This window comes from Calliphora vicina, chromosome 4, assembly GCF_958450345.1.
Source record: "Calliphora vicina chromosome 4, idCalVici1.1, whole genome shotgun sequence".
Taxonomy (NCBI): domain Eukaryota; kingdom Metazoa; phylum Arthropoda; class Insecta; order Diptera; family Calliphoridae; genus Calliphora; species Calliphora vicina.
The window spans coordinates 105,619,310-105,763,488 of record NC_088783.1 but is presented as its reverse complement, the minus strand read 5'-3'; the positions used below and the strand labels follow the sequence as shown (position 1 = coordinate 105,763,488).

General features: G+C 30.5%; 5 protein-coding genes across 5 annotated transcripts; 2 read left to right on the top strand and 3 right to left on the bottom strand.

The window, feature by feature from the left end:
* Nucleotides 1-43,175: 43,175 nt before the first annotated feature.
* Nucleotides 43,176-113,883, top strand: LOC135958846 (PH and SEC7 domain-containing protein-like). Its single transcript, XM_065509770.1, has 4 exons — nt 43,176-43,428; nt 74,651-75,483; nt 86,091-86,162; nt 113,795-113,883. The coding sequence occupies exons 2-4, from the start codon at nt 74,922-74,924 to the stop codon at nt 113,845-113,847; spliced, it is 687 nt and encodes a 228-aa protein (XP_065365842.1). The 5' UTR covers nt 43,176-43,428; nt 74,651-74,921; the 3' UTR covers nt 113,848-113,883.
* A 4,198-nt stretch (nt 113,884-118,081) lies between these two features.
* LOC135958644 (hypodermin-A-like) lies at nt 118,082-118,819 on the bottom strand. Its single transcript, XM_065509537.1, has one exon. It carries the CDS (start codon nt 118,817-118,819, stop codon nt 118,082-118,084), a length of 738 nt encoding a protein of 245 aa, XP_065365609.1.
* Nucleotides 118,820-123,425: 4,606 nt separating this feature from the next.
* Nucleotides 123,426-124,184, bottom strand: LOC135958643 (trypsin-1-like). The gene has a single exon (XM_065509536.1). The coding sequence runs from the start codon at nt 124,182-124,184 to the stop codon at nt 123,426-123,428; it is 759 nt and encodes a 252-aa protein (XP_065365608.1).
* Nucleotides 124,185-124,623: 439 nt separating this feature from the next.
* Nucleotides 124,624-125,331, top strand: LOC135958642 (hypodermin-A-like). The gene has a single exon (XM_065509535.1). It carries the CDS (start codon nt 124,624-124,626, stop codon nt 125,329-125,331), a length of 708 nt encoding a protein of 235 aa, XP_065365607.1.
* A 4,522-nt stretch (nt 125,332-129,853) lies between these two features.
* Nucleotides 129,854-130,639, bottom strand: LOC135958641 (transmembrane protease serine 9-like). Its single transcript, XM_065509534.1, has one exon. It carries the CDS (start codon nt 130,637-130,639, stop codon nt 129,854-129,856), a length of 786 nt encoding a protein of 261 aa, XP_065365606.1.
* Between the last annotated feature and the right edge of the window lie 13,540 nt (nt 130,640-144,179).

Genomic DNA, 144,179 nt, shown 5'->3' with positions numbered 1-144,179 from the left:
TTTTTAAATTTCAAACTTGAGGGGTGTTCAAGTAAGAAAAGGGAAATTGGTACTTTTCTCCTAATGGTACTTTTTTAAAATTTTAAATTATTTCAGTTATCGACATTAAAGTTAGCTGATATGTATTTGAGTGAAGTTAGTGTTAGGAATAGGGGATAATATTTAGGTACCAAAATGTGTCAACTGAACTATAGGTACTTTTTTGTTCATCTAATGGTACTTTTTTGAAATTTCTATGACAATGGACTTAGAAACATGAAATTAAACATATATGGTCCTAAGTGAGTGAGAATTCTAGGGGGAGACTTTTTGGTACTTTTTCTTTATTGGAATGGTACTTTTTGTAATTTCTTCACCAATGAACCTAGAAACATGAAATAAAGCTTATATAAACCGAGTGAGTGGGAAACCACAAGTGTGGGTTTTTTGGTACTTTTTCTATATTCTAATGGTACTTTTTTGAATTTTCTATAACTATGGACTTAGAAACATGAAATTAAGCATATATGGTCATAAGTGAGTGAGAATTCTAGGGGGAGACTTTTTGGTACTTTTTCTTTATTCTAATGGTACTTTTTGAATTTTCTATAACTATGGACTTAGAAACATGAAATTAAGCATATATGGTCCTAGGTAAGTGATAATTCTAGGGGGAGACTTTTTGGTACTTTTTCTTTATTCGATTGGTACTTTTTGTAATTTCTTCACCAATGAACCTAGAAACATGAAATAAAGCTTATATGGAACCGAGTGAGTGGGAAACCACAAGTGTGGGCTTTTTGGTCCTTTTTCTATATTCTAATGGTACTTTTTTGAATTTTCTTTAACAATGGACTTATAAACATGAAATTAAACATATATGGTCCTAAGTGAGTGAGAATTCTAAGGGGAGACTTTTTTTACTTTTTCTTTATTCGAATGGTACTTTTTGTAATTTCTTCACCAATGAACCTAGAATCATGAAATAAAGCTTATATGAACCCGAGTGACTGGAAAACCACAAGTGTATACTTTTTAGTACTTTGAATTTTTGAATTTTTTGAATTTTCTATAACAATGAACTTAGAAATACGAAATTAAACATATATGGTCCTAAGTGAGTAAGAAGTCTAGGGGGAGACTTTTTGGTACTTATTCTTTATTCAAATGGTACTTTTTGTAATTTCTTCACCAATGAACCTAGAAACATTAAATAAAGGTTATACGGACCCGAGTGGGTGAGCAACTACAAGTGGGTGCTTTTTGGTACTTTTTCTATATTCTAATGGTACTTTTTGAATTTTCTATAACATAATGGACCTAGAAATATGAAATTAAGCGTATATGGTCCTAAGTGACTGAAAATTCAAGCGGATACCTCATGGTACCTCTTATTTGTTCTAATGGTACTTTTTTTTTAATTTTCTATAGCAATGGACTTAAAAACATGAAATTAAACATACATGGTCCTAAGTGAGTTAGAATTCTAAGGGAGACTTTTTGGTACTTTTTCTTTATTCGAATGGTACTTTTTGTAATTTCTACACCAATGAACCTAAAGCCATGAAATTAAGCTTATATGGAACCGAGTGAGTGGGGGATTTTTGGTACTTTTTATATATTCTAAGGGTACTTTTTTGGATTTCCTATAATAATGGACCTAGAGTTTCCAAAGCCGCGGTTTCGGTTTTAAAAAATTAAAAACCGATCGGTTTCGGTTTTGTGATAATTTATTAAATCTTAAGTATTATAGAAACAAAATTAGTTGATAATATAGGAAATGATATACAAATCTAAAATTCAAACTTGATAATCAATGGTACTATTTCCTTATTGCAATGGTACTTTTTGAATATTTTATAATAATAAACCTAAAAATTTAAAATTAGGAACACATTTTGCATTTTCTATAATAATGGACCCAGAAATATGAAATTAGACATTTACAATTAGATTCACAAAGTGAGACTTGATAGTACTATTTCTTTCTTCTAATTGGGGTGGCGAAGCGCACCGGGTCAGCTAGTCTTATATAATCTTATAGTATAAATTTATTCTAAAATATAGACTAAACTTTAGTCTAAAGTTAAGTGCAAACTTTAGTCTAAACTTAGTGTAATCTCAAGTCCAATGTTTAGTTCAAACATTAGTCAAAACTTTGGTATAAACATTAGTCAAAATTATAGTATAAATTTAATCTAAAATGTAGTCTAAACTTTAGTATAAACTTTTTTTGAACTTATTCCCATTTGTAAACTATTCTGGCCCCACCTCTGTTATTATGATATAAAATTAATGCTCATGTTAGAGTTAAATTACTGTACGTGCACTGCATTTGTGAGTTTGGTCTGTCTCTTCTCATGGCGGTTGAGAAGTGGTAAAAATTGTATAATTTTGTGCGGGTGATGATCTGCCAGAGGTCAATTTGTACAACTAAAAGAAAAACCTAAATGTTGCAGGAAGAAACTACAGACTGTAATTTAAATGACAAGACAAATAAAATACATATGATCATTTTCAAACTAACTAGTACACAATATTGATATAGATAAATGCATATTATATTAGAAATGAAAGCGCTAAATTAAAATAAAAACATTTGATATGTGTGAACTTCAATAAATGAATGGGAATGAATACACAGAAATGATTAAACTATTTCTATTTAAAGCATAATAATGCTCAACTGAATTTACAGAGGCTGTGTATTTATTTCAAGATTTATGCTAGAAGAAAAAATATATATTTATGTACACAATGAGAGTATAAATAAAATAGAAATGTCAGCATTGGACGGACCTTAAACATAAAACCGCAACTAGTAAACATTAAGGCAACATTCTTAGATAAAAAAGATAAATATGTGTGGAATTTGGTTTTGGGCACTTGGGCTAAAGGAAGGGTAGATGGATAGATAGATAGATATGTTAGGATTTCAAAAATAAATCTCAGGGGAATGTGACAAGTAAGAAATATTTGGTGCAAGGGAGAATAGAATAATGTCAATAATTTTAAAAATAAAATTGCTTAAACACAAACATAAATTGCCAACAAACAGCTGGTTTTTAGATTTTAATTTTAAAATAGAACCCGAAAACTGTTCTCAAAATAGTGAAAAAGGAGACTCTGCTTTACTACTAATATTTGCATTACATTAAATTCTTTTGCAACTCTGTTTAGAATTGCCAACCTTTAGGCTTAAATACCTACTACGCATTGCCAACTGTACAACGCATTCATCAACTCTCTGCTTTACTTAAGCGGTCTTTTGAAAAAAACTCTATAATTATGATGAGGTTTTTGATGTAGCGGGAAAAAACTTGCAACAAAATTTACATTAAATGTGCGTGCAGAACAATCAAAACATGCACTATTTTTTCCAATAATTTAAACATAATTCCTTGTTATTTTTTATTATTTTTTCTGTGAAGCTATTTTACGCAAAAACTTAAAAAGAATAAATACTTACTTGAGTTAATGTTATGAAATAAAAAAATAAAAGAAAATTACACCATAAATACTTTTGTGTAGCATAAAAAATTAACATAGTTACTTGGCTAATATTAACTCATAACTCTTTTAGACTCTTGTAACAGCAACATTAACATGAAATTCTCATGAAATTTTAATTAATCAAAATTAAAATTTTTTTAACTTATCTTAAAGTTAATGTGGCTCATCATTTCATAATATTTTTTCAAGATAAAATAGAATCTCATTAAATTAAATTAATTTCCGTTGTGGGGGAAAAATATACAGATTAAGATTTAATTAATGTTGTGTGGTGATTGTGTAAAGATTTCATTAATACATTAATTTTGTTTTAGTAATACTTGAATTTGTTTAAGGGCTTTAAACAATTTCCGTTTGATTGAAATCATTAACAGAAAATTGAAATTTAACTTATAAAGATAAAAACCAAACTGGGGAAAATAAAAAATTAAAGATTTGGGAAATATGTTAAATTTAAATACTAAATTTAAAACTGGGATTTGAATAAAAGCAATTTGATCCCCAAACAAAACAGGTTTTCTGGGGTTTTGGGTATTTGCTTAAAAGTTAAAGGAATAAAGTGATTTTAACATATTTTTAAATTGTAGTTAAAATAAAGTTTACAGGTTAAGAAATATTTAATATAAGTTAAACTTTTTTAGTCTAAACTTTATTTCAAAAACTTTAGCTTAAGTAAACTTTATTCTAACTATAGTCTAAACTTTAGCATAAACTGTAATATAAACTATAGTTTAAATTATAGTCTAAATTATAGCTGTGACTTAGTTTAACTTACAGGCTAAGAAATATTAAATCTAAGTTAAACTTTAGTCTAATATTTATTTTAAAAACTTTAGTTTAAGTAAACTTTATTCTAACTATAGTCTAAACTAAACCTAAACCTAAGTTTAAACTATAGTCTAAATTATAGCTGGCTAAATTATATAGGCTAAAGTTTAGACTAATTAAACTTTAGCCTAATCTATAGTCTAAACCATAGTCAGCCGTAAATAGAGAAGCTTCATTTGAGAATATATTGGGTTTAAAATATAAATGAGAATGTGTTGTTGCCTTCCCACTAAAGGAAATTTAAGAAGATTTTAAAATTTTAAATTATTTTTTGTTAAAATAACAACAAAAATTGTGAAATAAACAGTTTACCTTAAAACTAAGGTTCTGGGATTTTGGGTATTATGTAAATTTTTTTTAGGAATTTAAATTTTTTGTAGATATTAAGCATTTTATTGAATTTGGTGTTTATTTTAATACAAAATGGGCATTTAAAAAATCCCTCGTAGAAATTGTCTTCTGGGATTAGGGATATTTTGAACTTTTTTTAGGAATTTAGAGATTTTGTATAAAACCAATGCATTTATTGAATATTAACTTTATTGTGATAAAAATTGGGTTCTGTGTTTAAACCCAACTAAAATTTGGTGTTCCGGGATTTTGGGTATTTTGCATATTTTGTTAGGAATTAAAAGATTTTGTATAATTAAATTAAAGTTTTAAGTAATTTTAGTTAAAATTGTGTAAAAAACTGTGAAATACACAGTTTACCTTAAAACTAAGGTTCTGGGATTTTGGGTATTTTGAAATTTTTTTTTAGGAATTTAAATTTTTTGTAGAAATCAAGCATTTTATTGAATATTGTGTTTATTTTAATACAAATTGGGCATTTAAAAAAACTCCACACAGAAATTGTCTTCTGGGATTAGGGGTATTTTTAACTTTTTTGTTAGGAATTCAAAGATTTTGTATAATTAAATTAAATTTTGAAGTAAATTTGGTTTAATAACAAAAAAAATGTAAAATAAACAGTTTACCTTAAAACTAAGGTTCTGCGATTTTGGGTATTTTGAATTTTTTTTTTAGGAATTTAAATTTTTTGTAGAAATCAAGCATTTTATGGAATTTGGTGTTTATTTTAATATAAATTGGGCATTTAAAAAACATCACGCAGAAATTGTCTTCTGGGATTAGGAGTATTTTGTATTTTTTGTTAGGAATTTAAAGATTTTATAAAATTTAAAGTAATTTTAGTTTAAAATAACTAAAAATAACTGTAAAATAAACAGTTTACCTTAAAATTAAGGTTCTGGGATTTTGGGTCTTTTGTTAATTTTTTTTAGGAATTTAAATTTTTTGTAGAAATCAAGCATTTTATGGTATTTGGTGTTTGTTTTAATACAAATTGGGCATTTAAAAAAACCCCACGCAGAAAAAGTCTACTGGGATTTGGGGTATTTTGAATTTTTTATTAGAAATTCAATGATTTTGTATAATTAAATTAAATTTTGAAGAAATTTTAGTTTAAAATAACTCAAAAAACTGTAATTGGATTTTATGTTCAAACCCAACTAAAATTTGGTGTTCCGGGATTTTGGGTATTTTGCATATTTTGTTAGGAATTAAAAGATTTTGTATAATAAAATTAAATTTTAAAGTAATTTTAGTTGAAATAACGTAAACAATTGTAAAATAAACAGATTACATTAAAATTAAGGTTCTGGGATTTTGGGTATTTTGAAATTTTTTTTTAGGAATTTAAATTTTTTGTAGAAATCAAGCATTTTATGGAATTTGGTATTTATTTTAATACAAATTGGGCATTTAAAAAAACTCCACACAGAAATTGTCTTCTGGGATTTGGGGTATTTTGTATGTTTTTTAGGAATTTTAGTTTAAAATAACACAAAAAATTGTGAAATAAAAGGTTTACCTAAAAATTAAGGTTCTGGGATTTTTGGGATTCTGTAAATTTTTTTAGGAACTCAAATATTTTCTACAAAATTAAGAATTTTATTGAATTTTAACTTTATTTTAATATAAATTGCTTTTTTTGTAAAATCCAATTAAAATTTGTTATACCGGGATTTTGGGTATTTGCTACAATACTGTGGGAATAAACGAAATTTCTTTAGAATTTAAAATATTGGATTTATAGAAGTTCAAATAATATTAACAGTGTGTGAAATATGCAGTTTTTAAAGTTGTGGGATTTTGGGAATTTTATAAGTTTTCTTAGGAATTCAAAATTTTGTGTAATATTAAACATTTTATAGAATTTTAAAGTTATTTCAATAAAAATATGACATTTTGTAAAACCCCACACAAAACTAGACTTCTGGGATTTTTGATATTTAACCAAAAATATGTGGAATGAAAGAAATTTTAAGAGGTCTTTAAATTTTAAGGTTATTTAAATTGAAATAAAGGTAATAAAACAAAATTTGTAAGTTATTTTAATATAAATTTTGCATTTGGTAAAACCGCACTGAAGTTTATTATACCGGGATTTTCAATATTTGATAATAAACAAATGTGGGAATAAAAGAAATACAATTTTAAGGTTATTATAATTGAAATAATACTAATATAGTGGGAAATGTAAAGTTTCTGGGATTTGGTTATTTTTTAATTTTTTTAGGAATAGAATCCAAGTTCCCAGCTAAAATTTTGAGTTCCGGGATTTTGGGTATTTAATAAAAACTTGTGGGAATAACACAAATTTGCACAGAAATAATAAATGTAGCTGAAATCAAGTTAATAGTGTATGAAAATTTAAATTAAATGGCTGTGAAATTTTGGATATTTTAAAAAAAATTTTTGGGAATTCAAATTTTGATAAAAATTTAAGTATATTATTGAATTTTCTAGCATTTGACAGAAAAAAAAACAAGAAAAAGGTTTTGAATTTTTATTTGAAATATTTTTTTCTGCCTGTCAATGACATCACTCTTGTGGGTCACTTTTGTTTTATTGATTGAAAAACAAACAAATTAATAAATAATCACATTTTAACAACATGACATTTACATAATTTTCCCTTTTACTACAATACATTTTTTATTTCTGTTTTATTTACAATATTATTATTATTTCATTTAAAACAATTCATGACAATACATTGACCTTTCTTACTCCAGGGATTACTCTCGCTTTACTTTGAAATCTTCTTCAATTTATGTATGAATGTTGCCTACATATACATATTTTCCAAAAGTGATAAGCTGTAGTTAACACATAAATAAATATATTAAATTTCATTTACTGTATTATGAAAATGGTTGTGTAATTAATGGCTTGATAAAATAAAAAAAAATATAAATAATAAAAAAATTCAATGTCAAAAATAAATATTATTTATTGTGTAAATTTTGAACAATTTTACAAGTGAATGTTGTTGGCAGGCTGATGATGGCGTTGGTGGTACATTGCTGTGCTGAGTTTTTAAGGAATTTAACCGAGTAACCACGATTTAAGATTGTACATGAATAATTTTGAAGTTTAAGGTCAGCGGTTGACAACAAAAATATGAGGAAAAACGAAATGATTAATGTTACACAAAATGATTAAGGTTTTGTTTTGAGTTAAAATTGTGGTAATTTATATTAAAGTTTAAATAATTAAGTGATGAAATTAACATATCACGGTGGTTAAACATTTGATGTAAAATGTTTTAGATAAAAATAAGAAAATTACAAAAAAATCAGGGACATTTTTATAACAAAATATTTAAATTCATTGAGTTTGTCTAAATTTAGCAGTTTTAATGTTTTAATTTTGTTTTGAAATGTGTAGAGTTCAAAATATTTCAATATTATGTGTAAAAATGTTTAATTTTTATAATTTTAAACATTTGCTTGAATTATTAAGATTTCATAATTATTAAGAGATAAACATTTTCCAACTCTGCATTTGTTTACAAAAAACCCACATATGGCAACTCATTAGAGCAACTTGTGCGCCATGTTGGCAATGCTGTGCTTTAAAGAGTTGGCAATATTAGTTTTACTGAGACAACCATAAATACAAGAGTAAAACAGGATGTGAGATGGTTTTAAGTAAACTATTCAATATTTAAGACTTTGGAAGGAAAATCTTGTAAACATTGTGTATTATTTATAAGGATTATCAAATATTTGAAGCATATTAATAGAAAACATTTTATTTCTAAAGTTTTATTTATAAAAGTCTTAACAAAACTTAATCTTTTATAAAACAACTTCCTCAATTGCAACGTTTTTTATATAATTGAATATTTTTATTAAATTTTCTAGGTTAAATTTCCCCGTTTTTATTTAAATTGCATTTTCTAACTCTTCTTCATCTTCTATTTAGTGACACTTTTACCTCTGTCCAAACTGTTTATGATTACTTTGCCACACTAATCTTTAGCATTTTTCTTTTGCATTTGTAAAAGTTTTTCAAAGCAACAAACTAAAAAAAATAAAGAGAAAACGTGCTAAAAACTCAATTTTATTTTAATATTTTTGTTGTGAAACTAATTTTAAAATATGCATAAATAAAGTAATAGAAAATAATGCAGAAAGTGAATGTCAAAAATAATAAAATGATGTTATGCTAAAAAAAAATAGAATTTTTAAACAAGGAAATAAATTGAATAAAACAAAAAGTAATAAAAATTATAGATTAATAGAAAATTATAAAGAGAAATTACAATTTACATTAAAACCTAGTGACTTTTTGACATTTGAATGGTAAACCGGCATATTTTTTTTGATATTTGAAATAAAAAACTATAAAATTGAAATCTTTGTTAATCCCCTGTCTATACTAGACAAATATTTATCATAACAATTAATGACGGTTGGTGTCCAAAGCAAAGGCACTAACAATTTTATCATAACAAAGCAATAATACTAATAATTTTTTTTATATTGACAACCATTTTGACAAAATTGTATCAGCTATAGACATAGGGTAATATAAAATGGCTGTTGATTTCCCTGTCCTAAACATAATTTATTTCCGTTAACAATTTGTACGAAAAATCATGAAATAGGTCCATCATTGATTGCATATGTATGTAATTATAAATCTCCCTTTTAAACAAAATAGAAAACTTTATAAATATTTCTAGCTATAAACCTTTGTCTTCATATTACATAATTTTCTCTCAAGACCAGCGTTAGGGCTGGCTGCACATCTTATTAAAGATGTAATAAACAATAAAGAATATTAAAAAAAATAAGAAAATAAACTGTTATTTAGAATGAATTTATAACATACAAATTATTTATAATTTCATTTTCCTATTAAGAAAATAAAAATATAAGAAATTTACAAAAAAAAATATAACAACAGTTCTGATATGTGCAGCTATGTACACTATTAGTTCCAATAATAAGAACACAAAATTTAAAAAAATGCAATTTGTAAAAAACAAAGCAATTTTAAGGCTCTGGGATTTTGGAAATTTTGTAAATTTTCTTAGGAATTCAAATATTTTGTATAAAATTATAAATTTTATTGTATATTGACTTGATTGTAATAAAAATTAAGCTTTTTGTAAGATTCACACCAAAAAGGGTTTTCTGGGATTTTGGATATTTGATAAAAAATTTCGGGAATAAAAGAAATTAAAACAAAATTTTAAATTTTTGGTTTATTTGATTTGAAATAATGCTAATAGACTGTGAAATATGAAGTCTAGCTTAAAACTAAGGCTCTGGGATTTTGGGCATTTTGTAAATTTTCGTAGGAATAGAACTATTTTGTATAAAATTATAAATTTTATTGAATTTTCACTTTAGTGTAATAAAAATTAAGCTTTTTGTAAGATTCAGCCAAAAAATAATTTTCTGGAATTTTGGGTATTTGATAAAAAGTGTTGGGAATAAACGATTTTTTAAATTTTTGGGATATTTTAGTGGAAAGAATGCTAATAGAGTGTGAAATATAAAGTCTAGCTTAAATGTAAGGCTCTGGGATTTTGAGCATTTTCTTAGGAATTCAAATATTTTGTTTCAAATTATAAAATTTAGACTTTATTGTAATAAAAATTAAGCTTTTTGTAAGATTCAGCCCACAAAAAAATTTTCTGGGATTTTGGGTATTTGATAAAAAATTTTGGGAATAAAAGAAATTAAACGGAAATTTTAAATTTATGGTTTATTTTAGTTGAAATAATGCTATAGACTGTAAAATATAAAGTCTAGCTTAAAACTAAGACTCTGGGATTTTGGGCATTTTGTATTTATTTTTAGGAATTCAATTATTTTCTATAAAATTATAAATTTTATTGTATATTGACTTGATTGTAATAAAAATTAAGCTTTTTGTAAGATTCAGCCCAAAAATGGTTTTCTGGGATTTTGGGTATTTGAAAAAAATTTTGTGGGAATAAAAAAATTAAAACGAAATTTTAAATTTTTGGGATATTTTAGTAGAAATAATGCTAATAGACTGTGAAATATAAAGTCTAGCTTAAAACAAAGGCTCTGGGATTTTGGGCATTTTGTAAATTTTCTTAAGAATTGAAATATTTTGTATAAAATTATGAATTTTATAGTATTCTGACTTGATTGTAATAAAAATTAAGTTTTTTGTAAGATCCAGCCCAAAAATGGTTTTCTGGGATTATGTGTAATTGATAACATTTTGTGGGAATAAAGAAATTAAAACGAAATTGTTTGTAAATTTCCTTAGGAATACAACTATTTTGTATAAAATTATAAATTTTATTGAATTTTCACTTTATTATAATAAAAATTAAGCTTTTTGTAAGATTCACGCCAAAAATGGTTTTCTGGGATTTTGGGTATTTGATACAAAATTTTGGGAATAAACGAAATTTTAAATTTTTGGTTTATTTTATTTGAAATAATGCTAATAGACTGTAAAATAAAAAGTCTAGCTTAAAACTAAGACTTTGGCATTTTGGGCATTTTGTATTTTTTTTTTTAGGAATTCAATTTTGTATAAAATTATAGAATATTAGTGAATTTTGATTATATTATAGTTTAAATTAATCATTTTGTGAGACCCATCCCAATAAGAGACTTCAGGGATTTAGGAATTTTTGAATATTTTCTCAAATCCCTCAAAAAAATCTAATCTTCCGGGATATTGGACATTTGAAAAAGATTTTGGAAATAAAACAAATTTGATCAGATAATTTTAGGGTGATTAGATTTATAATACCTATGTATTTAAAAACTGTAAAATAGGCAGTCTAACATAAAATTAGGGTTCTGGGATTTTGGAGATTTTGTAAATTTTTTTTAGGAATTCAAAATTTTTGAAAAATTTTTGAATTTAGATGAATTTTAACCTCATTATAGTAAAAATTAAAATTTTTGTAAACTGCATACCAAAACTGATCTCCCGGGATTTTGGGTATTTGTTAAAAAATATGTGGAATTGAAAGACATTAGTGTATTGTTGTTGTTGTCTCTATTATTCTTACCTTTAGTGTATGAGAATGAATGTGTTGAATACTTTTTCCATTTTCTTTTAAGGTTTAGCAAAAATATGTAAGTAACAGAATATAAAAACAAAGCAAAAATAACAACAATATTATTAACATTATTATTACCGTAAAAGCCATTAACCTAAAGTTAATGAAAACTTAAATTCTTAAGAAATAAACAGCAAAAAGAAGACGCTCCCTTTAATATTAAATTCAAAACTAGGCATAAATGAAGAAAAAAAAAATAAAAAATTATTCTACTTATTAACTAAATCAATCTTAGTTTGATTGATTAAAATGTATTATTTGTTATTCAAAAACAATAAAAATGTAAATTTTTTTGGAAACATTTTGTTAAATTTATCTCCCAAAATTTGCATAAAAATAATTGTTTAAATTTCCTTTTCATTTAATTAATGAGTTTGTGTTTTTCTTTAATTTATTTGTCTAGTTATTTGTTGAACATTTATTTATGGTTTTTTTCCTTTTTGTTGTAATTTTAAATATGCATAATTTGACCCAATAGCCTGGGGGCCTCAACAAAAGAGAATTTGCCAGACAGATAACAAGTTACTGCTAAGTGGTATATGCTGGATGGCTAAAGAACACTAAAACAAGTGGCTAAAAAACAATTAACAAAAGTAATATTAAAAATATTTTAAATCAGATATAAATTCCGTGAAAATTATTTAAAAACCCCCATTTCAAAATTGTTGTTCCGGGATTTTGGGTATTTCATATAAAAAAATGTGGGCAAACATTAAAATTTTCACAAAAATAAAACCTTTGGTGTTTTTATAGTTAAAAAAATGCTTTTTAACATAAAACTCAGGTTCTGGGATTTTGGATATTTTATAATTTTTTTTAGGAATTCAAATATTTTGTTAAAATTTTAGAATTTTAGTAAATTTTGAATTTATTATAGTAAAAATTAAGAATTTTGTAAGATTCATCCCAAAATTTGTGTTGCGGGATTTTGGGTATTTGATAAAAAATTGTGGGCATACATCAAATTTGCATGAAATTTAAAATTTTGGGCTTTTTATAGTTAAAACAAAGCTAAAAGTCATGGACCTATGAAGTCTAACATAAAACTAAAATTCTGGGATTTTGGGCATTTTATGATTTTTTTAGGAATTCAAATATTTTTAAAAAATGTTGGAATTATAGTTGATTTTGACTTTATTATAATAAAAATTAAGCATTTTGTAAAATCCAAGCCAAAATTGTTCTTCCGGGATTTTGGGTATTTGATAAACAATTGTGGGCATACATTAAATTTGCACGAAATTTAAAATTTTAGGGTTTTTATAGTTAAAGTAAAGCTAAAAGACATGGAAACATGCTTTTTAACACAAAACTCAGGTTCTGGGATTTTGGGCATTTTATATTTTTTTTAGGAATTCAAATATTTTGTTAAAAATTAGAATTTTAGTGAATTTTGACTTTATTATAGTACAAATTAAGAATTTTGTAAGATACATCCCAAAATTTGTGTTGCGGGATTTTGGGTATTTGATAAAAAATTGTGGGAATACATCAAATTTGCACGAAATTTAAAATTCTGGGGTTTTTATAGTTAAAACAAAGCTAAAAGTCATGGAAATATGAAGTCTAACATAAAACATAGGTTCTGGGATTTTGGTCATTTTATAATTTTTTTTTAGGAATTCAAAGATTTTGTAAAAATTTTGGAATTTTAGTAAATTTGGACTTTATCATAGAATTTTATAAGATCCAAGCCAAAATTGTTGTTCCGGGATTTTAGGTATTTGATAAAAAATTGTGGGCATACATTAAATTTGCTAGAAATTTTAAAAAATGGGGTTTTTATAGTAAAAGTAAAGCTAAAAGTCATGGAAACATGCTTTTTAACACAAAACTCAGGTTCTGGGATTTTGGGCATTTTATATTTTTTTTTAGGAATTCAAATATTTTGTTAAAAATTAGAATTTTAGTGAATTTTGACTTTATTATAGTAAAAATTAAGCATTTTGTAAAATTCATCCCAAAATTGGGGTTGCGGGATTTTAGGTATTTCATAAAAATTTATGGGCATAAATTAAATTTGCTAGAAATTTAAAAAATTGGGGGTTTTATGGTTAAATGTCATGGAAATATGAAGTCTAACATAAAACTATTGTTCTGGGATTTTGGGTATTTCTAACATTTTTTCCAGGAATTCAAATATTTTATAAAAAATTTGGAATTTTAGTTAATTTTGACTTTATTATAATAAAAATTAAGCATTTTATAAGATCCAAGCCAAAATTGTTGTTCTGGGATTTTGGGCATTTCATAAAAAATTATGGGCATAAATTAAATTTGCATATAATTTAAAATTTTTGGGGTTTTTATTACTAAATTAATGCTAAAAAAACACGGAAACTAAGCTTCATTTTACTCTTTAAGTTGTGAGGTTCTATCCAACTTTAGTCTGTCATCGTCTTAAAAAAAATACCATGAATTGTTCTTATTTCTTAACTATTTTAGGTATTTTTTTTAAAAAATATTTTAAATAACAATTAACTTTAATTGATTTTACAACACAGCCGACTCAGACTATGACCCCAGGGCTTAAAAGGTTTCAAAAACACATTAATAAAAAGTAATTTAAAGTTTAAAAGGCCGTCAAGTTTTGTAGCAAAAAAATATTTAAAAAGCCCATAGTTGTTAACGCAGTTTTAATAATAGTGTAAAAAATAAAAGAAATATCCATTAAGAATTGTTATTTTAAATAAATATCGATTTGTTTATGCTTTAAAACAATTTACAAAAGCAAGATATTTTATTTATCTAAAAAATATAATGAATTGAGTTGGCAACGTTTTATATTTATACCCTTCATTGAAATTTCTTATTTTTTTGTTTATTTTTATTTATTAAACCTTATTAAAATGTAATTACTTTGAAACTAATTCTACTAATCAGGTCATTTACATTTAAGGTTCTACCAACTCATACTTTTATTTATTTTCCTCCTCCTCTTTTTTTCCCTGAAAAGGGTCTGGGGGATTTTTTTACTGGTATTTATGGGTAAACAAATTTCTGTTCTAAGTAGTGAGTAGAAGTACAAAATAACAAGAACAAAAAAATAATAACTTGAAACCATTATTAAATTTGACACATGAGTGCGTTTTTATAGTTCGTTTCCTGTGTTCTTTTTCTTTAGCAAACAGTTTGGTTTTGATTTGTTTTTTTTTGTGTTGTGTTGTTGCCAACCATACGAAAGCACCATAAACACAAATTTTGTTGTTGTTTCATAAACATTTAGCGCCAGCCTTAACGTCAGTTCTTTTCAACCCCCCCATCCCCCTGAATGTTTTGGGGGATTACTTATGAATATTCGCCTTAAAATCAATGCACTGGAATTTAAAAATTTTAGATTTTGTTATTTTTACTGGTTTAAAAATAAGATGATGTATTGGATACAGTTTTTTTTTTTTTTTTGGAGAATAACATAATAGAACGTGGCCGTTATTAAAGATTTAAACAGATTTAAAGCGTCTAACGTAAAATGAATTGTTATCAATAATTTTGTATGAAATAATATTGGAAACATGTTTTTTTCCCACTGAACCTTTTCAAAATATAAAAATTTTCTTAATAATTGGCAACGTAGTATATAATTTTAATAAAATTTTGGCAATAAAGCCTCACAAATAAATTGAAAATGTTTATTTTATTTAATTTTCAAGGAAGATATTGAAAAATAAGGATGGTTTACTGAAATTTTATAAAAACAGAGAAATATTTTCTAAATAATAGGCAACGCCACTTATATTGAATAACAAATTGGCAATACAATTTATTATCTTACTTTTATATGGCAACGCAATTAGAATTATTATAAAATATGAACTTTAAAGCAATAAAATGAGTTGCAGACATTTTTTGTTTAATAAATTATAATATTTTTTGTAATTGGCAAATCTACAAATGTTTTTTTAATATATTTTCAAAAATAAGGAACCTTTACTAAAATTGAGAAAAAAACGGAAATATTCTCCGCATTACCGACACCGCCGCTAATTTGTTTGTCAAATTGGCAACGCAATTTATTATCTTATTCTAATATGGCAACGCAATTATAAAATATGAGTTTCATCAGTTTGTTCTTATAAATAAACAAATGAAATGTTTAAAATTATAATATTTTCAGTAAATTTTTTATAAAACATGGACTGTAAAGTCTCCAAAATTCAGTACAAATGTATCCTTGTTTCAAAAATAAGAAACTTCTACTAAAATTAAAAAAGAAACCAGAGAAATATTCTCCGAATTATAGACGGCACGCTATTTTGTATGTCAAATTGGCAACACTATTCATTTTCTTTTAAATTGGCAACGCAATTCATATTATTATAATATATGAACTTAAAAGTGAATTTCAGATGTTTTTTCTTATAAATTAGCACAAGAAATGTTAAAAAAATAAACATATTTTTATTAATTGGCAACGCAGTTTGACTTTTTATCTCATTTTCAAGGAAGATGTTTAAAAGAAAGAACGAAATATTCCCTGGATTGGAGACAACGAAACTATATTGTATGTGAAATTGGCAACGCAATTCATTATCTATGAACTTTAAATCAATGAAATGAGTAGAAGATGTCTCTGTTCTTATAAATAAACAAAGGAAATTTTTAGAAAATATGGACGGTAAAGTCTCTAAAATTATATACAAATGTTTTCTTGTTTCAAATTAAGAAACTTTTACTAAAATTAAAAAAGAAAACAGGGAAATATTCTCTGAATTATAGACAAAACGGTTATTTTGTATGACAAATTGGCAAAGCAATTCATTTTCTTCTTCTAAATTGGCAACGCAATTACAAAATATAAACTTAAAAGCAATCAAATCGAATTGCATATGTTTTTTCTTATAAATTAGCACTAGAAATTTAAAAAAATATATTTTTTTTATTAATTGGCAACGCATTTTAACTTTTTTGAAAAAAAACACATATTTTTATTTAATTTTAAAGAAAGATGTTTGAAAGAAAGAACAAAATATTCTCTGGATTGCAGACAACGAAACTATATTGTATATCAAATTGGCAACGCAATTCATTATCTTATTCTAATATGGCAAAAAAGAAAAAGAAATAAAATGAGATGTTTTGGTATGACAAATTGGCAATGCAATTCATTTTCTTCTTCTACATTGGCAACTCAATGCATATTATTATAAAATATGAACATAAAGGCAATGAAATGAATTGCAGCTGTTTTTTCTTATAAATTAGAATTAGAAATTTAAAAAAAAATATTTGTTTTTATTAATTGGCAACGCATTTTTACTTTTTTGGAAAAAAAATATTTTTTTTATTTAATTTTCAAGGAAGATGTTGAAAATGAAGAGAGTTTTACTTCAATTTGTAAAAACAAGGATTTATTTAAGTTTTTTTTTATAAATTTTGGCAACGCTTTTCCTTTTTAATAAAAAATTGCCTTTGAAGTCTTAAAAAATAATATAAAATCGATCATTTATTAATTTTATTTGAATAAAGGAATAAAAAAAACAGTCAATAATCAATAGTTTCTTTAAATTCGTGGAAATTGTATTTAAATATTGGCAACGCTATCCTTTATAATAAAAATTAGCTTAAAAAATTAATGTAAAATCTCTCATTTATTGTTTTTAACTGGAAAAAGAAATTAAAAAAACAATAAAACTCAAAAGTTTCTCCAAATTCGTGGAAATTGTATTTAAAAATTTGCAACGCTATCCTTTTTAATATAAATTTGCCTTTGAAATCTTAAAAATTAATGTAAAATCTGTCATTTATTGTTTATAACTGGAAAAAGGAATAAAAAAACAATAAAAACTCAAAAGTTTCTTCAAATTGGTGAAAATTGTTTTTAAATATTGGCAACGCTTTTCCTTTTTAATAAAAATTACCTTTGAATTCTTAAAAATTAATGTAAAATATCCCATTTATTATTTTTAACTGGAAAATAGAATCAAAGAAACAATAAAAACTCAAAAGTTTCTTCAAATTCGTGGAAATTGTATTTCAAAATTGGCAACGCTTTTCCTTTTTAATAAAAATTTGCCTTTGAAGTCTTAAAAATTAATGTAATGAGAGATTTATTGTTTTTAACTTGAAAAAGGAATTAAAAAAACAATGAAACTCAATAGTTTCTTCAAATTCGTGGAAATTCTATTAAAATGTTGGCAACGATATCCTATACAATAAAAATATGTCTTTGAAGTCTTAAAAATTAATGTAAATTATCTAATTTTTTTGTTTTTAATTGGAAAATAGGATCAATTAAACAATAAAAACTAAGAAGTTTCTTCAAATTTGTAAAAATGGTTTTTAAATATTGGCAACGCCAAATATTGGCAACACCAGCCTTATTATTTAACATATTTACCAATTTTCTATTAAACATTTATATAAATTTACAATATTGTTACGTTTTAACCTTTTCAAAACGCTGGTTTATTTCCTTTAAATAAACCGGATACTTTTGATTGCAAATAAAAGCCGTTTAGTAGTTTAAAAATTGTAACAACTCTTTATTTCTTTAAAATGTACAACAACAACAGAATTAAATAGCCACTCAATGTTTTTTATACACGTTTATAAATTCCCAGAATTACAGACACAATCTAAGGCACTTAGATGATGTTTCTTCGAAAAGCGTCTCTGATCAACTCACTCACGACTGCAACCTCTGCCACTATTTATAACACTGCATTACCATCTAGAAAGCTCTTTAACTGCCTAGAGGTTTCTAATACATACGCCATCTGTGGTGTACTTTCTACAATGTTCTTTAACTGAATATTCGAAATCGAATACAGCGTTGCCAACTTACGATCAAATCAACTGAAAGCTTTTATTTAATAATGCCCACAGATATGTTACAGTTCTACAGCACTGTTATTTGAAAGCATTATGCTACTTTTAAATCAGCCGATAAAATCGTTATATTTAAATTCAAGTACAATTTCGTAACAATATCTTTAGAGTTATTATAAGAATATTTGAGTCTTTATTATTTTCCGTAAGTGTTCTAGACCATTTTGTTGTAAAAACACTTTCAACGCTTGTCGCCTTCATTGTAATCACTCGAGCTATAAATATTTGCATTCTTGGTTTTACGCGGCTGTTTATTTAGGCAATGTAAACCAACGATTTGAATCATCTATAAAATTGAAATTTATATGTCAATATGTGAATATAAAGATAAACATTGTTCCAGTTTGTTTAAAAATTCTCCCCCCAAAAAAGAAAAAGAATTTAAAATCGATTTTCACACAATATTTATTTAATAATTTTATGATTCTTCTTTACTTAAGAAATATGCTGATAAATATGGGAATTATATATTGAATATTGGAAAAATACAGTGAGTGGCAAGGGAAGGGGTAAAGATAAAAACACTATTCTTTATATTAAAATAAAGAATTATGAGTTTGGCAACGCAACCAAAATAGAGCAGAATTTTTTTCAAAATTTATGTAACTCTATCCCCCATTTTCTCAATCTCTGGTTATTTTTTTATCGTGACGATAAACTGACAGTTCTCATACAAAAAAATGTATGATTGTAGATATTGAAAAAATGGGGTATGTCTATACCTGATAAATTTTCGTCATGATAAATGTCAAAATGGTTGTCATGATATTATAATAATATAATTATCAGGTATAGTCACCATTTATTAGTATTATTGCTTCGTTATGTCAACATTATTAGTGCTTTTGCTCAGACAACTTTGTTTTGACAGCAAACGTCATTAATTGTTATGATAAATATTTGTCAAGTATAGACAGGGTCTAAGAATCCTTTATTACATTTAAAAGAAGTGTAAGATACCATGAAATAACATTCAATTGAAGAATTGTAGTATAAATTTTGTTAAGGAAACTTTTTAAAATCAAAGAACAAGAATAGGAGCGAATTGTTTTACTTCAAACTAAAGTTTTGAAAACTTTTTTTACACAAAACAAAGGACAAGATTAAAAATTTTTTAGCAAAATTCTTAAAAATAATTATCTATTATTTATTTATTTTCTTCAGTTTTGCTCAGTTTTGTTCTTTATTGTAAATATAGATTTATGTTTAATATTTTGTCTATGTTGTATATAATTAGCATGTTTCTTCTGTTTCTGAATAATAAATAATTTCTTTCATTTAATTGTTTTTGGTTTAAGTTTTCTTAAAAAAACAATTCTCAAAAAAAAAAATGACCAAAAACAAACTAAAGAATTTTTAAAAGACATAAAACACCTGTTGATAATGATGATATTTTTGGAAATATGATTAATTTAGTTTGAAAAAAAGACTAAAAACAAAACAAAAAATCCAAAATATAAAAAAGAACTCAACAAAAATTGATAATTAAGCCAAAGGGTCAGCCAATGTAAAACAAATTTAAAAGAATTTAACAAATTGAAACAAATTATTCTAAATATTAAAATTAACATATTCTTTCACATTAATTATTAAAATTATATTGAATGTTTTGTATAAAAAAGATAATTATAATTTTGTTAACAGCCTATGACAGAATATAACATTGTTCTTGTTTAAGTGTCGTCATTACCTCTAAGTTGCCAATTTTTGTTTATTTCTTGGTTGCGTTGCCATTTCTTTATTTGACTATGTACATATATGTTTGTATGTTTGTACTTGCGAATTATTTGTATGGCCAATGACTTTTAAATTGTTTAATGACTTATGTTTATTAATTATTTTAATAACATATATAGCACAAAACAAAATATTTTGAGCGCGTTTTATTAATAACAAATTAATGTTTAGGGTTTTTCGGGTTTGTCAATAATTTTCCCCTTATAAGATAAGATATTTTTGTTGAAGTTATGGGGATTTTAGAAGATAAAAAACTTATAAAGAAATAAAGGTCCACGTTATTTAAAATGCCACGCATGGAAACGAAACAAGTAAATTAGACAGATGATATTGGATGTGTGACTAAAAAATGTGGGTTTTTTTTCAAATTTTTAGTTTTTATTTTGAAACATTTGTACAATATAAATTTATTCAAAGTCTTGGCCATTGTTAGCTATGACCTTTTGCTAACATATGGATTCCGAGCCAAAAGAACTGCCCCTCTTTTGAGGCCTTGAACGAATCAAGCCAATTTCGGATACTCTGTTCCAAAGCGAAGCGTATCCCAGAGAGATCGTTCTGCATTGATCGAAACAAATAGTATTTGGACGGGTCAAAGTCACGACTATAAGGAGGGTGAGGGAAAGCTTCCCAACCATTTCATTCTAAATACTTTTTAACTGGTATTGCAATAAATAGCCGAGCGTTGTCATGATGGAATATTCTGGTTTCATGTCTGCCGCATATTCTGGACATTTTTCTGTCAATTCTCCATTCAAACGAATCAGTTGTGTTCGTTACAGGTTCCCTGTGATGGTCTGGCCTTTGCTCCCTCCAAATAAAGAGCTTTACCTTAGTGCCATGGAAATTTGTCTTTATTGTCGATTCTTCCGGGCTTCACATACGATCTCTTAGGCTTTGGGTTATTGTAGAGGATCCATTTTTCATCGCAATCAATGATTCCCTGCAAAACTGATTTTCTTTTATAGCGTTCAAGCCTCATTTTGGAAATGCAAAATCGTCTTTCAAGGTCTCTCGGCTTCAATTCGTATTCACTGGTTTTTGATGAACCCTGCCCTGAACCCTGTTTTTGCGATCAACATTTTTAAATTGCTGCTTGAGTTGAGCTCAATTTTGCAAGCTCTTATTGAATTTAACAACAATCTTCATGATGTAATTCCTCCAATTCTTTTTCTTCAAACTTTTTTGGCTGACCTGGGGCAATCTTTGTCTTCCATGTCAAAATCACCACTTCCGAACCGAACAAACCATCTCCCGCACATTGAAACCGATGGAACACATTCACCATAAACTTTGGTGAGCAATCGGTGTGCTTCAGCGACACTTGTTTTCAAATTAATGAAGTAAAGCAAAACTTCCCGCATATGACGCATTGTTGGGGAGGATTTTGTTTGAAGGGAGGATTCTGCAGATCAGCCAGGATGATATTTGCCCAATTCAGCGGTAATAAATCATCGGACGAAAGGGAATCGATGGCTCGCCGTCTTGCCGGCCCTTCTGGCTGCTGTCACGTGCCTGGTGGGTTACTTTTCGCCTCCTGCCCAACAGGGCGAAAAGAGCTTCGGAGTACAGAGCTTTGGACGAACCCGAAGCAGTTCGCAGTTCCCTTGCTCACTGGGATTTCATGCAAGCAGCTCCCAAAACAGTACGGGCCATAGCAGCTTTTGAGTTTCTTGGGGGACTTCTCGCTGCTATTAGACATGCATCCTTTGTATGAATAATACTGGGAAAAAGCTTTGAAACTTTAATTCTTTCCATACAAAATTTGTTTAAGGTTTGTCGTTGCATTTTATAAAATGAGGCCCTTAGGTTTCCCCAAATGTCTTCCTGCAGATGTTTGATCGCCAGTAGCTCGCACGGTGTCTCCACCGAACTAACCTGGATCTCAGTAGCATTCGATTCACCTGAAATCGCCGCCATGTGAATAGGGTCTCCAGAGATTATGAGACCGCTGACCGGATACATAAGGCTCGGTTTGTTCCCTGACATTTCGGACGGAACCGAAGGATTGAATTTTATACCTATCTGCCAGGTTGTTAAGCTGCCGGCCTACTAGGGTCAAATTGACCATCAAGCCGCCCAATGTGAAAACAGTCTAGTGGATTTTCGGACTCTGTAAGGGACAGAGGATTCAAAAACGGACAAGGGAAAGCCTTTTGACAGAAATGACAGGTAGCCGCCCCATAGGGCAAACCTGACAAATGGAAGGGTAGTTCTTGGTTCGTGCCCCTCTGATATGAGTATTCCTGCTAGCACGGCTTTAATGATTCCTCGCACTTAAGCCTCTGCATCGAGTCAAGCTGACTACCCATCGCAGAGGGTAATTTCATAAGCACTAATTGTAACATGTAATAATAGAAAGGTGATTTTTTTTAAATTATGATTTATTCTGAATCTAGCTATTTTTTTAAAAAATCAGTTGTTTGTAAATTTAGTGCTTTTAGTGTATTAGTGCCTTTTTAAAAATTAAGAGTGGCATTTTTTCATACTAACTTTTAAACACTGCTTTTAGGTTACCCTGCCTCACCAACAATCAAAATAGTAGAAATTCCTAAAATTTCCCCTAACTATTCCCATTAAAAGGTAATTTCTTGTTAAAAAACCCAAAACAAAATGAAACTCCGCTATACTATAGGATTTGTTTAGTAAATACAACAACCTTTAGTATACTCACCACACAGTACTTGCAAACACATGTAGTTAAGGTTGTTGGCTATGCTAACATCACATTTAGTAACAACAAATAACGCAAGATGGCGCATATTAACACAAATAACAGAGTGTCTCAAATATTTTAAACATACAGTAAAATTATTGTTATATTTTTCTTATTTAAACAGATTTAATAATTAAATTTCAATTATTGTAGTTATTTTCACTTAATTAATTATTATTTTCTTTTGTTTTAGAAACTGAAGGTGAATTAACCCGCAAACAAAAGGTCACATTACCCTGGGGTCCTCTCTACTGTGTGCTGCAGCAGGATGAGCAATCATTTACCGCCTATTGCAGTGAAGAAATATCGGTGAGTTTCCTAAAAAAACTAACTTCCAACAAACAGTTAGTTCCCCTTTGGCGAAAGAAAAGTAAATCGAAATTCGACTAACTTCCCTTTCACCATTTAGGATTTGACAGTAAATTATTTCCTTAACAAATCTAATAAAAACTAATGTAAATTGTAATCAACAGCTATAATTTAATTAAAAACACTAAAAATTTATATATTTTTTCTCTCTTTTCCTTCTTCTATTTCTAAATAATAAAATTCACTGTAAACAATCACACAATATTACACTTTTACACTCATCTATGTTCACTTTTCACATGATACACTGAACAAAATTTAATTGTTGTTCACTACTTGTTTACTAATAATGTAATAAACACTTAATGGATAATAACTAAATGATAACCAAATCACCCTGCTAATTGTAATTGCTAACTTGTGTAAAATGATATAATAATTAGATATTCTCGGCCACGCCTAAAAAGGAGGTGGGTAGCAATAAATTAATAGAATAATTTATGATTTCATTTATTTTCTTTTAATTTATTAAAGACATCATTAAAAAAATTCGTATTGTTGGGAAACATTAAGATTTTAAATTTCTTATTTTACCAAATGAAGTCCTAAATATTATTAAAATTTTGATTTTCAGTTGAATTTTTGTTAACAATAAATAATAATTTTAATTTGTAGAATATAGAAAAAAGTAGTATTTTTATTTGTTTAAGACAATTTTTTAAGAATTTAAATCTTCGTTTTCTAAAAATTTGATTTCTAGCGATTCGCTTCAAAAACTTCAAAAAAGAAAACTGAAACTAAATAACGAATGCAAAAGTGGATAACATTTCAAATTCAGAAACTGGCGGGGAGACAGTGGATGTTGGGTTTGTCCGCTAACAAGGCCCACTGAAAGTTTCTTGGAATTATTGCAGCTTTTTTCTAGTTAATTTCATTTAACGAAAGACTTTTACGACAAGCTAACTTCAGGCTGAGGAATTGGTTGGAACAGTGAAGGAATATTTGGATTCGACAGGACACAATAACGTTGAATGAATGTTAAGGAATATTAAATTTGAATTCAGACAATATTGGAGCCTCCTTGGTAAACGCCAAGTGAATGTAGCTTGATTATAATTCATCTGAATTAAAAATCAATTAAAGAAAGATATTTCTCCAGGACTTTTAAAGCAAAAGAAGTAAAAGTTCAATCTGTTAAAGGTTTTGGGATGCTTTATTGAATGTACGTCCTTTACAACTCGCAACAATCCAAAAAATAAGCGAAATAATGGATTTCTATGCAAAAATATTTAAACAGAAGAAAATTTTCTGAAATAAACGTGTAGAACAAGTAGATCATGCAGATTACATCTTTTTATTGTCCCAAAAATAATCGAAAGAGTGGATTTCTCCAGGAATATTGAATCAGAAGAAGGTTTATCGACTGTGTTTTGCAAAGATTTCAGCTTTGTTCAAGTTTATTACTTAGAAAAAGTTAAAAACAAGCAACGCAAGATTTTAGACAAGATCAGAGGAAAACTCGATCACTTTGGCTCAAAAAACCTAACTGTCTCTCCGAAGGGAGAGAATGAACGATGAGGTCATTACAAAAACAAAGATCATGTTGGATGTGTTGGCCAATAAGTTCAACAGACAGATTCTTGGTATGATTGCAGTTTTTAGTTGACTTCTTAGAAAAGTTTATAAACTATCAAGGGTTTCAATCGTTTCAACAATAATTTGTGGAAATATCTATCGGTTTTGATCAGTAAAACTATCATCAATGAAGACCATTCGAATACATTCCAGACACGCGTGATTCACATGATGGAATTCCACAAATTTAGCTATTAAATTAAACTCTCATCCTACATATTCTAGACTCTAAGCTATCCTGGAGCCCGAATATACATGCGAGAGCGATATTTATGCCTGCAGAAGGGCCATTGGGAAGGCCTTGGGAAACAACCCTCGGAATGCGGAATGGCTTTTTGACATGGTGGTAAAGGCCCTACTAATGTATGGAGGAAAGCTCTAAGTAAATCCACCTATTGTGGGATGATCGAGAGAATGCTGCGTATCTCTGCACTAATGATTACTGGTGCGCAACGGAGCACTCTATCTCGGGCTCTGTTCGTGATGTTACCGGCTGATCTCATGGCCAAACAATTCGGCGGTTAGGCTAAGCACTGTAGGAGCATGGAGGCCTGCTACCGGCCATGCGTCTATTTTGAGAAGTGTACCTTATCTCCCTGTCAACATTGACTGCTGCACTCCCTTACCCTTTATCGACAGACGCTGCTCTGTATCGTTGGTGGGTGAGCTACCTTCTTCTAGGGACACGCTTGTCATCTATACAGATGGCTCTAAGTCTGCGGTTGGGGTGGTTGGTGGCTTCTTCAGAAGGGGGTATGTTTCAGGCTACAGGCTACAGGCTGAATGTAGTGTAATTCAAGCTGAAATCTCAGCGATTAAAAGGGCAGTACACTGGATGAAGTACTATAGGTTATTTGGTGGGAATATCCGAATCTGTACATCTGACAATAAGCCTGCTATCAAATCCTTATCAGGTGTCTACTCGACTTCCAGATTGGTACATGATAGCCGGGTATCTCTTAATGAGATGGCGAGACATTCTAACCTGGAGATATTCTGGGTGCCGGGTCACTCTGGTGTAACCGGCAATGCTATCGCGGATGAACTGGCCAAAAGAGGCTCACGTATACCAGGTGATGAGATCGAGCTTCTGGTCAGTTTACCGCTATCCTGCTGTAAATCACTTATACAGCGTAAATTATTTGAGTCTGCTCAGCTCAGCTGGTCTAGTTGGCCCACTAGCAGGTCTACTTGGCCCACTTTTGACCATCACAGGTCAATATTCCTCACTGGGCTATCAAGGACTAGGCTGCAAGCTCTGATATCAGTGCTTACTGGGCACTGCTTAATTGGTGCGCATGCTAGGAGACTGAACACTCCATACAATGACTTTTGTAGAAGTTGCCATAATGAAGACGTGGAGGAAACTGTTGAACATCTTCTCTGTCTTTGGCCTGCTTTATCGGGGGTTCGGACAGCGACAATGGGCAGTCCTTTTTTGCACAGACTAGCTGATCTATCTACTGTGGATGTCAGGAAGATAGATTCGTTCATTCGTGCGACAGGTTGGTTCGGCACTGAACCCATTTCTGTTATGTGAAAGACCTGTTGAGGACTGGATCATGATCCTTAGGGTATTACAAAGCGACCAAATTATGGACCCAAATGAGCTGGTTACTAGCTGCCTTCATAACCTAACCTAACCTACATATTCCAAGTTTGAACAGTTATCGTTGGTTCATGAATAGCATCCTCTTTCATATTGGAGTTTCTAAGTGTAGGAATAATTATTTTTGACTATTTAGGAAAAGTGCAAAGACCAGACGTGTGTCGCCATGGCGCCATGGCAAAATTCCACCAATTTTACTATCAATTGCTTCACTATCCATCATATACGAATTTCCGGAAGAAATAACTTTCTGAAAAGGGCTTAGGCTTCAACATGTTACTAATTTGATAATCAGAACAAAGGTCCTGTTGGGTTTTTCGATTAACAAGGCCAAATGATAGTTTTTTTTCAATGATTGTAGCCTGTTTCCTAATTAATTGTGTAGAAAAAAGTAAAACCAATTAAAGGCGAATAAATTATTGAGAGGTTTCTTTCGCTTTATGAAGAAAAATCGATTGCTTTTGATCACAAAACCTATCTTCCCTGAAGACAATGCCTATTTGTATGTATATTCCTTGGAATTCCAAAATTTTAATAGGAATTGCTTCCTTATATTCCTGGAAATTCCAAAAAAATTACTATGAATTGCTTCCTCATCCATCTTATTCAAGTTGCCTAAAAGAAACTCTATGATATCGGTATTGAAACAAATTTAATCCTTTTAGTCGATGTTCCTGATATGTTACGAGTCAGCTAACGTTAGCTTTTGATCAAAAAAGGTAGCTTCCCTGAGTATAGTACCAAGACCAGTATTTGAGTCGGCATTGCAAAATCCATATAATTGTACTGTGAATAGCAACATAGTTTCCTTTGAACTCTGTGAAATTTGTACAACGTTTCTCCAATTGTTTTATCCCTTCCAAGAAATAAGATTTTTGTCGAGCTCATCAAAATAGCTATTTTTTGTGAGATGATTTCATCGTTGGAGTCAAATCTCTTTCCTAGTGACATTTCTTTAGGTTTCGAAACAAGAAATAGTCAATCGGGGCTAAATTCGGAGAATAGGGCGGAAGATGGTAGACTAATTCATGGATTTTTGTCATAAAAACTGCACACGCGGCAGCCATCTTGCGGAAAGCTTTCTCATACTCAAGTGATCATTCATAATTGAAACCACTGAGCCATAATCACTCACACTTTCAATCTGAGAGACCTCTACTGGCCATCCAGAACGTTCGGCATCTTCCGTGCATGTTCGCCCACAACGAAATTTGTTTTTTTACAATTGAAATTGATGGTGCAGAGTTCCCATAGTCTTTATCAAGCTTAATCTTTATTTGAGTGATGGGTTTTTACCGCAAAAAATAATGCTTAATGAGCATTCGAAATTCAATTTCTTCCAATTTCTCCTCAAGTCACGAGGTAGTCTGCTATCAATGGCTGTTAAAGACAAACTAAATAACGCAGTTTGTTCAAATTTTGACAGGAGTCAACTGACAGCAGCAGTATTGCCCTTTCAGTTAAGAGCCGGGAAATTCAAAAAGTCGCGGACTTATTGACTCACCCTCGTGTTTAAGGTTAGTTAACATCTTCCTCATTAGTGACTCAGTATATTCCTGATTCGGCTTTTATCTGCGCACAAACATAGATGATAATCCGACACCTTATCTCCCCTTTACCCCACTATTTCCGTGTTTCCTACGAAGAGATGTTTCTGCGGAAAGAGCTTTGGCTTAAAGGATTAGCTCATCAAAAGCAACAATGAAGCAAGGAAGTTTTGGTCGATATAATAGTTTTGCAATTAAATTTTGCCTCTTAGCCTGAACTTGATTTCTTCTACGTCAGGTATGGCTTCTCTCATTAGTGACAAGTCAAGGTGCTTGGTACAACCAAATTTGGATCATAAACATAATAATAATGGGATAATAATCCGACAACTTTTGCGAACAAGAACGTTACTCAATATTCTGATTAATTTATTCTTCATTTCGTATCTCTTGGAAAAATGGCTTTCCAAATAGCTTTGGCTTTGTTAAAAGATTTATAGTCTGAAATTTCAGTCTACCAATGGATTTTCTTGGTATGTTCCTGGACAGTCTCTTATTAGTATAAAATGTATGTTCTTGATTCTACCAAATTCGATGCATATATAATCCAGTGTCTCATGAGAACGAGAAATCAATATTTTTATCCATCTACTCTTGGTCCACTATTGGGACAGAAACATAGATAATAATCCGACCTGTTATTTCAATAAGGATTGATATTCTCATCTATTCACCTTTGCCACTCTACTTCGTGTTTCCTTAAGAAATGGATTTGCGTAAAATGATTTGGCTCCTGAGGAAACAAATGCTTAATTTGAAGTGTTGTTGAGTTGTAACAAATGTCGGCCTTGCAATCGAAATTATTGATAGGTTTCTGATCTGTTATCATGTCCTTCATTAGTGATTCGACCCAATTCGGGGCATAAACATAGATAATAGTCCGAAATCTTATGTCAATATTCTCAAGCATGAAGTTTTTTGAAACGGCTAAACGATGAGGTAATGGGGGGTGGGGGCTTGAAAACACTTATTTTAAAGAGTTTATGATATGTTCCTGGATCGTGGTATCGTGTCTCTTTTTAGTGTCAAGTGTATGTTGTGGTTTAAAAAGCTTCCAAAATTTTTTCGATTTTTTTGCCCTGTGTAATTAATGTAGGATACCCTAGATAGTTTAGAATTTAGTTTAATTTGTACTATTTTTTTTATTTATTTTCTTATAAACAATTTAATTTTATTTCTCTGACTTCTTCATGCATTTTTAAACATTTATAAATTAATATGTTTTAATATTTTTCTTATTCCCTTTCCATCATATCTAGTTAACCGATATTATGTGTAATGAATATCCCCGCGTACGTTTAGATCGTGTTCGTCGTCCCAACAAAATTGTATGGGATGGACCGCCCACATTGCAAGAGGAAGAAGAAGATTCCGAAGATACCTGTCCCATGGATATAGCATTAAATACAACATTATATAGTGATTTAGGTGAGTGGAAATTTAAATTTTGGATTTATTTACAATAAAACAAATTGAAAATGCAACTAAAAGGGGAAATATTCAATAAATTTAAAACTAAGAAATTATAATCTAAGAAGAGATAAAAATTTGGAATAGAAATATATTGAATAAAATTGTAATGGGAAAGTGTTTAATTTTGAATCGAACTAGGACAGTGCAATCTTATATGGGAAGACGCGAAAACAACTGCAACAAATCGTGTAAGAAGGAAATGCTTTCTAGAAGCAATATGCTCCCAAGAGGAGTAATGGAGAAAAAAACAAATTTTTGGTTGATGGTTTTAAAAAACTGCCAACTAGAATCATGTTGCAGTCGTGTTAATATCCTGATCTGTGTTCTTAACAATCTGGTCGTTTTGAAAAGGGAAAACTTGCTCTTCTATCCCTTTTATGTCATTATCATTCCCATTATCTGGCATCCTACAAATCAGCTAAAATTAACTATCAAATTCTTTTCATTTTATTCCATAAACTATTCTGCGAATTTCCCTACCTTCCCCTATCAATTTCTGCTGTTTTTTTTTAAATTCTTGTTTTCCCCACGACACACACGTTTGTTTCTTTCTGGCTTTGTTTTGTAAGTCTCTTAACTTAATTTCACTATTATTGCTAAAATGCTTACAATGCAGTTTTCTACAAATTGTTTTATACTTGCAAATTTGCAGCCATTATATTTTTCTTTAAACACGTCTCAAAAAAAACACATACATACATACAATCACTATTAGCCCACGTTTCACCACTCCCCTCTATAGACACACAACGGTTGATATGCATATTCTAGCTGACTGACTGACTGTCTTTCTTATCGTTTTGGTTGCGCTGTTTAAGCCACCAGACCTAATGGCGTTTCTTGTTGGTATGTTGCAGTAGTTGTCAGTTGTTTGTTTTAGATTTTGATGGGAATTAATGAACGAATAATCGGTTATTTGTCAAGAAGTTGGTATTCAATTTTAAACTTTATTTCAGGACAGGACAGGCAGTAAGTCCAGACTTGCAATTGATGTTTTTGAAATACTGCAAGTCTTTGTTTGTGTTGTCCCTCATTAGAGTCAACAGTATGTTCCCAAATCAGCTAAATTCCATGCTTTAACATTGATAATAATCCAACGTTACAGAATCGGTCTAAATCTCAGAATATTCCAAAATTCATAACAGAAACTTTCCATTTGGAGGTTTTGACAGGTTTTTTATTGCCACTAAAACCCTTGTTATCCAGAATTTAATGAATCTCCATGTTTTCTTTCATTTCTATTTCCCACCATAAAAAGATTCAGCAAAATTCGACGCATTAACATGTGAACAAGGACGTAAATCTGACTTCACAGAATTGGTAAAAATCTCAGAATTTTCTATTGTTTCTTAACAGTCAAAATCTTCTCATTTGGAGAGTTTGAAAGCCTTATTGTTTCAAGTTATGTCCGAATTATCCAGGATCCAATTAATTTCCAGGTCTTAGAAAGAGTCTTTCATAAAGAAACGTCCCATTTGGAGGGTTTGACATCCTTATTGTTTCAAATTATGTCCTAAATATCCAGGATCCAATTAATTTCCAGGTCTTAGCAAGATGGGACATTTGTAAATGTCAACCTCGGCTTTGCTGGGTGGTGCGCATCCGAAATGTCCATTGCTTCATGACTCTGGTGCATAAATTAGGCTGAATTTTACAGATGGCCTAGGTGATGTTGGTCTTGAGTACCAGCGTCTTAAGAAAACATCACAAGAAAAAGTCTAACAGGACCAAATTCACATCACTTCCACGTGAGATGATCATGCCCTCAAATGTCCAATGTTGTATGAGCTGTGTGGCATGTAGCTCCATCATCCCATTCAAGCCAAAAGAAATTTGTAATCATCCACCTATAGCGCTCGCCGTAGACGGTGATGGCCTGGCAAGCATCATTTTCAAAGAAATATGGAGTCACCAAACAGTGACTTTTTCGGGAAGTGTTGGTCGCTCTTGGATCTCATGTTATATTTGGGACGATACCAATCCACATGAGATCCAAGAGCGACCAACACTTACCGAAGAAGTTTTGTTAGTAGACATACCCATGATATTGACCCAAATTGTTAAATTTACCCAATCATCCAGAAATAGGAGAAGCTCGCGGAACCTTGACCAAACAGAACACCCATGTTAATAAAACAATTTTACCATTTGCTAGTGTTGTTGAACTCTAAATCCTTCCATGGTGATTGGGCAAAACAAAATTATTAAATGACAGCCAATTTGGCAGATGTAGCTTCAACAATATGGCCGCTATCAACTGCCAAAGTTTGGATGTTCCTATTGGAAGGCACACAAAGAAATTTCGAGATTTTTCTGTTTCGTCGTCTAGTTCATTTATGACTTTTTTCAGATACCACAGATTGTGATTCATTTTATCCATTTAGTGAGAACAATTATTGACTTAAAACCTTTTGGTATTTGACAGACCGCTCTTTGCATTAGATCAATTGGAGACAAAGTCTGCTTTTACACACAGCAAGTTTACTTGAAGCAAGTCTCTTCGATTCCCTTTTAAACTTGCTCGACTGTTTACACACAGCAAGTCTGTGTTCAATTTTGTATGTCAAAACCTAATAGACGCCATAATGAAAATGAGAAAACAAAAGAGAATTGAAGAGACTTGCCAGTACAAGCAAGTGTGTACCCCTCTTCTTTCTTCTTGCCTCTCTCTCCTATAAACTCTAGACTTGCGCAAGAAAACTTGCCCTGTGTAAAAGCAGACAAAGTTAATTCATTTTAAACATTTCCAACGAGGAGTTACAATTCTAGGTTGTCAAAGGCTGGGTAATGCCAGATAAGATATTCTTTTGTCGCCTTCTCCTCATTGTTGCAGCAGTCGTTGTTGGAAAGTTTTGTAAACCAAGACAGCAGTGGCCAGTTAACACCGCAATTATATTATATAAATGGATTTTTGGTAGGTTAACCGCAATTAGCGTTCTCGCGCATTCACACAGGGCCAGATTTTTCTGGTTTCAATGAGAATGGATTCTCTCTCCCTCTTATTTTTATTTTGGCAATTTGGCATCAGTTCCCATGCGATCCAATATGATTTCTTAAACCTGTCAGTCAGTCAATTTCTCCAACTCCAGACAACCTGATGAGGGTGACCCATGAATATTTCTCCACAAGAGCCACTCGACAATTTTCCATGTCTATATTCATTCTCAAAGGATTAAATGGCCGCTTTACTATCAATAATTATTAGGATATTCCTGCCTGATATCACTTAATACCGAATATATTACTCGGCTGTCTCTATAGCCATTATGTTGGACTGAATTATACTACAGAGATCCGGTAGTCTAAAATATAGACTCAAATACATCTGAACTCAGTAAATACCACATCAAAAGCTAACCTGTGATCCAGAACTATCCATCATTTGTATGTCATTGCTCCATTTCAATCTAGATACTGGATCTTTATCAGAAAACCGGCAACGAAGAGTGGTCGAGATGTTGTGTAGTTCATAGGTATGAAACTATCATTAAGTGGATTGAAATAATTCCAGAATTTCAATAATCCTATGGTATGTCAGTGACAGCCAGTGAACTATAGTATTAAGCTGCTTGTACTTGGTCATACCTAAGACTGCCGCTACTATAATCCTTATCATTCTCACTAAACGTTCGAATATGTCTCGGTGATTGTTCTTTTCTAAAGCTTTCCACCTATCTGCAGATGTCCAAAACCTTTCGTCTCTTACAGCTCACTTGGGTCCATTGATCGTTTCCTTTGTGGTATCTCAGGAAAAATAGAAGATAAAGAGAAGTAAAAGAAGAAGAAAATCTATAGGTTGAGTAAAAGTGAAGTTGGCAAGAGAGAAAAAATATATGTAGAACTTGGAGGAGTAAAAGGAGAGAAGAATTAAAGAATTCAAGGAATTAAACTAATGCAGAACATCGTGGGCCAGTTGCTGGGTCACTATGAGTTGAAATTTGCATGTTCGGTCTTATCAACCACCTGTTTTCCTTTATAAAGGCATATATGCACCTTAGCTCATTCCCAGATATCCCGTGGTTTTTACTAATGGTGTTTTCTTTTCTAAAAAAAATGATGCCTTATAAATGTGTAATATTATTATCATATTACACACACCCTTGCAAAGTGAAACATTTTTTTCTATTAGAATGGAACTAAATAATTTCTTGATTTTACACTTAACACTAATGTATATTTAGCGTGCCAAATATTGAATGAATTTTGTATTAAAAAGCGATATTTAACACTGTTAAAGCGACTTTCGACATTCAATTGTGTTTGTTTGCCAACAGCATTAACAACACTGATTGTCAATAATAGAAATCAGCTGTTACTCAATTGCAAAAAAGTACTTAACGCAGTTGCAAAAAAAGGGTATTATCTCACCCTGAAATATAATTGAGGGTGAAATATGTAACATATTTACCACTTATTTATGCAACATATTTAGAAAGGAAAACGGCAAATCTTCGCATGTTTGCATACATTTCTAGAATGGAACATACCCCTGCGCCAATGGTAACATAAATGGAACATTTTTCTCAGAAAAGAAAACACCATAAGGGATCGCTAGCCTAAGAGGCTGGCACGTAGATCACCCAGTGCTGGAAAATTACAAAGGAAGTGTAAGATAGTCTATTCCTCCTCCTTATTCTGACAACTTCTGCAGAAGTCATGGCGAAGTAGATACAACGTAGGCCATATCATCCTCGTAATGGCATAGGTAGATTCATTACCCCACCATGTTTGGGTAAGTTCGTGATATGTATTGTTTATCCGCTGCTTACAAGTCAACAGCTTCATAATTAATCAATCGTCTCCTCTGACATGATTTGCCATTCCCATATAACCGCATCTAATAAAGTTTACTTCCTGGTATCATTTTAAATCGGTATTTTCCAATCTACAATTTATCATAGTTTTTCTATTAGATTGAAATCTGGCTTTTGGATTGTTACCACTCGATTACAACCCTAGAAGTGTATTTGGTGTCATTTTCGTTCTGGTATCTCCAAACTAGGGCCATATACTCCTCAGCTTATGGATACATTATATCGTTTAAAATTAATCTGCATTCGATTCCAGTCATAGTATATTTTATGAACTGGATTGGACCGATACTTTGAACTGAAAAACTGACCCACACCTTAATTTTGCCACAGCCAAATTTGACTGACTTATTTGTGTACTTGAGGTCCAGTCTCTTTCACTTCAACTGTCTTAAAAATATTCTTCCGTCACTGTATCTTAAATTGAATTTGGATTCATCGGAAAATAGAAAATAGTATACAATTTCGGTATCGACCATTTTAAATGGACTTTGACAATTTTTTTTTAGAAATAAGAGATTCTTACGAGTGGCGAGAAAATACTGCATTCATTATGCAAAGCAATCCTTATCATTCTTACTTTTGGAAAATTCAAAATCTTAAAAAGTGTTAAATTGACTAAACAACCAAATTAAGATTCCATGTCACGGAAGTCAATTTTATTTTGGAATTAAAAAAATAGGAAATGCCCATAGGACTCAAAAAGGTTATGTGTTTAGCGAATATAGTAAAAATTGGAAGATCCAAGATTAAAAACTTGTGTTTTTTCTGTGTTCTTTGGTGGCGTTCATGATATAGTAAATATATTGAAATGGAAAACCTACTAAATTTTAATATATCATTAGAAATATATATTTATATTTGATAAAAGGTCATATTTTTGAAAACAAAAATTACAGAATGTAGTTTTAAAAATGTTTCCATTGTTTCACTCACTGTAGAAGGATTTTCTTTTGCAAAATATTGCTTCAAATGAATTGTGCAATCTTCAAACGTTATGCAATTATATTACTTAAGGTAGGGTCACACATGACAAATATTTGACGAAAAAAACGTAACCACTAAATAAAATACATTTGAATTCATTTATTTATTTCAAAAACTTATTTTACTTAGTATGATTCAAAACAAAAAATTTAGTTTTGTTTTATTTGATGCTGTTTGATCTTACAAAACACTTGTAAGAGTAAACACGTCAAACAAATATGTACTAAAAAAAGTGGTTACGCTTTTTTGAGCAAATATTTGTCATGTGTGACCCTACCTTTAGAGGAAAAATCAAAACTTTGCCATTCTACATTTAATTTATGTGAATGCTTTTCACTTAACAATGTTATTTTAAATGATTTGCAAGCCCTAGAACAAACGATCGATCAACTTGATTTGAATTGTTATCATTTTTACTTTTGAAATTGTTAAATTATTTAGAAATTGTTTAAATAAAATCTCTTTTCATGTAAAATTATATTATTATTGCAAAATATATTAGAATGTCCCCAAAATAAAGTTATTATTCATATTTCAATTTTATTTGAATGAAAAAATAGTTAATATAACCCTAAATTTCCTAATCTGGCATTACTGCTTGCCATTTAACCGTTATATTTAATAATCATTACTCATTCGTTGTTTTTGTTTACTAAAATGCATGGTTTTATATGGACAACAACAACAATAGCAAAAATTCCCCAAAGTTTCCCTCTATTATTTTCACAAACACACCACACATTTACTCACATACATACATATGTATGCAAAACAATAAAAGAGAAAGAAATTGACAACAACGACAAACATCTCCAAACTCAAAACAAAACATAACAGTGGCTTGTGGTTTTTGTTGTTAAGTTTTTCTTTTTGTTTTATTGTTGGATTTTCTATAAAAAATTTATTTAATTTGTAATATGTAGGTATGTGTGTTTTATTGTTGTTTATGATGGTTTTTTATAGGTTTTTTTTTGTATAGAATCAGTAAGTTTATAAGTATGTAAGATTTAGATAGAAAATCATTATTTTTTGAATTTTTTTATAATTTAAAAGGAAAAATTTATATATTTACATATGAAGCTTTGTGTTGGTACTTTTTTCGTGTTGTTTTTGTTGTTGTTCAATCCGGTGTGTATAGATTTTGTCACGCATGCAAGCGTAACGGGTACATTGTAATAGCGACAGCGTTTTTATGACGTTTGCTAGCAAAAAACAGTGGGGCGGGTTTGGAAAATAAATGGAAACAATAATTTTTTCTGTGTCATAACTTTTGGAAGTCAATTTAGAAAACTATAACTTACATTTTTTAAATTGAATCTGATTCTTAAGGTAATCTGTGTTATAGGTATAGAAAATTGAGGAGGTTGCGACACATATTTCAGCATAACTCGAGAACCATTTGTATGATTTGCTTAAAAATAATAGGAACAATTTTGATTTTAAATTACCTGCGAGTTATAATAATATTATTCTTAGCTTAAAAGCTTGAACGAAAAAAAATCATTGAAAAATTTAAAATTAAAATTTAAAAAAAATTTTCCAAAATCTAAAACGAGCAAAACTCACATACGTACAAATCGAAACATACTGTATTAATTCAAAGATTTTACTCCCAAAAAAAGTTTCAAATCTCAACATTTCTTTAGCCATCATGACCCACTGTGTATCAACATTATTTTTGGACTTGGAACATGTGTAAATGAAACTTTACTCTCCTTTCTGAGTGTTCGTTATGCTTGACAATAGGCTTAAATAAGGGGAAAAAGGGGGTTGTTATTGTATAAGTTTTAACTTGATTTTCAAACCCCTGATAAGCACGAACAGGTACTGAAATCATTAAAACCATATCAAACATTTTTTTTTGTTAAAAAGACACACAATAACAAAATTGAGGACATTTTTGTTAAATAAATACAAATTACAACATTTTTGATGTTTTTCTTTAAATTTTTTATTTATTTTTTTGCACAAAAATATGAAAATTCATGAGGAATTTTTTTGTGTTTAAATTTTGTACGACGACTGCATTTAAAAGTAAGTAACTCATACGCAACCCATAGACAATGGCAACAACTATAACAAAATGGATTTACCAATCATCAGTCAAACTAACAACCACAAAATTAACAAACCAACAACAATAACGAATGCTATAGTTGCCATACACCCATGAAATGAATGAATGAAAATTGAATGGAGCAAACACTAAAAAAAATAAAGAAAAATGCCAACGTTCAAGCTCATTGTAGATAAAATGCAAGGCTAACTTAAAAGTTATTTCAAAATCTAATAAATTAAAAACACATTTATTAAAATAACTTTTAAACACTGAACTTTTTTATCAAGATTTATACTATATCTAATGAAAATGCCTGGAAATATTTCAAAGTTTGCTAAAAATTCTAATAAAGTGCAACTTACTCGAAATTATACTGTTTTTAAAAGAATAATTAAAAAATTTAAAATGCCTTTTTATATTCACCTCGTATTCCCCAGTCTAGAGTTTTAATTTCAATTCTTTTAGTACAAGTTACATTGTTATTTTTTCTATATAAACTATCGTGTTAAACAATTTTTTTGAACGAAATTGAACAAAAAAAAAATTGATAATACATAGTTATAAAGGCCCAAAAAACCAGTTGGTTATGCAGCGATGCATTACAATGCACATCCACAGCACTACATACCCAACCACTCTTCATCCACCATATTTCCATCATAAACACACAAACTCACCCGAATAACTTACTCACTCAGTCTTACAGACAGCTCCAACTCAATGCATTTGCTTTTTGATTGTAGAACATTATTGTAAACATATTTTGTCTGTTGTTTTTGTTGTTGTTATTCCAATATATTGGCAAAAAAAAAAAACATACCAACGAACAACAACAAATAAATAAATTAGAAAAATTTATTTAAGAATGAATTTTAATTCCTTTATATTCCACTGTGTTTCATTCCACTAGCTAAATAATGAGAATAGGAGAGAGAGTGAGAGACAATGAAACACAAAGAGTGTTACCAACTGGGTAGAGTTTTTTTTAGCAGTGCAAAATACAATGAATCAATGGTGATAACAAAGAAGGTTAAAAAAGCTTTTTTATTTGTTAAAAAAAAACCGCGTTATTGTTTTGTTTTAAACTAAGTTGTAAATAGCAATAATAAATAAGCTATTAATGTATATAATATATTTAAGAAAACAGTTTATTAGTTTTAACAGTAGTTTACGAAATAAAGTCTTTTTAAAAAAAACTTCAAAGCTTTTTGTTTCACTTGGGGGTAATAAGAATATATATTATGATACTTTCGAAGGCTTTGATATTAAACACAAGAAATCTTTGTGCAAAACATCTACTATTATTCAGTGGGAATCCTCATAACTAGATTAGTTAGATATAACTCAGCAGTTCTAGGAGACAGTACCGAACTATTGATTTTACCCATCATTTAGGGAGCTTACTTCTTTAACTACTAGTTACTTCTTTAACACGGGCATGTCCTAAGCAGGGCGTCAATTGTCTGTTTTTTATTATAATGGGACTGTCTAATAGCTGGTCCAAAGTAGGCAACACATTGGCTTCACATACTGGTTACATATCGTCAGTTACCTTACTAGCTTTTTAACTGGTTACTTGATTAGCTACATGACTAGTTATTTTAACACGTGCAAGTCCTAAGCGGGGGGTCAATTGACCAGTTTGATTACAATGTGACTATCTGATAGCTGATCGAAAGTAGTCAACGCTTCTGGTGGGTAAAATAAAGTGCAGTACAAAAAGAAAGTTTGAAGTGACTTCACCATAGGTTACTAAGAGACACTAAAGTTACTACTGACTTCAGTATATTTAAGCAAAAATAAAAATAAACTGTATGAGAATTATACCAACACAATTTGTATAAAACCAGTTTGTAAGAATTACTCACAAAACGTTTAAAGTCACTACAATCCAGATTACTTAGATACACTTAAGTGGCAATTATCTTCAAGCTAGATTACTTGGGATTTATAAAGTAACCAATTGTCTTCTCTATGCACTACAAAGTGGCAATTACTGTATTTAAGGGCTGGGAAAAGTCTAAAGCTAGATCTTTAAAAATTTATTGTTTTAGAATAAAGCTGTAAAGTAATGTTAAATTTTTGCATTAATCGTCGGTAAATTTTAGCTCCAATCGTAGGTCTTCATGCAGTTCAATTTTAGCTTTAATTGTAGGTCTTTATGTAGTTTAATTTTAGCTTCAATTATAGGGCTCTAGTTTAATTAAATTTTGGCTTCATTCATAGGTCTTCATGCAGTTAAATTTTAGCTTCAACCGTAGATCTTTATGTAATTAAATTTTAGTTTCAAAAGTAGGATTTTCTGTAGTTCATTTTTAGCTTCAATCGTAGGTCCTTATGTAGTTAAATTTTAGCTCCAATATAAGGACTTTCTGTAGTTAAATTTTAGCTTCATTTGTAGGTCTCCATTTAGTTCAATTTTGGATTCAATTATAGGTCTCTATGTAGTTCAATTTTAGTTTCAATCATTGGTAACTATATAGTTCAATTTTCGCTTCAATCGTAGGTCCTTATGTAGTTAAATTTTAGCTTAAATTGTAGGTCTTCCTGTAGTTCAATTTTCGCTTCAATCTTAGGTCCTTATGTAGTTAAATTTTAGCTTCAATATAAGCACTTGCTGTAGTTAAATTTTAGCTTAAATTGTAGGTCTTCCTGTAGTTCAATTTTAGCTTCAATCGTAGGTTCTTATGTAGTTCAATTTTAGCTTCAATATAAGGACTTTCTGTAGTTAAATTTTAACTTCAATTATTGGTCTCAATTTTAGATTCAGTTATAGGTCTTTATGTAGATCAATTTTCGCTTCAATCGTAGGTCTTGATGCACTTCAATTTTAGCTTCAATTATATGTCTCCTTGTAGTTAAATTTTACTTTAATTATGGGCCTCTATGTAGTTAAATTTTATCTTCAATCGTAGATCTTTATGTAGTTAAATTTTAACTTCAATTATAGGTCTCTATGTAGTTAAATTTTAGACTCAATCGTAGATCCTTATATAGTTAAATTTTAGCTTCAATTATATGTCCTTATGAAGTTAAATTTTAGCTTCAATTATACGTCTTTATGTAGTTAAATTTTAGCCTCAATCGTACATCTTTATGTAGTTAAATTTTAGGTTCTATTATAGGTCTTTATTTCTAGGCGATAAGTTATTTAAAATAATCTTCAAAAGCCCCCAAAAAATAAGATTGATGAGCTCCAATCAGGCGATCTTGTTGGAACTGCACGTCCTCCATTACCAATTATTTGATTTACATTAATAAAAACAGGTGAATCATGGTTCTGTATCGCTCATAAGTCACAAAAAATGTGTTACCATTCCAAAAAAGGTTAGATAACAACTCCTGCGCAAATGACGTATCGTGCAGATACTACGAGGTTTATTTGATTATTTTATTTAACTCAAAGATACTGCATTTTTACGAACCTACCTTCAGATTTTAATAGTTAACTAATTTTCCACTTGTTGGCTAAACGCAACCATTCCGTAAAATAGTGAAGCCATCACAACTGATAAATTGTTAACATTCGACCTAAAGCATACACTTAAACATTTAAAGCAAAACCCATCTCATTTTATATAATTAATTATTCAAATTCAATTGTTTCAATTTCTGAGTTATCGGTGTTTATCCGAGCTTGTATTAATTCCCAATTTCTCATAATTTAATAAGAATTATAACTAATTAATTATTTAATAAATCTGTAAGTCTCTCTTGAAACCAACTTAGGCATTTTTGTATAAAGTTTTTCAAAATCTAGATCTATTTGCAATAATCGGTTCATTTCATAAAGAAATACTATTTTATTTGTGTTAGAAATCGAGAAATAAATAATTTATGCTTCGTTTATGGATTAAAATTCAATATTAATACTCTTCAATTAATATCCATTACATTTATTGTCGAAATTCTTTTAAATGATTTGTTATTCGTCTACTGGTGTTGAATTTCATAGAAAATAATAAGAAATGGATTTAAAAATTATTGTTGCAATCGATCAAAATTTATCACAAATCGATCACAACCTAACATACAATTAAAAAAAAACAGGTTTCAAAATCACCATAAAAAGGTTTTTTTAATTAATAAACTTTTTTTATTACGTGTAACATACATACTTATAAAAGATAATTTAAAAATAATTCAATTTGTCTTTAAAACCGGAAAATTTACAAGAAAATCTATTATTTTCTTCAATTAAATGCATCATTTTATAAGTTTGCTTTAAATCAGCTGAATTTTAAGAGTTTACTGAAAACATCAATTGGCAACACTGCTTTAATTACGGCTCTTTCTCTCTCTCTCTCTCTCTCTCTGTACTTAAACAAGTGGGAACACTTTGTGACGTAGCAATTTGTGATGATGATGAATTTCAAAGTTTGTTGCTTTTACATGCGTTTTTCAACACATATGTATGTATGATTCTTGGGGAGGGGGGCCAGAACAGCAGCAGCAGCAGCAACAACAACAAACACAGTGTTTACAATAACAAAAACCTGCACTAAACACACACAGTGTGTTTTTGCCTTCAAAGTTTAAGCACAATATTTTGTTTTAGTTTACATTTAGCTGCCGGCCCAAACGGTTTTAACGGGTAGAAAAGCGTACAAAGGAATTTTCGATTAAAAACGAATGCGAATGTGATTTTAATGTTTTGTTTTTTATTTTAATATTTAAATAAGAAAACACGCGTATTTTAACGGTTTGAAATTCGTTTAATAATTTTGTGGATTTTTTTGGTGTGTGTTTATACATATATAAATTTATGAATATTTATAATTTTATAGTATGTAATTTAAAAAAATAAAGAAAAACCCAAGAAAAGTATATAAAACATAACAAAAATAGATCACTGATCTAATGCGAAAAAAATAAAGAATTATGAATACAAAAAAAATAATATAAGCTAATTTTGTTTTATATTAATAAAGAAAAATATGTATGAACATTTTGAAAAGTATATTAAAATAAAACAAAAGCAATTTAAATGAAAACAAGAAATTGATGTGTTTAACAGAAAGAAAGAAATAAAAATTAATATAAACATTTTATTAATATTTATTTACTTACGTAGATATGTGTAGGCGGGCATACAATTGTTATTGTTAAGAAAAAAGAATAAATAGAATTGTATACAAATGTTATTTGAATCTTTGGAAAACTTGTAAAGAAAACACAACAAATATGTTTTGTATAGTAGTTTCTAGTAGAATAAAACGCAAAATAACAACATTGTAACGGTATTTTTACGCCAACACAAGAAAAACAATAACATTTACCATAAAAAGTAAACAAAAACAATGTCTTTTTTCGCTCTAAAATTTACAACAATATGAAACTAAGAAGAAGAATAAGAATTAGTTGTCAAACAATCAAACCAAACTTTAAATGTTTTTTATACCTATACCGGAAATCGCCAAAACTTAAATTTTCTTTATTATTAAACCATTAAAGCGGAAATTTAACTTTTTCTTAAATTATTTAAACGAAAAGCTTTAAATCATATAAAAAAGAAACAAAAGTTCTCAATTCTACTGCCTTAAATATTATTCTATATGTTTTTATTGTTTTTTTTGGTTAATTTGTTTTATCTTTTGTTTTCTCTCTCTCTCTAATTTTAATACTCCAAAATTTAAGTCGGTCATTTAACGGTTTATATTGTTTTGTGTGTGTTTATATTGTTTCTTCTTTGAATAATTTCTTGTGTTTCTTATTTTTCGGTGTTTCTTTTGATTTATCTATTAAATGTTGAAATAAATTTCAATTTTCTAAAAAATTAATTGTTTAATGTTTAAAGCAGATTATATGTTTGCGTGTGCCAACTTGTGTAACTTTAACAAAAAGAAATTATATCTGTTTCTCTATCACTATAAAAAAATTGGGTGCTTATTATTATTAAGTGATTGCGCTTTAATTTTTGGCATAATTATTGGATTATTAAACATTTGTTGGATTATTTTACAAATACATTGTAATATTGGTAAGTTTTATTCAAGTTTTTTATTAAATTTTTAAACGCCAAAGTTGATTTTTTGCAAAAATAATAAGAAAGCTTTTCTAAATAAAAATAATAGACTCTCTCCTTCAAAAATTTAACATCTTAGCTGACCTTTCATCTGAGTCCATATAAAAATAGTTTAAGGTCTTAAGCCAACACAAAATCAGTTTAAATCAGTGATCGGCACAAATAGGCCGCAGGGACCGATGTTAATCGGTTATTTAACTATAAACAATACGAATTCCAACAAAGTTCATAAAAATTAGCAAAAGAAATATTAAAAAATCGCAATGGATAGTCAGATTGCAATAGAGATTGAATGTTTATTATAATCCAAGTTCTATTTATGCCGATCACTGGTTTAAATACTGGAAAAAGATTTAGGAGTATTAAATTGAGGTAAAAATTTCTGTTTAGAAGCCTATTTAATAGCTTTCAGTGCCAGATTTATTTTGAATAAATTGTTTTTAAAACTAGCTTTGAAATTCCAAATTCTCGGAAGCCTAATACACTATTAAGCATAACTCAGTGCTCTTACACAGAGAAAACAGATTCGTGATAGCAACCGAATTTGTTGCCAATCGAATAATTCGGTTGCACACATAGAATTTTCCAGTTCTAACAACAGAAAGTCAGTTGATAAAGAAGAATTTCAGTTTAGGGAAACAAACTTTAGTTATCCCTTCCAAAATATTGTAGCCACAACTGTAAAATTCGGTCACTAAAACAGAATCATTCGATTGGCAACAAATTCCGTTGCTATCACGAATCTGTTGTCTCTGTGTAGTAATTCAATTTATGCCTAAGAACAAACATTTTTGACCAGACTCTCAGAATTTTAAACTTCGAATCAAATTTCATAGTGATCATGCTAGTCAATATAACAAAGATATAAATTATTTTTAAATTCTTATTAAATACTGTTACAAATAATATATCCTCACTTAACCACAACATGCAAAATACCATACCAGGGCTTCTGAGAGCCCAAATGCTCTAACCAAGAAAATGAGTCTTTTGAAAATACAAAAATTAATAGACTCCTCCTCGAAAAGAGGAGATATAGATGAGATTTTCAACATAACAGATCTCCTGCTGCTAAGCAGAGGCTGTCAACTGCAAGTAAGAAACTAAAAAGAGCCCTTTATTCGGTAGAGGATCGCAGAAATCGAAACTATATTGAAAGTTTAACCAGTACTAAGAAAAAAAACTTCTAACTTTGGAAGGCAACTAAGAACATTAAGCCACCGGTAGAGGATCAAAGTCCCCCAACAAATAATTTTGTATTAGGGGAGTTACCTGTTCGCATAGAAATATACTCTGAACTAATCAATGTTAGTCTAGAAAATGTCCCGAAAAATATAAAAGACAATCTTAACATAAAAAAGCTTCAGGTTATGATTTAATTACACCTTCCATGATTGAAAACGTACCAGATGTGTCAATTGTTGCACTCACAGTATATTTCAATGCGATTTTGTCTCTAAGAGATTTTCCGACGGATTGGAAAGTTTCTCAAATTATGATACCGATCCAAGGAAAGCATTTGACATTGCCATCATCCTACATACCGATAAACTTATTGACATGTTTGGAGAAAATAATCCAAAGAAAAATTTTAACATTCTTAAATAGTCTAATGTTTTGACTTGCAGATCATCAATTCGGATTCCGTGAGCATCAGGGAACAATTGAGCATGTTAAAAAGTACTGTTCGGAATTAATCATTTCCACTTTTGCAGTGCCATCTGCAATTCTTAGTTCTCATATGAAAACAAATACAATGATAAGGCCTAATAGATTTCCTAGATCATATCTGGCTATATCCCCCACTTAATCATGGTATCTTTCTCCTAGCAATTTAGCCTGAGACCCTGAGAGCCTAGGACAGTTGCCCGGAATATGTTCCAATGTTTCTAGTTACTCACTATCCTAGCACAACCTACAGAAGTTCTGTTCTCCCTATTCCATTTACCAATGAAGGCTCCAATTGAACAGTGCCCGGTTATCTCTCCTACTAAATACCTGGTTGCCTATGCAACCAACTTTGGACAAATAGCTCTGGACACCCTGCAATGCATCAAACTACACCAGGATTGGTTCATAGAGTCCCGGAATATTTCGAAGATCAACCTATAGTCGTGGCATGTAGGAGGTTTAGCCTCCCATTTCCTATTAATATGGTCCAGATCCGAAACTTATCTGGCGAATTCATTAAGGCTCCAATTGAGCTGTGCCCGGCTATCTCTCCTACTAAAGACCTGAGACTATTCCTATCCAACCCAATTAGTAATCTGGTTGCTTTGGCATCCCTGGACACACTGCAATCCGTCCTACTACAACAGAATTGGTTCGTAGAGTCCCGGAATAATTTGAAGATCAACCTATTGTAGTGGCATATAGGAGGTTTAATCTCCCAGTTCCTATTAATATAGTCCAGATCCGAAACCTATCTGGCGTATTCATTAAGGCTCCAATTGAGTAGTGCCCGGTTATCTCTCCTACTAAAGATCTGAGACTATTCCTATCCCACCCAATTAGTAATCTGGTTGACTTGGCATCCAACTTTGGCCAAATAGCCCTGGACACACTGCAGTCCGTTCTACTACAACATAATTTGTTCGTAGAGTCCCGGAATATTTCGAAGATCAACCTATAGTAGTGGCATATAGAAGGTTTAACCTCCCAGTTCCTATTAATATAGTCCAGATCCGAAACCTATCTGGCGAATTCATTAAGGCTCCAATTGAGCAGTGACCGGCTATCTCTCCTACTAAAGACCTGAGACTATTCCTATCCAACCCATTAGTAATCTGGTTGCCTTGGCATCCAACTTTTGCCAAATAGCCCTGGACACACTCCAATTCGTCCAACTACACCAGGTTTGGTTCGTAGAGTCCCGGAATTTTTCGAAGATCAACCTATAGTAGTGGCATGTAGGAGGTTTAACCTCCCAGTTCCTATTAATATAGTCCAGATCCGAAACCTATCTGGCGAATTCATTAAGGCTCCAATTGAGCAGTGCCCGGTTATCTCTCTTACTAAAGTCCTGAGACTATTCTTATCCAACCCAATTAGTAATCTGGTTGCCTTGGCATCCAAATTTGGCCAAAATGCCCTGGACACACTGCAATCCGTCCTACTACAACAGAATTGGTTCGTAGAGTCCCGGAATATTTCGAAGATCAACATATAGAAGTGGAATATAGAAGGTTTAACCTCCCAGTTCCTATTAATATAGTCCAGATCCGAAACCTATGTGGCGAATTCATTAAGGCTCCAATTGCGCTGTGCCCGGTTATATCTCCTACTAAAGACCTGAGACTATTCCTATCCCACCCAATTAGTAATCTGGTTGTCTTGTCATCCAACTTTGGTCAAATAGCCCTTGACACACTGCAATCCGTTCTACTACAACAGATTTGTTTCGTAGAGTCCCGGAATATTTCGAAGATCAACCTATAGTAGTGGCATGTAGGAGGTTTAGCCTCCCAGTTCCTATTAATATAGTCCAGATCCGAAACCTGTCTGGCCAGTTCATCTGAGGGTCAATTATTGTTCTGTGAAACGGTGAAATGAAAAAAACTTTTCATATTCAGCCCCTTGAGATTTTTCCCTTTTCCCATTTTTCCTATTCAAATTCAATGGGAAAAACTCCCGCGGAATTTTTTATTCATAATTGGGCTGATTATCATTTCACAATTACACAAATTGCGATTCCCGTTCTTCAATTTGTTTTATTCAACTTTTTCTTTTCATAGGAAAACATTTGAATGTATTTATAATTTTTTTCACTAAACGAGAATCAGAAACTCTATGAAAATATGAAAAAACTTTTCATTTCACCGTTTCACAAAACCAGAATCGACCCCCTGCTCTTATATTACCCAGTATGTTACAGTGCCCTGGTAACCAACACAATCTGATTGTGTATAGTTCCAATAACGCTTCTAGAACCCTCTTATAGTACATTTCAAAGTCCTCAGTGCTGCCTGACTACATAAATTGTCACTACATATCCCTCTGTGAAGTGTGCCCTTAACTTGGCACCACTCTATTTAGTGGTGTGTGGCAACTTAAAGGCGCTAGAAGAAAAAGTAATGCCAGATTAAAAGTAATAAACCAGGGTTGATTTTTACTATGATTTCATTAAATTTTCAGTTAAAATATTAAAATTAGCCTGGTGTTAATATTGTGTCTCACTGTAATTACTTTTAACAACGCCATATTTTTTTTTTTTTTGTATTTTATTTAAGTAATTACTCCTCTTTATGTAGAAAAATCACGCCATACTTGTTTTGGATTTACATGTCAACAAGTTTTGTACTTGTTGTACTTTTTTTTTTGGCGTTAAAACATGATTTTATTGTTTAGCTTTTAAAAAAAGGCTTTGTATTAAAATGAAAAAAAGAAAAAAAAGTGTCATTTAAGTTAAAATGACTTAAAGTTAATTTAATTAACACTGAACAATAAATGTTATTAAAATCGCACCTTAAAATTTATAAATTAAAGGTTTTTTTCTACAAAAATTATAATGAATAGAATTTGTGTTACAAATTTAAAGAAGATTTATTTATTTATATTTAGCGTTAGGTTTCGTGTAAATTATTAAACCTTGAAAATGTTTCAAATCTAAAAATACTTAATTTTTTCCCATACTCAAATATTTGTTTGAAAATAAATTTTAAGTGGCTGTGTATGCGAAAGTGTATTTACGTTTTTATTACAGCAATTTTCAAATACTAAAGATTTGAAAACGAACTAAGATAAAAATAAAAACGAGTTCATGAAATTTGTTAGCGATGTGCCAGACATTAATAATAGTTGGAAATTTATTGTATTGTTGAGTTACATTACCAACAGTAAAGCCTTAATTAACTGGCTAGGTAAACAGAATTAATTTCAAAGCATTTTTGTTCAATTTTGTTTACACTCCACTGTTTGCCGTCATTTATTTTCTCAGCTGAATGCAAGATATTTAAGATTTCTATATGAAAAACTTGTTTAGTATGTTAATTTCAGTATTATTTTTTTATAATTTTTTCTTATAAGAAAATACGTTTGCATTGCAAGCATTAATTCATTTAAAATGCAAACAATATACAAAACTGAAAAACAGTGTAAAAAATTTACCACAATTTTTAAAAGAAAATATAAATAATATTATGTAAATTGTGTCAATTAAGTTAAAAAAATATTTCTGTATTTAACATAAGATTAACATATTAAGCGTTATTTTAATTAGTGCTTCAAATTAAGGCTTAACATGTTTATCTTTTAAACATATTTATAATTAAAACATTTCAAATAAATTGAATTAAGTTAATATTCAAAAAAATACAAATCACAACATGTCAATTAACTTTGAACAACTCAAACTGACATCCTAGTTGGCAATACTAATTAAAAATGACAGCATTATAAAGCAGAGAGCAAGAAAGAGAAGGAGAGAAACGGGTTAACAGTTTTACTTTCTTTACTTGAACAAGGAGTTCAATAAACTTGTTATTAATACAAATTTATAAGCAAATAAATGATGAACAAAAATAAAAGTGAATTGAAAATTTGGACTTTAATAAAGAAACAGTTAAAAAGGCTAAAAAAGGCTACTTTTTACATCACAAAAACCTCTATTTATTAGAAATTATTAATTTTGATTAATATCTCCCTATAATTGTGTGTCTTCTTGTTATTATCAACAAAATTTTAATATTAATTTTAAACTAATAAATTCCCTTTTATTTGTTAACATATTAAATCAAATTACCATAAATCTCTTTAATATTTTAATACCTTTTTTAAATCTCTGCTCACATATTATGACATCTAGCATTATTAGACAGTGACAGCTACGATTTGTTTTTATCTTAAATACCGTTAAAATGCATTCCTAGTATTCAAGATAAATGCTTATCTTTTTCTACTTTGTTTTGTTCACAATTTTTAAGCCCTTAGGCTGTAAAGAGACTTAAACGATGTATTATAATGAAAAATTCCAAGACTTGTTATGTTTTTATGTAAATACGAGGGCATTAATAAAAGCTAAGACAATAAAATTAAATAATAATTTGTTGGAAGCTGGTATTGATAGGAATAGTCAAGAGATTTTCTGACAATAGAAAAGCTATACTGTGATATTTATAGACTTTTATTTAAAACACAAGATAACAAATGAAAAAACAGTTGAATTGCTTGCCAATCGAAAATCTCTTGAACAAAATTCTTGATATTGTTCTTACTGTTCATTTAAAACAAGTTTTTTTAAATCCCTAATTTAAGAATTGGGAGGAATTTCTCTTTCTGATGATTTAAATTTGCCCGAAATCTCCGAAATCTTAACAATCAGCCCAATTATGAATAAAAAATTCCGCGGGAGTTTGTTCCCCGGAAGTTTTTTCCCATTGAATTTGAATAGGAAAAATGAGAAAAGGGAGTTTTTTCCCTTTTCTCCGGGGAATTTTTATTCAAAATTGGGATGAATAGATGGATGAAAATTGAAGACAATGACTTGGCGAAGCTTAATTCGACTAAATTTTTGATAACAGTGAACTAAATACAAATTCTCCTCCCACTTATACGAGAATTTGGACAACTGAAACGCTTTTAAAAGAAGGTAGCGTTACTCTCCTCTTCAAAAAAGCTAGGTTAGGTAATCAGGCAGCCGTCGAAACCTTGGTTCTTGATCGTTCCCTTTGTGGTGCCTAAGGGGAAAATAGAAACAAAAGAAAAGAAAAGATAAAGAGAAATAAAAGAAGTCAATAGATTGAGTGGGAGTGAAGGTTGCAAGAGAAAAGAGAAAAATGTAGGTAGAAATTGGAGGAGTAAGAGGAGAAGAATTTAAGAAATTCAGCTAACGCAGACCATCATGGGACGGAAACAAAAGATAAAGAAAAGTAAAAGAAGAGGGAAGTCTATAGATTGAGTAGGAGTGAATTTTGCAAGAGAAAAGTTTAGGTAGAAATTGGAGGAGTAAGAGGAGAAGAATTTAAGAATTCAAGGAATTCAGCTAACGCAGACCATCATGGGACAGACTAAGAGGTGCCGTTTGCACCTCTTAGTCTTATCAACCATCTGCTTTCCAATCAACCATCTTATCAACCATCTGCTTTCCAAAAAGGCTAACTTATTGCAGTGCAAGAACTGTAGAGCAATAACTCTGCTCAATTAAATATTAGCCCACATAATCAACAATAGGCTGTCAGAATCTCTAGCACCTAACCTAAGGCAAGAGCAAGCAGGATTTAGAGCCGCGATCGGCAGACATATACTACTACATTTTGCACTTGTATAAGTGTAAGAGCGAAAAAACAAGAAATGAGAAATAGTTTTACTCTCATCTTTACTACAAAACAGGCATGGAAAACTGAACATGTTAACTAACCTATTTGTCTAGCAATTATTGTATATTAAAAAATAATAATTTACAAGAAACTTCTAAAAACCCAATTAAGCATCTAAAGGTGAGAGAAAAAACATTTAAAATAGTTTATAATTCTAAAAACTACTTAATATGTAGTGTAGATGCTAAAAAAGTACAACAATAATATGAATTATCCACCTCTGCATTAACATTTATTCATAAACAAAAGCAAGAAACGAGCGACAACACAACCTTCTTCTGTGACAACTCATATGAGACTGAATTGTGTTTTCTATGCGTGTGAGTAGTCTGTGTAAATTTAGTAACGCCCACAATGCACAGTGCATAGGAGTTGCCGATCCCGGATTTAGAGCAAAAAGTTCAAGTATTGATCATATGAATACCCTGCGCATTATCGTTGAGCAATCAGTGGTGTGCTTCATTCAGTTACATGTGCTTCATTCAGTTCGACAAAGCCTTTGATACAATAAACCAGCGAAATGCAAACTCACACCACTACAGTTTTTAGATATTGTAGTTGTATGAGTTGAGAATTATTCTCTGGCAAAAACAACTAGCTGAAATAATGAAATAAACAAGCATAAAAGCGTAACACAACCTGCTTCTATCAATGCTCATGCGAGACTGACTGTTTTTATACAATGTGTGTGCTTGCGTATATGTGAAAATAAAAACAAGAGAGCTCAATTGAGAGCTCATTGCATTTCGCTGCAATAAACCATAGAGCGATGTGGGGTGTACTGGAATGAAGAGGAGTGTCGGAGAATGTGATTAATGTGGTCAAAGAGCTGTGCAATGAAACTAGTTGTCGGATCATTCACGAGATAGGGTGCCCCGATAGACCAGTCGATAGTGTGCTGAACTATTAATCTGAGGGTTGCGGGTTCGATTCCCGCCAGAGACTCTGAGTGTAACTGCAGACAGGCAAAACGCTTCGCAGTTTGTGTTTGTTTATAAAAAAAAAGATCCTCGAGATCTCGTCTTTACTGTTCAACCTAGGTTAGGTTAGGTTCCATGGGCAGCCACTCGTCAAGGGTCCATTCAAAACTGATCCCATTGTGAAACAGCAGCGTATTTATAATACTTCCGTTGTCTCCGAGTTTAACCTAACACTTGACACAATAAACGGACTGGTGGCCGTCAGAGCTATGTTCTCTCACTTGACACAATAATGAATCATGTAACAACCAACAACACCGGTATTACATGGGGCCTTCATGGTACACTTGAAGGCTTGGACTATGCAGATGACATCTTCTGGTAAACACAAACACTCCCATATCGAGTAAAAATTTCTGAATCTGAAAACCGATAGTAGTTGTCGACTCTATCTGCTATTTGGGAAGTATTATTTTCAGCAATGGTGGAGCAAGTGACGATTAAGATTCCGCATCACAAAAGGTAGAGCATGGTTTGGAATGCTGAAGAAAGTTTTGGCGGTCTGCGTACCAAACTCAAAATATTTTAAGCTTGTGTAAAAAAAACGCTGCCACTAAGGATATAAAGCAACAGATAAACTGCCAATAAAAACGAAACGAAATTCGTCGACATAAATGGAATTGAATTGGCCACACGTTGAGGAAGCCCCCAGACAATGTCACTTGATCAGCATTTGACTCGAACCCGCAGGGTAGCCGAAGAAAATAAACACTGATTTGAATCAAATATTATTTCTTAACAGTGGAGAAAGGAATAATTAAAGGAATTAGTCGGCGAATTGGCATCGTTGTTGGCCAAAGTCGATTGGGATAACAATTCAGTACACATCAAAGGAATCATTGACGATGTTCAATACGGATTTGAATGAATTTTGTATGACTTTGTAGGACATAGTTGTGATTCCTGGCAACAAGCCAAAAATCAAGAAACATTTGAAACCGTATATGTTCTAGGAAAACAACCTTAAATTGTCATAAGTTTGAATCATACTCGTTGCTTTCCAAGAACACATCACTTTGTGGTCGATTGGCCAGTGGACCGTACAATACACTACAGGGAAAATGCATTCTATCTTTAGCCGTACTCTCCGTATGTGGCACATACTTCCCGTTGAAGTCTTTCCTGTCACTGTTCAATGTAGGAAAGTTCAAATCGAATGTCCACAAACGCTATTCCCTCTTTCCTCCCTCCCATAACCAATTTTCCTAGTTCCAACACAATGCATTGCATGAGTAGGAGTCATTCACTGAGTGCTGGTCCATGAAGAAATGGAAAAACAATACACAAAAAAAGTTTCCAGACTTATTGAAAGATTAAAAGAGAAACCAACTAAATATCTTGGAGAGGATAGACTCTTGACTAAAGGGTCACGAAGTGTAAAACTACGAACAAAGTTTGATAAAATTAGGAGACTGGAGAAAGAGAAAGTATCCATTTCCCTGAGAGAAAACATTACGCTGCAAATTATTTTCTGATTTTGGAGAAACTATTTCCAAATCTAAGAAAATGGTTCGGTAATACGATATTTAACTTCTGTGATGAGATCTTCTTTAGGAAAATTGATGTTTTATAAAGTTTTAGTGTCGAATAAGTCAAGACAGTCTCTAGATCCATGGTAGGCGTTCATATTGTTCAGCTTACGATGATTTTCGTCAAACAACCCGAATGTGAACAAAAGAGCGTAATAGAGCGTAAAAATACACACAATTTATTCAGTTTCTTGATGTTGTTGTGGATATTTCATTTTTTACCCAAAAGAGCACACAAATTAAATGCCTCTTTTTGCCTACCAATGCTCTAGATTAAATAGCTCCTGTGAGCATTCTAATATGGTTAAATGTTTTTAAGGATGAAAGCCAAGAAATTCAAAGCCAAGGTGGACCTGTGGTTCAATGTTATAAAAATCACTTTAATTAAAACATTAATTCCTCGACTATTTCCTGTTCTTAAACACAAAGCTATGTCTGCTTTACACACAGCAAGTTTACTTGAAGCAAGGCTCTTCGATTCCCTTTTAAACTTGCTCGTCTGTTTACACACAGCAAGTTTGTGTCCAATTTTGTATGTCAAAACCTAATTGAGGCCATAATGAAAATGAGAAAACAAAAGAGAATTGAAGAGACTTGCCAGTACAAGCAAGTGTGTACCCCTATTCTTTTTTCTTACCACTCTCTCCTATAAACTCAGACTTGCGGCAAGAAAACTTGCACTGTGTAAAAGCAGACTATCGGTTGATAAACCCACATGATCAAATTAAAAGAAGTATAGCAACAAAGAGGAGGAGACAAATCATGGGCAGTCTAATCTTTATCGATCTGTGAAAAAGATCATGAGGAAAGGCAATTTCACCTAGGCTTGAGAAATATTTGAACTGATTCAAACAATATCGCTGCAAATTCTACATATTATCTTCAGATTTTAAATATCCCTGGCTATTTCCTGTTTCCAAACTGAAAACTATGATTAATTGGTTGCTCAACCCACAAGATCATGATATAATTTGAAAAGGAAAAAGCAGAAAAGAGTTGAAAATTCAGGAATCCATACAATATCGCTTCTGCCAATCTATTTTCTATGGCAAATATCATGAGGAGTGTTTCTTTGTATTATTTTAAAAGAACTTTTCTGACTGTCTTCCTAACATGGTTAATAAAACGTGAAATTATTTCTTAAGACTTCTTTTTCACATTAATCATAACTTCTTGTTTGTTTTATTGCATTTTCTTTTTTCTAAGCCCTTTTTTTATAGACACATACTCATTTATACATAAGTAAAGGGTGGTATTTTAAGACCGACACAATTTGAAATTGTAAAAAATAACACAAAAAAGTAAATTTTAATCAAAAACTATTTTTTATTCGAAATATCAGTACAGGTCATTAACATTTGAAAATGATTTCGGGCATATGACCACCGCGTCTGTTCTTGACAAAGCGCATTCTGGACGTCCAATTTTTACCCACTTTTCCAGAACTGCTGACCGTATGTCACAACTAATTCTAACAATGTTGGCCTCCAAGGCGTCAATTGTTGCTGGTTTATCAGCATAAACCAGTGGCTTTACGTGGCACCACAGCAAATAATCGCTCGACCTTGGAGGACAATTGATAGGTCTATTAATCGAAATCAAGTTATCGCCTGATTTTGATTTCAATAAATTGATGGTTGTGGTAGCCATATGGCATGTAGCGCCATCTTGTTGAAACCACCTCTTGCCCGGATGAATGTCATCCATATTTTTCAAACAACAAATCATGGATCATGGTGCGGAAACGATATCTATTGACTGTAACTCGAGCTCCGGCTTCATTTTTGAGGGAATAAGGTCCGATAATACCACTAGCGAGTAAACAGCACCAAACGGTGCATTTTTCTGGATGTAATGGAGTCTGTAGGATCTGTTGTGGATTGGTTTCACTCTATATGCGGTAATTTTGTTCATTTTGCGATAAAACAGTCGTCTATCAATTTCACGTGGCCCCACAGGAAATAATCGAAAGTTGTTAAATCGCTCGACCTTGGAGGCCAATTGATAGGTCTATTAATCGAAATCAAGTTATCGCCTGATTTTGATTTCAATAAATTGATGGTTATGGTAGCCGTATGGCATGTAGCGCCATCTTGTTGAAACCACCTCTCGTCCTGATCAATGTCATCCTGATTTTCAGACAACAAATCATTGATCATGGTGCGGTAATGATTCTTATTGAACGTAACTCGAGCTCCGGCTTCATTTTTGAGGAAATAAAGTCCGATGATGCCACTAGTGAGTAAAATGTACCAAAAAGTGAATTTTTCTGGATGTAATGGAGTCTGTAGGATCTGTTGTGGATTGGTTTCACTCTGTATGCGGTAATTTTGTTCATTTTGCGATAAAAAAAAGTAATCTTTTGTAAGTTGCTCGAATCGATGACTGATTTTCAAAGTAAATTTGGATAATTTGGTAGCCTTTTTCAAGCATAAATCTATTCATAATGATTTGCCAGAGTTTACTGATCATAAATGTTAAAAAGTGAGCTTAGTGTGACTGTTTGTTTGACAGTTAACCCCTTTGTAAGTTCTATGGGGCTTAAAAAACACCCTTTTTATTGTACATGAGTATTAAACTTCTTCTTCTATTAGAGCCAGTCTTTGTTTTATTGTTGTTTATTAGCTTATTTACAATATTGCATCATTTTTAAACATACAATCATTGTTATTGTACCGTTCATTGTATTCATTTACAAAAAAAAGTGCGTTGGTAACAGTTATTATTGTGGCACCTTTTTCTCTCTCTAAAAAACACAAAATTACTTAAACATATGCACAGTTTTACATTAAAACTAATTTACATATTCATAAACACAAACATTCTTACTTACATGCAAGTACTATATACATTTGTACCAGCGAAATGCAATGAGCTCTCAAATGAGCTCTCTTGTTTTTATTTTCACATGTACGCAAGCACACACATTGTATAAAAACAGTCAGTCTCGCATGAACATTGATAGAAGCAGGTTGTGTTACGCTTTTATGCTTGTTTATTTCATTATTTCAGCTATTTGTTTTTGTTTTTGCCAGAGAATAATTCTCAACTCATACAACTACAATATCTAAAAACTGTAGTGGTGTGAGTTTGCATTTCGCTGATTTGTACATACATACATATGTATGTAAGTATGTAATTTATTCTCTAAATATTAAGAGTTTTACCTTATAGAGAGAGAGTTTTTATCCAATGTTGTACTACTAAGAATCAGTATTGCCCACTTGTCTTTTATGCTTGAATACTTTGGTTGTTGTTGTAGTTGTTATTGTAGCTGTATATAAAGCAGCGAAATGCAAACTCACACCACTACAGTTTTTAGATATTGTAGTTGTATGAGTTGAGAATTATTCTCTGGCAAAAACAAAAACAAATAGCTGAAATAATGAAATAAACAAGCATAAAAGCGTAACACAACCTGCTTCTATCAATGTTCATGCGAGACTGACTGTTTTTATACAATGTGTGTGCTTGCGTACATGTGAAAATAAAAACAAGAGAGCTCATTTGAGAGCTCATTGCATTTCGCTGATATAAAGAGAATGTGTAGTAAACAAACATATTTCTTCTTTTTATTTTGCTACCTCATGAGTGTTGCTACTTTGACTTCCTAAAGAGTTCATTAGCATGTTTTTTTTCGTCTTCTTCTTCTGATTTTAATGCTTATTTATGAGTTCCCTTTGCCTCTGTCTCTGTTTGTCTACTCCTAAAGTATAAATTTTACTTTGTTGTCTGTTAAAGTAAATTTTTTTTTGCTGACTATTGATGTTTTTTTTTGTTGTTTATAATTTAACATTTTTTTTGTTATAATCTTTCATTTGTTCTATATATTTTTTACGTGTAAATAAATGGCAAAAAACAACACCTGTTCAATGTTAGGAAATTCACAAAATCAAACAAAATAATGAAACAAAATTTTATAAATTTCGCAAGAATGCCGTATATGTATAATGAAATTTAAATTTTGAGAATTATTTACATGATGTAAACAATGTAAAAATATTAAGTAATTTAGGTAAATAAGAATAAATTTAAAAAAATATATAAAAAGCCGGCTAGATTTAAAGATAACTGGTAAACTTTTATTAAAATTAAAACAAAATCCTTAAAATTGTTTCAATTTACCATTATTTAATTCAGGTAAACTAAGAAAATAATGAAGTTTTCAGACATTTTAATAAAAAACCTAGCATTTTGAAAATTATTGACATTTTGTAAATAATGTAAAGAATTAATTAAATAAGTTAAGGGACATTTATTTTCAGAATGAGAGTACAATAACTAGGAGTACTTCAGATTTTGCATAAAATCTTTTACATTTTTTACACAATTTCATATAAATGTACAAGATTTTTAATTGTTTACATAGGGTAAACAATGTAAATAATTAAATAACATATTTAATTCATTATTTTTTAGTAATAACACAAAAAATCAAAGAAAAATAAAATTTTTTTAATTATTTACCTTATGTAAATAATGTAAAGAATGAAATTTTCTAGGTAAATAACAGAAAATATAAAGAAAAATGTATGAAATCAGCTGCATTTCAATAAATTTATTAAAATCTCTTAAAAATTTTAAAAGAATTCGCAGAAATCTAAACGTTAGTCTATTGTTTACATAGGGTAAACAATGCTAATAATATACAAAAGTTTAATTTAGCAATTTTCCAAGAAAATAACAGAAAATAAGAAGAACAAAATATGAAATCAGCTGCATTTGAAAACATTTATTAAAATCTCTTAAAAATTTAAAAAAAAATCGGAGAAATCTTAACATTAGTCTATTGTTTACATAGGGTAAACAATGTAAAGAATACAAAAATAGTTAATTTTGCTGTATTAATTGTTGGTTAAAAAAGTCAAATTGAAAAATTACATTTTTCACAATTGTTGACATGGTGTAAATAATGTAAATAATTAAGTTAACATGAAAAGTGATAGAAATTTTCACAAACCACAACAAAAACATTAGTTGCTTAAGGTTTTGAGCAAAATTCTTTAAAATTTTCTTCGAATTTCTTTGCAATTTACAAGATTTCCAATTGTTTACATAGAGTAAACAATGTAACTAATGTGTAAAATATTTATTTCTTTGTATTTTTTCTACAAAAGACAAAAAATCTAATGCAAATACATTTTTTTTTAATTGTTTACCTTAGGTAAATAATGTAAAGAATTAAATTTTCTGGGTAAATAATAGAAAATATGAAGAAAAAAGTATGAACTCAGCTGTATTTAAAAGCATTTATTCATATCTCTTAACAATTTTAAAGAATTTCATAGAAATCTAAACTTTATTATATTGTTTACATGGGGTAAATAATGTAAATATTGTAAAAAAGTTAAATTTAGAAATATTAATAGTTAATATTGAAATATAAAAATGTAAAATTGAAAAATTACATTTTTCACAATTGTTGAGATGGTGTAAATAATGTAAATAATTAAGTGATAGAAATTTTCACAAAAACATTAGTTGCTTAAGGTTTTGTACAAACATTTTTTAAAATTTTCAAAGAATTTCTTTTAAATTTACAAGATTTTCAATTTTTAATTGTTTACCTTATGTAAATAATGAAATTTTCTAGGTAAATAATAGGAACTATGAATAAAAAAGTATGAAATCAGCTGCATTTCAAAGCATTCTTTAAAATTTTCAAAGAATTTCTTTCAAATTTACAAGATTTTAAACTTTTAATTCTTTACCTTATGTAAATAATGAAATTTTCCTAGATTAATCTCATCTGTCTATGAAGAAAACAGTATGAAATCATCTGCATTTCAAAGCATTTATCTGTTTAAAATTTGGCGAAAATTCGTAAAAATTTTAAAGATTTTCTATTTTTTACATAGAGTAAACAATGTAAATAATGTAAAAAATTTTAATTTAGCAATATTAATTGTTGGTTTATAAAGTCAAACTAAAAAATGTGATTGTTCGTTTTGACATGATGTAAACAATGTAAAGAATTGGGTAAATCAGATGAATGATAGACAAGTTTCAAAAACTAGACAAAAACTAACAAAATTTTCAAAAGAAAATCCATAAAAATGTACAACATTTCTCTACATTATGCTTCTACAACAATTCCCTGTTTCTTAAACTCAAGAAATCATACATTATTTAAAAGTCATGATGAAAAGTGAATAATGTTCTATTTTACCTAGAAAACAAAGAGTTTAAAGTTTTAAAAATTCTTAAATTGATAACAAAGAAAAGTGTCTAATCATGTTTACATACATTTCCTTATAACAAACTTTTAAAATCTTAAAATCATAAAAAATGCTTAACTACCATCTTTATGTTAAAACTAAAAGGTATCTTCTTGCTTGAAAATGACTTTTCACATTAATTTTCCCTTTATGTTTCTCAAAAACTTAATATTTCTAACGCACAATCCAATCAAATAGAAAAAATTCTTGTTTAACAAAGGGAATATGTCAAGTATGGTATGGCAACACTAGTATTTTGAATAAATTCTGAGTGCAACATCATTTATTATGAAAAATCTTTAGTTTTTTCTCCTTTCATCTATGTTTTTCTCATCTTTTTTTTGTTTTGCTTTTTATTACAAATGACAATTAACTCAATTTTCTCGCGTACCACTTAAGTGACAATTTAAAGTTTTTTTTTCAGTTTGTTCTCCCCAAAAAAAATAAAATATGGGGGAAAAAAAGAAAAGTGTCATCTTTGTTCATAATGAGACACCTCATTATAATGAATCTCCACTTCATTGCAGCAGCAGCAGCAGCTAAATAACGGCAGCAACAATGAACAATATAACAAACAACAACAACAATAATATTTTATTGTTGTCTGTCTACTGCAAGTGAATTGTAACAGCATTAAATTACCAACACACACACACACATATAGTACCTAAAAAAGGGGAGTGAAGTGGAGTATAAATTGTTCTACTCTCTCTATCTCTTACTCCCCTTCCTCATAATTCTACTCAATTGGTGGAGAACAATAAACATGATGACGACACTCGTGAGTTTTTGTTGATGTTCTTGTTGTTATTTTTAAAATATTATTTATGCTTCATACCCAGAGTTGTTGTTGTTTTTAAAAATGATGTTAATGTTTTTTTGGGGGTTTATTTTGATGAGCTGCTGTTGTTGTTTTATTTTTACTTAATCGTAAATCCTCGTGTAAACAATATGGTTGTTGTTGCTGTAATTACAATAATGATTTATTTTATTATGATTTTTTGTTGGTTTTCTTTTTTGTTTGTTTTGAAATACTCTTTTTCAATAGTTTACTCTTGCTCCTAGAGAGTGTATATTGTATACATTTATGATATTTATTATGCACTGTTTAAGCACTCAAGTGTTAATAATTTTAAGTAGATGTTTTTTTGTTGTTGTTGTTGTTATTTCGTTTGTCTGTTTTACTGCCATAATAATGATCTGTTACTGGTTAGTGATCAACATCATTATTAACATCATAATGTGGATATACTGAGAAAACAATAACAAAATCATAATATTACACTTGACTAGTGACTGTGTATAGTGTTTCATGATCTGTTATAATTTTAGTTTTAGTTTTAATTTTTATTTTTTTTTTTTTTTAAAAAACTAATTGAGCTTCTTTGTTATATGAGCCGAGAAAGGTAATTTTGTTTTGGAATTTTTTTTAGTTTTATTTTTGGAGGGGTGTATTTTTAAGCAGAGGAAGTAAGCTTTGATGTTGCTTTTTTTGGCTAATTATTTAAAGCAGCTTTAAAAAAAATTATTCAAAACACAAACCGTTAATTTTATGAAAATCAAAAGCAACAAAAAAAAAATAATTAAAATTTACATAAATGTGACCTAAATTTAAAAAAAAAATATTAATTATAATAGAAAATTATACATTACAAAAATGGATTTCATTAAAACGAAACAAAACATAGATGAGCCAAAAACAAAATATTTTGTTGAAAAATTTGTAATTATTTCATAATTTATTAAAAATATATGTGAAATTCTAAAGCCCATTAATCTACAAACTGACTTTTGTGACAAACTGACTTTTCTATAGAAAATTTTGTGACAAACTCAATTTTCTATAGAAAATTTTGTGACAAACTGAATTTTCTATAGAAAATTTTGTGACAAACTGAATTTTCTATAGAAAATTTTGTGACAAACTGAATTTTCTATAAAAAAGTTTGTGACAAACTCAATTTTCTATAGAAAAGTTTGTGACAAACTCAGTTTTCTATAGAAAAGTTTGTGACAAACTCAGTTTTCTATAGAAAAGTTTGTGACAAACTCAATTTTCTATAGAAAAGTTTGTGACAAACTCAATTTTCTATAGAAAAGTTTGTGACAAACTCAATTTTCTATAGAAAAGTTTGTGACAAACTCAGTTTTCTATAGAAAAGTTTGTGACAAACTCAGTTTTCTATAGAAAAGTTTGTGACAAACTCAGTTTTCTATAGAAAAGTTTGTGACAAACTCAGTTTTCTATAGAAAAGTTTGTGACAAACTCAGTTTTCTATAGAAAAGTTTGTGACAAACTCAGTTTTCTATAGAAAAGTTTGTGACAAACTCAGTTTTCTATAGAAAAGTTTGTGACAAACTCAGTTTTCTATAGAAAAGTTTGTGACCAACTCAGTTTTCTATAGAAAAGTTTGTGACAAACTCAGTTTTCTATAGAAAAGTTTGTGACAAACTCAGTTTTCTATAGAAAAGTTTGTGACAAACTCAGTTTTCTATAGAAAAGTTTGTGACAAACTCAGTTTTCTATAGAAAAGTTTGTGACAAACTCAGTTTTCTATAGAAAAGTTTGTGACAAACTCAGTTTTCTATAGAAAAGTTTGTGACAAACTCAGTTTTCTATAGAAAAGTTTGTGACAAACTCAATTTTCTATAGAAAAGTTTGTGACAAACTCAATTTTCTATAGAAAAGTTTGTGACAAACTCAATTTTCTATTGAAAATTTTGTGTCAAACTCAATTTTCTATAGAAAATTTTGTGACAAACTCAATTTTCTATAGAAAAGTTTGTGACAAACTCAGTTTTCTATAGAAAAGTTTGTGACAAACTCAGTTTTCTATAGAAAAGTTTGTGACAAACTCAGTTTTCTATAGAAAAGTTTGTGACAAACTCAGTTTTCTATAGAAAAGTTTGTGACAAACTCAGTTTTCTATAGAAAAGTTTGTGACAAACTCAGTTTTCTATAGAAAAGTTTGTGACAAACTCAGTTTTCTATAGAAAAGTTTGTGACAAACTCAGTTTTCTATAGAAAAGTTTGTGACAAACTCAGTTTTCTATAGAAAAGTTTGTGACAAACTCAGTTTTCTATAGAAAAGTTTGTGACAAACTCAGTTTTCTATAGAAAAGTTTGTGACAAACTCAGTTTTCTATAGAAAAGTTTGTGACAAACTCAGTTTTCTATAGAAAAGTTTGTGACAAACTCAGTTTTCTATAGAAAAGTTTGTGACAACCAGACTTTTCTATAGAAAAGTTTGTGACAACCAGACTTTTCTATAGAAAAGTTTGTGACAACCAGACTTTTCTATAGAAAAGTTTGTGACAACCAGACTTTTCTATAGAAAAGTTTGTGACAACCAGACTTTTCTATAGAAAAGTTTGTGACAACCAGACTTTTCTATAGAAAAGTTTGTGACAACCAGACTTTTCTATAGAAAAGTTTGTGACAACCAGACTTTTCTATAGAAAAGTTTGTGACAACCAGACTTTTCTATAGAAAAGTTTGTGACAACCAGACTTTTCTATAGAAAAGTTTGTGACAACCAGACTTTTCTATAGAAAAGTTTGTGACAACCAGACTTTTCTATAGAAAAGTTTGTGACAACCAGACTTTTCTATAGAAAAGTTTGTGACAACCAGACTTTTCTATAGAAAAGTTTGTGACAACCAGACTTTTCTATAGAAAAGTTTGTGACAAACTCAATTTTCTATAGAAAAGTTTGTGACAAACTCAATTTTCTATAGAAAAGTTTGTGTCTAACTGTATTTTCTATAGAAAAGTTTGTGTCTAACTGTATTTTCTATAGAAAATTTTATGTCTGACTGAATTTTCTATAGAAAATTTTATGTCTAACACAATTTGTAAACACTTTTGCCAAATGTCAGGTATAGCTTAGCAAATTGCTCTCTTTTTTGTGTACATTTGTAGCAAAATCTTTCAATAGTTGGCAAAAATATTCACTTATGATATATTTTCAAGGAGGTCTGTAATGATATAAAATAAGCAATGCTTTTTAGATTGCAGAAGCTTACAAATGCAATAGTTCGTTATTGATTATAAACTTATTTTTATGTTTAAGCTTTGAATCAATGAAAAACAACTGAAATATGGTAACATCTTCACAAATAATTCCTTATTTCCGTCATAGTGTATACGAGAGAGAGAGAGAGAGTGATGCTAAAGATAGCATCATTTTAACAATAATTGTTTATCTTCTTTTCTTTCACTTTCTCAATTACTTTAATTCCGCCATAATGTAAAGAAGAGGGAGAGAGAGAGCAAGTGATGCTAATGCAATATTAATTGCAAAAAAGTTAAAACATTTTTGAGGAGTTTAGTATTAAGTGCAAATGGTCTAGCAACAATGGCCCATAATCATAGTCAAACAATAAAGTCGGTTCTTTTTAAAAACAACACCTCAAATGTAGAAAATGTTTTCATACAATATACAACAAAATACAGACAAGTGGCACTGCTGAACAGCTGACATAGAAAATTAAAACAAAAACCAAAAAAGGTAGACAGTAAAAGTAACCGGGACAACTAAAAAAAAAAGTTTTTTGTGGTGGATTATTTAGAATCATATTTAGAATATTTTGGTACTAATTTTATTGATAACTGTTCAATAATTGAAAAATCTCTGCCAAATTCTTGTAACTTAATTTTTTTTTACTTTTTGCCGAACTTTTTTACATGGCGAAGAACAGCTGATGCTGTTGTTAAATGAGTTATTAACAGCTTCAGCTTGTTTTCTATTTACAGTCGACTTTAACGTCAAAAATATACTTTAACTTGCCTATGGTAGATCTAAAGTCTACTCTTAAGTAAAGACGACTTTATTTCTATTAAAATATACTTTATTTCTGACTATGATTATGATTATGGGCCAATGTAAATGCACAAATACGAAGAAAAATATTTAAAATGTTGCAATCGCAATGTTGCTAGAACATTCGCACTTTTGTGTTTTAAAAAGTACATAGTAGAGACATTTCCAATGCTATTTGTTGTTTAAAAAATTTCTTATATTTTTTTTTTAAACAAAATTACCAATTTATTTGCTAAACTTGTGCCACTAAACCACAATTTGTCTACGAACAGTTTTCAAAACAAAATAAAGTTATCAATTTTACTGACTGCTTGATATCTAATACTTGTTATGGAAACCTTCTTATAATATATTATTTCGTTAACAGAAACGAAGGGCATTTTGTGGCCTAACAACTATTTTAATAAAGTATATATTTACTCTAAGAAAAACTAAGTAGATACATATGGAAATATTAAACCCTTTTTTTTGGTATTAATAAATTTTAAAGGTATTGTTTACATTGTGTTACTAGTGTCAACATATTGACATTGGCAGCACCATAGTTTTAAAGAAAACAACCACAATGTCTAGTAAGTCAAGTGTCAAAGCTAATGTTTTGTTGACAAAACAAAGAAATAGTAAATACAGAGATGTTTAATTTATGTTTGTTACTTTGTTTTGTTTTTTTTTTATTAAAGAAAATATTTAAAAAGTTTTTTTAAAAAAAAAAAATTGCGTGTAATATTTTTTAATTCATCTCAACTTTCACATTCATTGAGAAAACAAAAAATAGTTTTTCATTAATAAAAAAATGTTTAAAAAAACAAAAGTAAAACCTCTTAGTTTTCAATTAATTTTTAGCTTTTCAACACTTTCACGCATAATTTAGTTAAAACAAAACAATTATTATTTATTTCTATGGAAAATTCATAAACATTTTGTTGGTGGTAATAAACTTTAGCCAGTAATTAAAATGCGTAGAAATTTCTGGGCCAAACATATTTGTATGTTTAGCTGTATTTTAATTTATTTGCAATGTATTCACATAAATACCTGATAATATGTGTTTATTTAAGTATTGGAAATTTCATATTAAAGAAAACTATATTTCTTTGTTATATAGCTATTGTTAACTTCACATACATACGATTGTTAAACCATAACCTGTTGGGTATAGACCAGAACTCTGTTTAGATTCACAATAACAGAGAATTTAATATTCAATCAGCTTTTCAGTTTTATGTGAGAAAATTGAGAAAATTATATATTTCTTTTGTACTAAACTATACGGGTAAATATTTTTGCAACTAAATATCTAATTAAATAGTAATCACTATAGTTTTACAATCATTCTTCCTTGTAGTTTCTTTTTTTAAACAAAAGAAATTGAAATATTTTCCATTATAAATTTTTCCTTTTGCTTTTAACTTAATTAAATAAATTAAATAAACTGTTTAATGATGCACAACTTAATGCAAAATAACAAACAAACAAGTAATCAATGTTTAAATATGAAAGTAGGAAGAAAATTCCTTTAAAAAAAAACATTAAACAATTTGTTAAAATTAATAAGAAAATAGTGAAAACAATATAATATTTGAATTTGTTTTTGTTCAACTAAAAGAAAAAGTAAAAGATTTTATAACTTTTTGCTTTAATATGAAAATATTTAACAAAAAATTCCTTTAAATAAATCAAGATTTACTCATTGTTCATTTAAATTATGTTTTAATTGGTTGTAATTATTTTTAACAGTATTTTTAATAAGTTAAACTTGCAATTCATTTCATTTTATGAAAATTAAATTTGCAAACTTCCCACAGTTCAATTTTATTTGCAGTTTTTCTATTGTTTACATTTTGCTGTGCACCATTTTAAGCTCAGCCTCACACTCTCACTCTCTCTCGCTAACTGTTCAGTGTTTACTTTATCATCAGGGATGGAAATGTTGATACGTTCTTAATTTTTTTTAGACATTTTTGTGTCTAACAGAATTTTCTATAGAAAAGCTTGTAAAAAAAGTCACACAATGACGGTGATAGACATATTGGTTCTATCCAGTGTTAAGACCACCATGAGGTTGGGTCTTGATGGTAGTTATCCACGCTAATCTTAGACACATATAAGTTTTGTATAAGTTTTTTTTTTCATTTTTTATTGAGCTAAATATTTTAGTTCAAATTGTTTATTTTATTAATTTCAACACTTTAGTTAATTTAAGAGAGGTTTTTTTAAAGATTTTTAAACAGTTTCTTTTAAAATAAAGTAAACATCTGAATTTTATTATTGTGTTAATAACACTAGTACCAATTAAATCTTTTATTTAAATTTCAACAACTCAAAATATAAACAATTATTTGAAGAGTACTTTGAACTTATTGTTACCATCCCATGTTTAAATAAATCTTTATTTTCAATCTATAATTTTTGAAATGTTTTTGATGAAATCATCAAATATGAAATTAATGCGGATGTTATTATTTTGTTTAGCCTTTTTTTCATACAATTTCCAAAGTATTTAAGCCCAACAACAGACATTGTGATCAAACTAGGCAAAGCAACAAAATTACTGTAGGCGTTTTTTTATTTTATTTTTTGATCTAAACATAAGTGACATTTGTTGTTATAATATCAAAAAAAAAAAAAATAAGAAAAATAAAAATTCTATGGAGTAACATACATATTTGTATAAAGTTTTTAAAAGAAATTTCCTATTAGAGGCTGTATTTTTTTGTTATGCTTTAAATGTTTAGAATATGACATTTCCAAAGAGAGTGACAACTTGGCGTAGCTGTTCACATGGCCGCAACAAAAACTATGAACTCATGTTGGATAATTTGTGTGTAAAAAGTACTAAACATCATTATTATCTTTTTTTTTGTACACCAACCAACAAAAAAAATAAAATGGAAGATGTGAACAACATCAAAAGAATAAATATTAAATGGCACGTAACTTAAGAAAACTACTTGGGTTTGCTTTACATTCCAAGTTCAATAGCCTACGAAAAAAACAACTAAAATAAAGTACTCTACTTTATACTATTAAGTCTATTTTATTACCTTCTAGAAATTCTAAAGAAAAACTGAAAAAAATATTTAGCAAAACCAAGCAGTGAAAAGAATTCAAGTTCAGTTTTTTTTCTAGTTTTAATGACTGGTTTTTTCGTAAATATTTTTGGTTTTGGCAACATTACAATTTCTTATTATAAGTATAATTCTTTAACTTCTAGGGGTGTTAAACTAAAACAAGTGTAAAATTAGTCGCAAAAAAATCATAAAAAAGGAAGACATAAAACCACCATACACATTTTCATACAACTCAAGTTTCACAAATTGACTGTCAACTTCAGTTGCGGCACAATGTCAACAAGTGAGCAACTGTACTAAAGCGTTTCTAATTAAAGAACTAAAAATATTATTTAATTTCCTTGAAATCTAAATTAGGAATAAGGTAGAAACAATTATTAAGTTTTTAATGACTCTTAGAGGCTTCTTTAAAATTAGCGGTTACAGACAATGGTGTTGGCTTTTGGTACTCCATTTTTGATCAGATTAGGATTGCTGGCATGTGGTTTTCACATCCAGATAGAATATACAACTCGAATTTATCAACGTTTAGCCGATATGTGGTCAAGAGTTGTAGGAAAGTACTTCAATAGAATCGGTTGTTTAAAACGACCTCGCAGGGTCTGATGATCGAGCTCGAATTCCTTACTTAAACTATGCTGGAACAAATATCAGGAAGATATCTCAATTATTCTGTTATTTAGGTTGGTCACAATGGGATCTGTTTTGAATGGATCTAAGTGAGCTGCTTGAAGAGCAGCTGCCCATGGAACCTAACCTAGGTTTGTTATAGATTGTTACCACCGTAGCTAACAATCTTTCTCCAAGCAACCATTTGGCAACATTATTTCATCTTAAAAGGAAAACAATTTTGAGTTACGAGGTGTCATCCTAAGACCTTACGTATGTTCTAATTGGATACTCCTTTACCAGTATCCTCTACCACACATAATTGGGTTTCAAAAAACCCTTGGAATATGTGAATTTATTGCAGGATTAACACGTGATATCTATAGGGAATTGACAACTTCTTATTTCTTTAGAAGTCCACCTAAAAGATGTTGTAGTAACACATTAACTTTGAACGTTAACTGCAAAATAATCCGGGAATTGTAATACCTCTCAAGCTACTCTTAGAAGTCTTTTAGAAAACATTCTTTTAATTTCCAAACAAGTAGCGTGAATTGGTCTCCATATTGATAAGATCACACTAATAAAAGACTTCCGAAATTTCTTGCCCCTACATACTCTTTCATCTTTTTTGTAATAAACGGCTCTTATACATTAGTAAGCTCCTTTAAAAATATTCCTCTGAGACCAAACGATTGATCATAGACGCAGACTTTCCGGGAAACTTGCCATTGAACGACATAATCCAACAGTATAGTGACATGACATGATTTTAATTTCCAAACAAGTAGAGTGGATTGGTCTCCATATTGATAAGATCACACTAATAAAAGACTTCCGAAATTTCTTGCCCCTACATACTCTTTCATCTTTTTTGTAATGAACGACTCTTATATGTTAGTAAGCTCCTTTAAAAACATTCCTCTGAGACCAAACGATTGAGAAAGTGATCATGGACACAGTATTTTTTGGGAAACTTGCCATTGAACGACAGAATCCAACACTATAGTGGGACGTTGGGTTCGTTGGTGGCTACACTCAATAGTATTTATATAAAACTTTGACATGATTTTAATTTCCAAACAAGTAGAGTGGATTGGTCTCCATATTGGTAAGACCACACTAAAGACTTCCAAAATATCATGACTCTCCTTCCTTTTTCACCTATTTTTGTAATGAACTCTTAAACGATAGTAATCTCCATTAAAAAAATTCCTGTGAGACCAAACGATTGAGAAATATGCCATCAATATCACCAGTCATCCAGTATTATATCCAAAAACAAGATGGAAAGTGGACTACCAGGAGCAACGAGACACTGAAAGTGATCCCGTACATACAATTTCCGGGAAACTTGCGATTGAACGACAGAACCCAACAGTATAGTGGGATGTTAGATTCGTTTACCCTCAAAAGTCTTTATATAAAACTTTGACAGGATTTTAATTTCCTAACAAGTAGAGTTTTCATGACTCTGCTGGCTCTTTCATCTTTTTTGTGATGAACGACTCTTAAGCTGCTTTAAAAAATTCCTCTGAAACAAAACGATTGAGAAATATGCCATCAAAATCACCAGCCATCCAATATTATATCCAAAAACAAAATGGAAAGTGGACTACCAGGAGCAACGAGACACTCACTATTCCGGAAACTTGTCATTGAACGACAGAACCCAACAGTATAGTGTGACGTTAGATTCGTTTACGATGGTGGCTACACTTAAAAGTCTTTGCATAAAACTTTAACATGATTTTAATTTCCAAACAAGTAGAGTGGATTGGTCTTCATATTGATAAGACCACACTAAAGACATCCGAAATTTCATGACTCTGCTGGTTCTTTCATCTTCTTTGTGATGACCAAACGATTGAGAAATATGCCATCAATATCACCAGCCATCCAGTATTATATCCAAAAACACAATGGAAAGTGGACTACCAGGAGCAACAAGACACTCACTGTTCCCGAAACTTTTCATTGAACACAAAAGTATAGTGGGATGTTAGATTCGTTTACGATGATGGCTACACACAAAAGTCTTTTTACAAAACTTTGACATGAATTTAATTTCCATATTGGTAAGACCACACCAAAAACATCCGAAATTTCATGAGTCTGAGAAATATGCCATCAAAATCACCAGCCATCCCGTATTATATCCAAAACAGGATGGAAAGTGGATTACCAGGAGCAACAAGCCACTGAAAATTATCAAGGACACACACTTTCCGGGAAACTTGCGTTTGAAAGACAGACCCCAAACGATAGATTCGTTTACGATGTTGGTGGACAAATTAAATAGATGCATGAAGAGTTTAGATCCCTAAAAGTCATGTGGATCGGATAGCAGTCTTTCCCTGGCTAATTGGAATCTGTATTTCATGGTCATATCTACTAGACTGAGAAACGAAATGTAATATTGCAAAAGTTGGGAAAGCGTCACATACCTTATCATTAATCTTAATGAAAACTTTACCAAAAATCACCGACAATCTTACTCATACGAATATCAGTGGATCTAAAGCTGTTATTATCCTCTCAATAACAGAGTTTCTCAGAAAAGACCCCAGAGTCTACATCACAATTCATATTCTTTCAATAGGATACCCTTTCCGACTAAAAGAAAACTTTGAACAACCTTTTAAATTCTGTAAAAGGTTGTGTCCGAAGGCTGTATTGAAAACAAATTTAAGGTTCTTGCATGATCGTACATTCTTGATCTGCAATGTCAAAATATTGTTTTAAGGAGAATGACAACCATATTATGGTTTATTGAGACGACAGTACTCCGGTTAGTAGGATATACTGAGAAATCACTTGAGTTTGGCTATTTCACACTGATGGCTTTCTGGATAAAGAAGAGGCTTTTGACCTAGTGGAGGACTCCTCTATAGGACCAGCCCTACATTAGTTAGGGCTAGAGCTAACCATAAGAACATCCGTTCAAGAATAGGAACGACTTCGATTTTAAAACTGGTTAAAAGCAACATGATGAAATCTAGGTACTAGTAAAATGTCTACTACACCATCCTCTTGCATTTAGGTATCTAATAAGGTCTCCCAGTCTTTTTTCCGATACCACAGAATGGTCATCCAGTATATGTTTGTCCAAGAAAAGCTACATGAACTGACGTACTTTCGCAGACAAGATGAACCACTTTTCCTCCTTTTTGGCGGTCCCAGCAGCCAAGGCAATCACTTCTAAAATGAGACAGCTTTTCTATTTACCGATTGTCCAATGTTCTTAATGATCTGTTGAAACCTCCGTCAGCCTTTAAATGTCTTCTAGACCAACCTCTTACATTTAGGAATCAATAAAGGTCTCCCAGTCTTATTTCTGATATTTTAGAATGGCCGTCCAGTATATATTTTTCCAAAAAAGAGTTAAATGAACTGGCGTACATTCGCAGAGAAGTTGAACTAATTTTCCTCCTTACACGGCCCCAGCAGCTAAGACAATCACTTCTCAAGGGAAGTGAGAGACAGCTTGTCTATTGAAGGATTGTGCAATGATCCAAATGATCTATTAACCCCTCCATCAGCCTTTAAATGTGTATTTGGTTTCGATTTAAATGTAGAAAAGTGTGTTTTACATTCTATGTGGCTCAACCTTTTCTGGAAACTCCACAAGTATTCTATAGATGTCATGTATTTTCCAAACCTCAGAAGATTCCACTTTCAATAATCCGGATATCTTTATCTTCATTCTCATTCTACTGGTGGTCTAAGCTGAGAGTAGTGTATGATTAGAGTGACAGAAGTGCCAGGGCGAAAATAACTTGACACCAATATTACCTCAAATATTCCTGGCATATAGTATCTTAAATGTCCCATAGATCGCCAACATTTCAGCCTGAAACACAGTAGTTCCTCAAAGAACAGCCCAGAACCTAAACTACAGCTCATTTAAGAACCTTCATTAAGAGGATCGGCAATATCTTCTGCTAACAGATTTGGAAAACGGTCCAAGAATCTTATCTCGAGTTTCTAAGAGAAGACCCCAGATACAATTCATAGCCTTTTCATATGACTAAAAGGAAACTTTGAACAACCTAGTTTGAGAACAAAATCTGCGGGCTTAATGTTCTTGCATGATCGTACGTTCTTGATCTGCAATGTCAAAAGAGATTGGTTTAAGGAGGATGAAAGGCTTTACATTCTTGATCTCCAGCATTTAGATGAAGATTCAGTGCAATATAACGTATGTGGAATAAAATTGAAACAAACATGGTGACGTACTTGAGTAAAAGTTTTTCAGGACTCAAATTTTGACTTCTTTGGAATTTGATTTGACCGTCAATTCCAATTATTGTAATAAATTATGAAATGTGTTGAAAAAATTAATAATTTCATGAAATGAAACATTAAAAATTATTTTCGAAAACAGAAACTTCCAACCAAGAAGAGTTTCCGCTCTATGTCTATTCTCTATGGTTCCAACTTTCATGAATCTTCAGTTTTTTATCATAAATGTTATTCTGGAAATTGATCGGAAACATTTTTTTTAAAAAAATGTTAATTCTCCAGTCCTAAGATTTGCAACTTGTCTATATAAATTTTAACAGTCAAATTAATAAATTATTTATGGCTTTAATTAATAATCATATAATCATTGAATGAAATTAATATGTTTTAAAGAATTTTCTTTCAATTATTTGTTTACATCCTTGGCTTCTGTCAACGGCAATGTTTTGTAAACTTTTTTTCTGTACAAAATTTTGGAATTTTCAATCTTTTGAATTTTTGTTTCTTTTTTTTGTTTCTTTTTTGCTGTAATTGACCACATTTTCAGTTTATTCCCTTTTAGTTATTTTAACCACAAACTTCCGCCGGTTTTTTTTGTTTGTTTTATTCATTCTTGTTTTCTTTTTGCCATGTTTTATTGTAATTATTCTTTTGTAGTTGTTATTATTTTAGCTGTACAACAAATTTTTATGGGGTTTCCTTTTACGTTTCAGTGTGATTCGTTTGCAGCTCAGGGCCCTGTGTGTAAATTCACTTTGATCAAGTGCTGTTTTTGTCATGTTTCTTAGCACAGAAACAAAAATTCATTTTAAATGAAAGGAATTTTTTGAATTGGTTTTCTTGTTTGCAGAACTAGCATGAATTAAAATCAGTTGTAATCAGTTTGACGCAATCATGGGAAATAAGAGGAAATTAAGACCTTCAATGGGTGGCGGATATTATTTGGCCAATGGTAACAAAAGAGGCCAATATAAGTTTGTTTAAACTTCTTTGATGCATTGCCAACAATAACAAATGGCAAATTAAGGGAAATACTGGAAAAAAACTTATTTTTTGAGTATTCTTTGATTGGAAAATACTGAATTGAAAAGAAACTATAAAATTGAAAGCAAAAATTAGCAATTATAGAAAATAGGGCCACTAAAGACGATTATTAAATGGAAATTAAGAAATTCAATGAAAAACTTGCCAACCACAGCCTGCTTGCATTGCCAATTATACACAAATTTGTAAATATAATTATGTAAATAAGAAACTATTAAACAGTTTTAAATCTTATAAATATAGAAATTTTATTGATTATCTTTAAATTTTAATCAAATTGTTTAAATTCCATGTTGGAAAGAAAACAAAACTTTCGAATTTTCTTTTTGTTATTTAGAAATTTCATTGTTTACCAAAACTAAACAGTAGATTATTTATAAAATTTACTGAAAGATTGACAGACACAATAAAGAATCCCCCCTCCCCTTCTTGCCTTTATCTTTATCATATTGTTGTATCATTGGCAAGTTCAAGTATCATTTTATATTCATTTAGGAAGACTTTTATGTTTATATTATGACTAAAGATTGATATAATTTGTAAATAGTTTACATTGGCTGGTTTATTTGAACAATTTTAAATAAATAAAGGAATATTTGGAATATTTTACAACAAATATCCAACACAGCATGAATTGTTTCTAATTAAATGAAAACAAAATAGGAAAAATGCAAATCATTTCAAATAGATTTAAAGATTAAGGTAAACAAATCTAAATATTTTAAGAAATATAGAGAATTTAAGTTTTATTTATTTCATTTATCTTGAAATTATTGATTTAATAAATAAAACGATAATAAAACTAAAGAATTGTCACTTTATAAACAAAAAATAAGTTATCATCACTTATCAATAACATAAAGCAGCAAATCTGGGGTAGAGAGAGAGGGAGGGAGACTAGGACAAAGAGAGTGTTAGGCAGAGCTTAGTAAACAAGGCGAATTTATATACCAAGGTGGTGTTGATGGCGAATTCAGGCAAATACGAGCAAATTCATTAATTTTGTATATATGGAGTATGAATTCGCTCGTATTTGCATGTATTCGCCTTAATTAAATGTAAACAACATTAAAAGAGTAAATAAAAATGAACTTTGGGCAGTTTACAAATAAATTTAACAAATTAATTTAAATAAAATTCAATTAATTGCAGAATTAAATTTTTAAAAAGACTGTTAAATATAATTTAATTAAATTAAGTTACAATTTAAAAAAAATAACTTTGAAAGTCTAGTTTGAAATAAATTATGGTTTTTTTTGAGATTAATACTTTTGCAAAAAATCAACTGGTGTTCACTTTACCATATCCTGGGAACACTACTAATTTTAATAAAACTTCTTTACAGCATTTTTTTTACACCAACGAATTTAAAAAAAAAATCCCCAAAATCCTCACAGGTGCATGTTATATACAAAAAAAGTCTCAAGTTTTATGAATAAAATCCCAGCATAAAATCACTACTGCCTACCAATGTTAACTTAATACAGAAATTATTTAGTTTTTAAATGCAACACAAAATCTACCTTAATTTAAAACCAAAAATTATATTTAAACAAATAAAAAAAAATAATATCAAACCAAAAATAAAAACCCCTTAAAACTTAACACAAAAAAAAATGAATTGTGTTGCTATACCGCCCTCCGAAGATAAACGCAATGCTGCTGCCGCCAACGCCAACACAAATTCCTCCAACTCTTCCACTCCTTTGCACATTATGCATTCCGAGGTAACTCTGACCACGCCCATTATAGAAAATGGCTGTAATACTTCAAGTACGGGTTCGCATAAGTCTCAATCTTTACAGCGCACCACCACAACGCATCTGTATTGTCGCTCGTTGGAAAAGGATGCAGCCGCTTTGGCTGTCCCTCAAAGACGTACCTCGAATTCAAGGGGTTTTGCCTCGTGTCTAAGGGGTGAAAGAGATGATGCTTTTTTGGATTATCAACAAAGAGCCATACAATATGAGTCAAGTGTGAATGGTAGGCAGCAACAGCATCAGCAGCAAATGCAACAGCATCAGTTGCAGCATGCAGCAGGGCTTCAGCAACAATATTATCAACAGCAACAGCAGCTGGGGCATCAGCTAATGGATGAAAATCATCCGGCACAGGTGCTGCAGACAAGTATGAGTAGTACGGGCAGTGGCAGTAACTATGAAACGACAACGGGCAGGAGTAAGTAGAAAAAAAATTAACATAATTTAGCGTTTTATTAATATGAAAACAATAGGAAATGTTTCGAAATATATCACAGCCTTGCTCTATATATTTTAAGTTTGCTTAACTTTATTTAATAATACAAACGTTTTAAAAAGCATATCTTTGGCATCACTGCTTTAAGATCCAACCGCCAGTGTCGTCCATTCAGTGTTTTTTTGAGCGCTTTTCAATAACCTAACAGTGTTTTTGTTAGTGAGTTAAGAGCAATTAAATTAGGGAGAAATTTACTTCAAAATTTCAATTAATTTTCCAAATATTTTTGTTAATACAAATATTAGGCAAATAAGTAGCTTTACATTTGATAATGTTGTGATCGGTAATGCAGTGCAAAAAATCATACGTCAACAGAGATATTTTTGGAACTTTATCACTGTAAGTAAATAATAAGCAAGTCATTTAAAACGCCTACTTATTGCTTGTTAGAATGTTAAAAAAACAAAGCAACAAACAAATTAAAAAACAAAAATATTTAATATTTTATTTCCCCTTCCCCCTACATCATCAGCATTCTCTCTTTATCAAATGAATGGCTACTAAACTGTTCTTAAATTGGCATCATATCACAACACCTGATTTAATGAAGTGTCATCTTTTGTGTCAGTGTATATAAAAGATTCATTCGCTTGATCTGTTTTAATTGCCATGACTATTTTTGGTCTAGCGTTGCCAACACACTGAATGTCTGATTTAGCAAGTTTACGTTTTTTTATTGTTGTTTCTAAATAAGGAATAGCGAATAAATTTTGTGGCTTTTTTTAATTGATTATTATTTATGGTTATTATATCATTATTTTATGACTCAATATTGTTGAAATTAGTTCTTTGGTTTGTTAGTTTAAAGAAACATTAAACGAAATTTGTTTAGTAAAGCAAGTAAATTTAAAAAAAATAATAATTTTTGTGACAATTTAAACAATTATAATACAATAAAAGGATTAATAATAACCTTACAGTTATTAAAGTGAAACATTAAAATGGATATTGTGTAAATAGTTGACACAACAGATTTGTTTATGATTAGAAATTAACCCCCGTCTTGACATGCTATCTATTTGTTTACACGTTGAACAAATTCATGTCTGCATATGGACAACTTCTTGTCGATGTTATGTTATTGTTCAAACAAAATTGTCAGAAGATTTGTTCCCTCAACTATGTCTGCCATCAAATTACATTTTCACACAAACATTACAAAGAAAACTATGAACATGAATATCGACACGTTTTCCCCACACAAAAGAACATTAACCAAATTGTGTCAGTAATTCCATTTTGTCAAGACTTGCGGACAAAACTCATTAACTGTCACAATTTCAGCTCCAACAGGTTTGTCTTGACAACAAATGTCATTAAATATTATGATAAAATTGCCAAGTATAGGGTAAAGAGTAGACAACACAGTGTTATGATAACTTTGACACCCACTTGTTTTCTTTTGATTTTTTCAAAATCAACTACAAATTACGTTGCTAAATTATGAATGAACTCTGCAAAAACCACACAAAATAAGTATTTATATTTTCTTTAGTCAAAATAACTCATAATTTTTTATTAAATATTAAAAAAACATAAAATAAAAGCATGAACAGATGCGCCCCAAACAAAATGACTCATTTTCGGCAGTTTATTTTTGAGTATTTTTGTTATCCAAAAAGCAAGGGGTTGCTTTGTTTAAATATTAATTTTAAACTCTATAAATTTCATTGACAACAGTCGGATGTGTTAAAAAAAACACAAACATTTCAGCGAGACAATATAATAGCAAAAGATCAGACACCGTAAATGACAATGTAAACAGTGAAATCCCTTAAAAATTAAAGAAATATTTAAGGGATAGCTTTAACTGATTATTATATCATGATGAAATAATTCTCACTCTTTTATTATGTTAACCCGTGTCTAAACTTGACAAATATTTACCACAACATTCAATGACAAATATTATTATGGCAAAGTTATCTAACCCCCTGTCTATACTTGACAAATGTCAAGACAAAATTGTCTAAGTAAAAGCACTAAAAATTTTGTCATAACGAAGAAACAATGCTAATAAGTGGGGACTATACCTGATAATTTTTTATCTTGACAACCATTTTGACACATATCATGCCATAAATGTATTAGGTCTAGATATAGGGTAAAGCTCTTACAATTGTGTCATAACGATGCAATAACACTAATAAATGGAGACTATACCTGATACATTTTTTTATTGACAGCCATTTTGAAGCATATCAAACAAAAATATATCAAGTATAGATATGAAATTCGTTGTATCATATATTTACCTCCTGTCTCGACGAGCAGTTTTTATATCTTAATATAAGGAAGTATGTATCCAGAATAATGTACTGTATTTCCAATATATATTACATAAATCTGTATTTATGTTAAAGGGGTGGAGAACACCAAAACTGGCAATTTATTTTTATAAGAATTTTATTCATCTCATTTTTTGTTTAATTTTTCATTCTTAAAAGAATTATTTTTGTTGCTCTTTATTTCTGCTAAGAAAATTCTCAATTTTATAACAAACAAGTAAGAGAGATATATTCGGCTGTGCCGAATCTTATATAACCTTCACCAAATTATACTTCAAAATACAAATTTTAAATATTTTTAGGTAAACAATAATAAAAAAAATAATTTATTTTTCCAGTTATTTCATTTTTGGAAAAAAAAAATCGAGGATGTCCTGGTTTTTTCCTCATATCTCAGCCATTTGTGGACCGATTTTGCTGATTTTAAATAGGAAACTTCTCGAAAGCATGTCTGACAGAATTATTGTAGATTTGGATCCCGAAGATATCTGGTGTCTTCAGAAAATTGATTTCAACAGACAGACAGACGGACATGGCTTAATCGACTCCGCTATCTATAAGGATCCAGAATATATATACTTTAAAAGGTCGGAAAATTATATTGTGGAAATTACAAACGGAATGACAAACTTATATATACCCTTCTCACGAAGGTGAAGGGTATAAAAGCAGACAAATTTAATAGCTTAAGACCAACATAATTTTTTAGCCACGAATCTAAATATTTATAGCTCAATAATTATATGAACATAAAACACAAGTGCTCTAGGCCAGCAATAAAATTTCTCAATTACGAACACAAAAATCTCCAAGCTTATTGCACGTGTAGACGAGAAGTCTATGACTGAGAACATGTTCTCTTGCTAAGAAATTGATAACTGGCTTAAACATTTCCTTCACTTATAAACTAAATTACATTACACATTTTTTTAATTAATCCCACATTGAGAGTTTTCACTGTATTGTTTTATTTTAATTAAAGTACAATGCAATACAAAAAATAAAAATGCCTTAAAATAAAAACATCTAAACTAAGTATAAAGCAATATAGCAACATGAATGAATAAACAGAATGAATTGTTTCTGTGTTTTTTTTTATTTTTAAAGTTCGAATGTTAAATTTATTAGAAAACCCTCAACTCTTAAGCTTTTTCAATTGAAATTGTTTTGGAAATTATATGGAATTGTTAAAAAACAAAAAAACATATTTCTTCACCCTCTTTATTTTTTAGGAAAAAAAAACAGAATTTTTTTAATACTTTAATTCTTATGCCGTTATTTCCAGCTCGTATTACCAATTGAATTTTTTTTATCGAGTGTTTATGGTTGTCAAATTAATTTCTCTTAATTGTTTTCAATAAACTGACAACAACAATCCCTCTTCCCTATTAAAACAATGTAAACAAAAGCTTAAACATATGGTTTGACAGGCAACACTAACAAATACCACATTGCTGGTTTAGTTTTGTTGTTGTTTATGTTACAGTGTTGTATCTGTACAATATTTTCAGTTAATTCAATGATTTGTTTAGTTTTTTTTTATGTTTTATTTTATTGTATAAACAAGTGTATTGAATTTCATGAAATTGTGGTAATGATTTAACAGAAATTAAGGGAACAGAACCGAAAATAAGAAATTAATTTATATAGAAAAATAAGAAATTACAAATATAATTTAAATGTCTACATGTGCTCCACTCTTGGACATAAACATAAATGGATGAATATAGTTTCTTTATACTGCCAACAGTATTATTTATGTTAAATCAGACAAATTTCTTGTGTAGACGAGAGTTAATAGATTTGTTTTTCTTTTAGCTTTAGAACCCATTAATTTTGACCAATATTTTCTTAAGTTTTAAATTAAAACCCCATTGATACCCCCGTGGAAATAAAGTTTTGTTATACTGCTTATGTTAAGACATAAAATTGTGCCCTCTATACGAAGTTTAATAAATTTGTTTTCATTTTACCTTTAAAATCCATTAATTTTGACCAATATTTTTCTATATTTTTAATAAAAAAAACCCTATTACATCATTCTTCCTAAAGCAATTATATGCTATTTTCTAAATTCATTCCACTCTCACAATTATCATCATGACTCATCTTCCCCAAGGCGTACACAAATTAAATGCCTTAAAATACCTAGCATGAAAATTGATGATTATTTTAATATTTTGCAAATATTTTTTTTATGTAAATTTTCCTAATAACTCAACACTTTTCACTGAATTAATAATACATATGAAAATGAAAAATCAACGAAATAAATTTTTTAATAAATGTGCGAAATTTTCTCATCATTAAAAAAAATAGACAACAATAGCTAGAGGATGGGAGGATAGAGACAGATAGATGAATAAATACATGACTGTAATAATAAAAAAATGCATGATAAATATAACAAAAAAAAATATTGAATACATACAACATGATTGCATGTAAAAGTATCATTTACAAAAATAAAAAATGACAGCAAAAACAGGGTTGTTTATAAAAGCAATTGTCTATAGATTTTTTTTGTTAAAAAAACTTTTCATGATACTGATAAATCATTAAACTAAAAACTGTGTTAATTATTAAGAGACAAAAAATATAAAAGAATTTTTTAGATTTAAATCTTTGTTATGCAAAATTTGTTTAAAAAAAAAACCCGTCTAGTTTGTTTAAATTTAAATACAAACTGCAACATAAAACTCTTTAGACCGGATGTTAAAATGGAATTCTATAAATTGTGATGAGATTATGGTTTTTTGTAGACTTCCTTTGCTTTATTTTTTTACAAAATTGAATTTTAGCTATTTAGTCATATTAAATGTTTGTGGCAGCAAAAATTTCAAATTAAAATTATGTTTTTTACAGGAAATCAAACAGAAATTTATCATAATTACCTTTAATTTAGATCATAACTCTTTATTATTTTTATTTTATATAAAAAAATGATTTAAAAATACTTTAAAACTAAAAAAACACACAATACAAAGTTTCATGCCCAATTATCTTGTCATTTAATCTTTAATTTGTAGTTATTATTAATTTAAGCCCTTTTATTTATTGCCTGAGAAGCTAATTTACAAAGGACTTAACGTACAATTAGTTTTAAACAGGTTTTTGCCTAAAAGTTTGCTTTATTTTTTAATATTCTATATAATTTGACCAAATAGTTGGCATCACCTTCATTTTTACCGGTAACATCAGGGATGTAACATTTAGTAGTATTAAAAATAAAGACACAAATTAGTTGGCATCACCGTTATTTTAACAGCTAATAGCAGGGATGTAATATGTAGTACCATTAAAAAGTGAGGTTACAAACCCAGATAATAACAATTAAACAGTAATTCAACAAATTTCTTCTTTAAAACATATAATTATTAAAATTTGTATCTTAAAAACAACTGTCTTTGTTTTAAACAATCTTAAAATTATAAATTATTTCAAAAATTATTATAATTTTTTTAATATGTATATATATTTTGTGTTTTACTTAATACTTAAAATAATCTTTAAACAAAAACCACTTAAGCTCTTTAGCAAATAATCTTAAATAATGATGGTTCTTTGTACTTCAATCCTCATCATCATCATCATCGTCGTCGTCATCACCATCATTATATGTTTAGATCAAAAAGACTAGTAGCCAGTCATTTGTAAAACAAAAATAAATTATATTTAACTTAAAACCAAGTGATGTGTTGCATATTTTCTTTTCTTTTTTTATTTTGCTTTTATGTTCTACATATTTATTATCATATTTCTAGTATATACTTTTTTTAATTTATCCATATGATTGTTTTTCAAGTGGAAAGATTATAATATAAAGATTTTGTTTGGTTTTGAATGTCTTAAAGGTTGCAATTCTTAGTTTTTAATTTTATAAAGACAATTTTTAAAAATAACAAAATCAAGAGAGCCATATTCGGTGCCTAATCTTAATATACCCTTCACCAAATTATACAAATTTTAAATATTTTTAGGTAAACAAAAATTTTTTTTTGCAAAATAGTTTTTTTCATTTTTTTTGGAAAAAAAATTGTTTCGAATTGTTATTTTAAATTTTTTTTTAATTTAAAAAAAAATTCGGGTTAAAAAATATTTTTTCCAATTTTGACCCATTATAGGTCCAACTTACTATGGTCTTATATACGTCGTTGCAAAGGTCTTTGAAATATCTATCATTAGATATCCATATTGTCTATATTAATGACTTAGTATTCCAGATATAGATCAAAAATAGGTCAAAAATCGAGGTTGTCCTGGTTTTTTCCTCATATCTCAGCCATTTGTGAACCGATTTGGCTGATTTTAAATAGCAAATTTCTCGAAAGCATGTCTGACAGAATTATTGAAGATTTGGATCGCGAAGATATTTGGGGTTTTCAGAAAATTGATTTCAACTGACAGACAGACGGACATGACTTAATCGACTCCTCTATCTATAAGGATCCAGATTATATTTACTTTATAGGGTCGGAAAATTATATTGTGGAAATTACAAACGGAATGACAAACTTATATAGGGTAGGTGAAGGGTATAAAAATATTGTTACGTTTTAACCTTTTCAAAACGTTTGGTTTATTTCCTTTAAATAAACCGGATACTTTTGATTGCAAATAAAAGCCGTTTAGTAGTTTGAAAATTGTAACAACTCTTTATTTATTTAAAATGTACAACAACCACAGAATTAAATAGTCACTCAATGTTTTTTTATACGATTATAAATTCTCAGAAATACAGACACTTTATAATGTACACGAATTCACTTGAAAAATACAGCACACTTTAAGGCACTCAGTTGATGTTTATTCCAATATCGTCTCTGATAAACTGACTAACGACTGCAACCTCTGCCACTATTTATAACACTGCATTACCATCAAGAAAGCTCTATTTCTACAATGTTCTTTAACTGAATATTCGAATATACGGTCGCAGCGTTGCCAATATACGATCAATGGTCAACTGAAAGCTTTTATTTGATAATGCCCACAGATATGTTACAGTTTGCTATTACAGCACTGTTATTTGAAAGCATTATGCTACATTTAAATCAGCCCTTAAAATCGTTATATTTGAATTCAAGTACAATTTCGTAACAATATATAAAATTTAAATAGGATTTTAGCTTAAACAGGTTTGAAAAACTTTTGGCATTTTATATTTTGCAAAAAATGTTGCCCTTTATTTTATAAAATAAAATTTTTTGTACTAAAATATTCGCAAATATATAGAATTCTTAAAGTTTAGACTTTCTAAGGGATTTTAAGAATAATTTCAAATTATTTAAAGCAGGATAGAAAAACTGTGAGTCAAATTCTAAATTATTTATAACATGTTTGGAAAACTTTTTTGAAAAAAATGTTGCCCTTTTTCTGCCCCTTATTTTATAATATCCAATAATTGGTATTAAAATACTCAAAAATATTGTGGCTTAAAATGTTTATGGTATTTTAAATGATTCAGACCAGGATTTGAAAACTCTTCTACAAAAATGTTGCCCTGGTATTGCCCCCTTTTTTATGAAATCCAATGTTTGGTAGAAAAATATTCGTAAGTATACAGAATTTTAAAGGGATTGTTGCTTAAATTATATGTGGAATTTTTAAGTAAAATATTTAATGATTTGGCACCGGATTGGAAAACTTTTATGAAAAAAATGTTGCCTTTTTTCTGCCCCATTTAAAAACAAATCGTAATTTCGGTACTAAAATATTCGAAAATATATCAAATTTGAATAGGATTGTTGATTAAACTATATGTAGGTTTTCAGAGTAACATTCTAAATGATTTATAATAAGTTTGAAAAACTTTTCTGCAAAAAAAAATATTTGCCCTTTATTTGACCTTTATATTATAATATCCAATGTTTGGTATTCAAATACTTGAAAATATAAGTAATTTTAAAAGGTTTATCGCTTATAATTTGTGTCTTATTTTAGAGTAAATTTCAAATGATTCAGACTAGGATTTGAAAACTCTTCTACAAAAATGTTGCCCTTTTATTGCCCCTTTTTAATGAAATCCAATGTTTGTTAGAAAAATATTCGAAAGTATACAGAATTTTAAAGGGATAGTTGCTTAAATTCTGCCGCATTTTTTATAAAATCGTAATTTTGGTACTAAAATACTCATTAAAGTTTTTTTAAGGTTAAATGTTAAAAAATTTTTTACAGTTTTCCCCTGTAACTAACATTTCTATCTATCTGTTAAGGCACCAATATGGCAAGTCCATTTTATACACTCTCAAAAACTTTATAAAGTCATAAATTGTTCATGCTAGTGCTGACATTTTAATTAATCTATGAAGAATATCATAAATCTTGCTGCACTTTAAATAAAATTAATTTTTAAAAATTTGTTTAAATAGCGGAAACATACTATTTTAAGTTGTTATTGTTTATTAAGACACTCACTTTACTACTACGTTTGTCTGTCACTCACTTAGACACACTCTTCAAATTGACCGAATTCTTCTAAATAAAAAAAAAAACACTTTTGTGAATGTGTTTTTCTTTTCGAGCTACAATTCAATAAAGATTATTTACATTAGTTTTTATTGTTTAGATTTCGTTTTGAAGATTTTTTTCTATATGTGTGCCTGTGTTCATAACATAATTGAAAGCAATTGAATGAATTCTTTTTTTTTGCAAATAGATACTAATGAGGGAAACGAGAGGAAAGACAAATTAAACGCAAAATTATATAGTATCATACTTGAACACAAAATGACGCCATCAATTTAAGCTAAAAATGAGAATGTGTTTAGAATATTTAATACTGAAACGTTTTTTCTTATTATTTCTGTTTGCTTTTAATAATCTTTAAAGGGATTTTTTGTTACTTGAAATGTCATTTGCTGGGGTGGGCAATTTAGCGGTTTTTATTAAGCCAAAAGTGGCAGTGTTGATAGTCAGCGGTCTTTTTTGGGGTGAAAACAAGCTAGATTGTTCTAATTTAAGATTTATTCAAACCCATTAACACTAGACAACAGATATAGTTTCGTATATAAATGTCATCATTTTAAAACTGTCAAAGTTGTGTTTTCAATTAAATAAGTTGTTAGAAAACAAGATTTATCATTTTTAGCTACTTCTAGCGTATTTGTCAGCATCACTGGTCATTTGTTTATTTATTGTTTTCTTTAGCTCTCCTTTCCCTTTTTCTCTCTCTTACTCATAGCTTTAATTTCATTGAGTTTTGTAAACAAAACAACATGTGTTTGCCTGCCAAAAGTCAATATTATTTTGCCAGAGTTGTATTTATTTATTTAATGATTTTAAAACTCAGCATGCTTCATTTAAATTTAATGTAAAGATTATAAGATTTTGTTTCTTCTTATTTACTCTTTTTAGTTTGTTTACATTATTCCTCCACATATATACATAAAATATAAAATTTCAAAGGCATTTAAAACTTAAATGCCCTACTGACCGTTTCATTTCATCCATATGGTTTAAGGAAATATGTAGCCAAGTCAAGTATATAACTTTTTTTCTGCTCAAAAAAAGAATTATGGCCTTTTAAACACATGTTGCATAAACTTTTCAAAACTGAAAACACAAAAAAGAAATGACAAGTGTATGGGATGTTCCACAGCTAAAAAAAACCACTTGTAATTTTATAATGAAGTGTGAAAGAGATTAAACAAGATAGCAAAGAATGCATTATGATAATTCAAAATGAATTGAATTTTTGCTTCAATTTCACGAAAACTAAACTTCATTTTTAAACCAACCCTATTGTCTTTTGTTTAATACAATATTTTCCAATATCCACTTTACTACTGCAACTCCCCTTATCATATGGTGTCATCAGGCATCTAGCTGTCATTAAATTTGTCTCAAATTCATGTTCTTCATAATAAATGAAGTGTTGAATTTGTATAAATTTTGTTTAAACTATACAATTGTATATACAATTTTGCTTATCTTATAGTTTTTTTTTTTTTTTTGTTGTGTGTCTCTTTTTAGTTGACTTTTTGTCTCCAAGTTAAATAATAAATTTAAATAAATGACGTCTCAATTTGCTTAAGTAATAAGCGTTATAAATTCTTTTAACATTCAGTTGTAATTGCTGTTTATTTTTTTTGTTTTAAGTTTAAATAAAACTCAGTCAAGGTTATTGTTTAATATTTATTACAATTTGCAGAGTTGCATTTTCAATTGAATTGAAATTGTTTATTGTTTTCCAAATGTTATAAATATTAATGGTTTTTTTATTATTTTATTTCTTTTTAGGTGAGTACAAATCGAAAACCCTGCCACGCATACATTTCGATAATTCTATAAATGATATGTCGCTGAATGAAGGTAAAATTTTGAAATTTTTTTTGAAAAATTAAAATCAATAATTAAAATTTGCTTAAAAAACATATAAATTTATATCAAACTGCGGGATTTAGTTAAGCAAATTTGTTAACATTTTGATATTAGAGCCAATCCAAGATATTTATGAAAAATTCACCTTAAACTGTTAAGAATAATGTTGAATTCTTGGATTGAATCTAAAACATGGATAATTTACGACGACTATCCAAGATATTTAAGCAATATTCTCTTCAAACTAGTAGAAATAATCTTAAATTCCTGGATTGTAATTGGAATATTTCCTTAAACTTATGGAAATAATGTTGATTTCCTGGATTTAGTCGAATACTTGCTTAATGTAAGCTAACAATCCAAGTCATTTATGGAAAATTAAATTTAAATGTTGAATTCCTGGATTGAGTCGAAGTCTTTTGGCTCCAGAGTTTTCTTAAACTGGTAGAAATAATGTTGAATTCCGACTGTCCGAGATATTTAAGCAATATTATCTTCAAACTAGTAGAACTAATCTTAAATTCCTGGATTGTGATTGGAATATTTACTTAAACCGATAGAAATAATGATGATTTCCGGGATATAGACGAATACCTATTTAATGTAAGCTTATTGAAAATTAAACTTAAATGTTGAATTACAGGATTGAGTCCAAAACTCCAGCTGAAATATTCTCTCTTTGAGCAAAATAGGAGGAGAGTTTTCCTAAACTTTAGAAATAATGTTGATTTCCTGGATTTAGTCGAATACTTGGATCATGTAAGCTGACTATTCGAGATATTTAAGCGATAATCTCTTCAAACTAGTAGATATAATCTTAAGTTCCTGGATTGTGTTTGGAATATTTCCTTAAACTGATGGAAATAATGTTGATTTCCTGGATTTAGTCGAATACTTGGTTAATGTAAGTTAACAATCCAAGTTATTTATGGAAATTCAACTTAAATGTTGAATAACAGGATAGAGTGGAATACTTTCAGCTCTAGCTGCAATATTTGCTATTTTGCTACGAGGACAAACTACTGTAATTCAATGTATTTGGGTATATTCCTTGATAACAAAATTATCATGTAAGAAAAATACTCAGGAAATGCTTAAAAGGAGTCTCAATGCCTACTACAAATGGAGGAATTCTAACCTTTTCAGCACTTTATACCGTGCTAATGTAACGCCAATTCCTAAAAAGGGAGAGGCTAACAACACTGAAAATTGTCGTCCAATAGCAATTTTTTCTGCACTTTCCATAGTTATGGAGAGTATGGTTAACTACCATCTTGTGAAATATTTAGAGTCCAACAAGCAAAACTTATTGCTTTTGGAGTTGGTAATAACTTCTGTCGATTTATATCGAGCTATCTCAGAGATCGCACTATACGAGTTGTTATAGATGGAATTTCATCAAACGAGTTCAAGATCAATTCAGGGGTACCGCAAGGCTCCGTCCTTTCTCCTACTCTATTTCTTATTTTTATAAACGACCTTCTACGTCAAACTTCCAACCTTATCTACTCTCTTGCAGATGACAGCAACATTTGCCATTCATATGCATTCAATTATAGACCAAGCCTGTCGGAGATTGGGGTAATGAGGCAAAATATGAATGATACGCTCAACCAAGATCTTGTGACAATCTCTGAATGGGGTTGTGCGAATAGAGTCGATTTTAATGCACGCAAGACTCAATATTGTATGTTAACCCACAAACGCACAACAGATCATGTTGCTCCATCTGTTTTTATGGGTGGTGTAAATATTAAGGAATCAGAAGCTCTTGGTGCTCTAGGCATGAGTATTCAGTGCGATGTCCGCTGGACAAAACACATTTTTCGAGTGTCGAAAGAAGCATTTAAGTGCCTTGGTTTTCTAAAACGGTGTAAAAATTACTTCACTCCATCTGATTCCTCCAGAAGTATTTCCTGTCACTTTCAATATAGGAAAATTCAAATCAAATGTCCACAAACACTACTGCCTCTATCCTCCCTCCCATAACCTATTTTCCTAGTTCCAACACAATGCTTTGCATGAGTAGGGGTCATCCCCTGAGTGCTGGTCCAAGAAAAAAAAAAGTAGTTATAGGAAGATACTCAGTAAAGTTCAGAGATGTGCTTCTATTGGCATAACTGGTTCCATCGGTAATCCTTAAGTTACTGTCAATTGAGAACTATGTGGAAAGTGTGGCGGTTAGGAACTTGCTTACACTCTTTGAGTCTTCTCTGGTAAGACCCTACAGGTATTTCTAGTATCCCTACAGGGATTTCGAACCATATACTTTGGCTTCTGCATTTCACCACCAATTGTGTTCCCAAGTAGGGACGAATGGGTTGGATCTGGACAGATGTTTGCAGGGGGTGAAGTTTTCACTGATGGGTCCAAGACAGAATCTGGCACTGGAGCAGGAGTTTATGTAGTAGATGAGGACATTAAAGTGTATTGGGTACCAGTGCTCTGTAACATCCAGGGAAATGAGATAGCAGATGAACTGGCCAGAGAGGGTTCCCATCTGGATTATATTATATATTAATAGGGACTGGGAGTTTAAACCTCTCATATGCCACTACTATAGGTTGATCTTCGAAAGATTCCGGGACTCTACGAACAATGCAGGTTGTCAAGGGCTATGTGGCCAAAGTACACACACCTTCAAAGATATATATCTAACTATCTTCACAAATTTCGCTGTGTATCGCTAAGGTCGAGATGGATAGCTTTTAGTTCCTTTAATTTTTAGTTTAAAATTTAGTGGAATCATCTCGAAAACGATTTTCATAAATTTCACTCTGTGTCGCCAATACAGCAAAATATGGAATGACACCACTACCAAACACTCGGATTTCCGAGTTAAAATTCGGAATTTTGTTTATTTCCAATAACCACCTTGTAAATTCGATGCCTAAATGGGTAGACTTCAATTCCTGACTCTATTATATCAAATAAGTCAAAATATTCGAGAAATTTATGCAAATTTCTCCGTAAACTGCTAAGAATAATGTTGAATTCCTAGATTCTGGAGTCAAATTCTTTCAGCTCCAGCTGAAATATTTTCAATGGCATCATCTCGAAAACATTCTTCATAAAATATGCTTTGTATCTAGTCAAGTATATTCTTGAAGTAAGTAAGCTAAATTTAACAAAGAACATCTCGCATTTCCTAGATCTAAATTTGAAAATTTTGTTTGGTTTTCAAAATCACCGAGTAAATTATCATTTTATTTAATAACTGCTTCATATTTCAGATGCAAACGGTTAAGGATCAATGCCGCAAAGATGCACAAATTACCTGAATAAATTTGTTTAAATCTAATTATTCATACCAAATGCACTTGCTTTTTAGACTTTTCATTGTTTGATAAGAATTGTTTAATATTTGAAGTCTGGAGAACGAACAATCCAGGAACTTGTGCCAATTTCTCCTCATAATAGAAGGTTAAAATTGAGTTCCTGGATTAAAGTGAAGACTTTCATTTGCAGCAGCAATATTCTAGTTGCTTCTGCAATTCACTATCTCTGTTCTCTCACAAACATTCTTAACAAATTGAATATTTTTAAGGTTTTTCAAAGATTGCTGTGGAATTTAGCACTTTGTTGAATAATGTAAGTGAAGAATATGTCATACCTTTTTCAATTTCTCTTCCAAACGATTCATCACCCTATCCAGACGTAGATCCCAGTCGTTGCTTTCGCTCAGAAAGGGTGACTTGAGGATACTTACGGGATTATTCACCGGACACTGTGGTTTGAGGTATCACCAATTTATGTTAGGTAACGTTGAAAATGAACAGTGCAGGTTCTTTGCAGCATGTGACTGCCCAATGCTGGCAATATGCAGAACTAAATGGCTCGGAAGGGCCTTAATGGCCCTGGGGGACGTAATCGATCTCTCACCTAATAGAATACTTGGCTTTATACGTAGCGTAAATCTATTAGGATAAAATAAATCTAGGCTGCACAAAAGATCCTTTGGGTCGCAGTGCGTAGAGCCTCACTAATAATAATAATAGCACTTTGTTGAATAATGCAGGTGAAGAATATGTCATACCTTTTTCAATTTCTCTTCTAAATAGAAGGTTTACTTTGACTTCCTGGATCTGGAGTTGAAATTCCATTACAGCAGCTTTTATATTTTCCAAATGTGTACTCTAATGTATTGACTAAAGTTGGATGTTGTTGCTTCTTATTTGTCACTGCTAAATCCATCCTCATACTTGAAATATGAGTATCTCCTTTAAGCATATTTCTTTATCAACATCCTTCTACCTAATCTCGTTCTATTTTATGCATATCGATCGCATTTTTCCATGGTCAATTAAAACCGATGTTGTTTTTTATATATTTAAAATCAAAAGAACCTAATTTCATAAATTTTAAAAGTATATTGAGACATTTTCCATTAATTTTTGGCCAGTTGGTACGACGCCATTGTTAATGATCATTTGTTTACATTTTTCCTTATTTTTATTGTCTTTAAGAGCTTCTAGAGTCTATATTTTGTCTTGAAATAGGACAATCTTACCGGCAACTAAAACCCGAAAATGGATCCTACAAAATGACCATTGTCGTGGGAGTTGTGTGCATAGTTGCATTGTCCTGTTGGAACCATCAGTACTTTAGTCCCCATTCATACATTTTCATAAATAAAAACTCGATCATAATGCTGAAGCAGTCATAGTAAGCGCATTATCCACGAGATTCTTCAAAAAAATTAGGCACGAAGAAGGGTCCATTCAAAACTGATCCCATTGTGATACCCAAAAAGTAAACAGCAGGCTATTTATAATACGTCCGTTGTCTCCAAGGTGAACCAACCAGATTCTCTGATGAAGGATTGGATTCGTCTTAGATTAGCTTGATAGCTCATCTAAACACGATAGGAATGGGGTTCCGAGGATACGTTCCCTCAATTATGTCAGAGCCGGGCATTGGCAGAATAGATGAGACACAGTCTCCTCCTTTTCTTCGTTTCGGACAGCTTCTACAGTTTATATTGTACCGTAGGCCCAGTCCTCTAGCATGTGTCCCAATTTTCTCACAACGGAATTCCATAAGTAGATTTGTCCTGCCGGCATCATATACGGGCCAAGTCGACCTTGCGATAACATAGATGGGTTCATTAGTCCACATGGTCTCTGCTGTACAACTAACTTAAATTTTGCAAGGGAGATACCAGAAAAGGGATCGTTCGTTATCTCATCCATCATCGCACCACTTTTGGCCAATTCATCAGCTATACAATTACCCTGATTTCCATCGAGTCCAGGGACGCATTAAGCGTTATCCTTGCATGTCTCGCTATATCATTTAGGGATACCCGGCATTCCTCGGTTAAACTAGATGTCGTGAAGACACCCGCTATTTGGTTAACGGCAGCCTTGCCATCAGTAAATATCACCAGATATTCGATATTACCTCAGCCAATTGGATGCACGTTTTATAGCAGTAATTTCCACCTGATGTAGGATTTTCTTCCATAATTTTCAATAAAGAAACCACCACAGAGTCAGTATATAAACTTAAACCATTAAATGAAAGACTTTTGCTTGATATTTGTTCAGCACAATTATCACAAGATATAGAGGCAGAAATTGGAAATTAAAGGAATTTATTGATTTTTTGGTTTCCAAAAGGTATAAGATGTATTTTTTGGAAACACATTCAATTATTATCGTCAAAAATACTTTGATTACTACTGGCTTCACTGTTCACTGTTTCACTGTTCTACCGATACTACAATGGTATGTGCTCTGCTGAAATTAGGGAACTTGTTCCCGAAACCCGTAGATCTTTACGCAACACACGCTCTTCGGCAAGGGCACATCAATTCGTTGTCGACTGGACAGTAGATCGCACAACACATTACAGAGAAAATTCGTTCTTTAGCCGTACTGTCCGTATGTGGAATAAGCTTCCTCCTGAAGTATTTTCTGTCACTTTCAATATAGGAAAATTCAAATCAAATGTCCACAAACACTACTCCCTCTATCCTCCCTCCCATAACCTATTTTCCTAGTTCCAACACAATGCTTTGCATGAGTAGGGGTCATCCCCTGAGTGCTGGTCCAAAAAGAAAAAAAAACTAAGAAAGAGTCTCTAGGCGAGGAATCACGAAGAGAATTACAGAAATGATCTAGGATCCGCTATCCAACTGTTTCAGTTTAATAACTAATAGATTTGGGTAGTTCATGAACGAGACTTATTAATCATATTCTAATTACTAATAACTTTTATAGAAAATTCTTTAAATACCTGAAGTTATTAATCTTCCATTATTGAGTTGTTTAACTTTTTATACCCTTCACCTTCGTGAGAAGGTTATATATAATATTGTCATTCCGTTTGTAATTTCCACAATATAATTTTCCGACCCTATAAAGTATTGTGGATCCTTATAGATAGCGGAGTCGATTAAGCCATGTCCATCTGTCTGTCTGTTGAAATCAATATTCTGAAGACCCCAGATGTCTTCGGGATCCAAATTTTCAATAGTTCTGTCAGACATGCTTTCGAGAAGTTTTCTATTTAAAATCAGCAAATTCGGTCCACAAATGGCTGAGATATGAGGAAAAAACCAGGACAACCTCGATTTTTCATATATTTTTGACCTATCATTAATATAGACGAAATGGATATCTAATGATAGATATTTCAAAGACCTTTGCAGTGATGTATATAAGACCATAGTAAGTTGGACCTACAATGGTTCAAAATCGGAAAAACATTTTAGAAGACGAATTTTAAAAAAAAATTTAAAAAAAAATTTAATTAAAATTTAAAAAAAAAATTTAAATAACAATTGGAACAAAATAAAACAACTTTGGAACAAAAATAAATTTTGTTTACCTAAAAATATTTAAAATTTGTATTTTGAAGTATAATTTGGCGAAGGGTGTATATGATTCGGCACAGCCGAATATAGCTCTCTTACTTGTTGGATCTAAATATGTTTTGGAAAACTAGTTAGAAGGGTAATTAAGACCAATTACTTTATCAGGGCGAAAAATTGGTTGTTTTTAGTAGATTTTCATTGTATAAGTTTAATGGTTTAATTTCAGAAATGATTTTTTACAGTGTAGATAGATGCTGTGTATTGTATCCATCAACATAGATGAAACTCCTGCTTAAATTGTGTGATGGAGTTAAAGAACTTAGAAAAATAAATCTGTTATTACTCCAAATTTATGCAGACACATTAGACAGTCTCAAGTGTATGAATATTTCTATTATAATAGACAGCATAATAGAAATCCTAAACCAACAAAATACCTATGTTTGCTATTAATACACAGTTCATTGAAATGCAGTCACAATACTTAGTAATAATACAAATAAAAACTAATAATAATTGTGCTAATAACACAATTAAAATGTAATTTAAATCGATTTGTTTTGTTAAAAAAAGCAAACTAATAAATGTTTCGGAAATGAATAAAAAAAATAAATGAATGTATGCCAAATAACCAAAACGTAAAGCAACTCTGCAAACAAATACACAACACATACTCACCAAAATCAACCGTTAACTGTTAAATAATGTATACAAAGTGAAGTTAACAACATTAATGGTGGGTAAATTAACAAATCCCATTTAACCATTGCAAGCAATGTTTAAAGCAGAAAAAGAAATAAAAATCATGATTTGCTGGAATAAATACAATAACATTAACAGTAATACTCGTAATAATAAAAGAAAAGAAAACAATACATGTAAATTTTAATTATAAACATTGTTTGGTTTATTTAGCCATGAAATGGCAAACCAGCAAATTCAATTTACATGTCTAAACATACATATTTATGTATATAATTTTTTTTAGATTTAGTTTTTTTATGAATAACATTTTTAGTCAATTTCCTTATTTGTTTAAATGTTTATTTAGCATTTCCCTTTATTTTGTTAGGCATTTGTTTGTTTAAATGCTCGTCTTTGGCCATTATGGCTAAAAACTATAATTTTAATAATAATTAAATAACTTAGAACATGTTCATAAAATGACTTGAAAGTCTAATTTTTTGTTAATGGCAAACACTTTAATTTTGTCAAGTGTTCATAGAATTTCTTTGTTTACTTATATAGCAGCCATTTATGTTAATTTCATTTATGTCTGGTTTACTCTGTTTATGGCCATGTTTCCAAAATTTCTTTTTTTGGATTTTCAATTCGTTCTTTATGTTTTTATTATTTTTATTGTTTATTCTCGTATTTGTAGGTGTAAATGCAATTTTAATTACTTGTTTCCACTTGTTTTATTATTCCCCTGCCATAGTCACAAGTACAGTTTAAATGAAGACATAATTGAGGGGTTTTTTTTCTGTTGTTGCGCTCAAACGGAAATCATTAAATAGCAAACAAACAGCAAAAATAATAATATTGAAAATAGAAAAAAAAAATGTAAATGAAAAATTGAATTGTTTAAATACAATAAACAAAACAGAAAAGTATTGGCAAAGTGTTGCCAATTCAGTGCGAATAAAAATAAAAGGCAGGCAAAGACATGAATAAATATTTGTCACGATTTCTCAAACCCTTTAAAATATTCATTTGTTTCCGCAAAGATTCAAATATATTTTCAAGCAAATATTTTCTTTGGTTTTAAAATTTACTATTTTCTAAATTATCCCATTCTATTTAAACATAAAACGAAGCGTTCCTCGTTTTATACTTCTATTTTGAAATGGTTTATTGTTTGGATGTTTCCAAAATATCCTCCTGTTAGGAGATTTATCCCTTTCAGAATAATAGCTCTTCCTCTAAATATGATTCTTATGACAGAAAGACTTAGGTTAGGTTATAAAGGTAGCCAGTATTACCAGCTCACTTGGGTCCATGAATTGGTCCCTTTGTAATACCCTAAAGTATCATGTTCAGGTCCTCAAGAGGTCCTTAACAAAGCGAAATGGGTTTCGATGCCGAACCAACATGACGCACGAATAAACGAATATCCACCTTCCTAACATTCACTCTCGATAGATTTGCTAGGCCAAGCAATAAAGAATTACCCATTGTCGTAGTCCATGTCCCCGATAGAGCAGGTCAAAGACAGAGTAGATGTTCAACCATTTCCTTCTTGCCTCCTTCATCATGACAACGTCTACATAAGTCATTGTAAGGAGTATTCAGTCTCCAAGCTTGAGCAATCCACCTTCCTAACATTCACTCTCAATATATTCGCTAGCCCGAGCAAGAAAAAACTAACCATTGTCGTAGTCCATATCCCCGATAGAGCAGGTCAAAGACAGAGTAGATGTTCTACCGTTTCCTCCTTGCCTCCTTCATCATGACAACGTCTACATAAGTCATTGTAAGGAGTATTCAGTCTCCTAGCATGAGCAATCCACCTTCCTAACATTCACTCTCGATTGATTCGCTAGGCCGAGCAAGAAAGAACTACCCATTGTCGTAGTCCATGTCCCCGATAGAGCACGGCAAAGACAGAGTACCATTTCCTCCTTGCCTCCTTCATCATGACAACGTCTACAGAATTTCAGTCTCCTAACATGAGCAATCCACCTTCCTAACATTCACTCTCCTCCTTGCCTCCTTCATCATGACAACGTCTACATAAGTCATTGTAAGGAGTGTTCAGTCTCCTAGCATGAGCAATCCACCTTCCTAACATTGACTCTCAATATATTCGCTAGGCCGAGCAAGAAAGAACTACCCATTGTCGTAGTCCATGTCCCCGATAGAGCACGGCAAAGACAGAGTACCATTTCCTCCTTGCCTCCTTCATCATGACAACGTCTACAGAATTTCAGTCTCCTAACATGAGCAATCCACCTTCCTAACATTCACTCTCCTCCTTGCCTCCTTCATCATGACAACGTCTACATAAGTCATTGTAAGGAGTGTTCAGTCTCCTAGCATGAGCAATCCACCTTCCTAACATTGACTCTCAATATATTCGCTAGCCCGAGCAAGAAAGAACTACACATTGTCGTAGTCCATGTCCCCGATTGAGCGGGTCAAAGACAGAGTAGATGTTCAACCGTTTTCTCCTTGCCTTCTTCATCATGACAACGTCTACAGAAGTCATTGTAAGGAGTGTTCATCTCTAAGCATGAGCAATCCACCTTCCTAACATTCACTCTCGATTGATTCGCTAGGCCGAGCTCTGTAAGCACGGCTATCTGAATTCGTAGCCGAGCCCGTGATAGCTCTTTTCTGGCCATGTAAGCCTCGATACCGACCAATTAGTCAAACTAGACCATCTGAGCTCATTACGCTGTATGAGTGATTTACAGCAGGAGATCGGTAGACCGACAAAAAGATCGATCTCGTCGGCAGAGTGACCCTGCACCCAGAATAACTCCAGAAAGCCTTAGATAATATGACTTCTGTTCTGCATGGATCGAAACAAATAGTTGTAGGACGGGGCATGGTCTGGACTATAAGGCGGGTAAGGCAAAACCTGTGGCCGAGCGTTGAATCAGTTGCGTTTGGTACAGATTCCCACCAAATACAGAGAATTATCTTAACGCCATGGATATTTGTTTTTGTTTTCGATTCGACTGGTTGGCCGGGCTTCACATACGATCTCTTACGCTTCGGGTTATCGTAATGGATCCATTTTTCATTGCAAGTAATGATTCGCTAAAAAAATGATTTTCTTTTATATCATACCAAATTTTCCTGCTTTTGGATGAATCCTGCAACTTGCAAACATTTTGAAATTGCTGATTGAGTAGCTGCCAATGATTTTGCAAGCTCTTGTTAGTTTGACAACAATCTTCATGAAGTAATGCTTCCAATACTTAGTCTTCAAATATTTTTAGTTGGCCTGGGTGATCTTTCGTCTCTTTCATGTCAAAATCACCACTTCTGAGCCGAACAAACCATCTCACGTACGTTAAAACCAATGATGAACAATCGGTGTGATTTATTGACACTTTTTTCAAATTAAAGAAGTAAATCAAATCTTCCCGCATATGACGCTTTGTTGGTACAAAATTTCAAATTTTTTTATGAAAAAAAATTTTCAATAAATGACAGATATGTACCCATCAAAATGAAAAACAAAAACCGCGTTCATTATGATCCAAATTTGTCAATTCGTCATCGAGCTCAACAATTAAACTTGTGTCCATCTACTTCATGGAAACTTTTGCATTAAGATCTTGGTTTTCGTGCGTACAAGATTTAACTCGTACAGGAATAGAGGCCTCACGATCATCGTTCGTGAATGGGCCGATGGAAACATAGCTATTAATCCACAATTTCATTTGAAAACTGGCCACCTCATTGATGTGATTTGTCGCCATTAGATTATTTTATCTTTGGATATGTAAAATCCCAGGTCTATGCAGATAAACCATAAACGATCTAGCACTTGGAAGAATATATTCGATGCGTTATTGTCGAAATATGTCCGTGACTTTTTGAATTTCCCGCCTCTTAACTGAAAGGGCAACACTGCTCCTGTCAACAGGAATCTGTTGACTCCTGACAAGCTGCGTCATTTAGTTTCTGTTTGACAGCCATTGATAGCAGACTATCGCGAGACTTGAGGAGAAAATGGAAACAAATTTAATTTCGTGTTTCGTTTAATTAAACACTATTTTTTGTGGAAAAAACTCAAACCAAAACTAAGCATTATAAATACTATGGGAACTCTGCACTATCAATTTCAATTGGTTTACTGATTTTCGTTGTGGCCGTACTAGCCGAACGTTCTGGAAGTCCAGTTGATGTCACTATTCCCGAAACAGTTGAAAAAATTCACGATATGGTGTTGGCCGACCGCAGATTGAAAGTGAGAGAGATTGTGGAAGCCATAGGCATCTCACATGGCTTAGTGGTTTCAAGAGAACGCTTTCCTGAAGATGGATGCCGCGTTTGCTCATAATCGGGTGCTCACTTGCGCAGGTTTCATGACGAAATGCTCCCTCTTCCGGTCTATTCTCTGAATTTGGCACCGATTGATTATTTCTTGTTTCCACCACTGAAAAAATGGCTCGGCGGAAAGAGATTTGACTCCAACGATGATGATCTCGATAAATCTTATTTTTTGGAAGGGATAAAAAAAATTGGAGAAACGTTGGATAAAGTAGACTATGCTGAAAAATAAAGTAATTTTTTATCCAAAAACCTTTGTTTCATTCAAAAAGTCACGGACTTCTTGACACGCCCTCCTATTTTTGATATATAAGAGCTAAAATGTTAAATATGTGTGAAGATAAATTCGTATTTAACTAGTAAAGACACAAACCACATTTTGTAACAGAGCTTACTTTGCAGTTAACAGTGCACTGTTATGCATTTAACAGAGATAGTATTTAAGAGGTACTATATTAGGAGGCTAATACAGGAGAATGGAACCACGTCCATGACCAAAACTATATTAAAGTGGTACTCCATGAGGTCTATAATAATGAAATATCCAAAATATTTATAGAATTTACTAATTTGGATGTCTGTTTCGAAAACAAATTCTTTAGAGGATCATTGGTAAAAATGGTCATTTTTGGAATGGTACACGTAACACACTATATAGGTTTGGTAGTCCAAGGGGTGCCTAATGATGCACTATTAGTGGGATAGCTGAACTAATTTAGGGATTTGAAAAATGGCCATTTTTACCAATGATCATCTAGAGAATTTTTTTTCTCAAATCCCAAATTTTTTTAGCTTCCTTAAAAGCTTCACTAATTAAATGAGGCATACTTTTACTTAATTTTGTTAGTTACAAAACAAAAATTGTAATAAATTATAAACAAACACCGTTTTATTTAAGTATTTTAAATGAAATTAAACAAAATTAGCCATTAAAGCCATAATTATCATAAATTTAAGCTTTTCCGGGTTCTTATCTTTGATAAACGTAAAAAGTAATGCCAATTTAATTTGTAATTCATGACACACATGGTTGCATTTATGCGTATGAGAGATTACGAAGTTAGCAAACAGAAACTGTGGAATAATTTGGGCTTTAAAAAAGGATTTACAAATATATATATTTTTTTAAATTAGCATTGTAAAGCTTAAATTAAAGATTTTTTTTAAAACAAAATTAAGCTGTAATGATGATCAGATGTTTATTTAAAATTTTTGTTTATTTATCCAGCAATTATTTGCTTCATAAAGGCGTGACAAATAATTTGAAGGTTAATTTAAACAAAGTGCATGTTTCAACAAATATTAATTATAATTATTAATATTGTTTATTCATATTCATATGTATTGTTTGTATATAATTTCACAAAGATAGTTGTGCCTTTTGCTGATATACATATATTGTAAAAAATGATGAATAATTTTCTGTAATTTAGTTAAATTAAAATTACATTGACATCTGTACACAATTAAATACAATTTAAAAATATTATATAACAATTGAACAAAAGACATTTATTTTATTTACATGAATTGTAAATAAATTGTTTATTATTGTAACAAAGTGTTCTTTAAATGATTAATATTGTGAAGCAAACACATGCAAGTTTTAATTATTTAATTTTCTGCAATTCTACTTATAAGCTAAAGATGAATGTGGAATTTGCCCATTAAAATATTTAAAATTCAAACTCAGTGTCTAGTTAAAATGTTTCAAAAACTACCCAAAAAATACGAAGGTTGTTAAGTAAATTATAGCCAAAATTAGGATTTTAATTTGATTATTTATTTCTGTCTGAAAATGTCTTACATTCCAATGAAATGGAAATGCCTAAGGCCAAGCATTTTATACCCATTAGCCTCTCGTACCTGCTCAAAGCTCTGGAAAGAATAATTGATATATATAATCCATCATACCTCAACCCGGAAGCTATATATAAAGCTCAACATGCCTACATTCGATAATCAATTATATTAGAGAAAGTGAGCCTCAAACAATGTCAAACCTGAATCGTTATTGACTCATTGGAACATATGGGAATTAATCCAGCGGTCATATCACTTTATGGTAAACTCCTAAACTATAGACGTATATAATCCAGTTTGGGTGACTCAAACATTTCCAAAGTGGCGATACATGGCATGGATGTGTACTCTCACCGCTACATTGGAATCTCAACATAAACACTCTGCTAAAGGATATGGACAGGCATGTTGAGATTTCGAACGGTTTATACAACACCTAAATCTGTTTTCGATCCGGTTTTTGTGAGACACATCAAGGAAAGAACCTATTACGACCACACCTTATGGAAAATGTCATTCAGATTGACACAGACGGATCAAAATCGAAAGATAGAGACGGCTGTGGAATCTTTTCAAATGAGTATCAAAATCGAAAGATAGAGTCGGCTGTGGAATCTTTTCAAACGAGTTGAATCTCCACCTTATGGAAAATGTCATTCAGATTTACATAGAATGATCAAAATCGAAAGATAGAGACGGCTGTGGAATCTTTTCAAATGAGTATCAAAATCGAAAGATAGAGACGGCTGTGGAATCTTTTCAAACGAGTTGAATCTCCACTTTATGGAAAATGTCATTCAGATTTACATAGAATGATCAAAATCGAAAGATAGAGACGGCTGTGGAATCTTTTCAAATGAGTATCAAAATCGAAAGATAGAGACGGCTGTGGAATCTTTTCAAATGAGTTGAATTGTAGCATAATTCAGACTGAAGAAATTGCCGCAGAACAAATTCTGTATCATAGGATATTGGGCGGGAATATCCATATATTTACTGATAGTAAAGCGGCCATCAGAGCCCTTGAGAACGAGTACACCACTTAGATTAGGTTAACAGGCAGCCGCATGGTAGATACAGGAAAGAGAGTAGCACTTGGATCCAATAGGTCCCTTTGTGTTACCAGAAAATAGAGATAAAAGGGGGCCAGATAGAGATGAAATGAGAAGGGAAAGTCAGATAGAATAAAGGAGTAGAAGAAGTAAAGAGGAATGAGATCAGATGAAGCGAAGTGAGGAGAATAGTATGCAGCAGTCATTTAATGAATATTAGGTCACTCCGTGAAGATTATCGTGTCTGTCTTGATTAGCCATTTGCTATTCCTAATAAAGGCATTGATGCATTCTAACTTCATGTCCCAGAGCTATTTAAGGAACGATGTCGTAGGAACCTGATGCGTAGATCCCCTAATGCCGGGCAATGACAATGAAGAAGAAAAATGGTCTCATCCTCCTCTTTATTTTAACAACTTACACAGAAGTTGTTATAGGGAAGGCCAAGTCTCCTCGTATGGTTGCAAATATGCAGTGTCCGGTTATCACCGCCATTATATTGCTTTATTGTGAGCGTATCGAGCCATATCATTCTGGTTATCGTACAGGTGGGTTCACATCCCCATCTTGTCTGAGCAAGCTCATAGTGAGAGTTATCAATTTGTTGCTTGCAATTATATAACGGAATCCAGTGTCTCCGTCAGGCAACATGGCGCCTTTTTTCAGCAACACAGTTGCCCGAAATATCTCCGTGTCCACTTATCCTCATGCGTACGATTGTTGAATGTCCTATTTAAGAATGCCCGGCATTCCTGGAATATTTTCGATGTTAGAGATTTTATTGCGGCTTGACTATCAGTATATATGTGAATGTCCCTGTCTGATATCTGGTTATAACTGAGCCAGTTAGCCGCCCTTTTAATAGCCGATATTTAAGCTTTAATAATGGTACATTCATTTGGAATTCTAAAAGATAACCTAATTCCGAATTCCTGAATATAGACACCAACGCCAATCCGATCTCCCTTCCTTAAATAATTGTTCAAGAATGCCGGGCGTCTCTTGAGGAGATAGCAAGACATTCGGTCCTTACATGCGTTCCTGGATATGGCGGTCAAAATGGTGTCTAAATGAAGCCTACTGCGACATTGGTGTTTCTCTCACAAGGAGAAAACAATTAGTTAAGGAAAAGCTCCACCTAATTGCTAGGAAACGATGGGAGAAAGATACCACTTGCACAGAGACCAAAAAGATTTGACCTATCATGGACATGAAAAGGACACGTTTTGCATTAAGCCTAACCGGTCATTAGCTAAAACTTTTCTACAACGATTTTTGGGAACCTAGAAAGGTTAAGAAGAGGAAACGTCAGAACATCTTCTCTGCCATTGCCCTGCTTTTAATGACCTAAGACAAAAAAAATTTGGTCACCGAACTCTTATAGGCAATACTCGAAATGGCTTGCTAGCAATGATGACCAATCGGATTAGGAAACATTGGAACAAAACTTTAAACGCCTTTATTAACGCCACGAAATGGCTTGCTAGCAATGATGACCAATCGGATTAGGAAAAATTGGTTGGAACCAAGTGAGCAATGCTTAAGGCGGCTTTTGTGATAAACCTAACCTTACAAGTTTACCGAAAATAATAACAAGTTCCCCCTAAATCTGCCAAGTCACTTACTCGACCACCCTCTCATTTTTTTTGTTCAATATTTCTGCATGCGTCATTGTGAATGATTTGAATTTTGGTGCGTGTGTTTTAAATTTTTTTGTTGTTCATACCACAATTTATTAAACATTTTAATGTTTTTTTTTTACTACATATTTTCTTACAAAGTTTTTCTTGTTTAGCTTACAATTTAACAATGACTGACGGCATTTTATGGCCGTTTTTTTTTTTTGGGCGAAGAAATGCGGAGAGAAAAAAATCACCAGCCAAGTATTAAGAGATATAAATTTTGTTTTTGTTTTTTTCTGTGTATTTTCCTTGACAGCGTTCAATCAACCAGGAGACCATAAAATGTCTGGAGAATACACATATTTTATGTAGAAATTACAATGAAATAAATTAAAAAAATAACATTTCAATACGTCAACGTTTATTAAGAAATTAAACAGGAAGATTAAAATTTTTCTGTTGGTTATTTGTTGCTTTATTTTTGGTTTAAACTAAAACAAATATAAATATTTTATTTATTTATTAACAGCTTAATAAGCTTTAAAACAATAAATTTGTTTGGTATTTAAAAGTATTTTTCTTTTAATTGTAGGTGGGAATTTTTATGGTTTTTATTTTACACTCTTTGATGCAGACAAATTAAAATATTATGTTTTTATTTTTATGAGTTAAACTATAATTTGTTTGTCTAAACGATCGATTAAGTTGTAAAAGAATGTTTAAATATTTTTTTATAATTTATAGAGATAATAAATGATAGAAAATTTAACTAATAAATCTAAAGTTTCCAATTTGGAGATTTTTCAAAACTCAGTCAGTTTGGCGCTTTTTACTTTGAAGTCTTTATGCTGTGACCTTTTTGATCATATTAGAATACGAAATCTGGTATTATATTAAGTGTTATACCAGATTCGGAATGATCAAATACTGGATACTGTCTTCTTTCGGTAATAAAGACTAAATTGGTTCTATCATCCAATTTTGGCCTCCAAGGCGTCAATTGTTGCTGGTTTATCAGCATAAAGTAGTGACTTCACGTGGCCCCAAAGAAAATAATCGAGAGATGTCAAATCGCATGACTTTGGAGGTCAATTGACAGACCCATTTCTCGAAATCAAGTTATCGCCAAATTTAGATTTCAATAAATCGATGGTTGCGATCGCCGTATGGTTGCCATCCTGTTAAAACTACATCTCGTCCGGATCAATGTCAGCCATATTTTCAAAACAAAAAATCTTTGATCATGGTGTGGTAATGACTGGAACGTGATCCCCGGCTTCATTTTTGAAGAAATAAGGTCCGATGATGCCATCACCACATTTTTCTAGATGTAATATGGAGTCTGTAGGTTATGTTATGGATTGGTCTCACTCCATATGTTGAGCCAAAAATGTACCTTATCGCTGAACACAATTTTGCAATAAAGCAGATGCTCGAAACGATGACTGATTTTTAAAGTAAAGCTTTTGAAAGATGAATGAAATTATCATGAAAAGGCTTATTCAGAAGAGTGATACTAATATGAGCGAGCAGGGACAATTAGACGATAATCTCTGCTTATCGTTTTTCGTAACGATATTCTTCCAATTAATATAATGCTCAGTATATCGTCACGATAAAAAAATAACCAGTGATTGAGAAAATGGAGCTAAGACTTGTCAGTTATAATTCTACCTCAAAAACAAAATTTCATACATTGTATGATGATCATGATTTGTCAGCTCACTTTGGGTTCAGACAAAACCAACCAGATTCCTTATAGAAAGATTTGAATACTGTCATATTCCAAGGAATATATAAAACTTATGAATATGCATTTTAGATCTGAAGAACTCCAAGTTACTGCCTGGAACACACACACAAATATTGCTTCATACTCTTTTTCGAAGGCAAGCTTCCTATTCGAATGCAAACATGATATCTAAGAACGATAATCCTTGTTTTGACAGCATATCTTAGTAAAGGACTGTTAATGGACTGTAACAATTTCATCATACATGTCCGGAACGCCAAGTACCAATACGAAATTCATGACAATTTCCCACAATACTCTTCGATTTCATATCAATTTTTATATCCCATAGCAGCTAAGTTGAGGATAACAAAGACCGAAAATCATTTGCGCAGCTATAAAATATTAGTCCGTTGGTACAACTCCAACACGAAGCCAGTACTTAAGAGTTCTCCAATAAGGATGGTCCGATGTACAAATGGAGGTATTTCATTATGTCCATAATATTTCCAACGTGTCTTATTGACATAGACCTGCGACTTCCAAAAACCCCTCAAGATAAAAGTTGAGCAGAGTCAAATCTCTCTATGTTGAGAGTTAATTCACTCAAGCAGAATGTTTCGAAGAAGTATTACGGAGCCGTCCAAAAATCCGCAACAAACAGCAATTTTTAATGGATGTATTGCCACCTAGCAAACCTCGTGTGGGTTGACATAAGTAGGTTACATGACGGTCCAACAGTTTTTCCGAAATAGATATTTTAGAAATATACTAAGATTTGCTGGCCTCAACTAATTGTCTACAAACCTACCGCTTGCATTTACACAGAAATTCCAATTGACCTTGAAATCAAAAGACAAAAGTGGAAATGAATAGGCCAAACCCTTAGAAAGCATGTGAGGAAGAGATAACGGAATATATTGTGATGGAATCCTACGGGAAGTAGAGTAGAGAGAATATAAATAAAACGAGTAACGAACTGAAGTAACTCTCGATGTAATTTATACACATAGAAAACAGATTCGTGATAGCAACCGAATTTGTTGCCAATCGAATGATTCGGTTGCACATATAGAAAGTCAGTTGATAAAGAAGAATTTCAGTTGAGGCAACCAAACTTTAGTTACCCCTTACAAAATATTGTAGTCACAACTGTAAAATTCGGTCACTAAGATATAATCATTCGATTGGCAACAAATTCGGTTGCTATCACGAATCTGTTTTCTCTGTGTAGGTAGAAAAACGCAGATCCTGGAAGCAATGACAATTTTTGTGAATGTTCCATCGGATGTTTTGTTCGGTTCAGAAGTGGTGATTTTGACATGAAGACAAAGATCACCCAGACCAGCCAAACAAGTTTGTAGACCAAGAATTGGAGGCATTACTCCTTGAAGATTGTTGTCAAACTCAACAAGAACTTGCAAAATCATTGGGAGCTTCTCCAGCAGCAATGTTAAAATGTATTCGAGCAGCAGGATTCATCCAAAAGCAGGGAAATTGGAAAACGAATTGAAGCCGAAGAGCTTGAAAAACGATTTTGAATGCCCGAAATGATATTTGAACGCAATAAAAGTAAATCATTACTTGCGATGAAAATGATTCCATCAGGATAACCCGAGCTTAAGAGATCTTACGTGAAGCCCGGCCAACCAGCCGAATCGACATCAAAGCCAAATATCCATGGCGATTAGCTAATGCTCTGTATTTGGTGGGACCAAAAGGGTCTTATCTATTATGAGCTGCTGAAATCTGGCTAGACCATCACAGGAAACCTGTACGGAATGCAAAACGCCCAGAATATGCGGCCAAACATGAAACCGTAATATTGCATCACGACAAGGCTAGGCCACATTTTGCAATACCTGTTAAAAACTATTTAGAAAGAAGTTGTTTCTGCTATTTGTTTCTATCGATGCAGAACGCTCCGTCTGAGATACACTTCAATTTGGAATAGAGTATCCGAAATTGGCTTGATTCGCAGTTATTTTGGCGCGTAATCCATATGTTGCCAGAAATATGGAAAAAGTTCATAGCTAACAATGGCAAATACTTTGAATAAATTTATATTGTTCAAACGTTTCAAAATAAAAGCAAAAAATCCATCAGTTTTAAGTCATACACCCAATAAAATAAGTCTATTGATCGTATAGCGTTTACTGAATTAGAGTCTGAAAGTGAGTGTCTTCTGATCCAATCAAATCATGCAATCATTATAAAATTTCCATTGACTAGCCTTTTAACTTTATATTTTTCAATATTTTGTTGTAAACTTCGTCTTGCCTCAAAAATTATTAAACTAATATTATAGTTCGCCTTAATATTTAATCAAAATATTCTCACTGGTGTTTCCAGGCAAAATTATCTCGCATTAACGCGTGCTCGCTGCTTTTAGATTGAAAATTTTATTTTTAAACACAACGTCTAATGAAAGATCGTGTTTGTTTAATAAAAATCTTTTAATTTCTATACAAAAAAATCATTCCATTAATTTGTATTTTAATTTTTTTATGTTTAATATTACAGCTTTTTTGCATCTTCTTGATCTTTATGCTAGTGAAGCCAAGTATAATTTTTATTTTTTGTTTAGTTTTTGTTGATTTTGTTTGTTGACCCAGCACGCCTTTTAAATGGTGCTGATGTTCCCAATTGAACAGCTTTTTTAAACAGCAGCATAGATATGCTTCTCATATACATGAATACACAAACAACAAAAAAAGAACTAAATAAAACTATGTTGCATTTTTAAAAAAAAAAAAATAAAAAGAAAACTAAACACAGAAAATTTTGTATTCAAATGAGAACATGAGCGCGCGCGAAATTCATGTGTATGAAAATGAATTACAAACAAACTAAAGAAGAAAAAAAATCGGTTGCAACTAAACAAAAAATATATACACACTTGTAAATAAAGACGGGGTAAAGCAAAAAGAGCAGATATTCAGAACAGAGAAAGTTATAAGATGAACATTTTCTAGTTGATACTTTCACAGCCGGATCCATGTTCTGTTATATCCAAATCTAACTCTAATGGTTCAATTAATGTAGGAGTATCGTTTGGAATTAATAAAGATTACGTTTTTCAAGTCTGTAATATTTTAGCGTTAAAAATCGCTATTAGGCATCACTGCTTTGTGTCAATAAAGCAAACATTACTTGCAAAGTGACAGCCCAGTGATGCCTGTTTGCGCTATTGGTTACCACTAATTTAGTTTAAACTTAAATTAATTTCCCCAATTGAAACACCCTGTTTATATACACATATGAGATAATTAAAAATAGCTGCCATTATTTTTATACATATATTCCAAACCATAACAAAACCTCAACTAAACTAAACAAACATTAAATATTCTTTCACTTTTACAACTAAATTTCAACCACAAAAATATGCAAAATTTATTATATTTCCAAAACTAAATATAATAACCTTTATAAACACCCAAGAATTCCATTTGAATTGTTTTCTTTGAGAATTTTCAGCTCTTTTTTTTATTTCCTTAATAAATCATAATGCTTTAAATATAAATCTAGATTTTGTTCTTTTTTTCCATACTTTTAATTAATTAAAATAAACTCACCTGTCTTTGTTAGAGTTAACCTACATTTGGTTTTTCGTTCTAAGCATTTTTTCGTTATTATTTCTTAATACTTTCAGCCGTTTTTTTTTTCTTTTTATTACATTTTACCTTTTTTGCATGTTTTGTTTATGTTTTGTTGTTATTGTATGAATTTGGAGCACGACCTTTAACGGTGACATCTTGTTAATGGCTCAGCCTATATATTGCGTGTGTTTGTGTGTCGAGTGTGTTTTTGCAAGAGATTTCCTCTCTGTGATTTAAGGTGTTATTAAGTGTTGCCACATGAAAGAAAGCCTTTTGAAAACAGCTGTTAAACATTGTTTAAGTTGTTATAATTTAAAAGTTTAATTTATTTAGCTTATTTTAAGCAATTGCGGAATATTTAAAACTGTTTTACATGTTTTTTTGAAAATTAATGACAAGACAAGGTGTTTTTTTTTGTGTTTGTAATTTTAATGCAATTAATTTTGCAAATTTCTGACCAGGTCAATAAAACAACATTGTTAAAATGACCCTGGCAGAGACTTATGTTTAACATAATTGCTGTGGAAACCTTTTTATTTGGTAAAGACATGTAATTACTTGTTAAAAAAATATTGACACTGCAGTTTTTTAAACAATTAGGTGAATTTAATTAAGTGTTACCTAATTAATAGGAAATTTTAAGTTTTTGCTGAAACCAATGAAAAATATAATGTCTTATCTTGGCTTGCAGTTTGTGAAATGACACATTTCATGATTTCTGTTTAGTTTTTGGGCAAGACAATATTTATTTAGTGCGAGAAATTATATTTTAAGTTTCTTATGTGACTTATAGCAAAATTGAAACATACTTCAATTCCATAGAACTTAAAAAGTTACAAGTTCCCAAATTTCTCACTCGCTGTTTAAACTTTGACAACAAGGGAGAACTTAATATCATTTATAAATCCAAAAATAAACGATTTTCAATTTAAAAATTCAAAAAATAGTAAATTTTTGCTGTTTTTTGGGCGAAAAGGTGACTTAACTCTTTTTTTATTAAAAAGAAACTTTCTTTAAGAACATATAACAATTTTATGTTTTTCTGTAAGGTATCTTTACGGAGAACATTTTGGTATAAAAAATATGTTCTATTTTTCTAATATGTCGGCCTTACGCCCTTCGGAAATTGACCTATTTTTTATCAAAATTTCAACATTGGGCCACATGTTCTAAAATCCCAAAGCTGGGATCAGAAAACGGAAAGCAGCTTTGGAAACCTTGATATGTTCCTTATTTATCCCCAGAGTATTTTTTCAGCATAGAAGGAAATGTGGATCCTATCGCCATTTTTGGTATTTTCACTCCAATTTTTAGAAATTATGGGATTCCCTTTGGGCAAATTTAAAAACATTGAAAATTTCGTTTAGTTTTGTTAATAAATAACGATTTTATTACATATTACATATTTATTGAGTTTCTAAAACTAAAATTTGTATCAAAATTGCAAATATTAGTCCCAATATGATCCACATTTATTCCGAACTTTTTTGTTTAGATAAGTTAATTTTTGGTCATACTAACACTTTTCGAACGCTTTCCAAAAATATAAAAATCTTTGAAATCGGATGGGAAAGAAAAAAAGGTACCTTACTTTGAGCCCCATAGCGCCGCCCCTGGAGCATTTATAGGACCCATTTTAATAACTTATACTGGAATACTCTTTGGCTACGCCCACATCAAATTTTATTCAGATCGGGCCAGCCGTTTAGAAATGCCAGATTTCGATTTTGCCTTACTGTGCAGTGTGAGTAGGAGTTTTGATTTCTTCAATATTAAAACCTTCTCTATGGTTTTTACAAACATTGTTATGAAATCAGGCTTGTACAGAATTTAGGAAAATCGATCCAAGTTTCTAAAAATGTTTCTCTTTCGAGTTGTTTCACTTTGATAATCCGTAGCTTATCCAGAATTCCAACAGGTTGAGTAAAATGGTAATATTCTTTCAGCTTAGGTCCTTCTCTTTGATTCTTATCAACATTATTTTGCAATTGGACTTGTAATTTTCATAATCGATCGATGTAAAAGTTTATCTCACTCGAGCTGTTCACTTCGACAACTAGAATATGTCGAACACGTCGCTTAAGTAAATGAAGTTTAGAAGACTCTAAAGATAGAATAAGTTGGTGCCTTATACTTCAGATCCCTTGTATATTCAAGTTATTCCAATTCGAGAACTTGATATTTTCAAATACTATCAAATTATTTAAGCCTATGCTATGAATCAGGTTCAGGAATAAATAGGATACAATTCACATAATAGGTAATACACGTATTATCCTCAATTATATGTAATCTTACCATGTGATTACCAAGGGTATTAAATTTAATGATCATCCTCAGTTGCTTTTTATCCATTTCCAAAAGTTCCTTACTCTGTTGGAGATTTGTTTTTTCTTAAATAAAGTATCGATTGGGCACAAGGCTCAACAAAGATTCAAAATAATGTTCAATACTTTCCAGTGTCCTCTAATCAGGGATATAATTACACTTTGTTGTCTACTTGGGAGCACAATTAATGCTGGCATTCGATTCATTTCGAGATATGGGCACATTATCCTTGTGATGGATGCTAATACTTCTGAGTATTTCGTATAGAATTCAGCTTAAATCAATGATTTACATAGCGTCCCCTAATTAAAATAAAAGTTGTAAAGGTCCAAATGGTGTCAATTGACCCCTTTCTATGACAACGCTAGTGACAGGTCGCCTTCATAAAAACTGGTTAGAACTAGAAACGGAACGTACCACGAGGAATGAGTAACGTGACTAGTTTTCTGTCAGTTCCTTTCCCTCTAGGTATTGTTCTAAAGGAATATTGAGCAACTGATTGTCAGAATGAGGTAGATGAAGAGACTATCCTACACTTCTTTTGTAATTATCCGGCACTGGGTGATCTACTTGCCAGGCTTTAGGTGAGCGATCCTTTAGTAACCTCTCCCGGATATCTGTAATGGAACTAAGGTGCATAGACGCCTTTATTATGGAAAGCAGGTGGTTGCTAAGACCGAACATGCAAATTGCACCTCATAGTGACCCAGAAACTGTACCATTATGATCTGCGTTAGTTAAATTCTTAATTTCTTCTTCTCTTACTCCTCCAATTTATACCTAAAATTTTCTCTTGCAAACTTCAATTTGACTCAATCAGGTACCACAAAGTTAACGATCATTGGACCCAAGTGAGCTGTACGAGACTAAGGTTTTGGACGGCTGCCTGATTACATAACCTAACCTAACTGATTGATATCCCCAACATATCTATCCAGTGCTGGGTTATCTCTCGAATACTTGCCTGTCACAGATCCCATCTAAAGATAATCGGCACCTATTGATTAACAAATATACCGAATAGAAACCCGCGGCTTATTAAACTTCATGGAGAAATTTAAGCCATTTCCGTTGACTTCTTCCGAAAACGTAAAAAGAACTGTTCATCTTTTAATTTTCTTTCACAGTGTTCAAGCATGATTTCGGGCATGCGAAATCGTCTTTCAAGTTATCTAGCATTCAATTGGTATGGTACCAAATTTCTATGCTTTTGGATGACTCCTGTTGTTACTGCTTGAGTAGGTCCCATTGATTTTGAAAGCTCTTGTTGAGTTTTATAACAATCTTCATGGAGTAATGCCCCCAATTCTTGGTCTTCAAGCTTATTTGGCTGGCCTGGGCGATCTTTGTCTTCCATGCTTCTTGACTAACTCTGAATTTATAGGAGATAGAGGCAAGAAGAAAGAAGAGGGATACACACTTGCTTGTACTGGCAAGTCTCTTCAATTCTCTTTTGTTGTCTCATTTTCACTATGGCGTCAATTCGGTTTTGACATACAAAATTGAACACAGACTTGCTGTGTGTAAACAGACGAGCAAGTTTAAAAGGGAATCGAAGAGACTTGCTTCAAGAAAACTTGCTGTGTGTAAAAGCAGACTATTGAGTCGGGGCCAAATCGTTGTGGTTATCGTTCAGGTGGGTTCATATCCCCATCTTTTCTGAGAGAGCTCATAGTAAAAGTTACTAAGCTTGCAATTAGATAACGGAATCCCGCATAGGAAGTGTAGGTCTCTGTCAGACATCATGGCGCATCACAGTTGCCCGAAGTTGGTCTTCAGCTATAAAGATTTTATTTTAAAAAATTACAAAAATTAGTGAATTTAAAGAGGAGAGTAAAATTCCAATATTCTGCTGACATTATTTATGTTAAGAATTAAAACCTGTTCACCTAGTTGTCATGCTGATCCTCATTTCCACAGGTGGCAACTTAGCCCAACCCAGTAACTGTCATATTTTCATCACTTTTAGTTTTCAAAATGCATATTAATTACAAAAGCTTATAGAAAACTAAACAAAATACGATTTTCTCATATAAAAAAAGTATGTACAATGGGAACTATGAATAAGTGTGTCATATAATTAAAATGTCACCACAGGAAACCGCACTAAGTGGTGAATAAGTGGAAAGGAAGTGGCAAAGACAAAACATTGGAAAATAATATATAAACTGAAAGAGAAAGTTGGTTTTTAGTTGATGGAGAAGTGGGAAATATGTATGGTTAGAATGAAAGTTTAATTAATAATACGATTTTTTTTATTATTATTATTTTAAATAATAAAAAATAGTTTCTTGGTAATATTTTGCATGCAATTGTAAGCTGGTTGTCTGCTGTATTTTTTTCGCTGCTTTATATGTATTATAAAATATTGCAATTTATCATTTTATTATGCTTTTGTTTTAGTTTTCATTATAAATTAGCTTGGAAGTTTTTTATTGTTATTATAGCTAAGCAGAAAATGAAAAATGATTTCCCAAAACCACAAACAATACAGAAATCATGAAACTTTAATAGAAATATATAAGAAAAACGTGCAAATTTTAGAAATATTTTATCTAAAGCAAGAATGTGTAAAATGAATATTAAAACAAATAATAATAATAACAACAACAAAAACTAAGGCAGCTGGGAAGTAAACAAAACAAAAGTGTGGCCAAGTTTTTACTACCTTTTAAAGCAACTGTTGTTGTTTGAGAAAACAAAACAAAGGTATTGCCATGTAGTTAATAGAATAATTATTAGTTTTTCAATAGTTTTGTAAACATTTTTATTTAAATTTTTGTTTAGAATTATTGATTTTGTTTTGAATTTTATTATTAATATAAATTTTTATTGTTTTTGTTTAAAAAATTAACAAAAATACTTTCATTATTCTATGTTTATTGTCGAATTGATATTCTAAAACTCATTTCCTTTTTCCGGTTCATGTACAAAAACATTAACAATTTTTTATTTTTTTTATTTGTTAATGTAATTTTATTTTGTGATGTTGTCACTATTGCTATTGTTTTGTTCTCTGTTCATTTTCAAAGTCGTATCTTTTGTTAAAGATTTGTTGATGTTGTGTTTTCTTTTTTTTTGCTTTAAAAATCAACGAACCCTAACTGAAATTATAAAAAAGTACTTTCAGTATAGTATAGTAGAGAGTTACAAAAAATCTTATTTTTATTATAACAATTGAAGCCATTGGCTTTATTTTTTTTTATATATTTTTTGCCTTATTTAGAAAGTTTATTGAACTTGTATGTTTTATTTGTTTTGTCATTTAACAAAATTGATGCTTAAATTGTAAGCTGTGATTTTTATCACTTTTATTTAACGTTTAAATTAACGACTTTGCTGTTTATTTTTTAATTGTTCTTTAAAATCGTTGTATCATATCAAATAAGTTGTGACACTGGCAATTTAGAGAAGTTGGGTTGGCAACGCTGCCTGTAAATAGGACAATGTTGCTTATTGCGCGTTAATTTTAGTTCCTTAATTTAAAATCAAAATCTATTTAACTAATCTCTGCCAGTTTCTCAATGCATTTAATCATTTGTTTAACTGAAATGGCAACACTTTTGCCTGTTAAATTATTTCTCTTTAAACACTATTATCTTTTAAAAAATTACACAATTAATTACATGACAAACATCATAATCACTTTAATTTCAGGCCATAAAACTCAACTTTTTTTTCTTCTATTTAACCTTGGACTTCTAATATGATTTTATCACAAACCTCTTAACTATTATAAATACAAACTTAAAGATTAAAAGATTTTTTTAAACTATTTATAAAGCAAATTTGTTAAATTTTAATGGTTATTTGCAAAAAAAATAAAAAAAACGTCATAGAAAAATTAACAAGTTTATTTAAAAAAATAAATAAAGAAATAGTAAACATTTGTTACTAAATTTTAAAATTGCAAACTAAATTTTTTGTTTGTAAAACATATTAAAATGCTTATGATGAACTTACTCCACCCATATTTTAAAATAAATATTTAGAAACAAAAATTTACATACAATTCGTAAATCAACAACAATTAAACGCATTGTGAAACGAAAGGTTGCCAACTGCAGGGTTATGTTCTTAGTTGAATTATGATTATTGCAATTGGGCTGGGGTTTTAAGTGTGTTGGCAATTTAGCGTTTTTTTAAATAAGCCAAAGAAAAATTTGTTTAAATATGAATGTTTTTTAAGCATTAAGTTTAAAAAACTTTTTAAATGTTTGATTTAATTTAGTTATTGAATTAACAAAATTAGAAAACTAAAACAAATAAATTTTTTCTTGTAAATCATTTTTGGAAAACAAAATTTTTCGAATTGTTATTTTAAATTTTTTAAATTTTAAAAATTTAAAAAAAAAAAATTTTTGGTGAAAAAAAAATTCGGCTTAAAAAATATTTTTCCGATTTTGACCCATTGTAGGTCCAACTTACTATGGACTTATATACGTCGTTGCGAAGGTCTTTGAAATATCTATCATTAGATATCTATATTGACTTAGTAATCCAGATATAGGTCAAAAATCGGTGTTGTCCTGGTTTTTTCCTCATATCTCAGCTATTTGCTGACCGATTTTGCTGATTTTAAATAGGAAACATCTCGAAAGCATGTCTGACAGAGTTATTGAAGATTTGGATCCCGAAGATATCTGGGGTCTTCAGAAAATTGATTTCAACAGACAGACGGACATGGCTTAATCGACTCCGCTATCAATAAGGATCCAGAATATAAAATTATATTGTGGAAATAGCAAACGGAATGACAAACTTATATATCCCTTCTCTCGAAGGTGAAGGGTATAATAATAAATTTCAATGAAATCATCTAGAATATTGAAACTGGGAATAAAGGCCTTTAGTAAACTAAAACTTAATAAATAAATTTAGTTTTCTTGTAAATAATTTTAATGCAAAATACATAAAAGTTTATCTTTAATGATACAATATTTTGCTTTTGTTTGTATAACATCAATTTAGATGTTTTGTCCTAAAAACTATTTCTAATTAATTAAAATTTATAGCAAATATAAACAAATTTAAAAGAAAAAAGCCTTTTTGGATTAAAATACACTTCGCCCTTTGTTTATTAATAGTTGGCATTACCGTGTTTATGTAAACAAACAGGGAGCGAGTTTACACAGACTCTCCCTCTCCCATTTAACCGTTAATTATTTATTGCTTTCTCACACGCATTGAAATTCCTGTTATATCAGTGCTGGAAACGGATATTTTTAAATGTTGCACAAATATAAACAAAAAAGGGTATTTTTAAATAAGAAGACTAATCTACATTTACAATAAACATTTATACTGAATTTGTCACCAACCTACAGGTCTTAATGTTACAAATTTTTACTCAAACATTTCAAATTATTATCGCTGCTTCTTACTTGATGTTGAATTAATCCAAACCTTTATTTTACACAAAATCTTAATATCAATAAAATCATAAAATACTTTTCAAAGGAATTTGCAAATATTTGTCAAGAATTATAATTTTTTGCGTGACATTATGTTTGAATCCATTATTTAAGATTTGGAAATGAAAAGTAAGACATATTATATATCATTGAATAGGAAATAATGAGTACTTTTCAAAACTGCACACAAAATATCCATATCTAAAAAATCCTAAAAGACTTTCGAAGAAATTTGATAATATTTGTTAAGAATCTGTGTAACTTTATATTTGAGTCCATTGATATGAGATTTGGAAATGAAAAGCAAGACATATTGAGTAGACAATAATGATTCTGACTTAAAATCTACAAATACCCTTAATAAATTTCAAATAAATTACTCATTTTTATATATTTCTATTCTTAAATTACATACTATTATAAATATTTATTTTAATAAAACCACAAAAAACACTTGACATTGGTGTTGATTAAATAACAGCATTCTAAACATTTTTAAAATAAGTTTATTGCAAATATTACTTAACCAAAATGCATAAATAGATAGCAGCAAGTTTAAATTAATTGATTTCTATTTATTAATTGTGGTCATAAAAATTTATTAAAAAACTAGACAAGAGATCATAAATGTGGTAATAATTTAATGAAATTAATTAAAAATTAAGAGCATATTAATTAGAACATGTAACAATTGAAATTGTTTATAATGACATCATTTGTATTAAAACTTTAAAAATTTTAATAAAATTGAATGTATTATCTTAATAACAACTACATCTATGAGCTTTCTGCAGCTCAATTAGGTAAATTTGGCTTCAATTTTAAATTATTATTAAAATAGAGTTTTATGCCGACTTAAATACTTAAATTTCTTAATTTTAATCAGTTTAAATCTCAATAATACCTTTTTTTATTAAAATTTAGAGTGGCAACTTTATTTTTCATCTCTTGTTTACAATTTCACTCTCCCTCTCCTTCTCCTCTGTTTCCACAATAACATGGTTGCATTTGTCAGTGTTAACAACTGCTTTGAAGTAAAAATCATATACAAAATTAGTAAATGTTTACAAGCATGTAAATTACTTAAAAAAACCGTTATTTTAATAAATTTTACACAAAATAAAATAAATATATAATGAGCTCGGATAAAATACAGTCAAAAAACGTAAATTTTAAAGCAAAATTATTCTAAAAATCTAAAAAAAACTTTTTTAAAAGTCTGAGTCTTAAAAAATCACTAAATTTAGCTTGTTAGTTTTTTATTATGTTTTTTGAAACTTCTTTATTATATTTAATGTTTCTCTAAGTCTTATTTATTGTATGACAGTTTTTTCTCTAGCTTTTGAATGCATTTAATGAGTACGTGTAGTTGGCAAACATCTAACAACTTAATTTATGAAAATGACAAACGCTACATGGCGTGTAAATTAGAAATTATGAATGCAAAAATAATAATGTTTAACAAAATTCAAAATTAAACAAACCCAAATGTCATGTGGTTAAAATATATAAAGGGAAAGGGGAGAAAGGAGCAATTCTCTATAAACTAGGTTAAGATGAAAAGGTTTTTTTAAAATGGGAAATAAGATAATTAGCAATTTTGAATATAACATTCTATTTTAAACTTTTGCTGTTTTAAATTTTATAAATATTATCAATTTCTTAATATTTCTTTCGTGGGAAAAGTTATTAACCTGTCTTATCAATCCTAGTTTTAAAAAATGCTTAATTGCTGTAAATTCATATTTTTTTGTCTTCCGTATCATATTTATCCCCTGTTTTTTTTTTGCAAACATTAACTGGAAACCTTATTAAAAGTATTCTCACATTTGTATTACATTTATTATTACACCTTCATCAGTTTTGATGTGGCTTTTAAAAAGTGGTCATCATATATTAAAAAAAAAACTATACTTGCTATATTAACAACCTTTAGCCTAAAGAACAAACAAAAAAAAAAACGATTATATAAAGTGAACAGACCACAAACAACAATAAAATCTAAAGAAAAAATAAAAAATATAATGATTAGCTGACTTAAACCGGTAAACAAATTGGTCACACTCATAAAAAATCTTAATCACACGAAACCAAAAAAATAAAAAAAAACTGGTAGTTTGGCTCATTTAGCCAAGAACGTAATGACTCGTAATAATTATGAAGTAAATAATACTTTTTTCAAGCATTTAGAAATGTTAATGTGTGAACAAAAATTGTGGTTGAAATCGTTAAAAAAAAGAATAAAAAATAAACGTCAAACTAAACCAGAGACATAAAAGCTTTCAAACAGTTGGCAATGCAGGCAAAAGTGTTGTCTACTTGGAGGTTAATGAAACTGTGAAGCCTACTGAGCGACAAAAAACTACATATAAATCAATGTATTTTGTTGTTGTATCAGCCATACAAGTTGCGCTTCTAATTCTTCCCTAAGCTTAGAAGGGAAGTAAAAAATTATTGACTTTCATGTCTCATTTTGATTGCTACCATTAAAAACCTTAATTTTTGTCTCTTATTTTTCTTATTTTCATCTCTATAAATAATATTCATCCAACCACTCTCTCACATACGCTAAATTCGTTAAAATCAAAGGTTTATCCTCCGAATCACAATCTATATTCAACGATACAACACCCCACAATTGATGGTTCACAACAAGAGAGCCGGCATCATCACCTATACACGATCCCGCCGGTATGCCAGCGCAAATGATGCCATTATTTGGTGGTGGCAAATCAACGCTGGCTGCAAAATCGCCAAATATATTACCGGCCGTGCACTGTTTCTGGCTCCACAGCTCAATATCGGTATACAGCAGTCTAGTGCCCGGCTCAAGTTCCCAATAAACCAAAGTGGCCAGTATGCCACCATAGTTGGCTTGACTTGTTGTCACAATTTCAATGCTATCCACACCCGGCGTTTTCAGTTTTAAGGCGTTCTTAAGTCTTACAAGAGCCACATCATAATCTCTGGTTGATGCATCATACTGAGGATGTATATAAGTAGAATTTACCTCATATTTATGGCCACGTGGAAATACATAATAATCGTGTACACCAGCATAAATAGCCAATTCGTTAGCCTCTAAATATCTTATACAATGAGCGGCTGTTAGTATTAGATATTCCGAAACGATGGCACCACCACAAATATCTACACCCTGATAGGCTATGGCCACTTCAAAGGGAAAATCACCCTCTTCGGCATAACTATCGGCTGCGATGAGATGTATATAAATTGAACTGAAGTGTAACAGTAACAATAGCAGCATTTTTTGAGAAAAAATTTAAGTTTAAAGCAAATAATGTAAGAAATTTGGTTAAAAAATTGTTTAAGTGTGATTCTTTTATACTTGCTTTAAAGTAAAAGGGGCTACAAATCAATTTCTGCTTTAAAATTAGAATTTGCATGGATAAAATGTACAATTTTCCGCCTGTTCACTTGTTCTAATTGCCATACTTTTGGGAAAATCTATAATTTCATTTAGTTTAAGATTTGCATTCACTTTCCCTTAACAATTTAGAGTTTGTAATTTAAACATAAAATATAGAATATTTACACCCTGTCTATACTTGACAGATATTTATCAAGACAGCAAATGCACTAACAATTTTGTCATAACGAAGCAATAATACCAATAAATAATAAATTTTGACGTTGATCATAACAAAAAATTTATCTGGTATAGACATAGGACAATGAACTCAACAACACATTCAGACTCGTACTCTGAAATTGTTATTGACGTCAACTGATTTTGAAAGAATCTCCTGTTTGAAAACATAACCTGTCGATTTCAACTTATTTCTTCGAAGTTTCATAACCTTGACAGTCCTAAAAGAGAACTTGAAATAGGAAATTTCATATCTGTGATCTTTGTAGGCCTTCAGTAGGTACAACCCACATATGTCCACTGAGTAATCGCTTTTATGTTACCTCTAAGAAGAAGGATATTAGAGGGTTATATGAGAGACAGGAAGGGGAGAGAGGGAAAGTATAATTAGTTTTATGGTCACAGATGGAATAAAGAAATCTAATTAATCCAACAAAAGTCTTCCACTTCGGACAAAATCTTGAAGAATCGTCTGCCCATTAACAAGAACCAAACCGGTTTTGTAGTGCAGTTCAAAGACAGATGAAGTGAAATATATATTTTTCTTCGTCCTTGCAGCTTCTGCAGAATTCCTTCTGGCATTTGAATCGAATTTACAGTGTCTTGTGATCACAATTATCATGTTTCTATCTTCCCTTAAAATCCTTTTAGATGCAATAAAGAAATAGTCATAAGAAATGTTGTTATTCCTAGTAAAGTTTTCCACTTTGAACAGACTCTTGAAGAATCGTCTAACCTTAAATACGAAACGTTACACAGCAATTCAACGATGGAGGAGGTGAAATATGTACTTTTCCTAGTCTTGGCAGCTTATGCAGAATTCCTTCTGGCATTTGAATCGAATTTACAGTATCTTGTGAGCACAGTTATCATGTTGTTATCTTCTTTTAAAATCCTATTAGATGCGTTGAGCGTCAGATCTGGCTGTGGAGTAAGTCGACTTGTTTACCCATTTTTTTTCTACCTCTTCGTAGAGAGCAATATCGATGCATAGTTTGAATGATGCCAGTGGGATTTCACACAGAAACTATGCCCTGGTCTGAAGGCCTTGTTTTTGTCTACGCCACATTATCAGCAATAATATTGTCCCATGTACTTGCACCCAACTATTGAATATCTTGCCATCCAGTTTGAAGGATGTCTGGCACTTCTGGAATAACGTTGAGTGTAAACACTAGTCAGGTACCTTTTTTCATCTGGATAGTCGGTAAAGATGCGGATATCTCTATTTGAATAGAGATATCCGCATGAATGCAGAAGAATACTGCATTCATTCGGGTGCCTGTAAGACATCTTGATGCCGTATTTCCCAGTACGGGACCTTCTTCCAACTAAACAGTTGGTAATGATGCGGATATCTCTATTTGTTAACCTATAATCCTCCTCCAGAAGAATTCTATATACAATCGGGAGTCTGAAAGACATCCTAACCCCGAATTCCTCAATACAAAGACCACCATCGACATATTCTTTCCTCTTAGAACCATCCATGAGTACGTTTAGATTCCGCTGTGACGAGCATAGTTCCTCCACATGTTCGAGATTGGAAACCGAAAGTTTCTCGAGAAAGGAGGGTTTTAGAGTGCAGTAGTCCATGAGACTTGATAAATTATCCTTTGTACTTAAGATACTGCCGTGACCGCACAGTCTGCAGTTTCAGTCTCCAATTTCAGTTGCAATGTTCACGCTACCAAATGGAAGCAATTGTTAGATGGTTGTCCGTCATCCCTAGATTAACGATGACATAGTGTGAATCCTAGTCAGGACCTTCTTGCTGCTCGACAGTCGGTAAAGTTGTGGATTTATCTATTCGATATCCTATAATTCACATACTCTCAATGCTTCCTTGTTAATAGCCGACAGTTCAGCTTGAAGAATACTGCATTCATCCGGGAGTCTGAAAGCGATTGTTAGATGGATGTCCGGTATCCATGATTTAACGATGATATAGTGTGTTTTTGTATTCGCCACATTACCAGCAAAACAGACGGTCTCATGTCCATGCACCCAATTAAGAGCGATTGTTGAATATCTGGCCATCCAGTTTGAACGATGTCCGGCACTCCTGGGATAACGCTGAGTGTAAACACTAGTCATGGACCTTTCAATGAGGACCTTCTTGCTGCTCGACAGTCGGTAAAGTTGTGGATATCTCTATACAATATCCTATACTCCTCATCCTCTCAATGCTTCCTTGTTAATAGCCTACAGTTCAGCTTGAAGAATACTAAATTTATCCGGGAGTGTGAGAGATATCCTGATCCCGTATTCCCCAATATAGACACCGACATCTTCTCTCCTCTTGAAACCATTCCGTAAATACATTTCGATTTCACTGTGACGAGAAGAGACCTCTAAAAAACCAGCATTCCAAGATTAAAAATCTGAAGTTTCTCGAGAAAGTGAGTTTTGGAGTGCAAAAGTACATTATACATCGTGACACCACAGTCCGTAGCTCCAGTCTCCAATAATCTTAATCGCCGTTTTCAGTTTGTTAGTATAATATAGGTTGTACTATCCTCTCATGTTGCCAATTCAACCTTTCAAAATTGATGCCCCAACAATCATTAAATACGTTTCGATTTCACTGTGATGAGAAGAGTTCCTCTAAAACTCCAGTATTATCCGCGATGAAGAATCAAACGTTGCTCGTGAAAGAGGATTTTGAAATGCAATAGTAAATTACCCATTGTCCCTATGATACTGTAGTGACCCCACAGTCTATAGTTCCAGTCTCCAATTATATTCAGTCTAATCGACGTTTTCAGTGTCTTGGTATGTATAATACAGGTTTTACATGTTGCCTATTCAACCTATCGGTATTGAGAGAGGAAATATAGAATGATAAATATAGACACCGACATCTTCAGTCCTCTTGGAACTATTCGTAATTACGTTTCGATTCCACTATGATGAGAAGAGTTCCTCTAAAAGTCCAGTAAAGTTTACCGAGAAAGAGTGTTTTGGAGTGCAATAGTACATTATCCATTGTCCCTATGGTACTGTCTTGAGTCCACAGTCTGTAGTTCCTGTCAGTTCAGTGTTTTAAAATAATACAGGTTTTACAACCGCTTCATGTTGCTAATTCAACCTACCGGAATTGATGACCCAAGGGAGAGAGGAAAAGTAAAAAGATAAATACAGCCACCGAAATCTCTTCTCTTGGAATTATCCGTGATTATGTTTGCATTTCACTGTGACGAGAAGAGTTCCTCTAAAAGTCCAGTATTAGCCAAGAATCAAACGGTCCTCGAGAAAGATGGTTTTGGAATGCAATTATACATTGTCCCTATGATACTGTCGTTGACCCCACAATCTGTAGTTCCAGTCTCCAATTATATTCCGCCTAATCGCCTTTTTCAGTGTCTTAAACAATCGCCTCATGTTGCCAATTCAACCTAATGGGATTTATGCCCCAAGGGAGGGAGAAAAAGTAGAAATTTAAAATAAATAAAGTCACTTGATTGTATTTCCAGCCTTCTAAAGTTATCATCTTAGAGGCCTGTAGATTAAGTTTCCTAAATAATATAGTATCTAGCAAGAAGCACAAGTATGCTGAACTATTAATCTGAGGGTTGCGGGTTCGATTCCTGCCAGAGACTCTGGGTGTAACTGCAGACAAGCAAAACGCTTCGCAGTTTGTGTTTGTTTTTAAAAAAAAAAAAAATAAAAAAAAATTGGAACTAGTATCTGCCGGAGAACTGCACAAGATCCGTTTAGGTTGGATTTACACTCAGTCCACGTTTTATAGAACGTATTAAGATGGATTCCGGAGACAGTCTCCAGTACATTAAACACATGGACATAATCTCAAGGCATTTACAATTCTGGTTTGCTGCCTAAAGAAAAAAAAGAGGGCAAAAGAAATACTCTAAACTCTGGCTGCGACTACTTTGATTAACTTCAGCTACAAGGAGAATTTATACAGGCGACAGAAAAGACATATTCAGGCAAGTTGAAACTAATTAATTTATTGTTTCTATATGGAGTTTGACATTAACCATACATTCTCTCAGTTATGTTCGCGAATGTCAAACTCCTTATATAAAAAATGAAAGAATTCACTCCAATTTACCCGAATTCGACTTTTCATAAATTCACCTTGGTTTGTTAATTCAACAAAATTAAATTATAAATAATTTAAAGTAAAACAAAAGTATTTTTCTTACAATTTAATGTGGGGATCCCAGTTTCCCCACATTAAATTGTTTTATTTTTAAATAATAACTAACTAATGTCTCTTTTAAATTAAAAAAAACCTTGTTTAACCCAAATATTTATCTTCATCATTCCAAATACGATTAATCCATTCCTCATAAATGGCCATATTCGAAAATACCAATGGTATTCTAGTTGAATTGCAATATTCATTCCATGACACAATACCCAGTAATTTATTATCCACCACCAATGAACCAGCATCGTTTTTAATACACGATCCGGGAGGTATGCTGGCACAAAATGTATTCTCACTGGTTAAGGGTACTTCCCTATTGTAATCATATTCACCCCAAATATTCAGCGCCGTACAGTTATCCTGACCCCACAGCTCAACATCAACATACGATAATCTAGCGCCATCTCTGAAATCCCAGTAGATTAGGGTAGCCACGGTGCCGCCTTCTATTTCATAATCCGGATCAGGCAGCTCTATGATATCAACGACATTCGTAGCTCTTACGGGATCTCTTAGTTTAATCAGGGCTATATCAAAATCTCTGGTGCTGGGTGTATAACGTGGATGCACTAAGATGCGATCTATTATTTTGATATTTTCATCGAAAAACTTGGCGCCATGCACTGTACCCGTTAGAACTCTTAGGTAGCGGTAATTTTTCTCTTTCACACAATGGGCTGCTGTTGCCACAAAATCGTGCACTATTATGGCTCCAGCACACACATATTTGCCTTGATACAGAATGGCCACCTCAAAGGGAAAATCGCCATCTTTAGCGTACTGATCAACGGCAATTGTGGGGTGAGTGGATATTGAGAGAACAATCGTCAATAAAAAGAACAACATTTTTGGTGAGTTTTAAAGCGCCGCTAGCAAGTGTTATGATTTAAATGAAATGTTTTAGGTTAATAAGTAAAATGTGGAGTTTTATAATAATTATTTTAAGGTAGAGCTTGAAATTGCAATTTCAAGCAGATAATTTAATAGGTTTCTTTAAATTTCTTGTATGGAACAGTGGTGTAGAGGGTAAACATTTTAAAAATTTTGATTTTTAAGTTTTTAGAAAATTAAGAGAAAATTGGTTAAGAATTATTCAGTGATCTGAAGTTGCATCCAAAAAATCTTCATTTGACAATTCAGCTTTTCACCAAAAATACAGTTAGCGGAAAATCGTCATACTTTTTTACCATGTTAATTGGTTTGAAATTGATTTGTAGCGCCTCTTAACTTAAAGTTAGTATATAAAAGGGAACATTATTCAAATCAAACTTTAATATTTAGCAACATGCTAATACTACTACTAACACTCATCATTTCATTTGACCTACACCTTAATACAGCCGCTACTGTTGCTAAAGAGGGAACATTTACCTTCGAAGTGGCCATAAACTATCAAGGCGAACATATTTGTAGTGGTGCCATCATTTCGGAATATTTAATTGTAACAACAGCGCACTCTATCAAACATAAACTCGCTCGCGATTTAACAGTAACTACAGCTGATCTCACACATGAGGTAAATCGCACTGAAATACATCCTTTTTTTGCAACAGCAACCAGAGATTATGATGTAGCTCTCATAACTCTTATAAAACCTATGCCTTTGGATACTGTCATCACTGTAAGCAATATTGAAGTAATACCCAACAACTATATAATAAATGGTGCCAAAGAGGGTACCTTAGTTTATTGGGAAACTTATCCGTTGCAGAGATTAATGTATAGCCATGCCGAACTGTGGGCACAGGATTCTTGTACCAGAATTATAAGTAATGATTTTGCCAAAAATATTGATTTACTCAAATATAATGAGGCAAAATTTTGTGCTGCCATAGAAATGGGATCGTGTGAAGGAGATGATGGCGGCTCTTTGATTGTGGACGATCAATTGTTGGGTATAGTGTCGTCATCGGTTTCGTGTGATATGAACTTTAAGTTGTTGGTTTTTACTAATTTAGCATATGTCAGAGAGTGGGTGGTTGATGGTTATTAAAGTGAAAAAAGTATGCATTTTTATTAAATAAACATCAATTTACAATTTCTAAGCTAATTGTGTGTTTATATTATGAATTTAAAAGAAGTTCTTAATAAGTCCTTGATAAATGAAATACATAGTGAATTTAAAATGCGCCTAAAAGTAAACTATACTTTTTAAGACAATTTAATGTTAATGCTGAAGTATTTGATTACAAACTATACCAGAGATGGAAACCTAAATTTATGTTCATAATTAAATTATAATTTCCACAATATAATTTTCCGACCCTATAAAGTATATATATTCTGGATCCATATAGATAGCGAAGTCGATTAAGCCATTTCCCTCTGTCTGTCCGTCTGTTGAAATCAATTTTCTGAAGACCCTAGATATCTTCGGCATCCAAATCTTCAATAATTCTGTCAGACATGCTTTCGGGAAGTTTCCTATTTAAAATCAGCAAAATCGGTCCACAATTGGCTGAGATATGAGGAAAAAACCAGGAAAACCTCGATTTTTGACTTATTTTTGACCTATATCTGGATTACTAAGTCATTAATATACACAATATAGATATCTAATGATAGATATTTCAAAGTCCATTGCAACGATGTAGATAAGGCTATAGTAAGTTGGACCTACAATGGGTCAAAATCGGAAAAAATATTTTTTAATACAATTTTTTTTTATCAAAAAAAAATTAAAAAAAATTTTTGTTTAAAATTTTAAAAAAAAAAAATGAAAATTTAAAAAAAAATAAATTTTAAAATAACAATTTAAAAAAAAAAAATTCCGAAAAATCAAAAAAAAACAACTGGAAAAAAATTAATTTTTGTTTACCTAAAAATATTTAAAATTTTTATTTTGAAGTATAATTTGGTGAAGGGTATATAAGATTCTGCACAGCCGAATAAAGCTCTCTTACTTGTTAAAATATGCGTTTTTAGTCAACATTTTAATTAATATTAGCTTATAAGTAAATTTAGTTAAAAATCTAGAATAATTGTTACAAACAGTTTCGTAACGTTTTTTTAATTTTAGCAGTTTTTGTTCAAATTTTGTAGGAAACTAGTTTAAGTTTTATAATTCTGATAAAATCTTGATAAATATTAGTTTTAATATTAATTTAAGACAAAATTTCATATAATTGTGAAAACCGGTTTGAAACGTTTTAAAACGTTTTACTTAAATCAATGAATTTTTTGTAAAAATTTTGTTTAATATTAGCTTATAAATAAATTGAACTAAAAATCTTAAATAATCGTTACAAACCGTTTCGAAACGTCTTAAAACGTTTCACTTAATTCGACGATTTTTGCAGTTTTTAGTAAAATTTACCAGGAAACTAGTTAAAGTTTTATAATTCTGTCAAAATCTTGATAAATATTAGTTTTAATATTAATTTAAGACAAAATTTCATAAAATTGTGAAAACCGGTTCGAAACGTTTTAAAACGTTTTACTTAAATCCATTAATTTTTAGACAAAATTTTGTTTAATATTAGCTTATAAGTAAATTCAACTAAAAATCTTAAATAATCGTTACAAACCGTTTCGAAACGTTTTAAAAACTTTCACTTAAATCCCTGAATTTTAGCTGATTTTGTTAAAATATTGTAGGAAACTTGATAAATATTAGTTTTAATATTAATTTAAGACAAAATTTCATATAATTGTGAAAACCGATTTGAAACGTTTTAAAACGTTTTACCTAAATCCAATAATTTTTAGACAAAATTTTGTTTAATATTAGCTTATAAGTAAATTCAACTAAAAATCTTAAATAATCGTTACAAACCGTTGCGTAACGTTTTAAAACGTTTCACTTAAACTGGATAAATATTAGTTTTAATATTAATTTAAGACAAAATTTCATAAAATTGTGAAAACCGGTTCGAAACGTTTTACTTAAATCAATGAATTTTTTGTAAAAATTTTGTTTAATATTAGTTTATAAGAAAATTGAACTAAAAATCTTAAATAATCGTTACAAACCGTTTCGAAACGTTTTAAAAACTTTCACTTAAATCCCTGAATTTTAGCTGATTTTGGTTAAATATTGTAGGAAACTTGATAAATATTAGTTTTAATGTTAATTTAAGACAAAATTTCTTATAATTGTGAAAACCGGTTTGAAACGTTTTAAAACGTTTTACTTAAATCATTGAATTTTTTGTAAAAATTTTGTTTAATATTAGCTTATAAGTAAATTCAACTAAAAATCTTAAATAATCGTTACAAACCGTTGCGTAACATTTTAAAACGTTTCACTTAATTCGACGATTTTTTGCAGTTTTTAGTTAAATTTAGCAGGAAACTAGTTTCTTACTACTTTCACTTAACTACTTTCACTTAAATCCCTGAATTTTAGCTGATTTTGTTAAAATATTGTAGGAAACTTGATAAATATTAGTTTTAATATTAATTTAAGACAAAATTTCATAAAATTGTGAAAACCGGTTCGAAACGTTTTAAAACGTTTTACTTAAATCAATGAATTTTTAGTCAAAATTTTGTTTAATATTAGCTTATAAGTAAATTGAACTAAAAATCTTAAATAATCGTTACAAACCGTTTCGAAACGTTTCACTTAATTCCATGAATTTTAGCAGTTTTTATTAAAATTTTGTAGGAAACTATAAATATTAGTTTTAATGTTAATTTAAGACATAATTTTATATAATTGTGAAAACCGGTTTGAAACGTTTTAAAACGTTTCATTTCAAGCCATTAATTTCTCCAGTTTTTTATTAAAATTATATAGAAACTAGTATAGTGAACAAATTTATTAGTTAAATAGAAAATTTAAGCCAAAATTTCATACAACTTTAAAAATCGTTACGAAATCCGTTTAAAACGTTTTACTTAGATTTTAAAATTTTAGCAAAGTTTATTAAAATTAGGTAGATTATAAGTTTTAAAAGAGTTTAGGGAAAAATGTAAAATAAACGGCTCCAAAATGGTTCGAACCGTATTCAACCGTTTGAATGAAAAATTTAAAAATTTATAATTTTCCTAAATCTGGTTAAATATTACTTTAAATGAAAATTTAAAATTAATTTAAGGCTAAATTTCATAAAATTGTGAAAATCGTAACGAAACGTGTCTATCAAATTTAAGAATTGTAGCAAATTTTGTACAAATTAGTTTTAAAAGAGTTTAGTGACAAAATTGTCTAAAACGATTCGGTACTTATCCATAAATTTTAAAAATTTTTGTTAAAATTTTACAAATTTTTCTAGAATATTGGTTTTCGTTAAAAAATGTTTAATAACCCATTTGCGTATTAAACCGTTTGAGTAAATATATTGAAAAATATTAGTTTTAGGCCCTAATTTGGATAGCAAAAACAAAATTTCAAACATTTTAAAAATTTATTTTTGTTTTATATTAAAATTCTGAACAGAACAAACGCACAAAAATTCAAGCGTTGATTTCATTCATAATTTGAAAATTTTGTAAATAAAAAAAATGTTTGAAATTTTGTTTTTGCTTTCCACATAAATATCACTTTGGTGACGTGATTTACAAAATGATTTACAAATCCCGGGGAAATTTTATTCATAATTGGGCTAATAATTGCGAAAAAGTCTTGATTGGAAACAGATAGGAACCGTTTTAAACCGTTTGATAAAATTTTTAAAAAATTAGAATTTAGCCAAAATATTGTTTAAATGTGGTTCACACTGTTTTAAAACGTTTTACATAAATGTATAAACTTTAGCAATTTATATGTAATTTACAATAATTTTGGCAAGAAATGTGATACAAATTACTTCAAAACCATCGAAATGAAATTTTAAGCAATGAAAAAAAAACGAAAATTATAAATACATCACATCCTTATTAATTTTCAAATCGTTTAGTATTTGAACTCGAATTCCATCACAAAGTTCCATCACTGCATTATGCTGTTATATTAATAACATTTACTCCGTATGTCAGGCAATACTTTATCAACTATTATTATGTTAAAGTCTTCTGTAAATCCATATGTAAGAAATTAAAATGTAATGAATTAAACAGAATGTTAATGTAACATGATAATATTTGTTATTAACACTATGGCTAGAGGTTTTACTCATATGCAAAAAAGGAAGTTCGATAATTAAGAAAAGTGGATAAAAAAAGTATAAATTTGTTTAAAAATTTATCTTACAATTAGACAACAATTTGAGACTCAATGATAATTATCATCTGCTACTCAAAATATGCAAATCTCAACTAAATGAAATCTCAACTAAATGTATGAGTAAACCCTCCAATTATAAAAAAAAACATTTTCACATTTAAATGTTCTGCAGATTTCGTTCAAAAATAGTCTGAAAAGTAAGAAATTGTATTGGAATTTTAAGTACGCAAACAATTTCCAGTAAAACCTGCCAATTTTACTAGAACTGCAACAAAGATAAGCTGTAATTTGATTAATTTTTCCTGTTATAACTTTGAAAATTCTCTATACACTTCTCAGTTCAATTTATTTTACCAACAACTACCTTTGAAACTAAAACACAATTTTATACGAATTCTTATTTATTTCAATGTGGAAAATTGCCCAAAACTCTTATTATCCAAGTACGCAGCAATGGTATACTTGTATACACCGACGGTTTGTGTATGGAATGACAATCAAAACGCCATGACATTATGCCCAGAAATTCCTCTTCCGCCACCAAAGCAGCGCCATCATCATTGTCACATGTACCCGATCCACCATCCGGTACACTAGCACACAACATCCGTTCGCTGACCAAAGGTCCATAGATATAATGAGCATGCTCGCCCCATATGTGTTTGGAATTGCAAGTTCTACGATTCCACACATACACCGGGACATAACGTAATCGACTAGGTGGCTGAGTGTCGCGCTCGCCTCCATGACCCCATCCCAAGGCTACAGCATCATCATCATAATAAGCATCGAAATTTTCTGCCAAGTTTATTCTTTGTAGATTTTCCTGCTCCAAGAGAAGAGGGTCCTCTAGCCTCACCACAGCAATATCGAAATCCATGTTAATGACAGAAAAACGTGGATGTATAACAACGTTTGTAACATTTTTTATATGTTCACTTGTCGCCTGGCTCAAGTCATGCGTACCAACTATAGCTTTAATATGAGTGTGATTGCTACCGCGCTTAAAACAATGAGCCGCACTAATAATAAAATATTTCGAGACAATTGTACCGCCACAGATAAATTTGCCTTGTTCGGTTATAGCCGCCACAAAACCATACATGCCTCTTTCGGCATAAAATCCTTCGGTAGTGGCGTGAGCCTGCTGTAGATACACTATTAGCGATAGAATTAATATCCGCCCACACATTTTAATTTCTCCGTAAAGGCAACTGTATAAAAAATCGTTCAGCTAAACTTACCAGAATTGTGTTTTATATGAAAAACTTTAAATTGCAATTTTATTTAGCAAGTTAAAGTAAGTAATTTTAATTTTTTGCCTTGATATTGTGTGAAAATGTTTAAGACATTGAGTTGTATTGTATGTATATGGTAGCATGAGTAACTTGGAATATAGGAAACAAAAATTGTATTACTTTAAAATACAAAATTTTAACATAAAATAACAGGCCTACGATGAAAGCTTAATATGACTCTGAGTAAATCTTAATTTTCTTTAAATATATCAATGTTTAAAGCTCAATTTGGACTACGAACAGGCTTAGTATTAAAGCAAAATTACAAACAATTGAACAAATTAATAATCAATAAAAATATATCTTATTTTCATTAATTAAAATGTTATTTGAAAATATTAAACACATTTTCTTAAATAATTTTAGTATTTACCTCATTTCTCATATATATTTTATTAATTTCTATTTATTTTCTATCTATTTACAGGTAAATATAATATATTTATTAAATAAACCAAAATTTACAACTCCTAAGGTAATTATTTTAAAAATCTAAACGAAGTTATTAAAAATTTGCATTATCAAAAGCCCACAGTGTTTATTATACCTACATTAAAACTCTGCCTAAAAGTAAACTACACTTTTTAATCACATAACTTTAAAGCAGTAATTGTTTATACACTATACTGTTATATTAGTAACACAGACTCTGTGTGTCAGGCAATACTTTTTCATTATAAATATATTTTGTTGTATTTAATAGTAGAGTTAAGAAAAGACCTCTAGCGTTAGATATAAGAAATCAAAATGTAAATTATTAAATATTATGTTAAGGTAACATGTTAATGTTAGTAATTAAAACTATGGCTAGAAGTTTTTGTTTATACAATATGATTCAATAATAAGATTTACAAATTAAGTAAATTTCTTTCAATTACAAAATTAATTGAGGCTCATGTTTGCAAGACTAACGAAATAAGAAACTGGTAAACTTATACAGTCTCTTGTATGAAACAAATTTGATGTATAACAGTTTATTCTGTGGAAATATTTGTGTATAACAGTCTATTCTATAACAATGTGTTCTATAATTGTGTATAACAGACCTACGAATCTACGACTAAAGATAAATTATGAGCTAAAATTATACTATCTCTGAGTTAAGTTAAATTTGGAGTTCAAATTGATCTACGATTTTGACTACAAACAGACCTACGATTAAGGCTAAATATTTACTATAATAATACATCTGAGTATATCTTAATTTGCTTCAAATATATCTATGATTTGGACTACAAAAACAACTAAGATTAAATAAAAATGTGGACTAGAAACAAGATATTTCCCTTTTCATAAAACAAATATTTATTTTAAGTCATTTCATTTTTTTAGTCTTATAAGAACCAAAGGTTCGAATGAATTAATTCTTAATTTCATTTTCGAGATCAAAATAAATTGTTTCTTTTAACCATTCCATTAATGAATTCTTTATGAATTAATTCATAGGCTTAATTCCTTTATACACTTCAAATGTATTGAATTCATGCCTTTCAGAATTCATTCATTATAGAAATAATTCCTTCCAATCATTAAAATTGTCTTGAATTCAAATCCATTACAAAATAGCTTTAAAAATTTATTAAATGATTAAATTTTTCTTCAATTCAAATCTTGTAATAGATTTGAATTGAAAAAAAGGCTTAAGTCTATTTTTATACCCTTCACCTTCATAAGAAGGGTAAATATAAGTTTGTCATATATACCCGGGGTCGATTAAGCAATGTCTGTCTGTTGAAATCAATTTTCTGAGGATCTCAGATATCTTCGGAATCCAAATCTTCAATAATTCTGTCAGACATGCTTTCGAGAAGATATTTTTGATCTATATCTGGATTACTAAGTCATTAATATAGACAATATTGATATCTAATGATAGATATTTCAAAGTTCATTGCAACGATGTAGATAAGCCTATAGTAAGTTGGACCTACAATTGGTCAAAAACGGGAAAAATATTTTTTAACCCGAATTTTTTTTTCATCAAAAAATTTTTTGTAATAAAATTTTTTTCCAAAAAAAATTTTTTTCCAAAAAAAAAAATTTTAAAACAAAAATAAAAATTCTAAAATTTTTTTTTTAAAAAAAATTTAGAAAAAACTTTTTTTAAAAAAAATTAAAAAACTATTTCGAAAAAAAAAATTTTCAAAAACAATTAAAAAAAAAATAAAAATTTGTTTACCTAAAAATATTTAAAAAAAAATGTATTTTAAAGTACAGTTTGGTGAAGGGTATATAAGAATATAGCTCTCTTACTTGTTTTCAATTCATTTTGTAAATGATTAAAAGCCAAACCAAAACTGAATGAAGAAAGAATATTTTAATTAAATTGTTAGTAGATTTGAAATCACAAAAATTTAATCATTCAAAGGTTGAATGAATTGTGTTATGGATTAATTCTATTTAATGAAGCTAAGCCTTTGAATGAAGCTAAATAATTATGTATATGGAGAAGGGATTTATAGAATGAATGTGTGATATTTTTTAATTCCCAATTAAGATTTTTGTGAATTATTTTCCAATTGAATTAAATAATTCGAAGCTCTATACAATAAACTACGTTTAAAGAAAATGGTGGACTACAAACTGAACTTCGATTTAAAAAAATTTGGAATACAAAATAAACTACGATTAATGAAAACTATGGACTAACTGAACTTCGATTTAAACAAATTTGGACAACGAAATAGACTATGAATTAAACTACGATTAGTAGTCCACAGCAAATTAAAGACCTACAATTAAATCATAATTTGAACTACAAATATACCAACGATTAAAGCTAACTTTAGACTGCAAACAATCCAACGATTAAACAATAACTTGGAGCTAAATTTTGACTACAATCATTCCCACAATTAAATCATAATTTGATATACTAACAGACCATCGATTAAAACTAACATTAAACTGCAATCAGACCTGCGATTAAATCAAAATTTGGATCTAAATCACAATTTGATCTACCAACAGAATAACGATTAGAGCAAATAGACCAAACTGTGAACTACAATCAGACCTACGATTAAATTATAATTTAAACTACAAACTGACCAATGATTATAGTTAAATTTAGACCGCAAATAGTCCTATGATTAAATCAACATTTGGAGCTAAATTTAGACTACAAACGCTAAATCAAATCATAATTTAAACTTTAAACAGACCAACCATTAAAGCCAACTTTAGACTGCAAACAGTCCTACGATTAAATCAAAACTTGCGTCTAAATTTGGACTACAAACAGACCTACGATTAAACCATAATTTGAACTATAAACAGACCAACAATTTAAGCTAATTTTAGATTGCAAACAGACCTACGATTAAATCAAAAGTTGGAGCTAAATTTGAACTACAAACAGACTAAAGATTAAAGCTAAGTTTAGACTGCAAACAGATCTACGATTAAATCAAAACTAGGAGCTAAATTTGGACTACATACAGACCTACGATTAAATCATAATAAAAGCTATTAAAGTTAACTTAAGGCTGCAAACACACCTACGATTAAATCAAAACTTGGAGCTAAATTTAAACTGCAAACAGTACTACGATTAAATTATAATTTGATCTACAAACAGACCAACGATTAAAGCTAAATTTAAACTGCAAACAGTCCTACGATTAAATCTAAACTTGCAACTAAATTTTGACTACAAACAGACCTACATACGATTAAAGCTAAATTTGGATTAAAAACAGACCTACGATTAAGTCAAAACTTGAGGATATATTTGGAATGCAAACATACCTACTTTTACAGCTAAATTTTGTCTATACAATTTCCTACAATTAAACTTAAATTTAATCTACTATTAAGCCAAATTTTGTTTAAAATTAGATCTAGGATTGAAGCCATAGGGTAACATAGAGACGTGACGTAATTGTCAAAAACCTAAGTCTGTTGTCAAAAACCTGTTAACAACAACCAAATACATGCTAGTCAATGTATTTTGTTGTTGTCTCAAACGATTTGTTGTATTTTTGTTTGACAAGTCGGAATGTCTCGTCTCTATGTATTATTCTCTATGATTGAAGCTATGTAAATTACGATATGTCATTGAAACTTATTTCAACAAAGCCTTCTTTTATTTCTCTCAGTGTTTCTATATTTTACTACCATCATTTATTGATCTTATCAATAGTTAATCTATTATCAAAATATTATCTTCTATTTCTATTTTTCTACTAGCTACACCTCCTTTTTGCCCCAAAACAAAAGTGTCAAGAAAATGTCAAAAATATTTCAACAAAAAAAAAACTAAAATTTCTGTTTCTAACAGCCATCATAAACAATTTTATCAATGTCATTATGATGTAGTACTTATTTACATGCAATTATGATTTTTCTAAGAGGCGTTTTTCCACCTCTAAATTTTCTTTGGACCTCTAACTCTGCATTTAGTAAGAGATTAGTTTTTCTCATTCTTCTTCTCCTTTTTCCATACAGATATGACAGTTTCAAATGTCACGGTTTATTATTGCTCATATTTCTTTGACACTTCAAAATATTCTTTAAAAAAATGTAAACAATCATACATATGTATGTGTACATACATTCCCACACATAGTTATCTGTACATGTTTAAATAAATTGCTCATTTCCTTATTATAATAAAAAGGAATTCTTGTCATCAGGCCATATGTTGTATGTTGTATTTTGTTATTGCTTTTTATTTCCTATATCTAAATATTGGTAAATTTGTAGAACGACCATAAAATACGTACCTATGTATGTCTGTCTAGAAATTTTAGCCATGTGCAAAAAATTTGTCATAATTTTTGCGTTTAAGTGTGTTTGAAGTTAACAATAAGAGGGTAACAACAAATGTTTGCTAATTTCAAAACATGTTTGGCGTTAAATTTTTTTGACAAATTTGTTCACTGTCAAAAATGAGTAATTGACACTTTGTGGTTTTTTAAACAGCAAAAAATTAAGTTGCATAATAAGAAATAACGAATTTTAGTAATTTTAATTTAAAAAGTAAATTACAGGAATATAGGAGTGTAAAAAAAAGGAAAAGTGAAAGATATTGAACTGAAAATCATAGAGAAACATAGAGCGGAAACTATAAAAAAACTCAAACAAAAAAATTACTCAAAATAATCACACATACGAGTGTTGTTTTTGTTTTCAAATAGTTTTTTCTACTAATACATTCTCACCACTTAGGTTTCTGACAACTGAGTTAGGTCTTTGACAGGAGAGTTTCCTCTCTATGTCTGAAAACTGCGAGAGACCTTGGTTTAGAAGTTTTTAATCAGATGACAATAGCTCAATGTGACAGTTTAATCAGCTGTTTAAGAATTTCTGAATTATTAAGTAAATTTTCTAGAAAAGAAACCGAAGTGTTTTTTATTGTTTTTAAAATGTCAAATATTTTGCCTTTTATTAGATTTTAATTTCAAAAGCAAGATTTATGTTTTATTTAGCACTTAATAAAATTCTTTTAAACGCCATAAAACTGTCCATTGATTATTAGCAAACCTTTTTTTTAGGAAAAATAGACACTCTTTTATTTAACTGCCTTTTAAATACTACTTCAATCCTCTTCATTTTCCTAAACCAAATTGTCATTCGCCAACATAAAATATAAAATTAAATAAATAAATAAAAATACAAAAGTATAACTAACTAGACAGACAGACAAACTGACAAAGAAATGCCTGCCTTCAACAAAAAAGAACATAAAACTTCACTCGTAGACTCAAACTCAAAAGAAAATTCAACAAACAATTTGTGTTGATTTATGCGTTTCTTTTCAATGCTGACAATAACACGGGTTTAATTCATTTCAGTTTTATACAACTCTGCACTTCTTTTAAACTGTCTTTTAATTTATTGTTGTTGTCTTGTTCTTCTTCTTTGCATTCTGTCTCTTTGCCAAACAGCCATTTTTTTGTTGTTGGTTTTTGCGCACTAAAAAACTGCATTCACATAGCAAACTACTAACGGCCAGCGACAAAGACTCTAGCATAACAATACTCTCTCACACACAATTGACAATGAATGCAATTTTAATTGTGTTTTTATTGTCATCATATTGCATTCATAAAGGCAAAACAAAATGTTAAGAAATGTAATATAATAATAATAATAATGAAATGAAAAATCGTAAGGAATACTTATGTATGTATGTTGGTTCTTAAATGCAATGTGAGAATTCTTAGACGGCTGTTGGCGAATCAGTAATAAAATGACACTAACAACAAAATGCACTTTTCAAGAGTTTTATTGTTAAAGATTCTGCTGATAAGGGTCCATATGCAGCCAAACATGTTAGTATGTTTTGAATCATTAAATACCCGCAAAAAGAGAAAATTACATAAAATTATCTTGCACTAAATTTTAGAAATGGGGAAAATAATGTTTTTCTTCAATAATTAAATGCAGCTCTTTAAATATTTTCACAGCCATTGAAAATTGGAGCTGTAAGTAGAAATGTTTGTACTGAATTTTAATAACTAACATTTTGGAATTTTGATTTAAAAACAGTGCAGATTATTAAATCCTAACAAGTATCCATAATCGAAAATGGCTTTTGTCCCAGCAGGCAGTAGTCAAACGTTTAAAAAATTAGATTTTTTCATTTGATTCCAAATAAGTCTACAATTCTATATAACACTTGTCTTTTGATTTCAATTTAAAATGACTCATGATTCTCCATTTCAAATCAAACATCCAAGAGCTCTGACTTTCAGTTCTAATGGTCTGAAATAACTGTAACTAATCAGACTAATAATTAACGACCACTAAAAAAAGTTAATCACCCCTATCGCGAATTCCTTTTCCCAATTTTCTTTTATGAACTTTGTTCATGTGAAAAAATTCCCCATGATGTGAAATTTTTAGATGGAATTTTGTAAACAATAAACAGCTGTTATGAACAAAATCAACTATTATGAATGAAAAGTTCAGGGGAATATCACGATAGCAATTTTCCCTTCGAGGTTGGTTTAAGATTAATCTCGAGTCTCTTTAAGAAAGCTTATCGCTCTATTCGGATATCCTTAGTTACGTTTTTCCTAGGTTTCAAATTTAAGATCAGAAGGCATTTTATAAAGTTTTCATCCTACCTCGTTGGATGGAGGAGAGACCTGACTGTTGTAAGGAAAATTATATTGAGAATCATAGCGAAAGATGTTGGCAGAACCTAGCTTACACCTTACAACTCCATATCGCATTTGTATAAAATGAGATCGAATCTTGTTATCGCTAGTTAGATCTAAACGAAACTCTCGACTCACTAGTATATTCAAGGAGTTATAATTTGTCAGCTACTTGAAGGATGATAATTTAGAGATATATTCATCATCCTACCTAATTGATTTGAAAAGAGCCCTGACCGTTTGAAGGAGAATAATCTCGAGTGTCTCGCACTATATAAATTTAGATCGAATCTCGTTAGTACTAGTTTTCTAAAGTTTCATATTTAAGATCTAAGTGAAACTCTCATCTCATTAGTATATTGAAAGAGTTCTAAATTGTCACCGACTGGTGATATAGTTATTATTCTACCTCATAGAGTTGAAGAGAGACCTTACCCCTTGGAGGATAATAATCTCGAGTGTCTCTGTGAATAATTTTAACACACGGTTTTACAAAATTCCATCTAAAAATTTCACATCATGGGGAATTTTTTCACATGAACAAAGTTCATGTACGGTTTTATAAATTGAGACTTAACTCTCTAGTTGGCGTTTTCTCAAGTCTCATATTTAAGATCGCTCTACTATAGTTATTTTCTGTGGTCAAATTAAGCTCAACTTTCGACTCTTTAGGATCTTCAGGGAGTTTTGATTTTAATGTTGCGAATTTACTAACTCGTAGAAAGCCCTGACCGTTTCAAGGGTAATAATCTGGAGTGTCTCAGCGAATGATTTTAGCACTAATATCGGTCTATTCGAATCACTATCTCTTCGTAACATGTACGGTTTTATAAATTGAGATCTAAACTCCCCAGTTTTTACGCTCTAGCTATTTGACGTGGTCGAATTAAAATCAATTTTCGGCTCATTAGGATCTTCAAACAGTTTTGACTGGAATTTTGAGAAATATTTATCATCCTATCTCGTTTAGTTGAAGAGAAACCTGACTGTTTAAAGGAGAATAATCTCGAGTATCTCAGCGAATGATTTTAGCACAAATGTCCGGTTTAATAAATTGAGATCTAAACTCCCCAGTTTTAACGCTCTAGCTATTTGACGTGGTCGAATTAAAATCAATTTTCGGCTCATTAGGATCTTCAAACAGTTTTGACTGGAATTTTGAGAAATATTTATCATCCTATCTCCCTAAGAGTTTGAAGGAGAAATATTTCGAGTGTATTTGCGAAAGATACTAGCAGAGAGATCGGTTTGTTTGGATTATTCTAGATTGTTAATAATTTCCTAGGTTCAGATATAAACTTTAATCTGGGTTTAAAGAAGAATCTGCTATAAACATAGCTCTTGGCGAATTGGGATATATTAAAGAGTTCTGATTCATGACTGGAATATTGAGAATCTAGGAAATTTTACGCTTTTCAATATCATTTCCCTCAGGGTAACCTATTTACAAACGTAGAGGTAGATTAATCTCGATCGGTCTGTTTCAAAATTGGCATCAATCGAATTTCTTAGAATTGTAATCGAGCTTCGTCGGATTGAAAGGAGACTAATTTCGACTATTCAGTGGTCTGCAGTGTATTGTGATGGATCAATGAAGGACTATAATGTATCTCATAAGAAAGTTTATATTCATAAAATTGATCAAATGTTTAAACACACAAATATCGTTTAATATGAGTAGAAGTTGGCGAGAAAATCAATGATCTTTAGATCGGCTTTCGTCGTTGATCTGTTTAACATATTGGACATTTAATTGAGTCATATTCGGGGTTATCATAGAATCCAATCATTGTCGGAATCGGTTTTGAAAACGACAAAAAAGGTACATTTGACTTATGAAATCCAATGTAAAACATTTGTTTAATCGATAAAGAATTTAATTCCAGATCGAATATAAAACCTATAACTTTCGATTTCACAAGACCAGTGTACTTTTTCTGTCATTTTCAAAACCGATTCCGACAATGATTGGATTCTATGACAACGATAATGAGCTTTTCAGTGATCACGGGTTGACTATATGGTGAAACATCTGCTTGAGCAGCATTCCGTGTTATCACAATGGAGCAATAGATCTAAGGGCACTGCTACACGTTCAATATGGGTATTTGGATATGATCTTTGGATCACGATCCATTTTAATGGATTATTTTTTCACTTCTTACAAAACTATCGCGAGTTGATATCACGAAATATGAATATTTATCGCTATTTTGCGATATGGATCGCGATCAATCAATACCTTATGGATCGCGGTCAAAATATATTGAACGTGTAGCAGTGTCCTAAGGGTGCTGCATTTGATTCCAATGTATGTCTTTGGATTTTTATTATTTTGAAACCACAAGAAAAGCTAAACTCAAATAACGTGGAATATTTAAAAGTATTTGTGAAGTCCAACATTTGTTTAAACTGTGATTATCCTTATTAACAAGTCTAGCGACACAATTTTATTTCTTCATTTTAATCAGAATAAAATCTTGAAGACCTACAATAAAGAAAAGAACAATGCAGTTTTTTTTATTGATTTTTTTTTCGGATACATATGGCTTGTGCTATACAGTCATAATATTATAGACATCTATGATGATGATCATACTCGTAGTCATCACACAAATATAAATATAAAACTAGCTGCTATTGTATTGAATATTTATCCATATTTATAAGCCACACAAACCAAAACCAATGACACCGGAAACTCGTGACTAGAATTTGTGACCGATACTATAAATTTTTCTCACTACTAAATAGATACTAACTCTGCAAGTAGAGTTGATTAAAAATAGTAGTAGCAGTAGCAGTAAAGAAAAATTAAATAAACAGTAATTCTTGAACATAAGTTCTTAAGGTATTTCTATGCATTTTTATAGAAAAAAAAACAATAATTTCATGCATATGCAGGCAAACCTCTAAAAAGAAATAAAGAAATGTGTTAGAACATCTTAGAAAAACCACAAAACATATGAAAGAAAGAAAATTGTGGTTTAAACTATTGGGTTTTACTGGAAAAAATATATTAATTAGCATAAATTTCAAAACAAATATTCAAGTAGGAAAATACAAAGAAATATATCCGGTTGTAAAACTTTCTTTAAATTTATAACAGAACTATAAATATTCTAAAAAAAGTACTTCCCTTTAAGTAAGACACACCAGAAAATATGACAATTGCTTATGATTTATGATAGGTTTCTTGCTTTTTAAATTTTTTACCTAAGTGGCAATTAGCAAGGTCCTAAATTTTCCATAAATTATTTTTTCTGTGTCTTTTTCCTTTGTTTTTTTTTAATAATTTTTACATTTTCACTTTCATTTAAGCAAAAAATTTTATGCTTGACCTACCTTAATTAGCAACTAACAAAATTCAGTTTTCTTGTCAATTGTTTTAAATTTTGTTTTGTTAAAGAAATTTGAAAAAAAAAATCATTTTACGCACACTTGAACTAATTATTATGACAAGAAAGCAACATGAAATTAGCGTGTTTAATTTTTAAGCCATAAACTAGAAATTTTTATTATGTTTACACTATTTACATGCTTTTGTTTTGTTTTATTTAATATAATAATATATTTCAATGTTTAATAAAGTTTTTGGAAAAAAGACTGAGACAGTTTATTTTTAGCGAAAATTTCATAAACAAGCGAAAGTTTTGAATGAAAATTGAGGCATAGAATCTATTATTAATTAAGCGATTTTATTTATTTCAAAAGTCAGGCAGCTTAAATTCTGTTTAAAGATAAGGCCAAGGCGAATTCATACAAAAACAACAATTGCAAAAACCAAACTAGTGAAAAAAGTAAACAGCTGTTTGACAGACCCCACCTCAATGAAAATTGTTCAGCTGCTCTTTAGAATCTATTATTAATTAAGCGATTTAATTTATTTCAAAAGTCAGGAAGCTTAAATTCTGTTTCAGGATAAGGCGAATTCATACAAAAACAACAGTTGCAAGAACCAAACAAGCGAAAAAAGTTAACAGCTGTTTGACAGAATTCGCCTTGGATGTGGCGCCCTAAAGCATTGTAATTTGCCAGTTTCATTTTGTAAATCTTTTTAATTGGATTCTGTTGAAATGGCAAACGTTTTATTTTATCGTTCGCAAGGTTGAGATGCTATATATAAGTGAAACCAAATTATTGGGAAAATCATGTACTTAGGGTATATAGAATCTATAAGCAAGATATTTATTGCAATAAATGCATTCGTATGACTATTTCAATGGAGTGTTTGTCGATATTTAAGAACAATTGAACCTTTTTGAAACCAATCATGAATAAATGATTCATCGAAAATATTGCAGAGGCGAAATAATAACCGAAACGTGGAGTTTCTTTTGGTTGATCGGTGTATAAGAATCTGATGACCAACAAGGTCATACAAATATCCAATTTTACTTCGATATTCTTGAAAAAGGAAAATACAAGGGAAAATAATACTCAAAACCTTGGGATTCAAGATGGATATGTTGACCAACAATGTCATATAATTGTCTTATTTACTTTGATTTTATTTAACAAGTATGAGAGCTATATTCGGCTGTGCCGAATCTTATATACCCTTCACCAAATTACTTCAAAATACAAATTTTAAATATTTTTAGGTAAACAAAATTTATTTTTTTCCAGTTGTTTTTTTCATTTTTTGGAAAAATTTTAGTTTTTGGTTTTTTAAATTTTTTTTTTTTTTGGTGAAAAAAATTCGGGTTAAAAAATATTTTTTCCGATTTTGACCCATTGTAGGTCAAACTTACTATGGTCTTATATACGTTGTTGCAAAGGTCTTAGAAATATCTATCATTAGATCTCCATATTGTCTATATTAATGATTTAGTAATTCAGATATAGGTTAAAAATCGAGATTGTCCTGGTTTTTTCCTCATATCTCAGCCATTTGTGGAGAAGAGGCCTCCTCTTAAACAGACGTCTCTATTCTATGATAAGAAAAAATAACAACTTTTGGACAAAAGAGATAATTGTTAACCAGAGATTATGAGAGAGTTTGATGAAAGAGAGAATTTTTAGCCAGAGATTACGTAATAATCAAGAGTGATTTTGTATTGTTTCTTAATCTAAAATGAAAACTGGATTTATTACAAAATCAGCTAAGGAAAAGTTGAAACAGTAAACTTTAAAACACAACATAGGTTTTTTGATAAAAAAAAATCATTTATTTTTCAACATAAGTCTCTTTGGAGACTTACCTATCAAAATAGGTATTTTTTGTGAGATGATTTCATCGTTTGGAGTCAAATCTCTCCGCCAGGCCATTTTTTCAGGTTTGGAAATAAATAGTCAATGAGGGAGCAATTCGTAGCTTAATTCATGGATTTTATCCATGGAAACTGCAGATTTGAGTACCCTTTTTGTGTATCCGATTTTGAGCAAGTGCCACAGCCATGTGAGATGCCTGTGGCTTCCAAAATCTCTCGCACTTTCAATCTCCGATCAACACCATATCGTGATTTTTTTCAATTGTTTCGGCACCTTCCGTGCCTATACGGCCACAACGAAATTCAATACACCACTTTTTTACCTTTGATATTGATTGTCTAGAGATCCCATATTATTTATCAATCTTAGCTTTGATTTGATTGATGGCATAAAATATTGCTAATGGGCAGACGAAATTTACTTTTTCGCATTTTCTCCTCAAATCACTAGGTAGTCAACTGTCAATCTCTGTCAAACACAAACTAAATGACTCAGCTAGTTCAAATTTTGACAGGAGTCAACTGACCGATGCATTTTGACAGGAGCAGTCTTGGAAATTGAAAAAGTCTCGGACTTATTGGCCCACCTTCGATATAACGATTTGGCCTTAAAAATTCCCGTATCTCTACAGATTTAGCCCCACGGAGATCTTTTTTCCCAATACACCAATACCCCGGTTCTGTGATTTCTGTGATTTCGAAGTTGTGTCGTTTTTGTTTCAGTTTGCGTCGCATGACTTTGAAGTTGCGTCGTTAGTGCTTCGATTGGCATTTTTTTTATTGAAAAATATATTTTTCAGCTAAAATTATAAATCTCGGAACCAATTAAATGAAAATCAATACAAATGTATGGAAAATCGTGCTTCGGTTTGAGTCCCGTTTCTCCGGTCCCAATTAGCGAAGAAAACTATCTGTCAGATTTTATAAGCTTTTTTGTAATCATGGATACTCTGGAGATTAAGAAGTAGGTTTTTCAGGAGAGAATTGTCGGGAAGAAGGTCAAGAAGTATGAATACTCGACAATACTATGAAACTACTATGAAAAGAATGCGAAAGTATTTCTAAAGGTTAACGAGCTCTTTATTATCTTCAAAACTGATTATTAATCTTAA

Bases quoted from the DNA above. Each gene is read 5' to 3' on its own strand.
- LOC135958641 (XM_065509534.1), bottom strand. From the start codon at position 130,639: ATGTGTGGGCGGATATTAATTCTATCGCTAATAGTGTATCTACAGCAG.
- LOC135958642 (XM_065509535.1), top strand. From the start codon at position 124,624: ATGCTAATACTACTACTAACACTCATCATTTCATTTGACCTACACCTT.
- LOC135958846 (XM_065509770.1), top strand. From the start codon at position 74,922: ATGAATTGTGTTGCTATACCGCCCTCCGAAGATAAACGCAATGCTGCT. The intron at 75,484-86,090 runs GTAAGTAGAAAA...ATTTCTTTTTAG, and splicing joins TGAAACGACAACGGGCAGGA to GTGAGTACAAATCGAAAACC. The intron at 86,163-113,794 runs GTAAAATTTTGA...CTTTAATTTCAG, and splicing joins TGATATGTCGCTGAATGAAG to GCCATAAAACTCAACTTTTT.
- LOC135958644 (XM_065509537.1), bottom strand. From the start codon at position 118,819: ATGCTGCTATTGTTACTGTTACACTTCAGTTCAATTTATATACATCTC.
- LOC135958643 (XM_065509536.1), bottom strand. From the start codon at position 124,184: ATGTTGTTCTTTTTATTGACGATTGTTCTCTCAATATCCACTCACCCC.